Source organism: Pezoporus flaviventris, unplaced genomic scaffold (assembly GCF_033815535.1).
Source record: "Pezoporus flaviventris isolate CSIRO_AGI_PZ_B2104156 unplaced genomic scaffold, CSIRO_AGI_Pfla_v1 ptg000001l, whole genome shotgun sequence".
In the NCBI taxonomy this organism is placed as follows: Eukaryota; Metazoa; Chordata; class Aves; order Psittaciformes; family Psittacidae; genus Pezoporus; species Pezoporus flaviventris.
In genome coordinates, this window is record NW_026892549.1 from 46521997 (window position 1) to 46624486 (window position 102490).

The window sequence follows — 102490 nt, forward strand, 5'->3', positions numbered from 1 at the left end:
AGAATCCAGACTGCCAAGTGCGGGCACCTGCAACTGCTGCAGAGCCAGAGCTGGGCTTCACTTCCCTCCATCCCACTGCTTCCTGGCTCCTTTGACCCAGTCCCAACAGATACAGACACAGTGAGGGGACAGGGGGGTGGCAGCAACTTTGTGTCGGGGACAGAAGACTCCCATGGCTGGCCACATTGACATCGCTGCACTCGTGCGACTGGGAAAGGCTCAGAAGTTTCTCAATGCCTGCCTGCAGGAGCAGGTCCCTGGGGGCAAGCTGGCAGATGTTCCTCAGCTCAGGAGTGAAAAACAAGTCCCCTGTTTCTCCTAGCTTAGCCAAAAGCTGTAAAGCAGATTGCTCCTGCCCTGTGTGAGTGTTCAGACCTCCCCTGCATGTTTTGTTGATGAAATCTCTCACCCCCATTCAGGAGATAGTGGTGTTTCTTAATCACGCTCTTCCTTGCTACCAGAAGAGCTTTTGACCTTGTCCCGTCTTCTTTTTGGTGTTTGGCAAATACTTATCAGCACTCACAGTGACCTCCAGCCAGCTGGGCAGAAAGCTTTGGAGCGAAACGTACGCACAAATGATTCCAGGGGCAGCTGTTGCTACTGTATTATCTCCTCCTGTGGTTTCTACACATACACATAGTTAATAAGCATTGCAGTTTGCAGGCCCTTTCCCTTTAGCTCATCAAGGAGCATCTGCCTTCAATGTGGGGCCATTAACCCCATCTCAGCAATGGAAGCTTTCAATCTGGTATTAGCCTGTGTTGCCAAATGGATCTTACCCTTGGATGAAACAGAGCCCAAGAGCGCCAAATCACAGATCACAGACCTGCATCTTTAGCCGAGAAGGCCACCATTTAATCACGCTTCCCAAATTAAGTGAAACAGAGGCTGCTCTGTGCATATCCAAACATAGCAGCCCCTCTCCTCAGCTCCTCTGGCCTCCCACAGCTCGGCTGTGAGGTGTTTTTTCACGCTGGTGCGCAGAGGTCCAAGCCTGATCAGAGTTCAGTCAACCCGAAGAGCAGCAATGACTCGCTCCCAAAAAATGAGACTATTATGGCTAGAGACTATTATGAAAGCCTGCGTGAAGCTAAGAGCAGATGTGTGCTCGGCTCACTCCAGCCGTTGCTTAGAGCAAAGCCCTGCTTTGATTTTATGTTTTCTTAAAGAACAGAGGACTGACAGGAATTGGGCCTTGTCTGTAACAAGAAAGATTTCCTGATGTTTTCCTGCCCTGCCATTACAGATGTGTGGCTGGGATGGGAATACACCGCCACTGACAGTGGGCACAGCAGCTCTCAGAGGGTGGATGAGAATGTGGAAGGAGCCCTTACACAACAGGATGGAAGTGAATGGGGGTGCCATCCCATTTAAGTTGAGCTCCAAGAATCATCTTGCTGTCATTGGGACTTTGTTAATTCTATCAGTAGGATGCACTGTACCATCCCCTGGAAATCAAGAGTGATCGTGTGGCTACGATCAGTCTTTGCCTTTACAGCAAACCTTTCATCAGAGGATCTCAAAGCAACTTGCCAGCAAGGACGGGCACAACCTTATACTGTGCCTGTGAGATAAGCAAAGGGTGAAATAGATTAACTGCTTAAACGCACACAGCAGCTCTGTGGGATGAAGGGAAAATAAGAAATATATATATATATATATACATTTGAAACTGCACAGGGTTTTATGGAGAGGCAGCCTGGAAGGCTGCCAGGATGCTGAAATTGCCACCCCTGCACAACCACGAATACCATGGAAACCAGCAGGGCACTGGCAGGCAGGAAAGGATATCAGCTGAAAAATGGCTTTCCATGAAGTGTTGCCAGGCTGGAACACTGCTCCCCTCCCAGCTGAGCGAGGACTACGTGCCCAGCCACCAGTGCTGCTGCCGGTGGAAGCAGGGCTCCAGGAGGGAGTCATTCCCACTAATTTCCCAGCCTGTGGTAGTGTTGCTTTCCTGGTAGTGGCCAGCGGATGACAGCAGAACATGGGATGGCTGAAGACTACTGCATCATGTCAGCTGTGGTACAGAGGTAATGGAAATCCCAAGGGCCAGGTAAAGCTCCAACACTTCCTGGGAGGTGTAGGAAGATGAAAGTAAGTTGACACCTGAAGGAGGACAGGGAAGGAACATGCACACGCAGGCTCCTGCATGCCCTGTCTGGTGCGGCATGATAAAGAGGCATGGAAGACTCCGCAGTAATAGCAGTTTCCCCCCTCAAATACCAAGAAAGCTCAAAAAACCCAAAAAAGGATTCCTTTAAGCTGAGCAAAAGTAAGGAAAGGAAAGAGGCCTGGAAAACAAAACCAAAAATAACAAACGAAACTGCATATAACAGGAATAACGAAAATAAACCCAGACAAACAGTGGGGGAAGAGTGAACATACTGTTAATCTGTCAAGTACACCGTGCACACATTAAACCATAGAGTAAGCTCAGAGAAACATCCAGCTTCCCAGCTGAGCAAGGACATCTTCTTGTTGCCAGCCAGCACACATTCCTTAAGAAGTCATACTCCTGGTAAGCCAAGTCAGAAGGAACCTAAGCATAGAACAGCTGCACTCATTCAAAATGCTGCTAAGAGCAGCGGCACCTTGTGAGTAAGCTGGATATGGGGCAACCAGCACAAGGCTTGGACAGAAATATCCCAGTGGAGACAAGAGGCAGGTAAAGAGACACGAAGCTCTCCCTGCAGCTCTCAGCACTGAAGGGTGCAGAGGTGATCGGCTGGAACAGAGGGCAGGGGAGAGGGGTGTATTTTATGGGCAAGCAAAGAGGACTGGAAAACAAGAGAAGCAGCAGAATGCTTTCTGCCATGCTAAACCACACAGAACTAACAGCCTCAGTAACCACAGGGGAGAACTGGAGGGGGACGGGAGTGCTGCCATGGCTGGCCCCGATAAGGCTCTATCTAGGAACAGGCGCAGGACTGTGCTCACAGCCCGAGGAACGAGTCCGGAGGAGTGCGAGAACAACAGGATAACATCAGGCAGTTCTCACGCAGCTGAAGGACCGCCGCTGGTCATCAGGAGACAAGTGCAGATGGGAGACTTTAAAGTGGTGCCAGAAAAAACAAGCTACAGCCAGGGTCGAGGAACATGGGATCCAACTCCTAGCTGTCAGCAGTTGTGGTGTATACATTGCTGAAAACAGATGCAGTGCCAGGAAAATCCAACTCCCAGCATGAAAAAAATAACTTAAGAATGATAATGAGAGAAGCCAAAGCAACTGCGACTGTGAATTAGTGATTACATAAAAGCTTTTATCTGAAAGTTATGCTAGGCCAAATTCTGAAGTCATTTCTTCAGCCAGAACGCTCCCTCGAGACCCTGTGATTTGGCCACAAATTGCTAAGTCTTAAAAAAAGAAGGGAAAAAAGCAAACCAAACAAACCAAAAATTCTCTTTTTAAGCTAGCTGGCAACACACAGCAGGCAATAGCCTTGACTTCGCATCAGACACTTCTCCAGCAGGTAGCTGGATTTCTCTGCTTTATGCCACTGTCCATCTGTACAGTGTAACTGGGAGGCACCGGCCAGTCTTGAGGGCTTGCTGCCTTATGTGACTGCTATTCAGGGAAGCAGGAGCACTGGTTGCTTGGTATGAAGGAAAGCACATGTTATTCAAAGCTCCCTGAAACAAGCGAGGTACGATCCGTAGCACAGTTCCTCACACTGAGACATATCAAAGCTACTCCTGAAAAACTGAATGCACGGTAGCTTGGCTGCTGCCATAAGCAAATGTAGAATCATCGCTGCCCACCACATGCTGCTCACTCCAGTGCTCCAGGAGCACCTAAATCCCTTATCCTTTCCTTTTTCTTTCCACAGCTGCAACGTTCTTTGGTATGTTTGGGCTGAACAGCAACAAAAATGTCTTTTCAAAGTAAGTGATCTGGATTAAAACCAACCGGTGTCTCAGTGGCAGGCACACAAGAACAGTGGAAGGATCTCCTCTCCAGCACTGGAAGCTTCATCCCATTCCCTGAGCATTACTAAGCCTAGCAGCAGCTCTAGGTTTCACACCTAGAGGCCTCTGTGCAGTTTCAAATGGAGTGTCTGCAAAGCCCAGGCCCCAGCAAGCCCCAAAGAGATGCAGCCGCACTGCGATGCTGCAGAAAAGAGGTATCGAAAATGACATGAGAAAATGCTGACTATTCTGAGCAGGACACATACCCTTCCTATAAAAGATTACCTGCTGTAACAGCCCTTCCAAAAGCAAGGGAACGTGCTCAAATACCCGTCATAAAATCTGAAGCTATAGTGCTGCCCAGCCAAAAGTACTGGAAATAGCTCTTTCAAGTCATGCAAACACTTCGGAGTTTCTGAAAGGAGAAATAGCTGGAAATAGTTTGAGATAAAAGAACCTTTTATGCCAGCTGGCAAAAGGCAAACAGATGGATCAGATAGATGGATAGACAGGGCTTAAAGCCACTTTTGTCTTAGCGGTGGGCTGGGCTTGTGTATGCAGCGTCTGAAGGCAGCATATCACATCATCTGACCCTTAAATGTTAGCTTTATGAAATCATATCAGATGAAACCACAGCCTTCAAAAGCATCTCTCAGCCTGGCAGGACTCTCACCCTCCTCCCCTCTGCCCACCAACACCTTCAACAGTGCTCGGCGCTCACACAGACCTTTGCCCCTTGTGTTTCTCCCCCTGTTCAGTTCTGCAGTCCAGCCCCTATCAGCGCTAAAGAAGGAGGCACAGGGAGTTACACAAATATTTAGGCAAAACACCTTTTTTCCCCATAGTGCAATAGCAGCACTATCAGAAATCGGTGCTGTGAAGGCTGAAGGGAAATCCCCCCAGAGCCATGTCTGATATGCTTTAACAGAGACTTACTGAAAGCAGGATGTGATGCCAACAAAACAAACCAGGTTAAAGTGTGCTGTATCTTTGGTAGCCTGCACAGCGTGAGAAAGACGATTTCAGCTATGATTTGGTGCTTGAATCAGAAGAGGTCAAACCAAGCTGCCTCAGGACAGGAATTATGCCTTGGTTGATGGTGATGGGTCTGAGCCACGGGTTTGCACGAACCCCCGCAGTCTGCTTACAGACAGGTACGTGCCTCACCACTTACTTCCTTTCGTACAAGATGACTGTGGCGCAGGGCTGGGATGTCCCCAGTGCTGGCAGCTCATTTCATGTGATGTTTGTCACTAATTATAGTGGCCACAGTCCCCACAGGCTCCCTTCAGCAGCTTGTTCCTTGGTTGCTGCCAACGTGACATCCCAGGTCTGCTGGATCACCAGCTAAAGCAAACCCAGGGTCTCTGCAGCATCTGAACTAGTGCAGAGATTATGGAAAAGTGGAAAGATGAAAATAAATACATTGATCAGGAACACAAGTAGTTTAACTTTCTTTTAGAAATGTGCTTTTTTGGTGTATTAGGACTGTGTGTCCCTGGAGAGCTCATGTCAAGTGGAAATTGCATAATAAATATTAAATATTTATCATGAAATTCAGTTGAAAGTGGTCTGCAATGATAGGTCAAAAAGGAAAATCACCTCTGCACCATTTCTATTCTTGTTATTTTATGGCACATGAATTCATCCTGAGGGACTTCAATACTCACCTCTACAGATGTTTCTGCTTTTCACATCTTTCCTGTCTTGTCTCAGGAAGACTCTGAGTTACCAAAGACATGGCAGGATTACACCATCAGAGTTGCAACATCCGAGCCCTGATGTGACTAATCCCCACGTAAATGGAAAAGACCAAGATGCGCGGTCTGTGTGGCGGGTAGGTGCGGAGCCAGACAGTCTCCTCCAGCCCACGGGTGCGCGGGAAGCACATCCCCTCCATGCAGTGACACCCAAGATAGGCAAGGGTCTCTGGCACCCAGTTCCTCACATCCCTTCATAGGGACAGTGGCATAAGTGGCCCTGCGGGCACACTGGGGCTCACCGTCTCACATCAGGACATCACAAGCATGGCTTAAGGGAGTTATTCCCAGGGGGAATACTGGATTCTTCATGGGAAAAAAAATCCTCCTTTGTAGAAGGCATAATATCGCTTTTTACGTGTGGTCTTTGAAAGACAAACAAAACTCTGTTCTCTATGTAAACCGCAAAGCCAAAAATAGCTTAGAGAGTACCCAAACTTCTTTGTCCATCTTAGAGACGTAGTTGTCAGAAGAAGACATCACCAAGCACACTTCTCTTTCCTGTAGGCATCATCTTACGATGATTCACGCAGCTCAGCTGAAGGGTGTTTCTAAAGCATGTCCATATGATGCAATGACGGAGCTGTGTCAGATCCAACACCAGAGTGCTAGTTTTCAGAGTAAGGACACTCATTTCTGCTTTGCAGAACCAGTCTAGCCAAAACCATACGCGACTGTTCCCCAGCACAAAGCACAGATGGCCGAGGCAGGCTCCCACAGGAGTCAATGTGGGCTCCTACTTGCTCTGCAGCTGCAGGATCCCCTGGGACTGCTGGTGGATTGCTGCAGATGGGAGGGCACATTCAATCCTCTTAACACCCTGGGACCTCGACTTTAAATGCCATTCTCAGCAGGGAAACCACACTGGGTTTGGTGGCTCAGGGTGCTCTGCATTTAAAAGCAGACTGGCAGGATCTCATCCACCCTCTGGAAAGAGGCACCACTCTTCACCTGACTTCATTAATTTAGGGGAAGGTGGTGACAGGGAATTGCTCTTTCCAGGGAACTGGGCCAGCAGGGCAGCATTGCCTAAGCTTTCTGCCATAGAGCTAACAGCACAGAGACCGTGCATTGAAAAAAGAGAAAGAAACAAGCCCTGTGTCATTCGCAGGCACGAAACACAACTACGGGTAGGCAAAAAAGCTCATTGCAGCCATTTGTAAAGGTCAGGGTTTCACGAGGGGATGGTAATCAGCAGCTGACAGCCAAAGGAAACCCAGATGTTTAAGCTGCACATTAAGATTTGATTGAGAAATGAAAGAAACACAATGAGCACAGATTCTGTTATGCTACATTCAGATGGTTTTTTTCCTTTAGGTTAAAAATGCATTCAAAGCTCTTTTTCATAGTTCTAACCTCAGTAAATGGTAGTTGTTCCACTGCCAAGGATCAGAGTTGTGAGCTCCACTGATTTATTGCAAACTTCATGCTAGCTGATACCTCTGACAGCCTGTAGACTCACATGATTAAATCAGTGTTTTAGCTTTTATCAGCGTTTTCTAAGCTTTATGCTAAAATAAAGGAAAATAAACCCTAAAAACATGCATAACAGGAGCCAGGCAAACCCCAGAACCTGCTACCTGTAAAGCCACTATAATTTTTTTGCTCATACAGCATGACATGTAACACTCACTTTTTCTTCCTTAATGCCTGGAGTTACTTTTAGATGGTACCCTAGATTGTACTGTCAGATTGCACAGGTACATTCGGACTGTGCTGTTATATTGTCACAGGCTTTGTTGCCTGTACTTGTGAATCACCACAAGATGCACCTCCACTGGCATCCAGTGAAGCCTTGTGCAAACCCCTCGCCCAAGCTGTGTGGTTCGCAGGAGATGCACCTCCTCTTGCTGCCTGTTGTCAGATATCATCAGGAAGCTCCAGGAAGTCCCAGTTAGAAAGGGCTGGAGGCAGCAACAAAGGAAAAAGAAAATCCAAACCTAGCACATCAGAAGATATGTAGTATAAAGGACCACCTATGGCTCAGCTCTGTGCTTTAGGCCCAACATTAGACTGAAGTGGTCTTCCTGGCCCTTTTTGGTTGCTAAAATGATGGGCATCAGTTGGACTTCAGAAGCAAAGTGTAAAGGATCTGGTACAACAGACGGCTGGTTACTGAACAAGGCTCTAACCCTCATTACAAAACAAATCATCTTGAGCATTTGCCTATCAACAGTCTCAGGGAGGCCATTTCCAGAGTGCTTTTCAGAGTAAACAGAAAGGACACCACTGATCCTAAGGAGTTGGATCCATCTGAAATGCTGTGCCCAGTAACTCGGTTTCCTACAGACTTCTCAAGAGAGGTGAAGCTTTTACAAGCCTTCAGAGAGCGAAGACTTCGGCTTGCAGCTCCGCTAAGTTCACCCTCCTGCCCCAGCAGCATAAACAAAGCCACATTGTGAGACTTCCAGATGGCCCTGGTCAGGACAGGGCATCGCTTTCCGCTTTTTGCGGGAGAGGAGGCATTTCCTGGTGTGCAGGGCGTGGTGAGGCAAAGGAGCGGTTCCTTTTCTTTAATTAACTTTGGTGCTGTTTGTATCTGCGCTGTCTTTAATAGTTTCAGGTGCATTCGGTATCAGGAATATCTGCTTCAAGGCATAAGCAATAAAAGTTCTCAATCTGTCTTCCCCTGCGGGGTTTTAAACCTTTTTCTCCCGAAATAGGTGGGAGCCCTTTCCCACAGATGCTCCGGAGCAGAACTATTTTGATCACCAAAACTCTAAACCCACAAACTCAGGGGAAGGCAACAGATAAAAGGCCTTTCAAATCAAGTGAATAAGCCGAGGGAGAAAAAATAGACTCAGTCGTCTCTCCTACCCATTTAATTAATAGCATTCCTCCCAGAAGCAGCAAGTACAGCACGAACCTCTCCGAGTACCTTTCCACAGCTGAGCTCCTGCCCTCCCTGCCGGGCTATGGCTTTGCCTGTGTCCCTGCCAGAGGGCAAAGCTGCTGGCATCAGCAGGCAGGAGTGCGTGGGGATGCCCACGCTCCCCACCAGGCGTTGGAGCAGACGAGATACTGTAGTGAGAGGAGTGGGACTGGTTGTGCTTCAAGATAAGATTGTCTGCCAGGGCTTTGTTGGAGACAGCCTCGCAGATGCAGGAAGGAAAACAAACTGTAAAGATGGTAAAAGGAGAAGGAAAAAAAAATGCCCCAAGGGAAGCAGCGCACAGGAGACAAAGAGCTCCTCATCAGAGAAGGGCACAGTAACACAAACAGCACCAGTTGAACAGCAGCATCATGCCCTGCCTTAGGAAGCTCCTCACCCAGCTCGCTTGCACCACTCTGCAACCTCCCTGGGCAGCCAGTGCTGGGACTGGCACCAGGGAGCTTGGCATGAGGCACTCCGCAGGCAGGCACAGGCTGCTGACCTGGTGGGTATTTCACAGTGGCAGCAGGAGGAAAAGCCTCTGGTGGCACAGTTTGGAGGACAATTAAATGCTGTTCCTGCCAGACAGGCAGCAGGTAAAGTACAGCACAGCCAGGCTAGCAGCCTGGCAGGCCCTGCTGCTCACTAACTGAGTGCATCACAGACGTGTCTGTGCTCATGTCCCATGAAGTTTTGCTTCTTGGAAGCCTTGCTTCAAGTTTCAGTTTAGCTGAAGCTAGTTCTGCACAGCCCAGCCCTGTGCATCCCCTGTCCTGAAAGTATTTTATGGGTGCAGTTTCCTGGTTTGCATATCTCCACCTGCTTCTGGCCCTTTCCCCATTGCCCCAAGCAAACACAATGGAGGATGAAGCCCCCAGTTTGACAGTGAGGACTTTCCATGGATTTTCCATGCGGAGGTGGGAAACAGCAATGCACTATGCATTGTCCTGGTTCTCCATGACCTGGTGGCTAACACCAGCACCTGCGGCCCAACAGAAACCGCACTGAGAGCGCAGGGAAAAACTGCAGGTTTGGAGCTGGCGCAGTCCTGTTTGTATTCAACCACCTGGAGATAAACTCAAATCCAGACAAGACCTGAGACGAGATCATTCATCAGCTTCTTCCTGCTGCGCTCTGTTTGTGTGAGGTACAACCAGGGCCGCATCCTCACACGGATGGAGGGCTGTGGTCCCTGGCATGCACCCAACCTCAAGCACAGCAGCAGCAGAGCCTGTCCAGAGGGACCCCTCCTGTACTAGAGCCACGTGCCGGTGGCTGTGCAGCCCCAGGGACCTGGGGAAGGCAGCATACCTGCAGGGAAAGCCATGGCTGCTGCTTTGCACCTGAGGTCTTTTTATCCAGGACAAGGAAGAGAGACTTGTGCTGGACACCTCAGTTTGTTTAATCCACCACACAGAAACAAAACCCTGAGAGGTTCAAAGCTCCAGTGTTTACTCTATCAGGCTTATTTCTGGGCTAAATAAACCATCAAAAACTAAGTCTCTGCTGAAAACATCTAAACATATGCTCACTGAAGCTGATGCATAGTTAGCATTTGGTAAGGACAAAGCATGAATCCATAATTACTGTAAGATGAGTCACCTGGAGAAACCAGAGCAGTAGCCAACAAAAAAATCCCCCTTTGAATAACTCAATGAGAACAAAGATGCCTAGAAACATGCACATCAGCAACAAGACACCCGCAGCCCTGGCGCAGGTCAGAGAGGGGCAGGTAGCACTACCCCAGCTCTGTGGAGGATGCCTCAGACCCCCATAGCCACCTCTGACCGAGGACCCCCAGCCCATCTCACTAGAAGCCCATCCCTGGGTACCGGGGCGGTCTAACATCCGTATTCCGTCTGTGACTCATAGGATTGAAACAAGCCAGACTTTTGCAGACAACAAAAAAGATAAAAATCATATTGCTTGGGGAAGTGCCAAGCTATTATTTCACCCAATTAGAGTCTTGAACTGCTGAAAGTTAAAAGGATTTCCTCTGGAAAGAGAACATTCCCCAGCCAGAAAGCCTCCAGAAAGGTACAGGAGCAGTAACTCCTGGCATTCAGCGGTAGGAAACAAGCGTCTAGCCAAAGGCTTCTTGTTTTCATGTGCTGCGGATGACGTTTGTAAAAGATGCTACAGCACATCCTGGAACTTGGATTTCTATTTTTACACCTCTCTACCTGTGACAGAGTCACATGTCCAGGACACGCTGGCGATGGTTTTCTCATCTTTAGTTATTTTGTTTAACTACCACAGCCTAAAGGTACTTACTATACCCCCTGGGGTTAAAATGAATGGGTATCACTATTTAGATGGATACCACTATTTGCATGGATGCGCTGTCGTGCAGCAAGAGGAAATGAAAGCTGACTGCACTGATCCCCACAGCTGAAACTGCCTCCTGGGGAGGCCATGTGTGGTTTAGGGCCCACCTCAGTCCTGCTTCAGAAACCCCAGGTGGATTTGAGAAGCACGAGGGGCTCCTGCATAGGGGTCACCCAGGGAAGCACCCGACACCCTGGTGCAGAGCTTCAGAGCCTCATGCGCTGCACGAGGCACAGGAGCTCCATTGGTGTTCCCAGCCTGCTCACACCTCCTTTCCCACACCTGGGGGCTGGCAACGGAGCAAAACCATGGAGAGTGGGTTTTACCTTGTGTGGCTGTTCCCAGGCTGTGGGCAGGCTGGCCACAGGGAGGAACCGCGCTCCCTTGCCACAGCGCTGCCCGCTATTGCTTCAGCATGTCGCAATGCACTGATTGAGTAACTGGCAATTATATTGCATTTATCTGTCTCCAGTATTCTGGTGTTAACGTTCACAGCTGCATAAATAACAGCCTATGTCCCATTTTGCATGGCTTAGCTGATCCCGCAGCAGAGAGCAGCAATAAAGCCTGAGCTCAGGCTTTGGTGCTGTCCCCACCTGCCCAGTGCCACCCCAGTTTTAAGCGTGCTTGTACATCACTACAAAAGCAATCCCCTTCTTTTGCCGCTGTGCAAAAGGATGCGTTTTGTGTTTTGGCACAGCTGGCTTCCATTCCTTCTTCAAGAAGAAAGAATTTAATGTGGCTGCCCTGAGACTGGCTGCAGCTTTATCAAGAGAGATTTCATCGTGGACTTAGACAACCTCGCTTGCAGCCATTGTACTGTCAAACAGGTTTCCTTCCTCTTCTTCACAACACTTCTACATCACATCCTATTTAGAGCTCTTACAGTGCTTCATAAATAATGCGATAACAAGAGCCCCGCACACTTATGGGATTTGGGAGGCATTATCTCACATTTTAAGAGGGGGAGAATGGAGATCAGAGATTAAAAGTGGCAAACCCAATGGGCTGTGATCCAAACAACAGCTTTTCTACCTCATTTCCCTTGAATCTAGAGCCCATCTTGGCTTCTCTGCTGTCAACCCAGCTCTCCTGCTGCTCCATCCCAGCACTTTCTCTCCAGGGTAGTTTATTTTGCAGCAGCGCATCAGCATCAGTCCCTCACTGTATTTTGCTTGAGGTCTGTAGAGACAAAACCGCTGCTTCCATTAGCCAGAAACTGCGATGAAAAAAATCGAACATAAGAAAATCTTTGTATCGTAGATTAAAACTACTGAAAACACAGTTATTGAACACAGAGGTGCTCACTGCTGTGAGAGGAATAACCTTTTCGCTTAAGAAATACGGCAGAGTGCAAAGGATGTGAGCTCAGAGCTAGGGCACACCATGGAGGAGAGGCACTCGCTGCAGAAGCTCCTGGATTTCTAACAGGGGTTAATTAAGCATAAGTGAGCATCAGCGCGGATGGAGCGCTTGGCAGCGCCCTGTGCTAGCACAGAGTACTGTGATGCTCAGGCATCACCAGCTCCGTGGGGGCAAGGCTGACTGCTGGGGAGGGCTGCACATAGCACCCTGCGCTGCAGAGGCACAGGCTCCGAGCCTGGCCATGGGGAGCACAATTTTAAGCTGCTCCAGAAGACAGCATGGCTCTGCGCTCCTCCCCGGGGAGGGCAGGACGCTGCTGCCACCGCCGAGCTATCGTTTATAATAAACCCAGTATTTTTTCCAGAGAAAGTGCAGCCTTGCTGCAGGGGCGAGCAGGCTCCAGGATGCGGTGCAGACAGCAGGAAGCCGACACGTGAGATTTTCCATGTGCAGAAACAGCTCCAGAGCCATGGGCAAGCTGGAGGCTTAACCTGAAAACAGCAGGGACTCTTGTCCCTCCCCAGCAGGCAGCCTCCATGACCCTGGAGCAGTTACCTCCCTGGTGTCCACCTCAGCCTCAGCAGCAGCTCTCACTGCAGAGGCACACGAAATCCCAGGATAGCTCTGGGGAGCTCATCTCTGGAGCAGAAGGGGCAGTGCCTGGAGCAGTGCAGGGTGACTGCCCGACCCATTCCCTATGGTGGGGAAAAACAGGGTCCTAACACTTGGCTACTGACGCCAAACAAGAGCTGCTGTACATAGGCACAGACACAGCGTGTCGGTGGGTGGGAGGAACAGTTTATGGGTGGTAGGAGCAAGCAGAATGCCTGTGGGCAGTGGGAGATTCTGTAAGGAAGTGCACATCCATGTCCGGTAGGCACTGGGGTAAGGGACTGCTTGAGTCAGCCATGCCCTAACGCTCCCATGCAAACAAATCCTCATGCACAGGGAACGACCAGAAAAATTCCCCAAGTAGCAAAGAAAAAACCCCAAACATCTTTTCCCAGGAGATTACAGTCTCAGCCTGAAGAAAACACTCATCTTCCTGACAACAGCTTTCACAGTGCAAAGTAGCTACTAAAAAAGACAGATGATGTCTCTCCAGTGAGAAAGTGCCCAGCAGGAGCAGACAGTGAGCAGCTCTGGTGCTTGCTGATGCCGTTTCTGCAGTGCAGGGAAAGGGGCACGGTACCTAGCTCCTCAATTCCAAAGTGGGGAAAAAAGGAAGCAGAAAACTCAAAAAACAAACAAAAACCACCAAACCCCCCCAAAACCTAAACCAAAACCCACCCAAAAACCAAACCCCAAACCACTTGGACCTTCTAGGCACTCTGTCACTTGGATTCTGCAGACACAAGCCAATGCAGCTTTCCTTTGGGGTCAGTGTGGACAGGGAGAGAAGCATGTAGGAGACCCCCATGACCTCAGCCCACGAGCCAGTCGGGCTCAGTGGGCACACAAAGGGCTGTCATCAGCCCAGAACAACTGCACTGCCAGTAGATCAGCACCTGGCAGCTCCCAGAAGGCCAGCTGCATGCAGCCCCTTCCCTGTGAGGAACCCTTCCCCAGGAGAGATGCCCTTTACCTGGCAGCATCTGTAACTGCACAGCCAAATGGACTGTTGGCTGCCGATTAGGCATTACCGTGGGCTGTGAAGGAAGGCTGTCTCCCTCCAGCTCCAGATCAACATGGGACTAAGCTTTCAAAAGCAGATTGAGCACAGCCCATGTGGATGGCAGGACCTGAGGACAGAGGACTTAAGTGCCCATGGAACCTGTGCAAGATGCTTTCAAACTGCCAACCATCCATTTGAAACACCTTCATTCACCCTGTTACAGGATTAGCCCTAGTTCCTAAGGTTATTTTTCACTGTTAGCTCCTTTTTAGAATAATCCACACTGATTCTGGTTCAGATTCTTCTGTTCCACGGAACTCACCGTTTTGCTTGAAGTGCCATCATCAGTCTGGCTATCTGTTCTTTCTGTATTCAAGAAACTTAAAGCATGTACCCTTAATCATTAGTTAAGCATTAGTTTTGGAGTTCTGTTTAGTTTTGCTTTATCAGCAGACAAAACAGGAGACCCATTTGGGATGGATCAACTCCCTCACAAAGATTAGTGACCAATACTACAGACTCTACATAAATGCCTTGTTGCACAATTATTTCTTACAAGAAAAACTGCAAGCTTCAGGATTTACACTACAGTAAAAAGATCAAAAGGCTTAAGTCCCAATTAAAGGCCTGTCCTGCTTCTTGGTAAGAACTACCACCTCTCTGTGCAAAGAGGTTCTAGTATTTCCCAACTATACCTGTAGGTTTTATTATTATAGGTGCAAGATTGTACACAAATGCCCAGACCTTTGTGGAAAACCATGAGTAAGCAAACCAGTCTTATCTGCTTGAACTGATAAGCAACTTGAAATGCAGTGACCCTGGCTTACAATCACTGCAGTCTATCACCCCTGTTTATTTTCACTGATCATGGTTAGCACTGAAGTTGAATACACTTACCAATGTTTCAGCAGGAGCCCTTTGGGATATGCAGCTTATTGTTTTGAAGATGAGTTTAATAGTTCAAACCAGAACCCGGAGTACTTACTTCCTTACCTGCTTAACAGAAGTAGTGGCAGGTTAATTGCATGATCTATCCAGAACTGAAAAGCTTAAAGCTTGCTTCCCTTTCTCCACCCAGTATTTCTGGGTCACACATATTGTGGGTTTTTTCTTCAAAGGAGTTTCATTCAGCAAAGCCAAGGACCTACAGCATTTCAGAAGTGTTAAAAGAGAATAAAGTAGAAGTTCCAGTTAATTTGTATTGAAATCAATGCTCCCAACACCAGAGCAAGAGGAGAGGCAAAAACATGCTGCTTCATGACCAAGCTCCAACGGGCTGCCTTGCGAGATGGAAACTGGCCTGCACTGGACATTGGCTTTCAGTCATAAACCACTAAAATGTGCTACGTAAGAGGTGAATCTCATTCCTGTGTTATCGAAGGAATAAGCAAAAGATAACTTGCCTCCATTTCGATCCCACTGATTACACTTACTAAGCAACCAATGCTCATACAAATTTTCTGATTAGGGTAAATTATATAGGACAGTTTCTGAGCAGCACATCCATAATTTATCTGATACTTCAGAGGAAGCAACTACATTAAGAGTTCAGGGGAAACTGAACCTTCATGTCTATATGGATTTCTGCCTGAAAGTGTGTTTACAATAAAAAACTAGAGGCATTAATAACCAAGTCTTCAATCTCATTATGAATAATTTTTAATACCTTTGCTGTCCACTTAAACATTTCAGCTTAAATTCATCCTACTTGTCTAGCAAAAAGCAGATGAACTGGAAAGGTCTCAGTAATCCCAGGCAATCCAGAACTCTGCATCATAAACAACCAGTGATTGCAGACAGCCCAACAGAAGGATCCATAGGTAGCACTTAGGACAAGAGACGGTTGCAATACGGCAGCACGGTCCCAATAAGCTGTTTCACGATACTCCTTGATCAACCTCTCAATTAAGCTGTTAAACTCACTGCAACCTTCCTGAGGGGAAACAAACAAACGAACAAACCACCATGCAGTTCATGTTCTTGATACTGGTAGAACTGCATCAATAAACACTTTACCAATTTTGTTAGGGATCTGGTATATCCACTTACACTAACAGGTAAGTAAGCCAGAGCTGGTCAATAAACTGTATTCCACAGAAAAGCACCAGCTGCGTTGGTTGCAGTTACCAAATGTTATCCAGATAAGGACAGTGCTACTTTGTTCAGGTAATAGTTTACCACCACACCTAGAAAAAGAATATTTTTATGCATTAATAGTGAGCGATAAGCATAGTCAAAAATGGTTTCCTTTTCCACAATAAAGCTTGAAGCACTTTAGCGTCTTGATTATATGATGCTACTTCAGTGCACGTGTATCCCCTACAGAGAATGGCAGAAGTGGCAAATGAAATAAACAGAGTTGTCTTCTCATCTTCATTATCAGATAGTTAAAGAAGTCATTTTGCCCTGGGCATTTTTAACTATTTTTTAACCAAGTGAAGGAAGTTGCCACTATCACCACAGAAGGAATCTGGCAGCCAACTGATGTTAGTTCTAAACATGGATCTGAATCTTGTCACTCAGCACAGCAAAACCAAATTCTGTTTGAAAAATGATTATAAAAGCCTTTCTTGGGAGACCTACAACGCAGACTCAGTAATGCAGCTCAGCTGTTCAGTGCATGCTTGATGCATTGATATTGTAGATGATGCAGAGATATTTGTACCAATCTTATGCAGAACTTTAGAATATTCCAACCTTTGAATTCTTTAGAGAACATTTTCACACTTCGGATTTTTCTTTGCTTAATATTCATTTAAAACAATAAATCTTATAAATACTCCTGACAATGGTTAGAAAACCAAACAAACAAGACAAAGGCATAAAATCTCTGTAAAAAATGTTTTTATTCCTCATCAGTGGAGACTGCATATGAAAAGAGGATCTACCATGAGCTTTTCAACAAAGGAAACCGCAAAATAAAACCAGCCATCCTCCTAAGTAGCAGAGACACCATGGTATCCTGGTTCCAGGGCAGAGGATGGGTATCCAACCCATCTCACTGCCCTCTTGCAACACAGCAAAGTTGGTTTGCAGCAAGAGGCTAAAGAAATTGTCACAAAATGCTACTCTGAATCAGCTGTCCAAGGGCCAATGTTCCTCCCTGTTCCTCATCAGTCCTCATCCTCGTCTTTCATTTTCTTCTTTTTCTTCTTCTTTTTCTCTGTATTCTGCAAACAAACAAATGTTGGTATGAACAAAGCATAATGGAAAAGCAAAGCAACACACGTAGCTAGGCAACAGAGCTCACACTCAAAGCATCACAGTAGCTGCCATACTCAGCAAAGCACGACCCAAGAGATATCCCCTTTCCTCTATTGCTACATGCACTTGATGTTTACAGCACAGTGGGGCCAGTGGTCAAGGGCAGCTGTGCTCTCTGCTACACTGCTGACAGCTCAGCACTGCAGCCAGGCAGCATAGCTGTGTTAAACAATGGGGAGAAAATTAAACCCCATGTTAAGAACAGGATTTCAAATCTGAGCAACCAGTTTGGCTTGGCCCCATCCACTCTGCTGTTGCCAGAAGCCACCAAATGATGCTTCATGAATTCATCAAGTGCAGCCTCTGCTCCCTGCAAGTCCTAAACACTAGATAGATGCCTGTGGGTCAGCACCAGGGGACACCCTCCCGAGGAGAAAAAGCATAGAAAGAGAACAGACTAAAGCTGGGGGCAAGTAAAGGAAAGGAGGGGAAACACAGAGGCATTAGTCACAGATTTCCCAGATCTTATTTCGTAATGCAAATCTTCCCGACGTTACAACGATGTGTATCATGAAATACTTACTAGATTAAAACTGTCCTTGCATACCATGGGTTATATAGATAAAAGCATTGCTCCCCCCTCAACGCATGTGTTCTGGAGAGAATGCATTCCCATAGGGATCAGGTAGCTGTGTAATTCTGCCTTACCTCAACCGTGGGGCTGGTGCAGTGTTCCTCATTCAGTACCTCCTCCTCTTCAGCTTGCTTCTCCTTATCCTTCTTCTTTTTCTTCTTTTTGATAGGTTCACCATCTTCTACTGTTCTCTCTTCTGTCCCACAGAAGGAAGAAAAAGGCAGGTTGTCAGTTATTAACAGTGGTAAAAGGCAAAACGTGAGAGGATGCGGTGATGATAGTAAGAAGGCAAAATACTGAATACACACTGCCCCATCTTTACATCTCTATACAACTGCTTTCCCTCCTCTTTGCTCTTTTCTGCATGACCGCTCCCTGCTATAATCAAAACGTACAACTACCTAAGACACAAGTGACAATGCTCAGACAGCACTATTCACATCTTCTGGTACAAACACCACTCCTATATGCTGCTCTCAAAGTTTAAAACAAGCTTGCATGTTTTCATTTGTTTGTCAAATTACATTTAGTGCTCTATCTGAAAAGAGATTGTCCAGTTTGGCAAGTATTTTCACCAGCATCACAAGAGCAGTGGAAAGACTCAAAAATCCACATTAGAAGTATGTTCAGCCAGCAGTAGCTTGTTCACAACTTACTTCCCTATCTTGATGGTGGAAATGGGATAAGAAGCAGAGCATTTTTCTTTACTGTTTAGACTGGCAAACACAAAGATCTCTTAATGCTGAGCAAACATAAAGCATTTAATGCAAAAGCAGAAACACTTTCCTGTCCTGGAAGACAGGAATTGAATTATTTATATAAGCCGAGAGGAACATTAACCCAAGGAAAGATTTACTAATGCACTCTTATTTTTCAGGACTATCCGTCTCCAGCTGGGCTATCTAATTACAGTGCTAAAGGCACTATGATTTACCACTCATTTTCTAGAATACACACCACAGTCTTAGAAATCTCTAGGTAAAGAAACCAAGCAGAAATGATTACCAAGCTGACAGCCTATGCAGTGGCCAGGCTGTTACTGGAGCATACCCAGCTTAGTTTTTTGCACAGCTGAGTCAGTGCTGGATACCAAGTTTCTCAGTGTGTAGTACTCATGAGTGAGCTCATGACATAGCAACCAGTGTCCTTCAGTAGCTATAAAACCAAGACGCTGTGCTTGTGGTGTGCACTCCAGAAGTAATTTTCTCACTGTACTCTCCCCTGAAAACTGAATCAAGTTGATTCTGAAGCACACTCACTCACCACTTACGAGAAGAACACAAACAAAGCCAGTGCAATTATACAATCCCCCAAACACACAACCTCCTAATATCTTGATTGTACTTTGTCACAAGTTGAGCTCCTTGAGGCAGCAGGAGGATTATGAGTCAAAAAAATGTACTTCAATCTTTGCCGCTAACATAAGCTTCAGACAAAAAAAATGGCTTCAGGATAAAAAATTTCTAGACATGTCTACAGGAAAACACAGCCAGCTAACACAGGCAGCTTTCTGACATTAAAAAAAACATGCCAGAAGCAAAACAGCAAAGGATTCGACATAAAGGAACTGGCAAATATAATTCTAAGTGGATTCTGCCATACACATCTTTCACAGCAAACTGTGTGAAAGCAAAGGCATTCAAAATGCCTGTAGAAGAAAGTATCCTCCCCTCCCTAGGTATGACACAGGGAAATACAAAATAGCTGAAAAATACATATAAACTACATTAAAGCCATATGATACCACAGGAGCACACACATTGTATTGTGCTATGTGATACATTTTCACTCAGCTGGATGGGTAAGATGTGCGTTTTCAAGCAAAGTGCTGGGTGGCAACCTTGGAAAAATAACTTCTTGTTATAACTCTACATGTCATCAAGTCTGACACACCAGGCAGTGGAACCTGTCACAATTTACAACCGCAGATGATGCCCTGTGCAGTCACTCATAGGCTCTGTCACTTCTCACAGCCAGTAGCAGATGCCTTCGTGCAGATTTCAGTTGCTGCTTTCCAGCAAAGCTCATCACAAGGCTTCACGTATTTGTACCTAGGCAGAATGAGGATAAAGGCTCCAGGGGTGCTGCTCTTTTCCCTCTGGGTGCAACACTTCTATGTCACTCAAGCCCAGTGGGGTTTCTTTGTGATACACAGCAGCTGACAAGAAAGACAACAGCTCTTACTATCATGCACTGAGGTACAGAAAGCAGCACCAAGAGAAGCAGTTTGAGTGACGGCCCTGTGCAGTGCTAGAGATCACCAGTGGGTTTCACGCACCCATTTTCTACCAGTTTTCTGTAAGCTTTTCCACCCTAGCCTCATGTACCCTCCCCTCCTCTGGACGATGCTCTGCATGCACAGAACCAAGTCACACTGCTTATCAATAAAGATGCCATCTCATGATGTTGCTGTCATTTAAGGCTTTGTGTCTTGCAAGGTTCACTCTATTCATTTAAGACGATATTTCTCGTTTCAAGAGAGAGACCTTCCCAAGTGACTAGCTGCTACTATATCCTGACGCTTAAATGCAAGCTGAACGCTTCACTGGGGGCGCTGGCTAGCCCCTTTTGGTGGCATGCATTCTGTCTAACCACATTCAGCTTCAAAGACTGTAGTCACAAAAATACCTGTCCTGTTCTCTTCCCCCATCATCAAAACAGGTTTTAACAGACAACTCCTTAAGTGGATTATAACTTGTTTCAGGCACTATCTTTCCAGGCACTATTTTTTAGGTGTAAAAAGCTAAAGCCTTACCATTTTCCTACCCAAAGTACTGCCATGCATGCACCCCAAACTGGGATTAAAGAAAATGTTACACATCTCATCCTACAGTAATATCTACATTTCAGGCTAGCTCAATTCAAAATACTGTCTCCCTTTACAACAAATATTAAAGCAACAGTTTGACAAATCACTTTTCAGTGGCAGCTTCCCAGCTTACTCCTGTCCCTTACCTTCCTCGTGTAATACAAAAGGGATCAAAATTGATCTGGCTAAAGAATTCCTTTTTTTCCTTCTTTCTGGACTGCTTTTTCACAACCCCATTTATCATGCAGTTGCATGAACAGCTTGGGGTAGGACAGAGCAGTTCTTTCACAACATTATGTCTGGATGTGAAATCTCTGATCAGAGAAAAGCTTAACAGAGCACTGCACCAGGAAGTATAGAGCCAAGAACATCAGAAATTAAAGGCTCATGCATATTCAAGTGACACACAACATAAATCTTAATGCTGGGACTTCCTCTGCACTCTTCTGTGTATTATGGAACCTACTGAACCACTCAAAGTTTTCAGACCACCACCACACAGTGCAGTCATACAAACCATACTAGTAAAGAACAAGCCATACGATCTGTATAGCATGCACTTTGCTGGGTGGCCAAATACAAGAATTGCAAACTTAGGGGCAGTGCTATTTTAAAGGGTACAGTAGGACAGGCTGAAGGGATTAGTTCTGCATATAAGTGACAGGAGATAAGTAAGGTCTCTGAAAACACTTCTTCCATAGTCTGAAGCAACTGGCACAGTTCTAATGCCCAAGCATCCAAATAAAAGGACCCAGTTGATATGAACAGAGTCTACTGCTCAAATAATTTTTGGTATCTCAAGGATAACCTGCTAAGCTCCACCCAACCCCTACACCAGGAGGTATCAATGCTCAAGAAAGCAAGAGAAGCAAGCGCAAGGTGGTTGAAAAACAGACATATAAATAGAAATATCCACCTCACTCTGTAAGAGATAGGATGGTGATCAGCGCAGTATTTCACCTGTGAGGAGCTCATGCCCATGAGATGTCAACACACTTGCTTTGATAATGCAATGGAAGCCCAAGGGGACAATTCTGAAACTATACTAAGGGAAATTAGTTCAAAAGATTATCAAAAGCAGTGGCTTTGAGAACACCCACATTCTCCAAGAAGCAAACAGGCAAAGTTCAAGCCTCCAAAGTACTCACATGTCCCCATCTCATTATGACAAGTACAAGAGAACAAACCAGGGCACGTATCTCAGCTTCATAGCACAAAGGATTTTCCCTCCAGTTTAATTCTCAGCTAAATTTAGCATGACAGAGCAGCTACAAGTTGATTCATCATGTATACAGACACCATGGAACCAGTGTTTGGAAAGATCACACCTCAGCATCAGCTGAGCATGAAGAGGTACATAATCAGCATAACTACACTCTGATGTAGGTTAGACATAAGGAGGAAGTTCTTTACTGTGAGGGTGGTGAGGCACTGGAATGGGTTGCACAAGGACACTGTGAAGGCCCCATCCTTGGCAGTGTTCAAGGCCAGGTTGGACAGAGCCTTGGGTGGCATGGTTTAGTGTGAGGTATCCCTGCCCATGGCAGGGGGGTTGGAACTAGATTATCTCAGAATCATAGAATAGCCAGGCTTGGAAAGGACCTTAAGATCATGAAGTTCCCTGCCATGGGCAGGGACACCTCACACTAAACTATGTCACCCAAGGCCTCGTCCAACCTGGTCTTGAACACTGCCAGGGATGGAGCATTCACAACCTCCCTGGGCAACCCATTCCAGTGCCTCACCACCCTAACAGGAAAGAATTTCCTCCTTATATCCAATCTAAACTTCCCCTGTTTAAGTTTTAACCCATTACCCCTTGTCCTGTCACTACAGTCCCTAATGAAGAGTCCCTCCCCAGCATCCCTATAGGCCCCCTTCAGATACTGGAAGGCTGCTATGAGGTCTCCATGCAGGCTTCTCTTCTCCAGGCTGAACAGCCCCAACTTCCTCAGCCTGTCTTCATACGGGAGGTGCTCCAGTCCCCTGATCATCCTCGTGGCCCTTCTCTGGATTTGTTCCAACAGTTCCATGCCCTTTTTATGTTGAGGACACCAGAACTGCACACAATACTCCAGGTGAGGTCTCACGAGAGCAGAGTAGAGGGGCAGGATCACCTCCTTCGACCTCCTGGTCATGCTCCTTTTGATGCAGCCCAGGATACGGTTGGCTTTCTGGGCTGCAAGTGCACACTGAAGCCGGCTCATGTTCATTTTCTCATCAACCAACACCCCCAAGTCATTCTCCACAGGGCTGCTCTGAATCTCTTCTCTGCCCAACCTGTAGCTGTGCCTGGGATTGCTCCGACCCAGGTGTAGGACCTTGCACTTGGCATGGTTAAACCTCATGAGGTTGGCATCAGCCCACCTCACAAGCGTGTCAAGGTCCCTCTGGATGGCATTCCTTCCCTCAAGCGTATCAACCGAACCACACAGCTTGGTGTCATCGGCAAACTTGCTGAGGGCGCGCTCGATCCCACTGTCCATGTCACCAACAAAGATGTTAAACAAGACCGGTCCCAACACCAATCCCTGAGGGACACCACTCATTACTGGTCTCCAGCCGGATATTGAGCCATTGACCACAACTCTTTGCGTGCGGCCACCCAGCCAGTTCTTTATCCACCGAGTGGTCCATCCATCAAATTGATGTCGCTCCAATTTAGAGACAGGGATGTCGTGTGGGACAGTGTCGAACGCTTTGCACAAGTCCAGGTAGATGACATCAACTGCTCTACCCCTGTCCATCAGTTCTGTAGCCCCATCACAGAAGGCCACCAAATTGGTCAGGCAGGATTTCCCCTTAGTGAAGCCATGCTGGCTGTCACCAAGCACCTTGTTGATTTTCATGTGCCTTAGCATGCCTTCCAGGAGAATCTGCTCCAAGATTTTGGCAGGCACAGAGGTGACACTGACTGGTCTGTAATTCCCTGGGTCATCCATTTTCCCCTTCCTGAAAATAGGGGTTATATTTCCCTTTTTCCAGTCGTAATCTTAAGGTCCTTTCCAACCCTAACTATTCTATGATACTCTAAAACACAGCAGCACAGAGAAGGGCAGAAAAGGGAGACTCCAACAGCCCCCGACCTCCTGCAGACACGGGTAGTTGGGAGTAGCTCACCCCCAGACCCGGCTCAGGGTCTCACATAAGTCATCTCCCACCTCCCCCAAGTTACACACTGTGTACTCCACTATCATAGGAATTATTAGGCCAGCTATTTAGAGGCGCTGAGTGCACTCAAGAGAAGGGTGAGAATGTTCCTTAAAATGAGGCATAGTATAAAACCAGATTATTTAAGTCACAGTCCAGAATCTTTCTCCACACAGTAACTTACTACAGAAAGAAGGAACAACTGTGGCCATAGTTCAGTTCTAGCTCTCCAGAGAATAACAATTGTTCGTGTGCTGCGTAAATCCAGACTGAAATTTCCAAGTGTCATTTCACATCCAATTCTGACTTTCAAGGTTTGTATGTTGAAACATGCCAGAAAACATTTCTATATAGAATAAACCAGTATTCTTTAAAGAAAATTGGGCAAATTCTGCTTTTACAGAGAAGTGTGTGTGTGGGGAGGGGTTAATTTAAGGCTCTGAGGCCCACTAAACATGAGCCTGCTGAGCAAGAAGTTCTGCAAGAATGAGTTTTGCTCTCAAATGTTCTTACATGCTTACACTGTTTAAAAACAGGTATTTTAAGTAAAATGACTGCAGTACGGTGTCAGTCCACAAAGGATTACCATTTTCTTTTTTACATACTCATACTGAAGAACAACAACCAGGCTGGCTGTAAATGTTACGCCCCACTGCATGATACACACAGCAACACACCAGCAGCACAGATGCAGGAACTAACCCTTCATGCCTGGTTTGAACTTCTTTGCTTTCACAACAACCTCTGTGTCCTGTTCTTCTACCTCCTGAATTTTGCGTTTCTTTGAAACAGCAGGAAGTGTAGAGTCACCAGATGGGTCAAATACTTTTATTTCACTGTAATGAGAAAACAAGTTAGTTTAAGTAATAAAAAAGAAGATCTAGGCCCCCAGTAAGACCCTGCAGTTGAACATAAACTTTCCAACACAACTTCCTGAGAATACTACCAAATCAATCTTGCTCAGCTAACAAAAAGAATCTACAGGTAGTGAGAACATTTCTCCAATACATCAATGGTTCATCAGTAATCATTACTAGAGGAGACCCCATGAAGTACAACTGATCTGAAAAGAAGATACCTGTTAAGTAAGAGTTTGGTTCTGCTTTGTATCTGTTCAAGGTTCTACAAAGCACTTAAATTACCCAGCGGATTGATCTCTGCTGCTGAAAGCCTTTCCAATACAGCTGTATGGTCACAAGCACATAGGTCCCCCCACAATTTTAAGTCCATATAAGCATACTCTAAGGGTAATATGCATACAGGATTAGAAATAGCTTTACTTTTGCATTTTCTGCTCTGAATCTCCACCATTACATTCACAGGGCACAACGCACAAGGCAGGGTGATGCTATGGTTCATCTCTGTATCACTTGTATCACTGACTTTATAGGATATTCAAATACCTGATCTGTGTCTGAAACTGCCTCTTCTCAAATACTGCATGCTCGTTTGTTCAGTCCCAGCTCTTCTAGAAGCTGCAAAGAACCAGCCACCCTGAAAGGCAGTGCTCTTTAGCTGGCCCTTTTCAGGGACAACTATGTCCCTTCCCTATCCAACAGCTATGAAACACTTTTTTTCTCATTCAGAACATAATACCTACTGAAGGAAAAATGAGTTTTAAATCAGTAAGCCTGAACTATTCCCTCCCTAGCCACATACTGAGCATCTAAACTTCTCTGAAGTATGAATCTGGTGTAGCTACCTTGCACAGGTTAAAAAAGCAACTGAGGCCAGTGACTAGAGTGGGAAGCATGTCGTGATGCTAGCAGACAGTACCACCAATTCATCCCTTAAGCACCAAAAACTATTCTTATGGGCATTAACACTGCACATGGCTTTACAGATATTGATTACACAGCTTTTTGCAAACAGTCTCTGCTTCAGTTTAAGCCGAGCAAGAGCCCACTGGCTTCCTTATCATTGTCAAAATGCTGCTGCTAATAAAGGAGTAAATGAAACCCCAGTGAATAAATATGCCAAAGATGGGTAAAATGCACTTTCTCAGATGTTTTCTGGAAAGCATACTGAAATGCTTCACTTAAAGCTCAATTCTAAAAACTACCTGGCAATTAACTTCTGAAATACTACTTTCAATAGCTAATTTAGACAAGATCCACAGTTCCAAACAAGACTAAGACATTCTTGCCAATCTCCTCAAAACACAAGTTTAGCTCTTCAAACAATCTCCATAAAGCAGCAGCACTGCCATTTTTGTAGTACAAGGACAATTTGACAGGGACTGAGTTAGCTTCCCTTTCAGACAATCAGACTAAGCCAAACAGCCAGGAATTATCTTCAGTCTCTCCCCCAGGCCTAGACACATTTGCAAGGCACTTCTAATACCAGAAACATGTCCTGGCAGGAATTCATGACTCCTCATTTCAAGAGGTCAAAACCCAGCATGTATGTTGTCTCCTCAACACTCTCCTCCCTAAGCTACTGCCTCTTTACACACCCTGATGCTTCACTTACACTCTTTTCAAAAGCTGCTCCAGAAATCACAGCCATCACTCCTTTGAAATGCCTAGCATATGGAAACTGAAGTTACAGCTCGGCATGAGAAAGATGTTCAGGGACTGCAGATGGCTACAACAGTGCTATTTTTTCAGAACTAGCACCTAGTTCTGAACCTGGCCCTGGTTTTGGCAAGCACTTGCCCTCTCTCCACCAAAGCTTGAGCAAAATAAGCAGGACAAGCTAAGCAAGAAGCCCAAAACCAAATTAAGCAAAAAACCCAGATGTCACAGCTCAGACTAATACTACCCTGTTCAAATCCTTAGATGTTCAGCTGTTCTAGTTGCAATTTACAGTGTCACTTCGGGCACCAGAAACTGCTTTAACAGTGTCCAGAGTACAGATCCTATCTATTGCTCAAGATACTTATTACAGACAAGACCTAAATAAGAAGATGAAGCTTCACTCAGAATAAACTTTTCATTATTTTTCTTTTTAAGAGCAAGATGACTCAGTAGGTCTCTAGGACAGCTTCCATGTCAACAACTAATTCAAACACTGATTTTCTCAAATTTCATTTATCCAGACTTGCATTAAATAAAGCTGCTGCATATTAACTCCTCAAACTATTCAGCTTTCCGGGCTGATGCTGACAGCATCTAAACATACTTGTTATCTGATGATGTCAGTAATTTACTGTTAGAAAATCATAACTGTTTCTCCAGTTCAATGGCTTTACCACAACTGCAAAACGTGGGAAAACAGAAATTCCCATTAGCAGTGGGACCCGTCATCCCTGTTTCAGAGCACAGAAAATGCTCTCTGGATCTTAAGTCAACACAGGCCCAGCCTAGAAGCTTCTCAGAAATAAAAACCTGGAGTTATTTTTACACAGCCAAGCTGAAAGGAAAAACTATTCACCTCTTGTTCTGATACTTGTCTGCCTTGGCCAAGGCTTTTCCAGTGCCACTTATTCTTCTTATCTACAAGAAAAATTTAGAAGTGAAAAACAAATTACTCATAATGAAAACAATTCCCAACACAAGTTCTACAGCTCTTGAAAGGAACTGAAAATTCATAGACATATATTAGTCAGGCTCTTGTATACCTGTATGAGTCTTATACCTGGGAGCAGAATAGAGACAGGGAAGTAACTGCAGCAAGAAAGGCATGTGCCTTTCTAATACTGCTCCTCAAGAGCCCAATTCAAGTAAAGGGCAACTAGTACTGGATCAAACATACCACAGGCACATGACCTACAACATCACACCTCCAAAAATCCCAAGATGAGCCTGAATTTGTGCACACTTCCTTTTTTCAAAAGGATAACTGCACGCCAGGGCAGGTATCACCCTATGCCTGGCATAAAGCCAACACTAAAACCACAATACAAGCCCCAAACTGAATTTGAATTAAACTTGCACTTTTCAGGTGATCAGTTTGTGTTTTGGTATTAACATGTCTCCCTGACTGTGTTTCGATGGGAAGTATCATCTCCCATGAAATGTTCAAGGAGGAGCAGGCAGGTTTTTCTGGATTCCTCTGTTTTTTTGTTCTAGTGATGCCAGTACTACAGCATTAGCATCAGATCTTCTAGCTTGGAAGCCTGAAGCCAGGCACCATTTACAAGATCACACGCACCAGGCGTGCCACCTAAAAGAGGAAAGTGAACCCTATGTTCTTCCAGCATCAGTGTGAATGGCAAGAGGTGGAGCAGGAGGTGTGCAGACACGATATGCATTAGGTTATGGGAGGGCAAAGCAGCAACTTGCAGAATAACATCTTGCCTTAGTCTTAAGGAGCTCCGCCTGTAGCTAAGCATCACCAGCATTCAGATTTTGTGGAATCATGGTGGAAAATGTGAGAATGGAGAAAACCTAAACATGTTTTCTTCTAAGGTGAAGAGAAAGAAGCTGTGAAGTACTAAAAGTATCTATAGAGACGTAGCAGAATGTAAAGGTATGATCTTGCTCATCTTGTTCAAAATCAAGACTTTTCAATATAATGTAAATACAAATAGGCATGTAAACAAGAAAAGCCGATATACAAATAAATGAATGCAACTGGTTTACAAACCCTACTGCTCCAGCCAAGGTTGGGAGAAGCTACAGCATAAGAGTGACACTAGATTACACAACTGAGTGAAAGGAAAAGACTCAGCAGAAAATTCATACCATACAAGAATGTCAGTTTCATGCAGCCCTTTGCTAGACTTACCCCTCTCTCTTCCAAAAGCCTCATTCTCGTCTCTACTTTTAGTCTGTTCTCAGCTCCCATTTCAGCACTGGTATTCTCTCCCAAGGCATCATAACGAATGGTCAAGGCAGTCTTAGCTGCCAGCATTCGAGAAATCTGGAAAAGGCAAAAAGAACATTAAATGCTAAGACTAAACATAAGGCAATGATTCACTCTGATCTGGAAACCATACCCACAAACAAAAGAACACTAGCAGTGTTTAGTCCAAAAAAACAATTAGTACCTCATTCTTTCAAAACTGAAATGCTGTTAAAGTAACACCTTATTTTCTTGATAAACAGAGGGAAACATCTGAGACAGCAAGATAGTTATACATATCCCACTTTACCCCAACCTTTAGGGTGAGGTGTAGGTTAGTTTGAGGTGTAATTTCCAGCTAGATAGCTTACTTCACAGTTCAAACACATATGTCTCCACCTGCATTATAAAAGTCTTTGAAGCTTTAAAAGCAAGCCACAAAAGTTACTAGCTTTAATCCAACAGTCTGATTTTCAATCAAGACTAAAGCCTGCAATAGCTTAGCTTACTATTCTGTAGAAGAAAACAGTAATATACCTCTTGAGAAAGCCAGTGCTATATCATAAATCTGCAGGAATACATCTGTTATTACTCAGATGGACAATTCCATTTGCTCTTTTGAACGGGAATGCATGACATCCAGAGATTTGTGGTATTTTCCACATAACCACGAAGCAACACAGTAAAGCAAGCGCCTCAGTCTGAAGTTCAAGCCATCTCATCAACAGATACCCCATGCTCTGGAAAAAGCCAAGCTGATAAAACAATTCTGCAACTGACCTTTCCTTTGTTTTTGATATTGGTTTGTCCCACTAGGGAAGCATGATAGATAAGGCCAAATTTAGGCGTGTCCCGTTTAGTCTTCAGTGCTCTGAAGAGTGCCTTCTCAGCACCTAGTAGCTGAACTGTTGAAGCTGGATGTTTCGCCAGATTCAAAAGGGAACCTAGAAGGAGGCAACACAGCAATAGCAATTTGTCAGAGGAGCAGCTAGAGAAGCAGGACGCTAGATTCCTGCACAATTCAAAAGCAGGAAGCTTAGAGCCATCTATTTCTATAAAAGCTGCTTCACATTCATTTCCTGAAGGACATGTAAACCATTTCAGTCTTTCATGCTTTTAACTAACTGTCTTGGTTTGATTTCAGCAACAGGAAAGAAGGCTGACTCAATAAAACATATTCCACTGGAGTAGTGCCTGACAGTCTAGCAGCAAGAACACATCACTGCAGAGCTGCAGCATAGATAAGTGAAATAAGGCTGCTACCTTGAGCTGGTCTGACTACAGAAGTCCAATGACAGTTTGTTGGCATTTCACCTCAGAAGTGACTGGACTATCAGCAGGAGGCTCAGTAAATGTCTCAGAAGAGGTAGTGACTTAAGTTGCCCTCATATTCCAAAAAGAATTCAGGCCAACTAAGAACTTTGTCATCACAGACTACTACCAAGCTCATGCTGGTATTCTCAGATTCCTCAAGAGCTTTCTTCCCCTCTTTACCATAAGATTGCATAATGCTTCTAGCTGACCAGCTCCTTGGTAAAAACCCCATCTAAGCTTTACTTAATTTATTTACTAAGTGATCAGTGTAACCCACCTGCATGAGCAATGAGTCTTGCTCCAACCAGCTCACCCACCATCACGGTGAGATTAGGAGCAATGGCCATCATCCTGTTCTTCAGGTAGTCATACAGCTGTGTCCGATACTCAGAGATTTCAATCACCTGGCACAGACAGAGCTTGGTTACAGGAATCAGAATTAGCTAACCAGCAAATATCAATATAAATATATTGAAATGAGGAAGTGCTTGGAATTCCAACAGAGGAGACTGTCAAAGTGCAAACAGCCAACCAGGAGCCAGAGTTACAGAAAGCTTTATATAGGGCATACTCCCAGAGCAGGGTTTCATCCACAGAGTATACTGGATCTGTATTGCTTATTCTCTTATGCAACTTATTTTCTCAGCAAAGCTCCTGATAAAGGAGCTGACAACATGCCAAAGACAGTGAAGCAGAACAAAAGTACTTAGTTAGGACATTTTCTTTAGGACAAAACCCTGGAACATTCAGTTTTCACATAAATCTTTGCCACCATTCTCTTGAAATGGGATAAATGCTCTTTACTCGTTCCATACAAATACACACAATTAGAATGCACATAAAAAAAAAGCAGCCTGGTCTAGACCAAGAACAGGAACTCCTAAGCCTGCCACTCCCTGGTAAAGTCACAAAGGGATCCGACTGGCACAACTAAAGTCAAAGGGAGTTCACACAGAAACCAGATGAAAGCAGGATAGGGCTCTTAATTCTTCTTGAGGCCTCAGTGCTCCACTTTTAACCCAGGGTTTATCACCTGGCTTCAAAAGTGACAGATTAAAGAGAGGCTATGCAGTACCATTACCTCAATGACTTAAAAGCACAATGATGACACAATTCCCCCCCAAAAGCAAGACTGACACTTTCAGAAGACTTTGTGCAGACATCAACAGTCTGAGATGGCTCAGATGAGGTAGTGACTGTGCACCCTCATGTCTGTACATCAGGAATGCAACAATATAAGAATCATCACTGCCATCACAAGTGTGTTAACAATGCCCTGGGAAAATCTCTGCTCGGTAGAGGAGGCTCTGATCTGGCTGAAGTGGAGTTCTATTGCTATTCACGCATTTGTACATACCTGATCACAGAGATGGATTATGTTGTTTATATCTTCTTCTGATACTTCTGTCCCCATGGAAATCTCAGCGGCAGCCTTCACATCCTCTTCGATCTCCTCTGGTAGGATGTCAGAAACATCAGAGGAGGCAAAATTGCTTCTATCTCCTGTGGGGGGACAGATGACAGCATGTTTGTGCTGGGGGTGATACAAACTTGTACGAAAAAAAGCACAAACAGATGAGGATAAAAGGCCAAAATAAAAACAGGGAGTCAAGCCTGCTATCATCCTATTCCAAACTCCCCAAATATGTCAGAACACATGTCAGTGTTCTGACTTTACGTTTATACTAGATGAGAGTGCTTGGAAATACTAAATTTGAAGCTGGAAAAAAAAGCCCTTACTCTGTAACACTGCACTTCACCTTTTCAGTAGCTGCTTGCTGCAAAATCTTCAGTCACAAGTTTACAAAGGAAGAATTCCAGGAAGCAAGCAGGCATTTACCACTACCCAAACCTATGTAATTCTTCCTACAATTGGAGAAAAAAGCTTCCTTAAACTCATAGGTCTCTCCCTGGACCGCAAGTTTCATTATTAAAAAAATACAGGGTCATGACTAGCTGGATGAATGAGCTGCTGGTCTACAAATCAACGCCATTAATGCATTGCATACTAACATGCAACATTCTCCAGGCTCATGCCTCCTTATTACTCACCAACTTTCCGCACACATTTACAATACGTTAGGTTATCTGTGATGATTTTGCCCAGTTCAGGGAAGTGCCAACCATACCATTCCCTACAGCGCATGATGTAGTTATTCAGTTCTTTATCCAAGTCATCGAGAAGTGCTAAAAGAAAGAAGAATGTACTTTTTTGTTCTAGAAAGGTCATCTAAAAATGGAAAACTCTCAAATCAACAGATTTTAATAGCGTAAAGGGAGACAAACTGAAGTATTTTATCCCATAAAGATTGCAGTACATGAGAAGTCTTTACTTTTCAGAGAACTGCTTAATCCCAGGCACAATTCTATAGAAATATTAGAATTCCCATGACAATGGACTGAATGTTTCATCACTGGGACTGCCTTGGACAGACTCCTTTAACAGCTGCAAAGCACATTCCCCTGGAAGGGAATCAGCCAGTTATTCTTCCTCTCATTCAGCCAAAGATGTACACACAACACTGATGTAGAACGTAACCATCTAATAAACTATGGAAAAATGCTTTAAAGTTGAAAACCTGATATTGCATTCAATAACTTGATTTAAAAGATTCTATTAAGCCCTTTAGTTGACTTTCTAATAAATATACCCAACACAAATCCAACAGGCTTACCAGATACAACCAATTTGCAACGTAAGAGTCCAACACCCACAGCATATATTGCTACAGAGCCCTGAGGCTAACATATTTCCCACTAATGCAATACCAACATTCCCATCTGTTGTCTCAGTGGTAGTGACGAAGGAATTGAATTAAATCATTAATTTCAGCTTAACTATGTTCCATCATTGACTACAGTCTGGGAATTAATATTCCAAACAAGGATTCCTCACCACTGTTTCACAGCAAGCATGCAAATTACGATGTGGGTTCTTCAAGGAAAGATGAGGAGTGAGCTTTCTTAGCTGCATTTACAATTTCAGTCTGTTTTCCGTTAAGAAAGTAAGGAGACAGAATGCAGCATTACACACTGTGTTTTACATACCTAACATAAGAGCCTATTTATACATTGTCCTCTACACAAGATACCACCAAACTGAAGGGTCAGAAAATCCTGTCCTGAGGGGCCATTCTCTCCCAGTATTACTCAGGAGAGAGGCATGTTGGAAAGTGAAGCCTTCAGAGGACCAAACCAGCACCACCTGTATTTCAGCTGATCTCTATGCTAAGAATAAGTGGTTGGCTGCTAGTTGACTGTATCATCCTAAAAATCTTCCTGATTGTGGTAAACCATATTAAGAAAACACATCAATACCCAGTTTACTGAAACATGCTAGAAGGAAACTGATAGCAATAATTTTCTGTAACCAATGTAAGAAGCCAGCTATATGAAGCCAAATCCATTAATAATTTAAGCTCCAAATATACTTACAAATTGCCTGGATAATCATGGTATCTACTTTGTCTGGGCTGAATTTCAACTTGTATCGGGAAAGGCTGAGGAGACATAAATAAAGTTTCATCAGCATCCTGACATCCTGCTGAAGTGTATGTCCCACCTGTTCCTACTTTTGTATGAATACAGCTGTTCATACATTCATTCATACAGCTCAGTTTTATGCCACTGACTGCTCCCAGCTGTGGCCAGAAGCCACACTGACACAAGCTTCAAAACAGCTCCAACATGCATACATGCACATATCCCATGACCAGAGTGAAAGGGAAAGTTATGGCTCTCTGTACCACGTGCAGCAGGCTGAACACAAGTGCTGTGGCAGGAAATTGGCTGTTGGCTTCTTTCTGCATGGTTCCCCACAAAAAAGTATTTGTCAACAGCACTTCCAGTTCTGCAGCAGTTGGAGGCAATCCACAAAACTGTACCTACCCAGCACCAAATATCAAATACACTAATGTGAAACAATAGAATAAACTTCTTGGAACAGATTCTCAGTGTCTGAGAAAGCCCATTACCTTCTGTTTAATGTACATTTAAAATTCCTCAGTATGCTACAGTAAAAGACATTTGATTTCAATGAGGATTTGCATCTTCAAAGTCCTTTTTCAATATTAATGTCCATCTTCTAAGCAAACACACATCTATTTTTAAGGAATTAGCTATAGCAAAGTAGTTCTACAACTTGTCAATGGCTCATGGACAGGACAAGCTCAGGTCACAGTATGGATTAATGCTTTATGAATGAATGCTTGGCCCTGTGCTGGTCCAACAACTTTTTATGTAACTACTGCACCACTAAACCAAAGCAGAGACAGCAAGGTGGGAAGACAAACTGCCTTTAACATTTACATTATGTATTACATGGGTATTTATTCTGGCATAAATCAGCAAATCATGGGCTTCACCTTGTCTCTTGATGGCAATGGAGTTTTGAATGCTGAATCTGACTGCTACAGAGCCATTTCAAACCAAATCCTAAAGTATGTAACATGCAAAAGAAAGCTATCAAATCCAACTTAAGGTGAAAATGAAGCCTTTCCCTAAAGGGTGGGTGCAAAATGGAAAACCCTTCCTTTATAAAACAAGATTTCAGATACAAACGTGTCTTGACTTACAGTACAAGACCATGTCACATACCTAGAGACACTTGAAGCAACACAGCATAGCCAAGGTCACAGGAGCAGGGCAGACATGCAGTGAAATAGAGCTGTTCTAGAAACTCACCTGTGTGCCAGGCCGAGGCACATAGCTGCCATCTCTCGAGAAGGGAGGCCTGTAATAAGCCCTTCGATCTGTGACCGAATTCCTCTCATCAGCTCTGTAACCATTGGGCTGTGTATACAACTCAAATTCAACTTGTCCTGCAGGACGGAAATCAATGGTCCAAAGTCAGGCACAACAGTGAAATTCCTCTAAAGCTCTTCTTTGAGAAGCCTTATCTCATTATACCCGATTTTCCCACTTCAACCCTGTGATCACACACGTTTGTCATCTTTGATGCTCAAGGTAGCGACACCTCCAGTTTCCCACACAGTAACAATTCCAGTTTGAAGAAGAGATTTATAAACAATGTTCTATGTATACTGGAACTGAAGACTCAAGATATTGCAATTTACTAGAAACAGTTTGGCCACAGAGAAAAAATTCAGAGGTAGAGGGCTGGGGGCTTTGGGTCTTTTTCAAATAATAAAACTAAATAATTAGTTCAGAGTCCTTGGTATTCACTTGAACATTAAATCCTCCTCATTTTGTGCCTACACCAGTCTCCTAAAACACCATGAGAAGGTTGTCAGAATAAAAATCACTGGACCATGGAGCAGCCAGACATGAGGTGGGACCCTGGTATTTGACACCTATGAGACATTGGAGAAAGCAGTCCATCTCTACTGTACTTATTCCTTCCTCTGGCAGACGACGACTGAAGGATGTGCACAACTGCCTGTAGACCAAGGAAGGTAGAACAATGCATACTCCCTCCCAACAAGACAGTAAATCATCACCCCACTATTGCTGCCTCTGTTAGTGATGAAGATTTCGTTTGGTTGGATTTTGTTTGGTTCCTCTCCCCCTCTTTTTCTGGATGGGATCCTCAGAGAAATTAATGTTTTAATCTGCTGGGTTTCTAACCAATATTTAAGAGAAATCAAGCAAACCTGAGCACCTCAGTGCACTTCTACTGTATCATTCACTTGTGTACTCAAGATGATGTCTTCTCAGTATACATGCAGTACACACTTGATCATAAGAATTAAGTATCTTCCACAAACAAAGCACTGGCAGCGTAACCCATTGCTAATAAGTGCAAAATCTCTGGAACCCGACTATAAGATTTCAGTAGCACAAGACTCAAGAAAGAATGGCAAAATCAGTTATCACCTTTATGACACCTCCAAGTTTGGCATCTGCTACAGCCAACTGTTCATGGGCATCTTTTGCCACTATCTTCTTGAGAATTTTCTTCAAGTTCTTGCTGAGCTTGCCTTCTACAAGAGCTGTGGATGCTGTATAAAACAAAAAGACCAAAGATGCAGTTTCTATCCCCTCCAAAAACCTGTAAAAATAGTACTCCTAACTTGGTATTTTTATTTTAACTGCCCACAGTAGCTCTAGTCTGAGCTGCAATACTGCTTCAGCATGCAGTGGCTAAAATTGAAGAAAATTATATACTTGCTCCTTTGGAGGCCCAAATCAAAAACCCTTCTCCTAGTTGCCTCTCCTTTCTCCATGTGGTTTCAGTTCTATTTCTGTCAATTTTGTTTAAGGATCTCTACTAACAGTATGCCATATGCTTTAGATACATGTTTAACATTTTTAAAGGCAAGGTTATATGCGAACATTTTATGTATCATTTAATTAACCAACCATTTTCCGGTTCCCTTAGTCAGCAACCATGATATCCTAAATTGAGGAATGGCTTATTTGCATCTGATGATGACAATAGTGTACTATCTAAAGCTCAACAAAGACTGATGCCAAACACAGACTGGGCAGTCAGTAGGCACTCACCCTTTTAACAGAGCATGTAGAGTGAAGAATTTTAAAAGGACCTTCTTCATTCTCAAGCATTAATAGATCTGTAAAAGCTTTACAGTCCCACACAATGTATTTTAAGCAGGCATTAAACTCTCTTTGTGGGTCAGCTCTGTGCTTCACTGAACTTCTGTGACTGATGCAACATCTTCATCACAGAGCAGAAGCCACAGATTTTTTATTTCCAGAACCTTAATGAAATGTAAGGTTAAAATCTAAGTGCTGTGCCAAGTTTCCTTTCAATCCTCCTACAATGAAGTTTCCACCTTTCAAGCTGGCCAGTAGCTCCTAACCCACTTGAGACAACCACATACACAGTCAACCCTTTAAAATAAAGATGACATAAGTACTCTGTATAATCTTTCCCACTTCACAGATAAGTAAACCTGAAATAAAGTAGTAGTAGTAGCTTTTGTTGGGGGTTTTGTTCTTCTGGTTTTATTTCTATTTATTTATTGGGGGGAAGATTTTTTTTATTGTTGTTTGGGTGTGGGTTTGGTGGGGTTTTGTGGTAGTCATTTGGTTGGGGTTTCTTGGGTATGTATGTGTTTTGTTTTAAATCAGCTGAACTATAAATGATCTGAATCCAAACCTATGCAAAAGCAACGTAATCCAAAAAATATGCCATGCCAAAGAAGGAATATAAAGCGGCTTTGATCTCAGCTGTTTAACTTGCATCTTATGTATGATGGTACTGTCTCCAGACTAAGAAGAATATGAAGGATCCATTCTTCAGTTGTAAATGCTACCTGAAACATCCACCTACTACTGTCACACAGCACATTCAGCAGTAAATCACACCATTTCTGAATTATTAGCTAGAACTTTAATAATTTCTGTTCAAACTAGTCCACAGCATTAAGCATTTAAGGGTTGAATTAGTAAAATTACTGAATATAAGTCTATTTTGTTTAAACTTCTGAATTTCTTTTAAGTGTAATACAGGCATTTTTTTAGGCTGAAAAACACAGGCACAATATGTGTCCATAAAACAAGGGCAACTGTAACAATATATGTACTCTGATATGCATCTGTTGTCTCAGTGGTAGTGACGAAAGGTTGATTCAAATCAGTTATATTCATCTTCAACAAGAATCCATCATTGACAACAGGCTACATATATCAGTCAAAACCTTCTACGTGGTGAGACTTCATTACATCTCTACTGTACCATAGACTGGATGGATGACCTTGTAAAACAACAAAACAGGTCAAGTGAAAAATCTAATTCAAAAACTAAGCAAAGAAACAGAGCAGAGACAGGGGTAAGTAATGAGCGAACTAATGCATGACAGGGATTATTTCTTTTTATTTTTAAGAATGGTGTTATTCACTTACCAGCAAGTGCTTCTGTTGTGTCCTGAAATTTTTCAAAGTGTTTCAGCTTCACTCTACAGAAGAAAAATCACACACAATTGTGTGAACAAGTGTACATAAACTAGACGCTGGAACCATTTTACTCTGATATTACAGTTCTCCCTAAGACTGCAAGAGAGCAGAGATCAATATCCCTATCCTCAAAAAGGAGGAAGAGCACTAAACCTGCTGATTAAATTTGAGCCTGATGTGAGTTTATAGTGGGTCCCACAAATTTTATTTAGAAAAGAAAAAATAATTTTGATCTAATACTTCTAGGATCAACATAATCAGAAAACCTAGTCCCCCATCTGCTTTGTAGCTCATATTTGAAGACAGACATCAACCATTTAAATTTCAACACTGCACCCTGATTAACTAGGTGTCACTGCTGAATGACTGATGATAGCATCTTCCCACTCATCTTCAAAAGGAAACCTTCTGCCTCTGTGGAATGCATAGCCTGCACAGCTCAGATTTAACATGCATCTTCAAAGACTTTAAAACTGAACTGATGAATCCTCAAATACTCCCCTATAATTAGATGTTAGAATACAAGTTCTGAGAGCTTAAAACAAACAACAAAAAATCTTCCATGCCCTAACTGCTGACCAGAGCCAAAAATGATATGGACAGTGTTTTAACCACACTGTCAGATCTTTGTGCCCAGCTTCCCTCTCCCCCTCACATAGTCTGTGGTGTTGATATCTAGAATTACAGTTAAAAAGCTATCTCAATCCAGTAAATTCCTTTGTCAGGGACAGGATTTGACTAATCCAGTTCTGATTAATCACTGCTTTTTAGGAGTCAGGTATCTGCAAAAGAAGCAAGGTCACAAATAAAGCTAAATGCTTGAGTTAAGCATTCACAGAGCCCAACAGAAGCTCCAGGCTTACACAGAGCCTTTTCAGAAAGGCAGGACAATTTAATTACTTTGATCAGAGTAGAGATCCATTAAGAGCCACATCCTGTCTAGCAAGTGGCCAAGATGATGTTTCCAAGACAAGATTAACAACACTACAAACAGGTAAATGTGGGACATTCTGGCCTCTTCTCTAAATACTGTTAGAGAACAGGATAAATCCGAATCAAAAGGCGTAGCTTGTTCAAAGGTGTCCATTATAACCAAAGCTGGTTATAAATCTTCCAGTAAAAACACCCTAGACAGACTTGGAAACAACCCATAGTTGTCCCCAGCTTTAGGGCCATTCGCTAGAAAGGCCAGCTTAGCCAGTGGACACTGCAACCCCTGTGCAGTTACGCATTGATGCTAACACTCAGTGATGGCACAGCACTAACTCCAACTCTCAGTGATTCACATGCTATTGGTTTCAAATGGATTAAACTTCTTTTTAAGGATTTCCTGTGAGCACAAAACCCCACTGTTTCAGCCAGCTCCAGCATTACTTGGATGTTCTTGTCAAAGCATCCAGATCTCCTTAAAATATTGTTCAATTTTTTGCTTCAGTGACACATGCTAACGACTTCTGCAGCTTAATTACACTGCAGTGAAAAAGGGAATTATTTCTTTCTCTTAGATATCTCTTTTTAAGTTCCTCTAAACATTATTATTATTCACAGCTTTTAGGTTCAACAATATTGAAAAATAAAATCAATACTTCTTCCTGAACCTCAAACACACATAACTACAGACATCCATGTCCTTCTGAAAGCCAGGCTGCTATTCCCATATAAAACTGCTCACATTTTGTTTGCTTTTTCAGGAGTTTCAAATTCTTTCCATAAGCTGTCAACTTCTTGAAGCTTCTTCTCATTCAGAACCTGTAGAAGAAAAAGAAGTTTATATTTAAAGCACTTCTGCTCAGCCTTCAACCCTGCATCGTAGCAGAGAAGACCTGATTTACAGTGTATCAAACCACAGGAAGATAATACTGCACAAGTTAACAAACTCTGTTTTGGTGGTCTCTAGTTTCCTTATTTTCTCACAGCAGCTTTATCCTACTAATATACACACAGTATTACAGTGTTTTTACTTTCAACTGAATTACTGAAGTTGCTCAATAATGGCTGGGTCCTTCTGAACCTGCACATTAAGACAAAACCCTCTCCTTGTTTATCAAAACCAGACTTGCTTCACCTCCTCTAAAGGACTCATTCACAACCCCAGTGACCCAAAAACCAATCCTGCTACTACTTTGAGAAAACACAAACATGTCTGGGACACCTAATAAGAAAGAATGATCCCACAAGTTATTTTCATTAATCTGAGCTAACCCAAGGAAGAAAGAGAACATCTCTATAAAGACTTTTCACCACAGCTTGCTCATCAACTGAGCCAAGAATTACCTAAGAAGCAGCAATGGCTTAATCCCATTTCTGTACCCAGGGGATCCCCCTCTGTTTTTAAACAGTGCAAGATCAACAACTACACCCCTAGAGCCCACATACACTTAAAAAAGCCCTGCAGACTGTACCACAAATTCCTAGAAAAGTGCTCAGGGGGACAATACAGTTCAGATCTTCATAACATCGTGTTCTTTACACTCAAAACCTTGTGGTTTTGTTCACACAACGCAAATGCAACACAATTGCAATGTGACTCCCTGCAGTGCAGAACTCATTCTTGGGACTGTGAGATTTTTGCTCCACTTGCAGATTTTCAACTCCAGTCAAAGGGGGTTGTCCTTTTTAAACTCAATCAGTAGCTGAGCAAATAAACATTGTAACTCATTTCCCACAGGACTCAGACACATAAAAACCTTGGGGCAACTCTTCCTTTCCTCAGCCTGTTGATGCTTTCCTCCAAGTCATCTTTTCTAGCCCAAGGCTTACAGAATTTTCAGCCTCTACGAAAAGACGCAGGTACACACAAAAAAATAAAGGCATAGAAGCTGCTAAATCAAGATTAGTATATAGAAATTCCACGTCTATGGGTATTCTGTGTCCTGCAAGACTGCAGGACCCATTGGAGAAACCTCTTCCAAGACCTAGAACTTAGCTATGCCCCATTTGCCCTTACTATTTAGACTGTTTGCTCCTCTGCTGGGAGCAGCGCTTACAAGGGAATACCCAAGAGCTACAAAGCCTGCAGAGGACAACAGTTCTTGATCACAAAGGCACAGAGTACAGTTGTGATGGCAATGGATATCTGTAGGCACTGCTGAAAAGGGAAGCAGGTGACCATGATTGTCTCCCAAAATTCAGAAGCACAGTTTCTGCCCAATCATCATCTAAAAACCAATCAAACAAAAACATAACCAGCCCTCCCTGCCCCCCAAAAGAACCAGCAAGGATAATCTGCAGAAATTGCTTTAAAAGGAAAAAAAAAAGAGCCCACACAGCTAAACCCTGCAGAGACTATTTGGATACAGAATGAACATACAACTGCAACAATGACATTAGTTTGCAGCTGAACACCTACTATGTCTAGGAAAGGAAAGCAATGTGACTGAGAGCCATGCCCTGCAGACGTGTGCCACAGCTTGCCACATCTGGCTTCAGCAGCTGCAAACAGGAGCACCGAAAAACAAAGTCTGTCTCGTCTCAAAACGTAGTTTAATAACATACTACTTCTGCTCTGTTCCAGCAGACAGCTTTCACCTCTCTCCCATTCCAGCCCGGACACCATTTGCAGTCAGTCCCCTGTCTTTCGGAGGGTGTAAGCGCTTAGAGCCAGCCTCTAACACCGCTCCTTGGTGGCTGGTGCCCCCTAGCCGCTCTGTGCCCACATCACAGCCAGACCCACGCCCCAGCCCGCAGCACCTGCAGAGGAGTGTGGCAGCGCTGCTGCAGCCGCACGGTTTCAGCTCTCTTCACGCCCCTCCTACCTTTGCTTTATGCCTACCCTGCTTTCAGAAAGCAAAACATGGATTATTTTCAGCCCCGTCCTGGCTCCTCTAGAAGGTTAAATGTCCTTGGCTCACTGCAGCCTACTCAAGAGGGGTTTTGTTTGTTGGAGCTTGGTTTATTGGTGTTCAATAACTTGGAAGGTGCCGGATATTAGCCGGTGTGAACATCCAGTGAACAAAATCAAGGAGACTGATATATGTGTTAGTTCCCCAGGTACTGGGTAGGGAAAGGGGACAGAACAAGAACCTATCTGCTTCTAGAATCATTTATCTTCTCCCTGTGGCTTACATCTTGAAATCCTCCCTGTCTGAACTGCACTGCTGCACCCCAATGAGGAGGAAAGGTTTCATGGCAGCTGAAGTAAGTGTTGTACTCTGTAGAGCAGCCCAGGCATAGTTCTGCAGCAGGCTGCGGCAAAAGAAACTAGCCTTGCTCTCTTTGCACCTGCACTTGTGTTCACACAAGCTAAACCCAGAAAAAAAAAAAAAAAAGACTAAGGTGGTCAGACTCTATGAACAAGACCGTGGAACTGTACAAGCATCAACACTCAAGCAAGAGAGCAAGAGAACAGGTCAGAGGGGAGCATGGCACTGCAGCCACTCTAGTTTAGACTTGCTCAAACCACCGTCAAAGTGCAGCCTTTGAGCCACCTCACCAGGAGGCCATCAGAGCCCCATGAAGTGGTCCATTCCTCCCGGCTGGGCGAGGGAAGTCACACCACACACTATACCTGCACACACACTCAGCCGGCCGACAAGACCCGCTTTTGGAAACGTATTCAGGCCGAGACATCTCCACACCTGTTTGGAAACGCGTTGCCTGTCTCCCACACGTTCCTTCCTGCAACCCAGAGCTTCTGCTAGAACAACGGCCATGCAGACACCGCTAGGCAGAAACAGTGCTGCATCCATGCCCTAACGGGGATATCACCAGACTCACAAAGGGGCACGAGTGCACACCCCCCTATACCCAACCCACCCCTACGGGCGGAAGGCAACGAGCGCCATAGGTGATGCTTGGCATAACCACTGAGAGCAAGGGAGCAAACCCTCCTTCTCTCCTTCCCCCCTACAAGCACCTTCAGGCTCTAGCACAGCCCCTTCCCCATACCTCTCTCACAACACAGCCTCCCTGCTCCTCCTCGGCCCCAGAAGGACCACACGAGGCCTCCACGCGGGGAAACTCCCTGAGGAGCTGCCGGGCGCCGTGGCAGTCACCGCGACAGCGCTTCCCCCGCGAGTACCGCACGTTTCGCTCTACACCCACACTCCAACTTCACAGCTGTGCCCCCCACGCCGCGCTGAGGCCCGCGACCGGGCGAGAGGCACGGCACCCGGCCTGCCCTCCGCGCCTCACCTTGAAGATGGCGTAGCCAGCAGCAGTCTCGAACAGCACCAACATAGCGGCGGCAGCTAGGCCCGGGGGCCGTGGAGGAGGCGGCGGGCTAACTCAGCCACGTGCGCCCGCCACCGGGACCCCCGGTCAAGCGCGCGCGTGCGCCGGAAAGGGAAGCGAGTACCAGCGGAAGCGAGCGGAGGGAAACGGAGGGGCCGCCTTCGCCGCGCCCTCTCGCGAGCCACGTGGCTGGATGGCGTGGGGCTTGTGGTGCGGCTGTTACAGTGGCGTTAGCGCCCGCCCAGGGCCCGTGCTGTGGCCGTTAAGCGTCGTTAGTGAAGGTGCGAGTCTCCTCATGCAAATAAGCCTCCCTGTAAGCGTTCGGGAGGCTGTCCGGTGTGTGGGGGCTCTGGGTTAGCCTGCCCCAGTGAGGTGCCTGCCCCTGTGAGGTGCCTGCCTGGCCGCTGGGTACTGAGTGTACCTCCCCCAGGCGTTCATCAGTTCCTGCTTCCTCAGCAGCAGCCGGCCCTATCCGGCGCCTGTCGGGCATTGCCGGTTCAGTAGCCGCTGGCAGGGATGGCGGCTGGGGTAGAAAAGGGCCTGTGACCTAGGGCTCGGGTGCCTATAGCGGTAGATTGGATTTCCCGAGTGAATCCTGTAGCAGGCTTGGGCTGGTGGTCCCAAGCTGCGCTGGGGCGCTGCATCCAGCCCACTGCAGTGCCGGGGTTCAGCCGGCACTCCCGTCCCTCTCCACGAACCGGAAGATCCCCTTTTGCCTGCTCTGCTCTCGGCCTTCAGGCTTGTTCCCAAGGCCTTGTCTGCAGTTCTTTATACAGATACAACTTTTTTCCATGAAGAATTCATTGCGTGTAAATACAGTTGTGTGCATTTAAAAGCCTTGCTTCTTTAAGAGAAGTGCCAAGTTGCATGTATTTAAATAAGGAGTTTTAAAGCTTACTTATTTCCCCACTGTGCTGCAGTGTCCCCAGGACAGAGACATTACTGTGTGGGGGAGGTAGAAGCCAGGGGTGTCCAAAGCCATCCATTTGTGCCACCTACTGGTGTGCTGCTGCCTCTGACCCACTTCTGCGCCTGGATATGGGCCCTACTAAATAGCTGAAAAAGCTGTATGCCAGCAGGGTACAGGTGAAAAGCCTTTGGCATTATAACTTCCCACCTCACATTGAAGGTTACGTGCGCTGAAAATAAAGAGTTTTTCCTGCCTGCATTGAGAGGGTCCAAGCAATGCTTGGGCTAGATTTGTATCAGACATTCATTACTGCATTTTATGCCTCCATCTGTATGAGTCAGCACGCCTTCATTTCCTCTCCTGCTTCTCATGAAAGGAATAAGCCAATAGTCAGAGAAATTTGGGCATTCACATCATTTCTTAAGTTTTTTTTTTTTTTAAAGGGAAAGACTTTGGTGCTTTAGATAATGTTTTTAAGTTCTTTAACTTTTATTATTATTTATCTTTATTATAAAGATTATCTTTAGATAATCTTTTTAAGTTCTAAAACCAGTAACATTGCCTAATAAATGATGTTCAACTAGAAAGAGAACTTCCAGGTTCCCCTTTGCTTTAAAGTATTGGTTCTGCTGTCTTAAGGAGGCTACTGTGAGGAGCAAATTTTAATCTTAGTTACTGTCTGACTTAGAACACTGTAGCAATCATGTTTGCCAGCACTATGTGGTCTCAAGCTAATACGCATAGATTATGAGATTGTAAATTGTTCTTAAAATTCAGTTATATAAGAAATTTGGTTTTGATGGTCTGGAGAGGTTTTGCACAGACTACACAAGGCAGTAGTTTTGAGAAAACTACTAACAGTTCTTGGCTCCTAAACCACATATGCAGCTAGCTGCAATTTGAAGGAGCAGAGGTGAACTTAATTGGCTTCAGGTCCCTGAGATTAGTTGCAAATGAGGAAATCAGAGAAGCACCTTAGAATTAAGATTAGGGCAAGTAGTCTTGATGGTGACTGCAGCAGCAAGGGTGGCTTTGGGCAAAAAAAGCATGTGAAAGGTATGTTTAGTCTTGTTGAAAGAGCATTATTTTTATTGTGTTTTAGATTTTAAGTATGCTGTGTGTTGAGGTTTGGGTTGTCAAAGACAAGAAGTGGGAGTTTTTTTGATGTACCCCCCCATAGTTTTTGTGGGGTGGATGGAACCCAGCTTTGTAGATACTGTACAAATGTACAAATTTAGCTTGTATCTTGAAAAAGTAATGCGTCCACAACTAGTAGCTTAAGAAAGGAGTAAAGAGAGGTGGTGATACTGTTATTTGGTGTGTATGCAGATGTACAGGCATAGGTAAGTGCATTCCAATTTATGTGTCAGCTTACAAAAATTGGTAAAACAAAGAATTACACTAGGATTTTGTGCCAGAGTCTGATACTTCAGGGTTATTGCTATAGGGCTACTCTCTGTTCTTAAAACTGCTTTCTTTTGTGATGGTTAAGACAGAGTATTTGTTGCTTTCTGTTCTTTAGCATCATGTATTGCTGCATAACATTTGAATGGCTTATTTTGGTGCTTTGTGTAGTGTTATTTGCTCATAATGAGCTGTTATTGTGAACTTAGCATGGTATGAAGATATTTGGCTTTCCTACCTCCTAAGACTTGCCTGAGAAAGATGGTCTTAATATTCTGCAGCTCTGAATAGCATCTGTTTTGATTCTCTTCAAGTTTTGTTGCTTTTTTTTTTTTTCCCCTTGTTAATTCTGAATTAACAGTTGTGATTAAAACTGATTCCTATGACTTTAGGTACTGTGCAGTTTCACTGTGCATCCCTTCGGGTAACTGTGTTTGACACACACCATTCAGCTAGTGAAATGCAGCAATACAGGCAGAGAACTCAGCTGCTTTGGTGTTAGGTGTTGTTGCAAAGGAGCATAGCACCTCCTGTTAGAGGCTCAGCAGAGGTGGATGTGCTCTTCTTAGAGAGGTTTCTTTCCTTTCCCCAAAGGTAGCATGTAAGGTAAAAAACTTATCTGGTAGCATCCAGGTAAGAATCTCCTCTTTCAGTGGGGCTAGCTTCTGTTAATCCATTTATTTTTATTGTAATATTGTTATTGTATTATTCTCATGAGTGCTTTTCTGTTTCTGAGCCACTTAAAGCATGTACTTACTCCAGCAGTGATGCCATGCAGGAGTTGTAGCTGTAGCAGAGGGGTGATACACACTGCAATCCAAACAGCTTTAGGTCTAAATGTAACCTTTTTAAGGTGTAGATGTCGCTTCTTGTGCAAACCTTTTGTTGTGGTTTAACCTGGACATCTCTACCTAGCTGTGCTGCACCAATTAAAGTAGGACCTACTTTAGTACTGGCGTATCGTTAGAGGTTTGTGCAACTGCCTCCATGTATATTTGCTTAATACCATGTGGCTCCTACTGTTTGCATCGTTGCAGTGATAAGAAAAAAACAAACCCGTGTATAAACAGAAAAGTGAGGTTTGTTGTTAAATGTATTCTTTAGTAAAAACCCTTAGCGAGCCATTACGGGCAGGTGTAATGACAGTGACTTTTGCTGCAGCTCTGCTCTCTGCTTTCGTCACGAAGCTTATGTGACTGGGCTTCTCCGAGGCAGGCCAGAACGGCCGTGCAGACGCATATTTCCAGTAGTTCGACCGGCTGTAACTAGCGGGTCTTACAAACAAAAACTATCTTCTTCAATTTGGGGCAGGCCATTCGGTGCATTTCCGCGGCCGGGCCCTTGCTAGGCGCCTGCACTCGCAGGCGCCGGGCTTGGGCGCCGGGCCTCCAGCTGCGTCTCCTCACCTCTGCCCGGGGAAAGGGCACCCCCGTACCCCGATGTGGAGGCTCCGCGAGGGGAAGCCGGTCTAGCTCTGCTGGGCGGAGCGGTCGAGCCGAGCCGCACAGGAAGGGAAATGAGCTCAGGCTCACCGGAAATCCCGCCCGCGCCGCGGCCTGTGTTTGCGCTGCGGGCAGAGAAAGAAGCCGAGCGTTTGCCGTGGCCCAGCCGAGCCTGCAGCACGTAACGGGGCCGAGCCATGTCGGACCAGGTACGAGTGCCGCTGGCCCCGGCCGACCGATCGTCGGGGTAGCTGCTGCTGGACGCTGGGAGGTGGCGCGGCGGCGACAGGCCCCGCAGATTCGGGGGTGCGGGAGGAGCTGCCTGCGCTCCCCCACTCACCTTCCCCAGCTCTAGCGGAGCAGCCCCGGGCTGGCCCCGCGCTGTGTGAAGGACGCCCTGGGGCGAGCGGAGCCGCGGCCGCCCGGGGAGCGCCGGGAGGAATGTAGCCCTCGGGGACTGTGTGTGTAGGGGGGTGCCGATGTTCGGCCTCGGCCAAACTCTGCCTGCAACCCGCCACCCCTCCTCCCCTTTGCTTTAGTCCCCCTTTTCTCTTCGTTCAGGGTGCTTAGCGAGGAGCACGGGGTGGACTCCAAGACGAGGATACGCGGGGGCGGGCTCCAAGAGGGGGATACTCGGGGCCGGGGCTGGCGGCCGGCCGGAGTGCGGCCAGCTTCACAGGGTTCCGGGCCGGGATTGCCGCCGGGGCAGTCCCGACCCTGGAAACCTGGGAGTGCAGCGAGGGGTGAGCTGTGTTGCACAACATTTGTTTCCTTTCGTTTTCCATTCCCCAGCTTCGTGATTGGATGCTCTTGCCCCGGAGCAGGCTTTGTGCGGGTTAAGCGAGACCTCCAGGTCCTCTGTTTGCCCTAGGAATGCAAAAGGAGGGGAGGAAAACCCAGACGTTCTTAGCTGAGCGTTGCTTCCCTAGATTAAACGCGCTGCCCTTCACCAAGACTGTCCTGCCTTCAGTCCTTGTATATCATTGTGTTTCTGTCAATTCTGACTTCTCAACAGGGACTTAAATAGTTCCTTGTACTTCAAGTTCCTGGCTTGTTTGGCATGGCATGCGTACAGTCGTTTGCTTACAACTGTTGCCGTAGGCTATGTGACCTGCTGGTGGGAAATGAAAACATCACTGCGTTTTTAATTTGTGTTCTGTTTTGCTTTATTTTTATATTGCCTTCATGTGGCAGTGTTTTCTAACTTTGTAATGACGGTTTGACTTTGGAAAAAATGTCAGTATCTACAAATCTTTCTTGTAGTGCTGTGAAGTCAGGAATAGTACCGTTGCCAGCCAGGAAATGAAACGTATGAAGAGACAAGGCTAAGATTAGTACGTAGTGTCTGCTTTGAGGAATAGCCGTGATACATTATGACCGGTGAATAGCAACCATTGCTGTATATGCTGGTGGTCTTTCTCCCCGCCCCCAGCTTTCAAGCACAATGCAGCTGGTGAGGATGGTGCTGCTGCCTGTGTCTGCCTGTGAGAGTGCAGTGAGGAGCACAGCTGCTGCCTGCACCCATTAGGACACGTTTCCAGTTAGTAAAATCTGTGAAAGTAGCTGCATAAAAAAAAGAAAGCAAATTCTGTACTAGATTTTATAGACTGATCTTCATGTGACCCGCTCTGTAGCTGTCTGCATTTGTGAACTAAGGCATGTTTTAACACATAGCAGCTTCCATTAGGTAATTCCTTCTCCAGGCAAGTTCAAAACACATACATAGATACTTGTTCTTTGGGACTGCTTGAAGAATGTGAAATACAGTGTATGTGATAACCTTTTGGATACAGATCTTCAAGGGATTTTAATAAGGACCCTGATATCTTTACTTTTCTAATAGAGAAACTAAATGTTGTTATGTCATTCACTTCTGGGGGACTGTACAACAGCTAAACAGGTGCTCAAGTAATAGCATAGTGTAGGGTAACGTAGCACTGTAAATCTCATTCCTCTGTTCATCAATCCTATGGGAATAATTTGATTACCAAAAATTATGGAATGCTCACAGGGGTGTCTTTTTGGCCCTGCAATAAGAGGACATAATTTGTCACCAGTTATGACAATTTTTGGTTTGTCTTTTCAGTATAAATAAGGAAGCGTGCTTGATTTAGTTGCCTGGTTTCTGATAGGAAATTAACTTTTATGATAAGGAAAAATACTTGAAAGATCAGCAGACTTAAATAAAAAGAAAATACCTGTGTTCTTGATGGGATCTTACCAGCAATAAAAAGAATAGTTTTTCCCCTCCTTTCAAGGGTCTCTAGCTGGTTTTGATTTAATTGAATGTAGATGATGGTGTTTTTATCTGTCAATGTACTACTAATAAACAGTGCTGTAGTTTGTATGCACTTTTCCACTCCTTTAACAAATGTAACTATTTACTGTGTTAAGTGTGTTGCAGTCCTGTTCCTCTAGTAATTTTGGTTTTGTTGTTTATTTTTTTTAAAGCTTATCTAAAGTGTGCTGAGTACAGGGTAGGGTTTTTTCAGGTCTGGAAGTTATAGTTTGAGCACTTCAGAAATTTGGAGGAGGAAATTTGCAATATACTACCTTACAGTATTTGTTTTGTGGCTTCATTAGTTGCAATAGCAATACCAGTGTGTTTCATCCAAGATGTGCTTTTTTAGGGTCATGAATTTAATGTTGATATATAAATGTGAGAGTACTAGGAGCCTCATTTTGTGCTATTTAGGAAAACTGTGGAATATGGAGCCTTTAAAACTTAAAGCATCTAATGAAAAGTTAGAACTTGGGGTGCTGTGCTGTTCGTGTTCTGTTTGTGTGATAGTCCTTTTTCTTATATACTGTTTCATGTGATACCCTAAACAGTTTTTTTTTCACCAGTTCTCCTCACAGTGCATGTCAGTCTGGAGGCTTTGCTTGCAGATTGCTGATCCAGGATTTTGTTAGTGAATGCTTGTAGTTTAGTAACTCTGCAATCTCCTTGCTTTCTTTGTTCTTAAGTGGTTTTGTGCTGGCTTTACCATTTGGCATTGAATGGCGCAGTACAGCTCGCTGACAAAATGCAGGGAGCTGTTTCAGACTTGCTGAGTCTTGTTGTGTTCCAATTTCAAATATTTTGGCTTTTTTTTTTTTAAGTTTCAGTTATTGGGATTGTCAACATTGATTTGATCTTACTTCTCTTTAAATTACAGCTCTGTTTGCCCCTATTTCATGGGTGAGAGGTTGCTGGGGCTTTAAACAAGCATCTTTATGGTGTTACGTTTCAAAACTCCAGATCCCTTTGCTTTTTTTCTACTGTTTGCTCCTTCCCCTATGCATGTTTAGTACTAGAGCCCTCCTTCCCTGCGGGTAGGAATCAAAGCCTTATGAGTCATTGCTTTCCACTCATGCTGGCCAGAGGCGCTGTCATAGTAGCTATGATGATTTGTAATACCTTGTACAAGATGATTTATTTTGGAAAGCTCAGTAGGTAGATCTGTTACAATGCACAGAACTCTATCAACTGCTACAAATGCCTCTACTCATGAGATAATGTTGTTACGCAACTTGGTTTTTATACAAAGTAAACTAAGACAGTGACTGATCTGAAATGTCATGTAAAGGGACAGGATGTTCTTACAAGTTCTTTCAGTGATAGCAAAGCAGGAGATAGTTTTGAAGTTACAGACTTCAGATCTATAGATATTTGAATCTCCCCAGTTCCTAGGGGCTGCCAGTCCTGCATATAAAAATTAAAACTGCTGTTTGTGCAAGATATAAGAAAAAGTTGCAGATTCTTGGTTTTGTTTCTCTTTTTAGTCAGGAGTGGAAACTACTATATATTTTATTCCTGCAAATAAGCCCAGGAGGTTAGAGTTTAGATATGTGAGAAAGGGAAAACTTTGGTGGGGAGCATAGCTGCTGTGCTGTGGAAGACTCCTTTCACACTTCACATGACTTGCTTGGAGACCTGAGAGTGTTTGGTTTCTTGAAAGCTTGAGGTCAGTTGTTGGATTTGAGCTTAGAGTGTGATGAATCGGTTCCAGTAGTCCACGTTGTGCCAGGTAGGTATTTAAAAAAAAAAAAAAAACAGTAGTATTGAAACCAGGGTTATCCATATAGAGCCTCTGGGTCAGCTTTTTTGTCATTGAAGAAACTGAATGGATCCGGCTTGAGGCATCGAGTCAAACTGATACAAATAGCAGGCTCCTCTCTCCTTCTTTTCTTCAGATGGATACTGATACAGATAAGGAAGGTGTTTGCAGGCTTTGCTCCCTGCCATTCCCTGAACTTTTTTTAACATTCGAAGGAGTTGTGCACGTTTAAGGGGGAAAGGGAATCTTGAAAAGACCTGCCTGCCATTTTAATACAGAGATAGAGACATATATGGATGGACTTAATACAGAAGGCTAGTATGTGGTTTTGGTGCTTGATCCTAAAGTTCAACCAAAGGATATTTCTGTATACTCGGCAAATGGCCCCTTTAGGGCTGGGTAAACTTACATGTGTTTTGCTTGTTTTGTCTACTGTGTTAAGCAGGAAGATATACAGGAAGATTTGAAGCATGATCAGCAGGGTATCCTTGTTTCTGATTACTTCACAAGATTTCATCGAGCACCATCTGGACCTGAGGCAGTGTCTGTGTAAAATTCCTTTGTGCTGCAGTGGAACATAATTGAGGCCTGATCCAGAATATGTAGTGACAGGCAAGGGATGGGGTTAGTAGTGCCTGATCTCTCACTTATCTATCAGCAGCTGACACAAAAACTTTGATGTCCTTGATTCATGTCTTGCAGAACAAATGTTTAAACCATTTTGCTGGGCTGTAGTGCTCAATGAAGCAAGTGAATCAAACTTGTCTGTAGTCTGTACAATTAATTTTTTTATCCTGAAAAGATATCAAAACACTATAGTTCTTAGAACTGCAACTTTAAAGAATTGTGTACTTAAAACAAACATGCTGGAAGGAAGCTGTTACTTAATGTTGTGTTGCCATAGAAAAGATGGTGACAGACCATCCTTTTGAAAGTAGTGGCTGCTGTTGGTGCAATAGACTGAAAAATGTTTGATTGGTTCACTCTTTTTATGCTGACAGGGTGTCACAAATGCTTACTCTCCTTGTGGTGTTCTTTTATCTGTCAAATATCTGACCTTAGTACACTTCCTGTGTTTCTTTTTTGCAGTCTGCTTGTTGATTAGGAGTTAGTGGTATAAGACTATGCTTATCATTTTTGCATCTCTTATGTTCTTCACAGTGTTTCTCTTCTGTCATTAAACAAACTTCACAGACAGGTAGCCTTTTCATAATACTATGATGCTATTATTTTCACACAGAGAAAGAAAGAAAGAAGATGCCTTCCGTAGTCTGAGTAATAAAGAGGATGACAGCCGTCATGCTGTCCTGTGAAAATAACAGAGTGTTGAACTGTTTTTCTTTAATGTTTTTCCTTCAGGAAGCAAAACCTTCAGCTGAGGACTTGGGAGATAAGAAAGAAGGGGAATACATTAAACTCAAAGTCATTGGGCAGGTGAGTTTTTACATAATTACTTGTTGACATTTGTTGGAGGTATGAGTTTTTGTATTGTAGAAATGAGCAAATGAAAGTTGGTATTTTCAGTTCATTGTGGATCCTCCACTGCCATAAACTACTGATCAATTGCCAGTAAGGTGTGTTAGTATACTCTCTGTGATAGTCTGGTTGTTTTGTGGGGTTTTTTGTTGTTTTGTTTGTTTGGATTTGTGATGTTTTGTCTTCTCAAGGCTTGAGTAATTTATCCTTATGACTCAGGATTTGGTCAGTCTGATCCCAGTCTTATAACAAGGGGACCTGATACATTGAGGGATTAATTTATCTAAGGGTATGAATGAAACATGTTGCAAAATTGATCAGTTGAGGTCTTCAGAGTTCATGGAGTATGCTAAGCAGGAGGTCAACTTTCTTGGACAGGGATAGGAAGGGGATTCTCTTTGTTGGCAGATGATAATGATGGATTATAGATCTGAATTCATGTTGTGTTGGAATGTGAATGCTGAGATTCTTCTTGGACAGAAGTCCTTCTGTGCAAAGAACGCTTATAGCTCATATGGCTTAACTCAGTATTGTTTATTGGGGTATTAGCATGATTGCTGTGCTGTTTTTCCTGGAGACAGATGACTTCAAGTAGGACTCACTCAGACTAGCTTACCTGTTGCTGCTTTAATCAGCAATGACGAGAACACATTCAAAAGCTGAATGTGACCCACATGCTTTTTGCACAATGTCTTTCAGAGAGTGTTTTATCTGTAGCCATTTTCATAGTTGTAGTTATTCGTATCTTATAGCTGGCAGGAAGGACTATAGAATGAGACCTGAGATTTCTCCTTAGGTTAATGATGTGTTGCCAAGTCTGCCTCCATCCTAACTTTTAGATAATTACTTTAATTGAAGTATTTTAATTGAGGTTTTGTATGTATGTATTTTGAAGTGCAAGCTTTAACTTGTCTATTTTGGAATCTTCAAGCAGAAGTCCCCTGCATATGTATGTTTGTGTTTCATAAGTACATCAGCTGGGTAAATATGGAAGCACAGACTGAACCATAAATGTTTTTTTTTGTACTTGTAAATCAGAAACCTCCACAGTGAGCCTAAGGCTATACTATGCCATCTGCTTTTAAATGGAGCTTTCTGTGGAAGTGTATGGTGAATTTAGTGACTGATAAATCATCCTGGAGGTTCATGTTATGATGTACCGAGGTATACATGATGATAGTTAAGCTGCATTTTGTGTTAATTTTACATAAGTTTTTCTTAATGGAAGTCTTAAAATCAGCATCGATAAAATAAGCAATTACTACAAAGAGAGTAACTTTTTTCTTTCCTGTTCTTAGGACAGCAGTGAAATTCACTTCAAGGTGAAAATGACAACACACCTCAAGAAACTCAAAGAATCATACTGTCAAAGACAGGTTTGTGAAACAATGCCACTGTCTTTAAAAGAGAATTTAAAAGCCAAGCACTTTAGCTTTACTTTTCTCACTGTTCTTTCAAGTAAAGACATTTGTTGAGGCAGTTAAGGTATTGTCTAGTTACCAGAAAAAAAACAAACAGGTATCTGACAGTACAAATACAATGGGTCTCCTCATTTCTTCTGACAAGTAAAGGTATTTCTATTTAAGATAAGTTGTGAATTTTGTAGTAACTGTTCAAAAACATGTGGTGGCTGCTCAGAAGATGCAGAAGTTACATTTTAAAATGCCTGGGCATGCATTTATATTTCCTGTAAAATCTCCCATCTCCTTGTGAAATTCCCCTAAAGCTGTAGAATACTGCAGTTCAGGATGAGAGCTGCTTTAGGCATTGTTACAGCCATTGATACGGTAATTGATTAACACTAGCTGTTATGCCTGAAGTTAAAGAAATCTGCAACATTAATTGTGAATGTAGGTGAATAATAACTACTGTTATGGAGCAAAATTAGATCTCCAGATTCAGTGGAGATACTGTGGATTCACTGCTGCTATTTCCAGGAGCCCTGGCCTAGTTTACCTCCAGCTTTGGGGATAGATGCCTTGTGTGGCTTAAAAACTAATATTCTGGGAGTTTTCTTAATGCCTTAAGACAAGTTGAACTTTTCAGTTGAAGTTTTTTGTAGACTGGGTTATTTATCCTGTGCTCTTGAAATAGGAGGAAAGAAAGGATTAAACATCAAGTATCTTTGTAGCCGAATCTAAATGATTGAAATTGTGATTAACTTGAAAACTTGAAGTACGTTCTTGGAAATAATGAATGCAGCGGTCTCACTGACTGATGAATATGCGTATGTGTGGAATTCCTTTTTAAGGAAGAAATAATTATTTGAATGAGCACAGGTGTATCTGTCTCTGGGCTGAGTTCTGGAGAGTCTGTGATTTCCTTCAAGAGTAGTCAGTATGGTTTTTGGTGTCAAGTAGCCTTTCTCTGGTAAAGGAACCACGAACATGGCCAGAGGGGATTGTTGAAACAGTGTGAAGAGCTGTTCTTTCCTGTGAGTTTTTCTGCCTAGTGCTTCTGAGATCTAATTGATGCACAAGACTGGTCATATTCCACTTGCATTTGTTTTGCTCACAACCTGAAAGAGAAGAAAAAGATGATGTGTTTGCCTCATCTATTGAGATGAGGTATGATATTGTGCCATAACACAGGCACGTTGTACCACAGACACGTGGCAAGTTGATTTACGGCTGGGATGCTCCTTTCTCCTTGTTTCAGTCTTATTTCTTTTTCTGTCCCTCAGCTCTGCTCTTTCTTGTCCCCAGTGTAGAGCTTTTACAGAACTGATAATGGCAGAGGTTTCTATTCCTTCCTGTAGTGATAAAAGATTGGGAATGCAAGGATAGGAGTTCATGAAGTAAACATCATGTTCCTCCTCTTGTCTTAGCATCTTTAATAAGGCTGATGTGCAGTTCAGAAAAGACTGGGCCTTCATGTGTGATGTCTTGGAAGGGAGGGTGTAGTCAGTAATTATAAATAAACAAAGATGGTGGGGGGAAGCTAAGTAAAATTCCAAGTTGTTGAGATAGAACTCCAGTGAGACTTTGGAATAAACATGTATTTTAGCACTATCATGCTCCTTGAGTCACTTTGTAATTTATATGGTTGCAACAGAATAGCTGAGCTCTCTGTGTAACAGGAACTAACACTTTCTCTTTTTTTTTTGACTTTCACATGTGTTGCTTCTATTAAAAATGTTTTTCTCGTAAATCCATACAAGTTTCAGTAAGTTTTGTGTGTTTTTTTTCTTGTACATCTGTTCCTTTTTTTAGGGTGTTCCAATGAATTCACTCAGGTTCCTTTTCGAGGGTCAGAGAATTACTGATAATCATACCCCCAAGGAGGTGAGTTTCTTTCTAGAATAAGTGCTACATAATTCCCTGGAGAAACTAAATACCATACTGGTTAGTTGCTATGTTCTGCTAGACTGTTAACCAGAATTAAAGCGTTTCTTTAAATATAGCCAACTTCGTTGACTGTATTTAGTCAAATATACTCTGACTATATTTGTCTAACCTAGGATCTTTAATAAGGCCAGTATGCAGTTGAGAAAGATTGGTTGGACCTTCATGTGTAATCTTGTCTCAGAAAGGGGGGGGTATAGTCACTGCTTATCAGAGAGAAAGTAAAAAAAAGTTACGGGAATTTCCCAGTTGTTGAGCTGGAACTTCAGTGTGACTTTGGAATAAATATGTATTTAATTCACATTTATTAGGTCAAAGTGTAAATAAACAGAAAACTAATTACTTCTGCTCCCTAGTGCATGTCACCAATTGTTATGACAAAGCAGGAAGAAACACTTATAATAATGACCTTCTGAAAAAATCAAACTTGTGTACCTTGAAATTGAACAAGTTACCCTCTTCAAGAGAGAAGTCATAACCAGGTTTTGAGTTGCAAACTGTAGGTCTTTGCTGTTTTGTTGAGCTAGTGGTGTGCTATATATAATTCACGTGGCTATACAGCTCATGCATTCACTGTGATGATGGTTATGTTCCTGTGCATCTGTTGCCTGAGAAAAAGGGGTTTAGGGAAAGGTAAAGCTAGCCACTTCCAGGCTGATGTGTACTGTTCCACAAGTGGATTTTGACTTCATGATGAGGGGTTTTCTTTGACTGATATGTATAACGCTGAAGGAAAAGGACTAAAATCATGAGTGTTGGCTAGTGAGATGGCGACTAAAATTTTTTTCACCTCTTTGATGAATTATGAGGGGACAGAGGAACAAACCATTGTATAACTTGTCTAGGACCTGCTCTGAATTCAGTACACAAGATTTATAACAATTATATGCTGTTTTTTTCTGTTCTTGCAGCTGGGGATGGAGGAGGAAGATGTGATTGAAGTTTATCAGGAACAGACGGGGGGTCACTCAACAATTTAGATCCTTCTGTTTGTTTTCTCCCCCCTTAATCCTTTTTTATTTTTAAATAATAGTTCTTTTGTAATGTGGTGTTCAACACTGAATTGAAACTGGCACCCCATCTCTGGGAGTTTATTTTCAGGCGTCTGGTATTTTGAATTCTCGTGCTCATTATACACTATTGTTTCTGTTTTCATTGTGCTGAACTTCTGTGATCCAGCTGCAGCCTTGCTCCCCTCTTCCCTTCTGCCCTCCCCTTTAGAAATACATGTACACACATGCATTTGTATGTTCACTAGGTTCGTGCATTTCAGGCACGAAGGCTGTAAGATCTGCCAGGTGGGCAAGTGTTCTTAACGACTTCCATATCTGCCCTGAAGTTTTGATGTGTGACTGTTTCACTCCTGGACTATAACTTTCAGTGCGAGATGAAGTTTTTCAGAGAACTAAACTGTGGAGAAATTGTGTATCCATAACTCAGAGCTATTTTGCTTAAATTGTGCTGATGGCCCAATGAAGAAGATTACCAAGTCGGAAATGGAAAAGCTAGAACTGTTGTCATCTGTACCTTGCTCCAGAGATGGCTTTGCTGAAGACATAAAATTGAAAACCCTAACGATTCTTAAATCTTGCCAGAAGAGCCCAGAAGCATTTTAACTTCATATAGCAATTAGTACACGCAGGTATTCGTGCAGGAATGTTCACAGCAGACAACTGGTGTTACTTTGACACTCTTGTTTGTACCTTTTGGCCTGGGACGTGGGTTTTGAATGGACATTGTCTGTACCAGCTTCATTTAAAATAAACAAGAAAAACAATTTTATAAACAACTTGTATTTTCTTTTCAAGTGTTTGGAAATGAGCCAAATGAAAGGAAGTTATAATTAGGGCATGCTTTTCCAGTAACTATATGCTGAAGCCAGGGAAAAAATGTGCCCTTTAAATATACCTCATTAAAAAAAAACAACTAACAACCCAACAACTTTTTTCTGCTTGCCCCAGTGAAATACTTGATCTGCTTGGTTTGCAGGTGACTATTTGAGACTACAATCTGTGTGTTTTTCTTGTTAGAGAATATTCACATACAGCTGCGTAGAACTTTATGCACAAAAGTTAAACTAAAAATGCAGCTTGGAAGGAAATACGAAGATGGTTTTTAATGTTTGCATTTCATATGATCATGGTACCATTAATCTCTCTGTGTCTGTGATGGATGACAAGAAAGAGTTACAGTTCATCAGGCCTCATGAGGGTTGATTTTCATGTTCTGGCTAGTTGCAGGTTCTAAATGGTCAGTTTGAGAGCATGTTACTGGTTATGAAAGCTGAGATGGGAGGTTGCGGGCAGAGTAGTGTGAGGAGAAAACTTCTGCACTGCCCCTGCTTCAGCTTTTCTGCAGATAAATAGGATTCATGTATGGCTTGGTAAACCAAGTTCACTACGAATGCCAACTTCATTTAAAGATGCATTTTAGTGCTGGCATACTTGGAAGAAATTGCATTATTTTGAATTATTACCTTTTGCTGTAAAGCTAGAAATGCATTTTCTTTCATGCTTGTGGTTTGTGTCCTCTTTCCGATTTAATAATACTTTTGTACACGTAGTTGCACTAAGCAATTTTTTTAAAGATTAAAATTTTTGTTTACAAAATATCAGAATATGGGGTTTTATTGAAGTATTTGATGTAATTCAGCTCTTAGGGGGAAGAGGGAATTCTACTGGGATGTAGAACAACATGGCTTCTTTGCCCTTTTTTCCAGTATTCTTTTAGAATAGTAAATACATCTGCTTCAGAATACCAGAAATAAAACAGCCTTGTGATTACGATCAATTCATCTTCTAATTTTAATTTATCTAATGCTCTTGGTAAACAAATTCCCGTTATTGCCCTTCAGCAAATTAGGATCTGAGGCTCCGGAGATGGTAGTTTACTTGGGTCACTCTGGAAGCTGAAGGTGGAGCTGAGAACTGAGTCCAGATCCCATGGGTGTGATGCTTGTACTCTAGTTCCTGCACCATCTTTGCTTCTTACTATTCACTTTCCTATTCTAAATCTGTTTTAATATGCTCATTTATATTAGCTTTCTAGTTGAAGCACTGCACTTGGTTCTCTTGAGACTATGGAGGAGGGTTTCCTGCAGAGATTGAAGCTCAAGGCGAAGAATTCTTTAACCTTGTCCTAAAATGCATCTCTCTATAGGGTGGATAAGGTACCAGTGACAAACTGATCTGACCTCTTTCTCAAACTTGTGAAGCCTCAGACATGAAGCGAGTGCCTCAACGGAGCTGCTGGTCTACAGCAATGTCTGCATTGTTATAACTTGATGGAACAGTAATAACAGGAAAACTCTACTCTGCCTCAAAGATTACTATTGAGAGCTTCATGTAAAATGAGAAGATACATGTGCTACACAGGTGCACTAGTACCTTTCTTAAGGAATATCATTCTTGGAAGTTGAACATTCAAACCTGAGTTTTGAACTCGAGGATTAGACAGACTTGAATTTTCTTCATTTCTCTGGAAGAACTACTACTTTTTAAAGAATTTCTTCCTGAGAAGAATAGAATTTCTAAATCACTCTTAGCTTTGAAGCATGCCTGCAAGTGGGGTTGGCCTTCATATGTTGGAGAAAAGCGGAAAATATTCTTTTTCTCCTGCAGTTTGTTCACATGCTTGCCTACATATTGGAAGAACGGAGCTCAGCTGTTCATGGCTGGTTTTAAGTGTTTAAGAAAAATGGTCGGAGAATGAAACCATCTTCACTGAGTCAGTTATGCGGTGGAAGCTAGTATTTTGGTTCTAATTTTGAAATTGGTATTTTTAGTATTCAGTACAGTGGCATATAAAAGCTGTATTGATAAGTGCTTTACAAAATTATCAGTCTCAACAGATTTTCTTAAAGCTGCTATGTTTAAAGGATTTCTGTATTCTTTTCAGTATAAATATGTCTACATTGTCATCAGTTAAATAAGATTTTGAAATTAAATGTGTGAATTGGCAGGATTTGAACTTCAGTTAGGGTGTCAGATGATGCTAAAACTCAGTCTGTCACAAATTTTGACTACCCATGTATTGTTTCAGAAGCACTACAACTGTGTGCTACTTTTTAGCTTTTCCTACTTTTAAATTGAAGCTAGTCTTAAGAATACAATGCAAAAATATCTGTCCTGACCTATACATCTTTGGTATGCACTTCTGAATTAATTGCTATTTGGGTAAATGTTCTTAAATAAGAAAATCAAGTTCTGAGAGTAATCAATAGAGAGTACTGTAGGAGTTGTGCAAGTCTGAAGTAGTGTAAACCAGTTTTGGTTTTGCTTTTAGAATCAGTACTTAATGTATACTTAATTTAATGAAGTTCAGCTTCAATTTAGAGACTGCAAAATTTGATTTCACCACAGGAGACTCTACAGGAGCTGCCATATGAACTGAATCTACAAATGTTACACTTTCTTATGTAAGGTAGCATTAGAGAAGCAGAAAATAAACCTACTTTGCAAGGAAGAAAATTTCCTTGTAGTTTCTCTGTTGTTGTCTTATTGTTGAATCTGAAATCTAGCCTTTTACTTAAACAGTGGTATATTTATTGCAATTTCTTGGTTTGGAGAATTCTTCCGAAAGTCGGCACTGAGGTCTTCATATCTCTTATAAACTGATAGATGCATTATTTTCTCTCAGCACAAAATAGACCAAAAAATCTGTACTGTGGCACCTCTAGGTCTGTCCAGATTTACTTCTACTGGCTCATAAAACATGAATGCTTGCTATTACTTGTGATCATAGGATGTATACACAGACTACTGGTGAAGTCTGGGGAAAACAGCTTTCTGAATGAGAATAGCTTGAAAAGGAATGTTGTTCTTCTCTTGAATCCGGTTGGAATCTTGAGTTAGGCTGCAATGAAAAGAGTTCACTGCAATGACCTATTCCAGGCATTCATTTATTCTTTTGTAGTTTTCAGGCCTAGCTTTTCAAGCAGCTGAAAATAAGAAAGCACCCATGGTAGGTGAAGAGCATCTTGAGTGTGTTCTACTCAGGTAGCTTCTATTAGTAGTGCTAGTTGGAACTGCAGAGGTTGTTCTAGATCTGTTCTTTGCCTGTAAACATTGTTAAAGCAGATTGCAGACACAGGGCAGGCTTCCTCCTTGGTTTAGGAAGCTGATGCTTTGACTTGAAACCTACACACTCTGTGGTCTCATCACTGGTTCACCCCTAGTTTCTTTGACTTTGCCACAGTGTATATAGTGCCTTCTGAGGCAGGGAGGCTGGACTTCCCCCAGGAGTTGGGTTTAAGCAGTGTTTGGAATGGGCTGGGGAAGAGGATGTTGGCTTATGCATTTGGGGCAGTTCGTTCTATCGTAACAGCAAGCAGGATAGTTGCTAGTGCTGAGCTGTAGGTACTGCATATCTGCTTATCCCTGGTAGTGCTTTGTGGCTCACAAATTGATCTAGGCTTCCTTTAAGAAGGTCTGCTATGCTCTTTGCAATGTTTTGGTATGTGGTATGCAGACTCCTGGGTTCTATATTCTGAGGTGCTGGTAGGAGTGAGTCCTGGAGGCATGCTATGCTGGAATCTGTTCTGATGGACTGTGTAAAAGTAATCATAGTTTCAAGTACGTGGGGAAATCTAGTTGGGCTTCTTTCTGTAGTGTAAAGGGATGTTAAAAACTAAAGTAATTAAAAAATACAGATAAGATATATGTGAATTGCTGATGGAATTTTGGGGAACATTGTAGAACTGGTTAAATAGCGGAAAAACTGCATTATGTCTTGGAGTCTGAACTGAAGGCAACTTAACTCCTGAGGTACCAGTGCTACTCTTCAATGTTAACTGCACTGATAGAACTCCTGACTACAGAGTATTTTGTATAGGCAGGCACTGGGTGTTAAACATGTATTATTACTGAGAAAAAAATAACATCGCTCTGATTAATAGCTACATACCTGATTAAAACCTGTGCTTGTTGTTTGGCTTCCTCTAGAGTTAGTCCAGCATCTTCCTCTTTCTTTATTTGCTCCTCAGCCTCATATGTTGTCTTCTCCTGGTTTCTTCTTTCATACTCCAGGCGTTCTTCTTTCTGTGTTTTTCTGCCTCTTAGAAACAGATCACCAACAACTATTAGTTGCTCACATACTTCCTATTTAGGAAATGTTTTTTTTCATCAATTACCAATAGAAAGAAAATACTGTTATAATACTGATGTTACAAGTATTGTCTCAAATGCATGATTTATCTTAAATTGTAATTAGAGTTTTAAAAATCTGTTTGGCATTTAGTCTTTTTGTGCAACTATTTGTTAGGAGTACAATATCTTCTCTCCCTCCTCCCCCCTACTGTGTAGCTACTGGGACTTGGGTTTTCAGAAAAGGTACATAACAAAAACATCAAGAAATGGATGTTATTGCTAGCATCTTGCACAGTTGCATCACAGCTAGGCTGTTGAATTTCTTCAGGTCGCAGGGTCTCCGGAAAAGGGGACTGTTACCATATCTATTTCATAGAGGAGAAGCAACTGAGGTACTACAAGTTTGGGAGTTGATGTCACAGGAATTCCAAGGCAGACACACAGTCTAAGTCTATGTCTTTACCAGAAATCATCCATTCACATGAATTATCTGCAACTAAAATACGCTTTAGCCTTTCTTTAGACTACCTGCGCCTTGTTCCTTTAGCTGTCTCTTCTGGAACTGCAGAAGCTTTTCCTCTGCTGCTGCCAAATGCATTCCTGTGCCACTTTCTCTAATTGTGACTGCTGCGTCCTGTTCCTGGTGCCTCCACTCTTGTTCTAGTTTCTGTCAACTAAACCATAAATTATTATTAATTGCTATAGCAACTTTGGGTTTGCTGAACATTCTTGCCAGAAGAAGAGCAGGTTCTAGCCCAAAGAGCTAAGCAGATTACCAAAGAAAGGAGAAATTAGACTAAAGAGAGAACCGGTGCTGGTTAGTGTTGCTTCACGTGTCTGGTTGGTTCTGCAAGTTAGTATTAAAAAAACCTAACCCCCAACTACCTTCCTTCACATCATCTGTAAGGGGTTGAAAACCTGAATTATTTTTACATGTGTGTTTTTTGAGAAGGACAGGAGGACTATGGGATACAGGTAGGTGGTTTACGTGAAACAGGGATGTGGAGGCAGAGGATGGAGAAGAGCAGAGTCAGCTAGGAAAGTTCTGAGAACAGGAGCTGGAAGAAAAAATCGGAATGTGTCTTTGTGGAGCAAGAACACAAACCCAGAATAAGAACCCAGGCTACAACGAGCAAGGAGGCAGTGGAAAGCCTTGGCTGAGGTTTAGATGTAAACAGAATAGAGGTCAAAACGGGCTATTTTTGCTGGAGAGTTCACACTGAGAGTAAGGAACATGAAAGAAAGTCGAGGAGGTTCATGAAGCAAAGGAACATTCTCCTTATTTTGGGAACTGGAAGTTATAGAAAATCAAACTAAAGTTCTTCTCCATGAAGTGCTGTTTAAGATAATTTCCAAACCATAACTCAGGGTTCCCAGCCCAGCAGTTTGACTTGAATGCCTACTTGCTTTTCCTGAAATCAAGCAGGGCATGGCACTAATCTCAAAAAATATGTAAGTCAGATTTATCCTTTCTTTCAACCATCTGATTAAAGCATGCCACTTCTACAAATGACTGAACTAAAAACTGTTCAGTCATTTCTAGGTAGGCTGCAGCTCTTAAATCACCGAAGGAGGTCGCTGTTCCTCCCAGTAAATACAGTTCTTGATGAAAAAGTTTAGAAGCAAAGCCAGGAAATAATGTCAGAATGTGTTGTTTTGTGTAAGCAAAACATTTCAAAAGGTGAATAGAAATTTAATAATTATATTACACCAGAGCTTGTTTCTGATACTGGTGGGTTTCCCAGAGCTTTGCCTGAAGTATTTAGTGGTGGTTATTTTTTCCCCTAAAGCTATGTCAGCAGAGGTAAAGAGCAAAAGTGCTCTTACTGCATTTTTTTTTCAGTAGAAAATCTTACATCATTAAGGAATAACATATGTCACTATGAGGTGTCTTTATAACTATGTAGTTGTTACTATGCTGAGGTTTTTGTCAGGGAAAATGATCAGTAGTGGTTTTGGTGCTGTATGGAAAAAGCAGAATGTTGTCTGCATGAGCTGCCTACAAGCTAAGTGCAATTGGTTGAAAAACTGAATTTGTTTAATGACTTTATTGTCAATACTGATTTTTCATTAATAACTTGGAAATTGTAATTTTAGGTCAGTCTCAGAATTCAGAGTAATGATAAATGGATGAAAGTTTTAAAAAGAAGTTACATTAGTAGACATACATGCAACATTAAAGTTAGGAAAAATCTAATATGCTGCTGAAAGATAGAACTTTATGTATGCATATGTTTCAGATGAAAAGGTCTGTGATGTTATCCTCTAGTTTGGAATTTGCCTGAGGGTACTGGTTCAGTTTGCTGGCTCCTTCATACTCTTACGCGTTACTAGTCTTCTATGATATCAGAAAATGCTTTGTGTTACATCTGTTTCTTCATGCTGGAACACTGATGTGTTTGGATGCATATGGGTAGCTGACAAAAAGCAACCCAAGGATTACAGTAGTTCTGTGTCATGATTCCATTCTAATGTTCCTGTCTAAAATGAAAACATTATCCTCACTAACCACATCTCCACAGTGTTTCTTTGTTCCTTTTCCAGATCTGCCTTCACTTTTTCCATTTGTTCCTGCTGCTCTTTATTTCTGTTCTTGTTCTTTCTTCTTGTAGCCATCACCCTTCTGCCTTTTCTGCTCTTAGTTTTTCCTGTGCAGATTTATCTTCTTGCCATTTTCCAGGAGGAATCTGAACAAGAATATAATTAATAATGCACTTAGAGTTGACTTTCTGTGTATGATGATTTACCTGCTTTTACCTGAGATTTTAAATTCTTGAAAGAGATATGCCTTATGTGCTTATTAAGGTACATTTGACTTATGTGGGATTTTTCCTGTCACTTTGGCCAATAGTGCCCGTTTTCTCTATATAGTAAATGTTTTACTACTTTTTTTTCCAGTAGGCATTCACCTTTGTGATATCTGATGATTCTTAAATTAACTTCCTCGTATTTAGTGTCCCAATATGTTTCTACCTAAGCTGTATTCTACAGACCTCTGCCAGCTTCATATTTTTCCCTGTGTTTTTCCTCAGTATTTTGAAATTGTAACACATGAAGGGGCAGGCACAGGGGTTATCATCTAGTCCCAAAAAGTGACCACTTTGAGGAAACAGGTAAAGTCTAAAAAAGCCTGAAAGCCTAGTAGCTGATCGGTCAGCTAGAGGATCACTATGGTGAAATGGTGAGGCTACACATGGGTCTGTAGTTCTCTAGTTCTAAACTAGAACTGAGGAATAAGTTTTCCAGGAACTGCGGGGATTTAAGATTCCGGCCTGGCCCATCTTAAATGCCAGACCTTTTTACCTTGGTCTGTGCTGTCCCTTTAAAGGAAGGCATCAGGGAGCGCTCCTTGCTCCAAGTTTCCTCTGGGACTGCTCTAGGAGGTTGACGCTCTGGGAATGGCGGCTTCGCAAGCCTCGCAGGTGAGAACAGCCGCGGATCTGCTATGTGAGCGAAAGCCTCCTTAAAGAAGGACTGGAAAAGGTGAAGTACAGACAGTGTGTATGGGAGCCTGCCTGGGCTCCCTGTCTGGCTCAATGTCTGCTGGCACTTCCTGAGCAGAAGCTCCAATTAATGGTAGGTAGGAAGGACACCTTTGAGTCTGCCTGGCCTGAGGAGGAGGTTGATACTTCACCTCATGTGAGGTGAGAAACCAGCATGTGGAAGACATGCCCTTGGGGAGGATCTGAGAGAGCGGGCTGGTTGTGTGTTGAGTGGAGGGGCAGCTTGAGCTCACCTGCTGCTCCTGTCACCCTCAGCCGTGCACTGCCCTGGCCTGCTGCAACACCTGCAGGTGGGAGCAGTTCCTTTCTCCTGTCAAGTCGACCTGCCAGAAAGACTCCAAGAGTGATGGCTTCATCACAAACCTGCATATGTGGATGATGCTCAGGTAAATAAAAACAAAACCAAGCCTGTTACTAAAGAGGATGAATTAATGCGGGGGTGACCTGAGCTCAGCTGCACCTGTGCTTGGGGTGGAAAATGAGCTTGGGCTGCTGAGGAGATGGGTCTGGTGAGGGGCAGTGAAAGGGGCCAGACCTCATGTGGGGAGGTGCCCCCTGTGAGGCTGTGGGACCAGAAGAGTGAGAGCTGGCTGGGGATAGGAGCCTCAGTGTCCCGTGCCCTGGGAAGGAGCTCCTTGTGCTGCCCCTCTGAGGGGAAGCCTCTGGGGATGGAGTGTGCTGAGGGGTATGTGGGGCTGGGGAAGCACCTGTGAGGAGAAGGGCCTGGCTCTCCCTCAGTGAGAGGCCGAGACGCCCTGAGGCAGCAGCCATCTTGTGGAGGGCTTCCAGCAGGGCTGCCTTGCTGCAGTGTCAGGTAAGGACATGCTGGGTGTTTGTTCTCATTTTTGTGTCCCCATTGCATGGGATTTGCTTCAGCACATATCCCTGCCCACGTTTGCAAGCACCATTTCTCACCTCCACAGCCCCACTGCTCCCTCCCACCTGCTGCTGTGTGGGTGCCACTTACCGGGGTGACCATTGAAGGCAAGTGGCCTGAGACAAGGGAAAGGCCACAGTTGTCTGCATGGGGCTGTTTGTCAGGGGAAGCCGCTTCTTCTCTGTGAGGAGAGTGGGTGGGATGGCTGCTGCCATTTGCTTCCCCAGCTGCCCTCTTTTCCTGTTGGCTTCTGATTGCCTTGCTCTGCCTTTTAGCCTTCTTTACGTAGGTCCTTTCTTCCCGTGGTGCTCTTCTGGTTCTCCTGGGAAAACACAAAGCTTTCCAAACAGAACATGGCCAAATAACTGTCAAAATAATACATTGTTGATGTGGGTGATCTACTTTTGGATGCTGTGGATACTGTGGTGATTGTTCATTCAGAGTACAAATGTTTCAGTCTAGAGGAAATCTGTTCTTTCTGTCAATGTGTTTGGTTTTGAATTTATGTAATTTTTGTAGTGGGGAAGTGTCAGAACAAATCATAAATAGAATCAAAGTGTTGTGTTTTCATCTAAATCTTATTCTAGGTAAGAAAATTTCTTCTGTGATACAATTTCTTGGCTCTTGAAACTTATTCTTGGTCTTTCTGCCTCTGTTATGTTTCCTGCTCCACCTGAGTTAATCAAACATACCAAGAATTTAATTTTGAATCTTCATTGTTATGGTCAAAAAGGTGTAACAAATGCATCAGCAGGACTGTAATGAACTGCAGACAGGAAAAGAGAGGGCAAATGCTAATACTTTGATGCATACAGCTAGTTAACCTGTAATAAATCATCTTGTCCTTATCAATATACTGCTGCTCTGACTGCTCTCCTAAAGGCTGATGCTCTTGGCTACCTGTCTAGATTAAATGCTCACTCACTTAACTTAGTCTCTTCTGTGGATAAACAGTAGAAGGCCATGATATCCACCAGAAGGAAGCTGCAATATGAGACAGGTGAGTTGTGAGCTTTGTGCTGCCTCTGGCCTATGGGTGAACTTCACACAAGTTTTTTTCCTGTCAAAAGTCTGCTGCCTACAGTGTAAGGCCCAAAATCCACCCAACCAAGAGTGGTTGTGAGGTACCTGCATCTTTCTAATGCAGAAAAACATGCCTAAATAACCTCAAACCACGTTTATTGTGAGTGCATGCTCTAGTAGACATACTTGGGGAATTTCTGCTTTACAGGTGCAGTCTAGGGAGGAAAAAAAAAATCTGTCACATCTGCTTGTTAATATGATTTGTAATCCTTGAATTCTGATGCAGATTAAAAAGAAACAAAAAACTTTACACTTACTCTAACTGTAGTTAACATGTTTCTGTTAGTGGTGCTTGATATGTCTTGTTTGAGACTTAGTAATGATGAAATTAGTTTTAATAACAGTTGATTACACCTCACAGAAGCTACAAAATAATCCTTAAATACAAGAATTTTCCCTGATCTTTGATTCTGCAAGCAACTACCAGGCAAAAGCACAAAAATAAAGTTGTCTGGACCCTCTTTTATGGTCTTTTGAAGAAATTGTCTGTAATATGATAGTCCTTTATATACCCTTGCTAGCTCTTCCACTGAAATAACTAGAAAGGTGCACATAATGATGTATAAAATTACGCTAAAAGGCCTGCTTTTTGTTGTTAACCTTACCTATAGCCTATTCTACATTATGGTGTTCCCAGTCTTTATTTTCTGTTCTTTTTCTGCATTTTTGGATGCTGGATCCATCTTTGACAACTTCAGTCTGATACTTTTGATTTAGTTTAGTGCCTTCAGCTCCCACATCCTAGACACATACCATCAAAGGGTACATGCGTATGATATACAGTGGTAAATGGTGTCAGTTCATCTTGTAGCGAACAGCAAATGCTGGGATTGTTGTGCCAGTTTGTTAATTACCTCACAGGAGTTGCTGGTAAGAGAATATTCATATCTCTTCAGGATTTGCACACCTAAGACTTCACCATAACTGCTGCATCCGCTGTTGCATGAGCACCCCAAATGAAATGTATTCCTGTGCTACTGGATATAAAATTCTGCATTAAACCCTATCTGAGACATGAAGACAACTTCAGGTTGCTCTGTGTACTCACTGATGGTGAATAGCTGAGGAGAAGATAAAGGAAACTATTTTCCTCTATAAACTGCAGCTTAGGATTTGTGCTAAAATCTAAACCAGTATCTGTTGATTGTATAAAGAATTGCCATTTGCTCTACGTGGATTGTTGGGTTTTGGTCTTGTCTATTGTCTGTTGTTGATGTAACTGCTCCTATAATTCTTATTAATACTAGATTAGCTGTCTGCTGTGTAATGGAACCCTCCTATTTCACTTTATCCTAAGACCAGTTGTTGGACCAGTGAAGGAAAATGGACGGAATCTCAGAACATACTTTGAGCTGGAACTTGTTCTCTGCTACTCCAGCTGTATTTTTTCAGTGCAGCTGTCCCTATGGAGGGATTATAAGGGGTTATAAGGAAGAATGGTGTTCTAGCATTAATCAGTAGTGTCTGTACTTATATGTACATACATATCACTTAACAGCTGGCTATGTACAAGTTCATCTGCAAATGAATTATTGTTTTGCCACCTTAACTTTATCCTGATGGTACGAAGCAGACAGAATCTGTACCACAAGCCAGACAGTGCTTACTGCCTTGCATTTGGTGTCTGAACCATGATGGAAACCAGTCTTTTAACATATATCAAAGACATTCCAGGAGAAAGGGGCAGGAAGTTTTGCTGCCATAGGGCTTACGATATGGAAGCTGCTGCCAACTCTTTTGTTTTGTCCTGTCTTTTAAGAATTTTGAGATGGGAGAGAACAGCAATAAAATTCAGGATCAAATTTTATATTTGATTCCAGTAAAACAAATAAACAAGCAACCAACCCCCCCCCCCCCCCAACAGAACAAAAATCCCCCACACCCACAAAAAAAAATCAAACCACCAAAGAAACAAACAAGAAACAACAACAATAACAATCAACAACAACAAAAACAAAACAAACAAACAAAAAAGAACAAAAAACAGAAAGAAAAGGCCATTGCAAACTTTGAGAAGGTGAAGAAAAAATCTTGAGGCTTGGTTTCACTCCTTTGTTAACCTCTTGCCATGTTTTGCACATCTGTAAGCCCTGAAACTCTTCAGCATAATTTGTAAGTACTATGTAATGAACAGCTTGCAAAACTGTAATGGCCTTAGCAGGTAGCTGCCCCTCTCCATGGAGATCACCTGTCTCCTCGTTACTGAGGAAAGTGAGTCCCATTCTCATGCTGCAATGAAGATCCAAAGACTCATTCTCAGCTCCTTTGCATATTTAATAATGGTGAATGTTTTATTAATTAAAGTTTCATTTCTGTAACACTTGTCATTTAAAGATCCTGAGGTATTTTAGAAACTTGTAGTCTGATTTTTATTTTAGGAGTCCTGTGAATCCGTAGCTACCAGTGACTTTAGCAACAGCAAGTGCTCAGTTTCTCTGAAGATCAAGTTACCAATAATGACATTTCACATTTTATTAAGCTCTGTATGAATGTTCTGTGAAGTCTTGTTTGGATTGTATTTTTCAACTATGACTCCAAAAGGTGCATTTGTAAATCAATAGCATAATTAAATTAAAACCAAGAGGCTTCATTTTGGTTCTTGGTGTAGATTGGTCTAGAACAAGAAGTTGATTGAGAGGTGTGGTCTGAATGTAAGGATTTTCTATAAAAGTGAGCACTATCATGGCATGCAGACGTGGCACTTAGGAACATAGTTTTATGCTGGATTTAGTTGTTAGCTTAATGGTTGGACTTGATCTTCAAGATCTTTTCCAACCTAATTGATTCTGTGGTTCTCTGGGGCATTGCTGTTGCCACAATATCAGAGTAATGGAGGGTGAGGGGAAAAGACAAATGTCCTTTCTGAGCATGGAAAGTAATAACTATTACATTTAGCTGAACACAGGTTCTGTATAAAACAAGTTATTTTAGGTGAGATAGAAGAAAAAAAAATAATCCTACTTGGATATTTTAGGTTTATTTTCGTTTTGACTTAAAAACTGATTCTGCTTTGAGGCCATTTGGCATAAATTCCACTGAAGACCCTCTCCATGGGCACCTACTGTAAATAAATGCTGAAAGATTTGTCCAGGCCAATATAGGGAGTTATAGAGAACAATCAGTGTTTAAGTAAGTTTTCTGAATCGAAGAAATCTCCAGGAACTCGCCAACAAAGTTTAAGTTAACAAGCAGGTGTTCTTTGTTACGGCGCAGGGAGACATGGGGTATAGCTCCTCCTAGTGTGTCTCGTCCAAGCATCAGCCAGGCTGTGTTTATATTTTCGTTAAACATACATATTCATTAGATTACATACATATTCATTGAGATACTTATACATTACATCATACTTATAGAATTCCTCCCGCATGCGCACTAAAATGTGGTAGTGGGCTTTGGGACCCCTGGTGGTTATTTCTTCATCATCTTCCTCTTTATCACTTAATTTTTAGGATTGTTGTCATGTCAGTAACCACCAGGCTGGTTCTGGCCAGTTCTTATCTTAGCCATTTCCTTATCTCTATAGTTGCTAACAAAGCCTGATGTCCTTGAAGTTACTAATTTACAATCCCATTCTTCAGCCAACCCCATTCTTCATTTCTCCCCTTGTTTCCAGCATCTCTGGTACTTAGCATCACCTCACTACACAGAGAAGTCATAAACCTGGTTGAACTGACTATTTTAGACTAATTTATAGTTGCCTCGTGTCATCCAAGTAGCAGGAAGCCTGTGGAACTTCACCTGTTTTAAGTTTCCTGCAGAGTCACCATGTAGCTTGTTTCTGACATGCATTTTCTATTTGACTTGTTAGTTTACCTCTAGAGTCTGACAACTGGAGAGCGTGGTTATGTGTTTAATTTGAATGAACTGATTTACACCTCAGCAGTAAACTTTGTGTAGCCTTTTATTTTTATTTAGTCGTAGTTTTAAGAGGTCTCATCGAAACACCCTAAAAGCTGCTGTAGCAGTCAAAGGTCTTAATCTGAGGACTCTGACAAGGGATCTGTTTCTGACTGTATAAATAGGAGGCAATGACTGTCTTTTCTTGCTATGAATATGGCTCTTAGAAGCATCTATTGTTGGGGTATGGTTGCTGAGAAATTCCACTCTGATGCTTCACTCTGTTAGACAATATGATAGACAATAACGTAATTAAGATGCCTGACTAAAATAGAAAGTGGAAACCTAGTCTTAGTCTCTCAGAAATTAAAGCAAAAATTTCAAAACCTGCTGTTTCTGTGTAAACTTACATCTTTTTGCTTAACTTTGTTGTATAGTCAAGACAGGTTTCCATTTGTATAATATTGCATTCAGGTTTTCCATCCATTTGCTTGTCTGGATCTGTAAAAATGAAGATCAACTCTTGGTCAGGTTAGGCCAGGCTCAGATTTGTGCACAGTAATTTTCCTTGCTGAACATCTGTGCTGCAGCTGTTTGGTGTTCAGCTGTGCAGTGACATTGGTCTCAGTTTTACAAAGTGGCCAAACCATAGGATGAGAGAATAGCTTTAGTTCTAAATTTGATGCTGGGGGTGTGGGGGCAGGAAGTGATTATGTTTAACTCCACTCCAAGAGAAATTTAGAACTTGATGCTGCAGTCTCTTCTGGTTTGAGTAATGGATTTCTGATAGTCCTGTCAAGTGTATTCTTTCTCAATGTATAGGGTGGTAAAAAAGAATAATATGTCTTAATAAGGATTAAATAAGAACTAGTGGTTACATGCTCCAATTAGCTGTGAATTGAGGGACAAAGCAAAACCCAAAATAACTCTCCAAGCAGGTTAAGTTTAAAGACCTTCTAAAGGCAAAAATTATAATAGTACAGGTGGGGGAATGACTAAGTTTTCCCCTTTTTGGGGTGGTTTTAGGTAGCATTTTAGAATTGAAAATTTGAGGTTCAGCTGTACTTCCAAATCTTTGAACCATTATTGGTCATTCAGATGATAAGATAGGTAGAAGGTCTCCTGAAGCCCTATATCAAACAGCAGTAGTAGAGGGATTGTTTTTTTTTAATTAAACTAAAAGCTTGCGAGAGACCTATGAGGCAGACTGAAGCTGCTGGATCGACATTGGTGCTGTCAGTTATCAGACTTCACTGCTGGGTAAATTAATAATAAAAAAAGGCAAGAAGATCTGTAACCTGTGATCTATCTCTCCTCCTGACAAAACCCCAGGAGACAGCTTTATTGCTAACATCAGCTTGAAAGTGCTAGGGATTGTACTGTAGAAGTGAGCAATCCTTTAGCAGTAGGAGAATTGTCTTTCCAATGCATATGTGAGGGTAGAACTTAGGAAACACCTACAAAAAGAATGAACCTCAGGCCTGGAGAGGAAGGAGCAAGATTTTCCTTATAAAAAACAAGCTGTTCTGCTGTTGGATATTCAGTGCTTTTCTGTGGGATAGGATGTTAAGGCACCAGTAGAGAGAGCCATTGTTTCAAAGATGTGTGAAAAGCCATATGGATGGTACTATTTGCTGTCAGGGCACGACACTGATGTATGTTACTGTAAAAGCTCTCAGAAATTTTTAAGCGGATAAAAGAAATCTTGTAGAGGAGGATCTTCCTCTCCTAAAGCTGCCCTTCCTCCCTCCCAACCCCCACCAATCTGGGCAGAGTTGCATAAGGATCACCTAACAGTCAGTGTTTCTGCTTTTTTATGCTTCTTTCAATGTATAGCCTTTAATGACTTACCTAGGGTATGTGCAGAGCTTGTCTCAAAAGAGCTTACAGAGTGGGGTCAATCTCATGTGCTATGGGATGTTGGTCAGGAAAGGGCTGAGGGAGGTGGGAATCCCACCTACATATGTCATCACAAGTCTCGGACCTTACATCAAATGCGTTGGGGATCAAATTCACTGTAACAGCATGAACTGTTCTTGAAGTTGTCAGTTGCTGTTGAGACTTACAGTATTGTCAGCACTGTTGGAAATGATGCATGAAATGATGCATCTTTCATGTGGGGGATTTGCTTTCATCTTATTCTGAGCTATTTCTGAGAGTGTGCACCAGTCTTACTTTGACTGTAAGACCAATACTGCAAGCCCAAGAAGGAACACAGCATTCCCAGCTGTTCTGTTACCCTGACCATTTGCAAAGCTGAAATGGGTCTATTTACTTTTTGTTGGGGCATGTGTAGTTGCTTGGCAGCTTCTTGGCCCATGAGCAAAACCCTGTAGAGCTTCAGAGCTTGAACGAATCTCAATGTAAGACTTTACTGAAGTTGCAACTTCTCCCCTTGTTGTGTGCTGGAAACTTCAGGAATTCTTGATGTGTCCTTAATTAGAGGAGGATATCTTACCTTGCCAAACCTTTCCAGTGTGGGGGTAATGAAATCTGAAACCAGGCAAGTTTTTCGTGGTTCTGAATTTCATCACAAATCATATCTCACACTTCTCGTTTCTCGCCTGGGGTAGAAAAGCTCCAGTATCTTTCTGTCTCCAGAAAGGAGGCAACGCCTGCATAGTTCCCCCATGATGGCTGATTATACTGACTTAATCGTAATTGAGGAAGGAGTTAGCTATCAGCTTGTATGTGATGCTGGCATGTAGAGCCCTGTATGACCTCAGGCCAGCCCTGATGAGACAGCAAGAGGGAAGCAGCAGTGGCAGCAAGAAAAGAGTTTTGCTGATGTATCTCACAATGCATCCCAACCAGAAGGAAGTGCAGCAGGAGGGCCAGGAGACCTCCTTGGATGGATAAGGAGCTCCTGAGGAAAATTCAGATGAAAAAAGAGGCTTATAGTAAGGAGGAAGGAGAGGTGGCATGGGAAGAGTACAGGAATGTTGTCTGGAAAGCTAGGGACCAGTTAGAATTAAACTTAGCTAGAGGTATTAAAGATAACAGGAAGGGATTCTACAAGTACATAGCAAATAAAAAACAGACTAAGGAAAATGTAGGCCCCCTCAGGAAGCTCTCGGGAGAACTGGCTACACAGGATTTGGAGAAGGCTGAGGTTCTGAATGACTTCTTTGCCTCAGTCTTCACTGGCAAAGGCTCTGACCAAACCACCCAAGTCTTGGAAGGCAGATGCAGGGACTGTGAGAATGAAGACCTTGCGCCCAGTGTAGGAGAGGAACTGGTTCGAGACCATCTTAAGAACCTGAACATGCACAAGTCCGTGGGTCCTGATGAGATCCATCCACGGGTCCTGAAGGAGCTGGAGAATGAAGTTGCGAAGCCGCTGGCCATCATGTTTGAGAAATCACTGCAGTCAGGTGAAGTTCCCGACAACTGGAAAAAGGGAAATATAACCCCCATTTTCAAGAAGGGGAAAATGGATGACCCAGGGAATTACAAACCAGTCAGTCTCACCTCTGTGCCTGTCAAAATCTTGGAGCAGATTCTCCTGGAAGGTATGCTAAGGCACATGAAAATCAACAAGGTGCTTGGTGACAGCCAGCATGGCTTCACTAAGGGGAAATCCTGCCTGACCAATTTGGTGGCCTTCTGTGATGGGGCTAGGGAGCTGATGGACAGGGGTAGAGCAGTTGATGTCATCTACCTGGACTTGTGTAAAGCGTTTGACACTGTCCCACACGACATCCCTGTCTCTAAATTGGAGCGACATCAATTTGATGGATGGACCACTTGGTGGATAAAGAACTACCTGGATGGCCGCACACAAAGAGTTGTGGTCAATGGCTCAATGTCCGGCTGGAGACCAGTAACGAGTGGTGTCCCTCAGGGATTGGTGTTGGGACCGGTCTTGTTTAACATCTTTGTTGGTGACATGGACAGTGGGATTGAGTGCGCCCTCAGCAAGTTTGCCGATGACACCAAGCTGTGTGGTTCAGTTGACACACTGGAGGGAAGGAATGCCATCCAGAGGGACCTCAACATGCTTGTGAGGTGGGCTGATGCCAACCTTATGAAGCTTAACCATGCCAAGTGCAAGGTCTTACACCTGGGTCGGAGCAATCCCAGGCACAGCTACAGGTTGGGCAGAGAAGAGATTCAGAGCAGCCCTGCAGAGAAGGACTTGGGGGTGTTGGTTAATGAGAAAATGAACATGGGCCGGCCGTGTGCGCTTGCAGCCCAGAAAGCCAACCGTATCCTGGGCTGCATCAAAAGGAGCGTGACCAGGAGGTCGAAGGAGGTGATCCTGCCCCTCTACTCTGCTCTTGTGAGACCTCACCTGGAGTATTGTGTGCAGTTCTGGTGTCCTCAACTTCAAAACCACATGGAACTGTTGGAACAAATCCAGAGAAGGGCCACGAGGATGATCAGGGGACTGGAGCACCTCCCATATGAAGACAGGCTGAGGAAGTTGGGGCTGTTCAGCCTGGAGAAGAGAAGGCTGTATGGAGACCTCATAGCAACCTTCCAGTATCTGAAAGGGGCCTATAGGGATGCTGGGGAGGGACTCTTCATTAGGGACTGTAGTGACAGGACAAGGGGTAATGGGCTAAATCTTAAACAGGAGAAGTTTAGATTGGATATAAGGAGGAAATTCTTTCCTGTTAGGGTGGTGAGGTACTGGAATAGGTTGCCCAGGGAGGTTGTGAATGCTCCATCCCTGGCAGTATTCAAGACCAGTTTGGATGAGACCTTGGGTGATATGATATAGCATAATGTGTCCGTGCCCACGGCAGAGGGGTTGAAACTAGATGATCTTAAGGTCCTTTCCAACCCTGGCTATTCTATGATTCCATGATTCTATTCTACAATTGTCACTGAAAGTTGAAATACAGGTAGAAGAGCAAGGAAACCACCTTTTGCCAAACAGATTCCTTCTTTAATTAGGAAATTCTGAATTTAGGAGATCTACTTTAGGCATCCAGAGTCAGTAGCATATACTAAGAAAAGCCAAACCTGTATGATGCAGGCTATGCAATAAAAATATCAAAATGGAGAGAAATCTTTAAATATCTTTTTTTCCAATGACAACTCAGAGGGAAGCATCCTGAGACTGTTCTTTTCTTTTTCTTTTTTTTGTGTTTTTCTTTTTTTATTTGTGTTTGATCCTTCAGAAGCTCTTAAGCCTTGTGTGAATTCTCACTACTGTTTCTTACAGGCTTATTTCTTATTATTTTGTATTGTGGTAAGCTTGAATTACTGTATGTCGCAGAAAGATAATTAGAGAATGCATATTTGCTACTCTCCATGTTTAGCTCTTACTGGTCTTAGTGGCGATGTTATTTCTGCTGCCTTGTTGCTCCCTTCTCCCTCACCAAAAAAATGCAGTTAAAAAAAAAAAAATCTCTTTTTTTGACTATAAAGCCATCACTTCCTAGTATGTACTTCCTAGTTCCACTAGTCCAGGCTGCTGCTTCTGTGGTCTCATGCTATTGTCCATTATGTCTTCACCGGGAAGATTGTGGTAATGCTAAGCATGATTCCAACACTAGCCTTAATTTTGCTCTAAGGTAGTGGGGGGCATATACTATAAATTTAACTGAAGTCTTTCTTCTCTTCCCTGGCAGCTGCATTAATGTCAAGAGTGCTAGTACTGAGAAAGCTGCCAGGGCTCAGCTGGCAAAAAGCTACTTGGGAAGGAAAAAGACTTTGCAGTTGTCTTGTGCTGTTTCTGCAACAATGAATGATAGTGGGAAGCACTCGTGGAATTACAATAACGGGAGTTTTATCTCAAGTTATCTCAGATCAGTGGGTTTCTGAAGTATCCTACAAAACCAGTATGGCCTATAATGAAACCCATTTGTTTACATTACTGTAATCCTGCAATACTTTTGGTATGGTGGGATGCATCTTATCTTTCTCACCTCTTTTTCAGTCCTTTAAATGCTTTTCACCTTTGTATGACCTTAATGATTCGAGATTTCAAACCTTCAGCAACTTCAGCTTTTTACCACAGTATCTGCACTGCAGGAAGTACTACTTTGCCTTGAAAGATCTAGGGACTTTTTGGAAGGTTGTTGTAAGGAGAAGAAAAGGAAAAGAAACTAACATAAAAATGAGTTCTGTGGAAACAGCTCTAGAGGGAGTTTTCAGAGCTGGGATGTGCAGTCGTTACTGGCTTACTAACAAGAAATTCCTTATGTGTGGAGCTCAGAAAAGAGAAATCAACTATGAGATGAAACCCATGCTGTGTGAAAAGGTGTGCTTTAGGAACTTCCCTGGTGTGAGCAATAGGTAGCCAGGAGAGTTAAGAGGTTTAGCTAACAAATGCTGGAGAATAACAGATAAGAGAATGAACTCCCTCACTAATGCACTGCACTGTTTTCTTTAGTGTTAAGAACAGCAGGAGAGACTGGTATTGCTCAGTGTTAACAGTTTTGGCCTGAATGCACACATGAAGATTTTGTACATGTAAAGTACAAAAGGGAACATGCGGTTCTTTTCCATCAGTTTCTTTTGTTGAACTTCACTCTAATCCGTTCCTTCCCTCTTCTCTTGGACTTCCGTATGCCTGACACTAGTTCTAAGTTAGCACTAAGTGCCACTGTGGCTTTCTGTGCATGATCCGGGGTGATGGCTCATAGAGACTGACACTGCAGGGGCCAAGCATCTACAACTGGCCTACAAGGATGTTATGTTTTACCCCATATCTTCACTTAAATGAATTGTGTGACAAAGCTGATGGGAATGTCAGTGTGACATGGAGGTCAATGTTGCATAAGTTTAAGCATTTGAGCTGCATTTCCTTGTGATCCGTGTGATGCTAAACTGTACTAAGTCATTTGCTTGGAATAGTAAGCACAGCAGTAAAAGCTGCTTAAGAGAAAGTACTTGGATCTTGCCACAAAAGCTCTGAAAAACAGGTAACTGATCCTCTGTGGAATGATACCTGGCAAGAATAAAGGCAAATGAACTCAGTTAAGATTCTGGTCAGAAGCACCAGACTTAAGTGCCTTGTGGGACAGTAGCTGAAGAGTTAATAAAGCTTTTTAATAAATGCACTTCTCAGCAAGAAATGCCTTTCTGTATTCATTGTCTTTGTGCTTAAGACTGTTAAAGGTGGTCTCTGTGGCTTGCTCTTATTTAAGCAGTGGGGAGTTACTTTCTGTGTGACACTTAAACCCAACAACAAAGCTTTTGTAAGACTCTAGTCCAGGAAAACATGCAAAGTATGATAATATGGTGACTAGTTTTATAGACTGTTCTATAAGACCAGGAGGACTTCTGTTCAGGAAGTCAAGGTGCATTTAGCTCTTTTTTTTTTTTTAAGTACCTTAATTTCAGCTTTTGAGCTGATCTGTAAAAATGAATGTCATGTTTTTCCTCAGAAATTCCTGAGTTGAAAAAGCAATGAAAGGAAAAAAAAAAAACCAAAACCAAACAAAAGGAAGGGTAAACTTGCCCTGACTTAAGTCTTGAGAACTAAATTGAGCATTAAAATAGATTTGTACCATCAGTCTCCTTAGACTGAACATTGCTAGGCTTAATGAGAAAGTACTGAAGCAGAATGATAGTTTCTTATTAACTCAACAGACTTGTCTAGCCATTTCCACACTGCTTTCGCTTGCTCATTAATGACCTTCTGCACTATAAAAAGAACAACCCAAACACTCTAAGCCCCTGGGAAGATCTTTTTATACGGTCTATCAGATGTTAAATGGCCTGCAAGCAGCAAAGAAACAACCCTGTGAAATGCTGATCAGCATTTTTGTCTTATTCTTGTGCCTAGACAAAAAAGGTATAATTGATTAAATTGTCTGCTCCAAGATAACAAATGCAGGTGACACACTAAGCCTGAGTCACTGATGTCTGCACTTCATTACAACCAAATCCAAGCTGACTTCAAAGTAATGGAGTCACAGCTGTAAGTAGCTGAGAAAGAAGATAAAGCTGTCAAACTTTCCATGACCACCACTGTATGTGAGTGGACTGCCTAGAAGAAAAATGTTTGTCATTGACTCCTCATTCAAAAAAAACAGAAAGTGTAGCAGGAAGGAAGTTAAAATAGCATGGATGTAAGTGATTGTTTTCTTCATGTGCTGGCTGGGTACCTCAAGGGGTGAAACGCGTTCTTGTGTCAGAATCTGAGCAACTTTTTGCAGATAGAGCTAACAAGCAAATGCTGGCCAGGTCGGTTTTGTCAGCCTAGGGCTCACCTCTACAGTCACTTCCTCGCAGATCCACAGAATTGCAAATAATTCCTAGTAATGCCTGGCTATGAGTGGGCAGGTTACCTGAAACAGGAAGCTTGCTGTGATTGGGGAATTGATAAATTGGGTTGTGAACTTCTAGCAGTGAGTTAACTTAATCTCTAGTGGTGTTTCACTGAGTTCAGTAGACTCCTCAAGCCTTGTTTGTCAGTATGGGAGATTGCTGCAGTGGTTGGTTGAAGCAGCTCAAAATAACTTGAGGATCAAAGGTATGTGAACTCCATGCAGTGGAGCTTCAAACATACACCGTTTTCTGCTCTGAAGAGTCCATTATGATTATAAAGCTTGGGAAACCAGAACTGAAGACTGTGTTAATGATTTTCAAAGTTCTTATTTCCAAAGAAGTCTGAATGTGGATCAGCTTTTTTAAAATGATATTAAATTTGAATTTGGATTTTTGTTTTGAGTTTGAGTTGGGAATTGGTAGCTGAGAGGGGAGTTATTTCACTAAGCATCAGTGCAAGTCTGTTGAATGCAGCAGTATCTGGGTACCTATATAAAATTAAAATAAATAACTGCATAATCCCCTTTGGACTGAGATTAGTGCTTTGGCTTGATATGAAATCCCTATCCTCTAACCTGGAAAGCTTGCAGCTGTAAAAGAAATGGTATTTAATAATAGACCAAGACTTGATTTCAATGGAAGTATTGTCTGAGTAGGTACATCAGAGCTTGGTTCCAGAGCACCAATAAAAAAAAGTAAAATAACCTTTTTATTTATTGGGCACTCAGACTTGAAGACTCCCAGGTGCCTATTAGTCTAAGGGCTTGTCTGTACAGGAAAGTTAGTGTGCAATATGTTGGAATATGTATTTACAACGCACCAAGTGCTCTGTGCTCCCCCTGTGTTTGGATATTTTTAGCGCCCGGTAATGGTGCCTTTCTCTGTGGCAGTTCATTCAGCTTTAAAAGTGAAGTAAATCGCATTCTGCTTAATGCCTGTGCAGTGAGTGAATGCCAGATAGCCAATGCCCTCTAAACTTGTGCCCAGACTTCCTCCTGTTGACTACTGCGGAGGGTGATGTTTAGTAGGATTCTGCCTTTGTCCATGGAGGTGACAACAACGATTCTGCTTACTTTTTTAGAAGGGAGGAAAATAGTATGTTTTCAAAAGTCCCTGTATTTGAATTCTCAATACAGCTTTGGGTATCTAGGGAGTTTCAATATAACTCTGAGAGCTATTTCATTAATATTTTACAGTTTACTAAAATACTATGTACTTGAGCCTGTCCAAAAGGCTTGTATGGATTTTCAATGTGTTGTGTTGGGGTTTACTAACCTTCTCTTTTTTGACTTGGTTAGTTTCAAGCGCAAATCCATTCAAGCAAATGCTTTTGCTGGCATATATGGAAGAGGCAATGTAGCATCAGAATGAGAACAAGGAGAAGCAATAAGGGAGGGAGGGCAGGTAGGAATTGCTCTGGTTTTGTTTGGGTTTTTTTGTGGCTGTTCTGACATTTGCCATGTTTTGAAACTGTGAACTGAAAGTGTAAGGTACTGGGACAACCCTCAGTTTGCTTAGAATTCTTGTCAAGAAAATTTGGATAGAGAAACCTGACTGTTGGAGAAGCTTTGGAAGCTGGGTTGTTGTTTTGTTGTTTGTTTGCTTTTTTCTTAACCTAAAAAGTGCAGCTAATATCTGGGGGGAAAAGGGGAATAGGGAACAAAAGTCTTTCTAATTCAGTGTAATCTGTACTTGATCTATTCATCTTACTAAGAAAATTCTTTCACCCCTATTGCTCTGAAAATGTTCTATCTTGCATATAAATGGTAGGAACTGATTGTGAGTCTTACACCTTTCACGGACTTGATGTTACCTTGCTGTTCTGCTTCAGGTATCCATGGTATGTCATAGGAATGCAGCAGAGAACCAAAGTCCAATTGAAGTCTATTTATCCTGCATAATCTGAAGCTTCCAGAGAGACAATCCTGACTGTGTCTCTGAATTCAGCAACACTGCTCCTGTTTCCTAGGGTAAAATGAGGGAGAAATTAGCTGTAGGTCCATGCACCCAAAAAATGGTGCCACAGGAATTAGACTAAATTTCATATAACTTACTATTAACTAGCTCATTTCCTGAGAACTATCTGTTTTGTTTGGCTTTGCTCTTGTGTGTGATAAAAAGAAAAAGAAGCATAAACACATTAATGCTAAATTGAATTACTGTATTTTCCCCAATTCATTGTTAAGCAAATGAAAACTATCTAGTTGGAGAACTAAAGCAGGCTGAAAGAAACATTGCTGCTCTGTCTGTCCTGTGTGCAGGTAAGATGTAGCAACCTGGTGGGAAGGCTGGGATTCTCATGGGGGACTGTACCCAGAGTCCACAAACATTGCTTATTGCAGAACCCCGTTCTGTGGGAATTCCTCCTTAATTCCAATGCCATGAGACTGAAGGAGATGAAATCTGACTGGATATTGACCACGGTGACTTGCCTTCATGGGATGACTGTGGTGAACCAGTCAGCACTAGTTATTGCTGGGGACTGCTTTGCGTGATGTTTGCAAACACACAAGTTTGCAGCTAGAGCAGATTGGGAAAAAAGCATGTTCTTTATTTCGGTCATGCTGGGAGTAGGCTCTCATCCAAGTCAAATTTTGCCTTGACCGGATGATGTAGTGTACACAGCTTGTCCCTGCCTTTGGTGTTTGTAAAGCCATGCTATGCATTGATGTGATCACAAAATATTTGAGCTCCAGCGTTGCAACTGTGGTGAGGATAAGCCCTTCACACAAGGACACTGTAACTACATACAAGTTGGAGCACCAGTGTTAGTGGGGTAACCCTTTCTTCTGTCCAAAGGAATTGACCCCCAACTGAACTTTTGCCTGTGGGAAGGCAAAAAAGTATTTGACCTTAAATGACTTCCACAAAGACCAAGAAGGAGACTGTCAGGTTAGCTCTTACAAACAGCCTGGGTCCCGGTCCTCTGTTTAAGTCACTACACCAAATGCGTGTGTCTCCATTCATGCTGAATGAATTCTCACACTGTGCTGCATTTCCTCCCTTGAATAATAATCTTTAATGAAAATGAAAATGAGAAAACAAGGTAATGACAGATAACACAGAGAAAACATTGGAAAGTGAAGAAAGAAATGTCTGAGAGTAATGGCAGTGCTGATATTCCCATGTTAATGATTCAAGAACTTTCTGACTGCTGTAGAAGCAAAAATGATAGTTGCTGCAGTCTACAGAGATTTGGGCAATGCAGGGAAAATTTTAAAACTGAACAGTAATGGTCCCCATGTTTGTTCTCAAAAGATACCTGCTACTCCCTCCTGCGAAGTAGTCTCTGAGATGCAAAATGCCCCTTTGCAAGTTTATGCCTGTAGTTAATTAATGTGAAATTTTTGTCTGGCCTGACTGGTGAAGAGAACTTAATGAATTACTGAGACACTGATCTCAAAAAAAAACAGGCAAAGCTACAAATTATATAATCAGGTTTATCTGTGCCAGGATTGCATGAATGTGCACTTACTATCTACCTTAGCTCCACCTCTATTCTTCTTTTCACCCATGCACAAATACCTGTGATTCTAGTAGCTCTCAAATCACTGGTTCCTTTAGACTGTCTTTTGTTGTAACTACATTCACCTCCCCTGCTCACTCCTCTGTTTTGAGGCCAATCAGCTGTGACAGATACTATGTTCTATCTGGTATGTGCAACTAACCACTTCTGATTTTGGAGAACATGGTTTTAATTAGCTCTCTTCCTCTTCCCTGGTTGCTGAACAGAACTGGCCTCAGGTAGAATTTTTTTAATTGTGTTGTTGCTGTCTGTTACACAAGCTAGAGTTCTGTTCCATACAGTAAACTTGAGACAAATATGATTTTTTTTTTTTTTTGATGGAAGAATTCACAGAAGTGGTCAAAACTTTTTAAAGTCACATGAACGGTTGTTTTTCACATGTGTATAGTAGTCTGCACAGAAAGTCAGGGAGATACTTCCCTTCCTCTGTAAGTTTGCCTGATTTCACCACTTTCTTTATTACTTCCCAAGTAATTTTCTGAGATGTTTGCATGTGGCTGTGCAGTGATGGTGCTAGAGTTGCCTATTTTTGCTGCCTCTTTAGGAACTGGTTTCCCAAGATGTTCCGGGGGAATCACATGCTTTCCCTTCTCCCTTTTCTCACAGGCATCAGTTCTCATGTTTGACTGACCTTTGACTGAGTGATACAGTTTGCTACTTTGTCAAAAGAGTTTTTATTTGTGTTTTCCAGGCTAGTTGCAGTTAGGTGAGCAAGCTTATGGGCTAGGAAAATGCTAGGTCTGGCATAAGGGAAGCAGGGAGAGTGTTGGTAGTTTGGGGAAAGATGGTCATGTGGGGTACCTAGGATACCTTGGCATTTTCAGCTCTTCAGCCTTACTCACTGAACTGCACTTGAGGTTTGCAAAGGGGTAAGCTGTCTCCTACATTTGTAGGCTGGGAGAAACTATGAGGACACCAAAGAATTATTCTCACCTTAGAAACAAAGCAAGAAGCATGATGCAGCAGTGGCTGGAAGACCTGACTGCTGATTTCCTTTGCTGTGACAGGCCTGGGAGAACACCAGCCTCTCAACTAGCACAGGAGAGAGCAACTCTCCACAACTTTTTCCTGAGTATATCACTTTGGTGGTTTGTTTGTTTGTTTGTTTTTACCTAAGACCTTGAGCTAAACTATTTAAACACTCTGGTAAAAGCTATCTCTAGTTTGAATACACCAGCCTCTTATCTATACAACCCCCAGAATCTCCTATCTCCAAGGCAGTGGTTTGCAAGATTTGGGTGGGTTCCTGTGAAGATAAATCACATCAGAGGCATGACCTTTATCCTTGGTGTTATTTAAACAGTTTAAATATCTATTGACTTCATGCCTTCTGATTTCAGTTGCTGAAAAGTGAACACTGAAGAAAGGAAGAGTTGACCTACAGTGTATCAGATTGGTGATATCTTCGTTTATAGAACTCCACAAATACAAATGGCATTTTTCCAACAAATTCTCCCCCCAGCACTACTGCATTTTGCCTGGATACTTTTGAGACAGAATCTGTGCATCCATATAGCACCTAGCAAAAGAAAAGATATTAGTGTCTATTGTAAACACTAAAGTTGTTGAGGGAAAGATGAAAATATAGCGAAACAACTGAGAGCCGTCTTTGTCTGCAAATAAATGTTCACTATTTGTTCTTAAGAACAATCTTAAAATCATTTGTTTAGATAATTCTGCATCTTTGTGGGGATTTTCTGTTGGAAGAGAGGACCATAGTCAGTATGTTTAATAAAGAAATGTATTTGCATTTGACCCTTAAAGGGCAGTAGATTCAACATGTCACAGGAAACTAATGTGAAGGGACTCCACATCTTCTGTGTTTGCAAAATGGATCCACTTCCATGGAACTGTACTCTAGAGTAATCTAATCAAACAAAGCCCTGTTTTTATATTTTAAAGGGCTGTGGAAAAAAATATTTGATGTAGGCCAGTGTGATGAAATACCTGCTCAAATCTGGAGACAGTGTGAAACTATAACCAAAGAAATTATTAACTTACCAACACTGATGTATTAACTCTAGCCTATATACTAGACTGTTCAAAGATCAGAAATACCAAGAACAGCACTAGTGGGTCAATGCAAGGGATTTAGAAAATGTATTCATCAATTTGGACCTTTTTTCCCTACAGGAATATTGACCATATGTTTAGACTACATAAACTGGGTTTTGTATTGTTCTTTGTATTCTGAAAGTGCTAAGTATTATTGTTCTGGTGGTAGATGCAACTCTGCAACTGCATGATAGTGTTATGTGTTTGTGGGAGGACACAGTGCAGGCTGAGGACTTAAGTTGACTTTCCCATTTCTCTAAACTTGTATCAAACTGTGTTTTTGAAGATTTCTGACTGTCATCTTCAACACTGCTTCTACAGTAAGATCTATGAGAGTAGACTTCTGTTTATGGAAGTTTTACTGTGTCCTCGAACTAGAAAACCCTTGCATAAGGTCTTTAGTCATGTTCCTCTCAGCATAGGGTAGACTGTTGGTTTTAAACAAACAAAAGGTAAATTTCTGGCATTTCTAATATGCCTCAAGCTAGCAAAACTTTAGTTTGGAAATTAAGCACTGAGTTATTACCTCTTTCCAACTTTGGTATGTTTGTCTATCATTGTTCTATATCTTTATCTGAGCGTTCAGATAAAGCTTGACAGCTGTCTGTGAAGGAACTGATTTCTGTCTGGCTGTAAGTGCCACTGTCTGGTCAGGACATGGGCAATGAACAGAAGGTTTGTACAGTTTCTTAAGTATAACCTCTTATCTCATGAGAGCTGTTTTATCCTAGTTGCTCTGATAGTTGGAAATGTGTTATCCAGCCCAGTAGTTACTGGAAAAAAATAACCATCTGTGCTCTGTGTGTGTTGGTTTTGCTGTTTGGTTATTATAACCAAAAGCTTCTCTTTTCTTCAGTTGGCAAGTTCACTTGGTCATAAAGATATATGACAGCATAGTAAATAACACACCCAAATGGCACAAGCAAAACCCAACCAGACTATCTCTGTGTTTCTAAAGTTCTGAGGTTCTCCTTTCTTCTGGACAGCTGCCTCCAAAGACTGTAGAGTTTTCTGTGAAGACGACCAGAAGAATTTCAGAGCCATGATCTATAATGAATGCTATTTAATATCTAAAATATTGTCAGAAATAGATCTCAAAACTGCAAATATTAAAAGCTAACTCCTGAATGTGGCCTGACAGCCAGTTCTTTTCTTGTCTTTGGACGGTGTTGTAATGTTGCTGTGAACCATTAGCTGCAATTTTGCAGGGCAGAGGCAACTGCATTTTGCGAGTGAGGTGATCCCATCTATAATTTGCTTTTATAGCTCAGGGTTTGTTTTTGTTAACGTTTATAAAGTGCTTTGAATTAAATGGCACAGAAATTTTTACTATTGTGACATCTGTTCCTCCCTGAGAGCTTGTGTAACCTGGAGGAGCCGTCCAACTGTAAACTAGCAACATAGCCTGCATCCCTGTGAAACAGTAAAGAACTGAAAGTAGGTTGGTTGTATTTCTGTGATTCCACGCTACTGTTTGCATTATGGCTTCACTTTTACATCAGCAGGGAAGGTCTCTACACATTCTGACAGTCTCCGGAAGCAGCAGGTTTTGGACAGTGTTGAAAGGTCTGTGGTGGCTGGTGATCCAGTTGTAGGTGAAAGCAAGTATTCAGTTGGCACACTAAGCCTCTGTCATGGGGACAAGGACATGAAAAAAGTTTCAGGCTTTCTGCCATCTCTTACCCTATGCAAAGCCTATCCTTTTGATATGTATCCATTGTACTGTTTCTTGATCCTGCTTTGCTTTATGAAACTTTTCCAAGATGTGCTTTCTTACCACAGTTATTTCTATAAATTCCCTTTCCAAGTTGTTATCTTGGGTTAATGCAAACTCTCCCAACTTAAAAAGATAATGTCTCTATTTTGTATTTTAGAAAGTGCTGTGTACATTTGTGGTACTATAAAACAATTAGCCTGAATAACACAGGAGCTCTTTTGGGTTATAGATTTTTAAGTTTTCTGATCAGATTGTGATGGGATGAGTAGCAGCTTGCAGACTGCAGAGTACCTATCTGCTAGTTGTTTCTTACATACAACAATCCTCACTATTTATCATGATGATTTGAAAGAAGCTTAGTAGTGAATCACCACATGGTTTGGATGTGTAGTTTGTTCAGACTGACTTCAGGCAGTCTTTGTATAAAACAGGCCCAGAGCTGGAACAGCAAAATTGTTGCAGATCAGGACTGAGCTGGATTGGCACTGAGGTCTGGGAAGCTCTTTTAATGCAAGTTGTAGCTGGTGGTATCAGTGCTTCACTTTCATGAGTATAGAGCTTAACTTTGCTGCCAGCCTGGCAACTTCCCACTGGGATAATGTAATGCAGCTGCAAGATTGTTTTGGCTCTGTGCTAACTCCTTCCCATACCTTTTTTAATAGTCTGTCTCCTGCCTTTCCCCATCCAGTCATAAAACCTTTCCTAACATTTGCTCTACTTTTAAGAGCTAGTAAGGGCATGGCAGTTGATAACAGAGCCAACACCCTTCCATGAAAATGCACTTTTCAGCAGTGAAATATGCTACCTTTTTGGAAATTTCAAGAGTTGATTCTGAGGTATTGAGTTTTGGTTTGGTTTGTCTCTTTCTCAGGTAGCTATCCCTCATATCACAAGGCTGGCTAATATGTGCAGTTTGTGTATTTCTCTTGGAAGATGAGGCTACTTCAGATTCTTGGTCCTGCCATCTTAAAGTCAGGACTGAGTTTGGCTCTCTAGAGATTAGACGTGTAGTCATGGGTGCTCAGTTTGACCTGGTTGTCCCAATTATTTCATAACAAAAGTAGCTGTTGATGTTGTAATTCATGTATGGGTTATGGTAGAATGAGATTTGTTGTTTTACAGATATATTTGTTTCTCGTCCAATTTTCCAGGTCTTGACTAACAATAATTAAATAATTTGAGAATATTACAGTAAGCGTCTTCCTTCTTGCATAGCTTCAAACCCAGAAAGACTAATACAGCTTTTAAATCCAAGATAAAGCCTTCATTCAGGGCAATGACAAAACCATCAAAATAAGGGTAAGCAAAGGTAGCTAACTACACTCTGCCTTTAACTGCAACCTCCTAGCTTGGAACCTCTAACAAAAGGCCTCCCAACCCATCCTTCCTCCCATGATTATCGTCTTCTGGAATTTGACCTTTAAATGAAAATTTGAATATTTCTTATTTCCTGTAGGGAAACCACAAATATGGAAGAGTGTAAACTGTAGCAGTGCAAATGTTAGTGTCTACAGGGGCTGAGACAATTGGCCGGGATTATGAAAACTGCACTCTCCTCCTGCTTAATTAGTTCCTTCTGAATGGCACATGAGCCAAGGTACAAATTTGTAAGAACCCGAACTGACCTCTGAGGGAAAGGCGAGAGACTGCTTTTGTGTGTCTAATTCCCCTTTTTCTTAGTAAGTCAGTGATGATTTCAGCTGCAGTTAGTAAGATCCATTTCCCTCTACAGACAAGTGGTAAATTGTTCCTGTCTCTTGTCTAATGTTCTTTCTGTCCTCGCCCTGACAGACCATTCTTGTTAAGGGAGATCGCTTTCTGCCACTTTTGTTGGTGCCATTGTGTTACAGTTTGGTTTGGGAGCCCGTGCGAGACCCACGATTAAGACCTGCAAAAGATCTGGGAGACTTTCTTTGTCTAGGTTTTTCCTAAGTCATGCCCGGGACCCGCAGGCAGGTCCTGTTCCTCTCAAGGTGCCTTCCTGCTCTAGCCAGAGGCAGGGTAGGAAAAAGGGAGGGGTCAGACCTGGACTCCCCCGGTAAGAGTTAAATAAACCCTGAATAGGCAGAAATTACATTTCTAAATAATTGGTCTGGTTTTCAAACAAAAACTGCTGGGTGTCTTGCTGTTAGAAGCAAGCTCATGTCCTTAGGGACTAACTGAATATCAGGAAATTCAGCTTATGGTTTGTAGTTTTTTCAAAAGAGCTTGTACCTGTTGTCTTGACAGCATGGAGTGGGAAAACAGCAAGAGGTTACCAAATAATGTGTATTCCAAATGCCCGGTCAGGTCAGCGTCTGGAGAGTGCCAGGGTGCAGCCACCAGCATGTAAAGGCAGACATCGGTAGGATGCTTTGGGTTCCTGAGATATTTTTATGAATGAAAGGTGCTTAGAACAGGAATGCATGCTGAAATAGGCAGTGCTAATGGAGAGTCTCCACAATCTCCTTATCTTCTCTAGTAAATCTGCCCCTGAAGATGAATGTTTAATAACATACCTATATGGTTGTACTTGTTAAAAGTGGTTGAACTAATGACCCATAATCCAATAGATCCATTTGTAGTGACTAGCACTAAGGTTCAATCCTGTGCTGCTGATTTGGCAAGACGTGTGCTTAATTTGCTGCTTTTCACTGTTGCAGCCCTTGCTCACCGCTTGAACCAAATGATTTCTCTGGCACTGAATGTAGCCCACCTTTCAGCTGCAAAACAGCAAATTGTCGGTGTGTGCATAGACATTAACAAAAATCTCACATGTTCTCAGAAATCAGCAAATGTGTGTGAGAGACAGAAATTTGAGTTGTTGCTTCACTATGATTTGGTCAGATAACTAATGTGTGTGGTAGTAGCTGCATACACAAACTGCTGGTGCCAGTACCCGTGAACTGAAGTGAAGGCTGAAATTTGCTTTGGTCAGTAATGCTCGGGCGCTCAAACGGTTTTTTCCTGCAAACATTAAAGTAAGGTGGAAAAGTGGCCAAAGTAAATTTGTATCACACTTCAAGCAAATACCTGTGGAATTCTTTCTGTTTGGCAAATGAAGCACTCCTAATCACTTCAGTGGGAATCTGTCTGGTTTGAGGAATGCAGTATCCTGACCTAAGACCCCTGCTAACACTTATGTAATGAAATCCACTGAAGCATGTGGGACTACTTATGCACATGAGTAATTTTATGGACAACTTCATGCAATATGCAGGTCCAGGATAGTGGTTACAACCGCAGTCACTAATTTTTGATGGCAAAGTAGCAGACTTCTGCATTAGGCTGGAGTGACAGTGACCCCAGCCATGTTTCCCTGCTGCTGCATTGGGGATGGTCTCCTCTTTGTTGTTATCTAACTTTTGTAGAGGACAGTTGCTTTCATAAATCCTGAAAACTCTTTCAGTGGCTATTTGTGCACCAGAGTTTTGTTAGATTGAAGCAACTGCCTGGCCTACATTCCAGGGACTTCCTGTAATAAAAAATAAATGCATAAATAAATAAGTCCCCCACCCTTCTGCTGTAACTCAGTTATTTGCTTTGTTATAAAGTTCCGCAGTTCAGTGTAATGATAATCGAAGCGGGTGAACTGTGTGGGGAGTAATTTAGTAAATCAAGAGACTGAGTGAGGCCCCAGGGAAGGACACAGCAAAACAGTGAGAGCAAGAAAGATCCCCTTCACAGCCTGAGAATTCTGTCCTATGCTTAGCATGATACTACCAGGAGGTTTGCAGCAAAACTGGGGTGTTTCATGCGCTTGATTTCAAAAGCTTCATTATATTTCTTTTTTTTTTTTTTTTTTTAATTGCAAGTGTGTAAAACAAGCCCAAGGCAAGGAAGGGAAGTAGCCTAAATAGAGACTATTGTCACTGTTCCCTTTTTTATCCTCCACTGTAAATTAGGCAGGTTTCCATCTTCTAACCCTTGTGTAAGATCATGCACAAGTTCCAGTGTAAGCATTCCTGTTTAAACCCTTACCTTAACCTCTGTTTTCCTGCCCAGTATCCTTCATTTCTCCCTCTGTTTAGTCTGGCTAGATGGTGATCCACAAGTCTTATTAGAAAAAACCCTGCTTCCCCAGGTGAGACTCAGTGGCCATTGTATACCATGTCTTCAGGACTGCCCATTATTGCAAGTTGACTGAGAATTTCATTTTCTCCTTAATGTGACAAGGTAAGGCTTGATCCGGACATCTGCACAAACCACAAAGGGTTGTATGTGGAGGGAATGACCAGAGCATTCTAGAAAAAGGACAGGTCCAAGTTTCTGCAAGGGAAAATTTGTAGGAAGAAGCAGTTTCTCTCACTAGACTGACTGACATGACTGGGTGAAGGGAGGACAGATAAGGTTTGGGGCCTGCAAGCCCTTCTCCAGGTCTGATAATTACCTACCCACTTAATGCAATTTATGCTTATGTTTTCCCATGAAAGTTACATGTATTACTTCATACTGAATTTTGTAAGAAGATATGACTTGCACCTTATTACTAAACTCTTTAGTCAAAGAGGTTTCATGTGAATATCTGTGAGAATGTGCTCTGGTTTCCAAAGGCAGTTCAAAGTTTCCTGCAATGAAATTGAGAGCATCTTGATAGGGGTTGATATAGTTTTGGCTATGTCCCTGCCTATAGAGTAAGCTTTAACAGCACTATTGTTTAAAACAAAACCCCAAAACTCCAAATGGAACAATCAAGTGAGCTAGACTAACAGCCCCAGAAACAGAACATCTGTTTTCTCTCTCCTAGATAGGTGACAGCATAAGTAATGCCAGTTCCCAGGTACACAAACCTAATCATATGGAAGTAATACCCAAGCACAGGATAGGGTCCAAATAGATCTTACGCTGCTTTAATGAAGCAGAGGCCGTTATATGGTAGTAAGCTTAAGTATGAGGCTGGGCAGGGTACAGCTATCTTCACAGTGATGAAACAAAACCAGCATATCAGAAGACTGGAGGGTCTGCACCTTCCCTCCTATGTATGCAGGCGATGTGGGCATAGGGTGAATCTTCTGTGTTTCTCTTTGGGGAGACTCAGCTGGGAGATTTGGTTATCAGCTGAGGGAAAGCAGCTGTCTCCAGCTGCCTGAGTGTACTTAGGTAGTGTCCATAGTTAAAAGACTGTCTGCAACAGGAGCAGGGTCACAGTCACAAACTCATGTAGAAATTACTTAGAACTCTAGATGACCAATTTTGACAGTTCACAGACCAGAGTTTGCCCTTACCCCTTTCGTCTGACACGTCCTCACTTCTCAGATTCTTGCATGACCTCATTTGGTGCATCTTGTGTGATAATCTTCAAGTGCTGCTGTGAAACTTGGGAATAACTAGTGAACTTTGTGTGTGGTTTTCCCTGTTTACCACTGAATAGCTCACCATAGCTGAAAAGACTTTCAAAAAGGAGGCAGTGTAGGTTTCTAGTTCTAAATAGGATGATGTAGGTTGTTTCTTTATAATACAGAATAAAAATAACATCAATTATAGTTTGTGTATTTTCAAGTACCTATATCTTTTCTGCAATCTGCTAACATGAATAAGAAATGCAAAATGATCATATAAGAAGTCTGTTCTAATTATAAGCACATTTTTATCCATATAAAGGACTGTTCCAGTCACCTTGAAATTTCCCTCCAGAGAATGACTGCTAAAAATTTCATGTGCTTTTGCTCTGAAATACTAGAAGACCCTGTAGCTGATTGTCCTGTAACAATAAATATAAAGACCTTGCCTTATATGTAGTACAATGAAGAAATTCTTTATATTCTTGTAGACCAGTAACATTTACATTTTTTGCAATAAGAGGGCAACTTGGTATCTGTGACCTGATGACTCTACCTTGTTTTTAATAAAATCTTCATAAATCCCTTGTGAATCTCTTGGTTAGAATGGAAAAAAACTTCCACTGCTCTTCAGTAGAGTCTGTTTCTGAATACTAAAAAATAAAATCACCAAGGCTTTCTTATTCCAGCTTGAAGAAAATCTTTATTCAGACTGTGACTAACCATCAAGCCAGTTGTTTTAAACTGTTGACCCTAGCTTAGTCTGTGATTCCTTGGCAAAAACATTAGGATTTCTCTCCCCCATTTGGAATACTGACATAAATGTTAATAGTCAACATCACTGTTTTTGACATAAAAGTCAGATTCCTTTCTGCCTTCACATGTATAAACTATAAGTACATCATTTTAAACATTAAATCATTGTCTTGGGGATGGGTGTCATCCTAAAAAGGTAACAGATGTAGCATCTGAAGGCAGGAAGAACTATCTGTCCACTCTCCTTAACTTCTAGGGTGTGGCATTGAGGACCGTTCAGTGTTGGGACCATCGCAAGAGAGGCTTTTATTTTTTAAGGAACTTTTCAGTAATGGAAATGTTCTTGCTTTTGCAGGTATCTTCGAATCCTGAGTGGCTTCTTGCTGCCAAATAGAGTGTGGCAAGCCCTTTCCCCACCCCAAAGACTCACCTTCCATGCAGTACTGAGCAGCTAACCATGGTGCAATGTGGCTGAGATCTGTGGACAAACAGACAGGAAGGTGAACTGTGATGACTGGCACATTTCACCTCTGGGGACTGGGGAAAGTATGATGATACATGGACAGTGAGAGAACTCTCCTCTGAAATGTAGGTAGGAGAGAGATCAAGTAAGAGCAGGCACTTGTTTGCAGGGAAAATCTGCTTAGATGAAGCAAGAGCTCTGAAAAACAAATGTGTCACAGATGTGTAGTGTCATCCTGTGGTGTTTGGGTGCTAGACTCTAATATGGCCATCAGGGTAGTCTGAAGGGAATATATGCAAATTTATTGCTAACACATGGCTGTTGAGAGGACTAGCTCCCCAGAAACAGCCATAACAGCTAAACTATTTCACTTCCGTAAAGAGGTGTTAGCTGGAGTAAATGCTGCTCAAGGAAAGCGCATTTCAAAGAGGAGCTGGTGCAGAGGTAACTGGTTTCAACAGGTCTTCCATGGGCTAGAGAACTCTTTGCCTTCCTGCACCAGTGGAGTTTTACCATTGAATTCACTGAGGCCAGCATTTTGCTCTAGGAGTTAAGATTAGTGAAATAAATGTACTGGTGGACAATCTTACAGCAGAGCTTGGAGGTTTTTTCATGGTCTTTGGTTGCAGTGCCTATGTTAACTTGGAATGAAAGATATGTGTTGAGTTAGTGATAACTGCTAGAAGGAAAATAATTTTCAGCCTTCTTGCTCTCCACAAATAATCACCATCACTTAGATTTAAAGAATAAATAGTCTGATGAAAAAATAAGAATTTAAATGTTGCCTAATCTATTTTTAGCTGTTCCTGAGCTTGTAATGTTTAACTTCTCTGCTCCTTGTGAAAATACTTGTGTTTTTTTTTATAACTGTGCTTGAAAGGATTGCAGGAGTAAGACAATTTGAACAACATGTGAAATTGGCAACCTGGAAACAAGCATTTGTGGAAAGAAAAAGTGTAATTAATGTTAATTTTTTTATTGTAGAGTTCAAGTGCAGATGCACTGGAGACTGTCTTATCCTCATATATTCTTAGTTTTCATTAATTACTGGGTTTAAGATATGGTTTGATTGACAAATTGTATAATAAGCATTAGTTTTCTCTCTCAGAACAAAGACTGCTTTCTAGAAGAATCTGATAATGAAGGAGAAAATGTGTGAGCTATACACAGCTCTTAAAGTATTCCAGTCAGTTATTTTGTAGTGTCACATTTTTACATCATTAAATATTCACCCTAAAGTTCTGGATTTTAATTTATTATGGGAATGCAGTTTTCCATCTTTGTTATTTATTGATATACCTCGGGTAGTTTTGGGGAAAGATCTGAAATGTAACTTCTAACATTTAAAAACATAAGTTAGCAAATAACAAACATACCAAAATTATTTCCTTATTTAGGTTTTGAGTTCTTGAAAGCTTGATATGCCTACAGGGGTTTTTGGCTGCTACAGAACTTAAAGGAATAATGTTTATAACTGATAACTGGAAATTGTTTAGTGGCTTGTAATTTGTTCAATGCCTAAAACTGGTTCTCTGACAGTAAAGATGGAGAAAAATTTAGAATAGATTCTTACAAAGCTGAAATGTGTTCATGCTTTGGCATAGATCCCTGATGGTTTTTGATGGATAAGGACCTGTTCCTGTGAAAAGTCCCTCAAATTTAGTTGTTAAAAGCCTTTGAGAAATTTATGTTTCCATATTGCAGTGATGTCTGTAGAGGACAGTTGGAGAAAATCCATGAATACTGCTGACCTGTCTCTTTGTCTTAATGTTTTCCTCAGGATTGCTTCTCCTCCTCTTCACCTGGCCCACAGTCACTACGTATGTGCGCATAAGACTTGAAAATGCACAAGTTACAGTTTAATGTAATTATTAAAGATGTCTTTAACAGGCGATCAGAGGAGATGTGTTGCTTTTTATTTATGCTTTTCAGACCATCAAGGGTCTAACCCTCTGCAGTCCAGAGTAGGTTTTCTACTTGGGATTACATCCCAGTAGCTTAATAATGTACACCCTGTTATAGTTAATTGCTATGGTTTAAAAATATTTAAATGCTTGTAGGAAATCTTGATTTCTGTGACCAAAGATCTGTTTCTTTTTTGATAGTCTCAATCAACATCCTGCAGCACTAATGCTGTCTGCAAAATAACATTAACCCTTAGTAATTTTAACAAAGGCCAGGCATCTTCAGTTTCAGTCATGGTTCAAAATGGTTTAAATGCTAGCAGAGCTATTACTTGGCAAATAACTATCCCTGAAGCTTAATTTTTAGAAGAAGTAGCTAATGCAGTTTACATTCACATGTTTTTAAAGCATCGTGCATGTGATGTTTCTTTCCAAAGGGGATACCTTTAACACTGTGCTAAAATTGTTTTCCCTGTTTGCTTAAGAGAATTGTTTGAAACTTCACATAGTCTCTTCCTAAAATGAATGGTTTTCACAGGTGTTCTACTAAATAAGTATTGCTGGGAGGTTTCTTGGGGTTTTCTTGCTGTTTCTAGGCTACCTTAATAAAGCTTGGTCTTTTTGGTAATGCAGTTTTAACTTGGAACATAACATTTCACAACAAAATGCATATATTTTGATCTGAACTGCAGTTCTTTCCCCTAAGTACAATTGCAGTGTATGTTCTCATCCGGTGCAACCTAGAGGGAGGCTGACTGTGTGCTAATAAGTTTGTGTGAGGCTACCAGTGTGTTTCCCAGTCATGTGCTTGACTTTATCTATGTAACAGGAATAAGCTGAGATGCTTTCTCATGTTTAGGGTGAAGAGGGCATCTCTGCTTTTACTCTGAACCCATTTCCTTTAAAGGAATCTAAAGGCTTTAAAAGATGCTTCATTGTGTCAGGAAAAGTGCCCTGTGTTTAACTGAGTTCCTGGTTTGTAGCTTGTAGAAGGCTCTGGTATCAAATACTGGAGATGTACAGTTGTTCTTTGCTTCTGAAACCCATTGGAAGAGGCTCTAGGAGAGCAATTCTTCATGAGGATATCCTTTTTCTGGAGATGAAGGTTAAGTTTTCTTCAGCAGACCACAAGGAAGGCAATATTCATTCACTTAGCCCCACTTCTTCCCTGTATGTGGAGTCAGGCATCTAAAGCGAGATTGAGAGGCAAAAACCTCGAGTTGGTGCTGCAAGGGCAGAAGCATTTCCCTTCTATTATGGAATATTAAAAGCTAAACAAAGTTGATCCTTCACATACGTATATACCCAGGCAATATAGAAGAATGTACAAAAATTATGTGTGAGTTGTGGAAACATTGACTTTCACCGACTGTAGAATTTTGAGTCAGTGCAAAATTAGTAAATGGTCTTGTAAGAAACTTAGTTAACATAGGCTGGCTGCCAGCTTTGCACATTGCCCAAGAAAGTAACAAAGAACAGCTTGTTACACTATGCTGTTTCCCCCACCCCCACTGAGTTTTTGCCCTCTACCATTTGGAGAGGGGGATATGAACTCTGTAGAGTAGTATGGGTGTAACTGGAGGCATGATTTGACCTTTGCTACTGCAAGTGAGACAAGACAAATGAACATGACAGTTGATGTTCAGGTACCAGATCAAGTACCACATCAAGTCTGAAAAATGTATGGTTAGAGAAAACATACAAACGTACCATTTGCTGGTAGCTGGTTGTGTTGTGACTTGCCCTGGCTTGGGCTGTTACAACTCAGAGCAAACCTTTTTACCAATAAAAGGAGGCAGCACAGAGAATGTGTCAGTGCAGTAACAGGATAGCACAAAATATCAGGAAAGCAAAGAAGTGGGAGAATATTTTTTAACTTTTTCTTTTTTTTTCTTTTTCTTTTTTTTTTTTTTAATTATCGTCTTTATCCATTGATGAGGCGTTGACTGATACCCTCTAGGGCAGGGTTGCCTCACCTCTGCCTGCTTGCCTGCAGCTTCTCAGGATAGAGCTGCAGTGCAGCAGCAGTTTGAACATGCCCTGGCTTTTGCAAAGGGCATTAAGAGACTGAGGAGTGATTGAAGTGCTGAGGAGTTTCTGGCTTGTGCTGCCTCTGTGCTCTAGGGAAGGTCCAGAATGCTTACAGGCATGTGAACTGCAGTTTACATGGGCTGTTCTAGCTAAAGTGGAGCTTGGTCAGCTGATCTGGTGCACATGTCTAATGATGCAGCCACACACTTCTGCAGTAATCTCCCTCTCAAAGCTTCCCCAAACCAAACTGCATTGACTACATTATGCACCAGTAACCACTGGCTGTATTGTATGTCATTGAATCAGAACATGCACCCTTCCCACTTCTTACAGCAAAAAAGTTCTTGCAGATACAAGTTCTATTTGTTTTGTTGTTTGCATTTGTTACTCTTGGACATTGTTTTGTGTATATGATGACCCTTACCACAAATAAGACCTACTCCTTTCCCATAAAGCAACTCTTTTTTGGAGACAGCATAACTTGCCTGACAGAAGATTGTTTGCACTGCTAGCTGAGGCGCATAGCAGAAATACCTGAGCAGGTTACGAACTAGCTACCTCTTCCTTTTTTGAGTCTTTCTGCAAGGGAAAGGAACATATTGCAGTTGGCAAATTGCAAGGCAGCTTTGACACACATTAGCATACAACATGCCCAAGCCCTCCATGGCTGTGATGTGATCTTTCCTGTTGTCTGGGACAAGTGAGCTTGCTGTGCAGACATTAGCAGAAGTGTCTGAATGAACAGAAGGGACTCTGTCTTGGTGAGAAAAATGTTGTCTGGGTCCTGTTCTTCAGTTTTTCAAGACTCTCTGAAATTTGAGAACTACCTATATAGAATCAAAAGTAATCTTCGGGTTGTCTGTGTTCACGTTCATCTGGATTGAAACTGAATGGAACAGGAATGTCCAAATTATAGACAGATTCTGATATACTTCATCAGAAATGATGATGCAGCTGCCTAGTGAAGTGCTGTTATAATACTCTTGAAAACATAATACAAACATTGTAAGTGATCTGTATCATCAAAGGAGAAACTTTTTAGGGGGAGGATTCTCACCCGCTTAGAGACACTTAAAATAATGGTTTACATTGTCATCTGGTAAATCAGATAATGATGAGGCTGAAAAGGGCTGGGTGATCTGTAGCATGAAAGTAAATTGAGTTTGATAGGTGATTTCAAATGTAGTGGTTGTTTTCTGTTACTGTTGGCATTTGGTCTTTTTAGCAAAGACAACCAAAATGCATCTCTGCATCATAATTTGGGTGCTCAGTTCCAAAGCTCATGTACCAGGGTATTTCCATCCATGCATAGGTGTGCAACTCCTGAAAATATACAAATGAAAAGTGGTCTGCAAAATAGGATCCTTTATTTGGTTTTTCCATGCTTTTCTGCCACTTCTCTAAACTTTCTGTGTGGAGTATATTTCTTTTCTCTCTCTCTGGTATGTGTAGCTTCTGGGGTGGATACTGACTGACCATTGCTTTTGCAGGTGAGCCTAGCCTGGAATCCAAAGCTGCCAATTGACAAGAGCATGTATTTTACAGGGAAACACCTGCCCTGTTGCACTGAATGTGGTGGCTTTGCTGCCAGTAATTTTCTTATGGAAAATCTTTGGAGTTTAGTTTTACTACTGAGCTTTTTTTTTTTCTGTTACTTTTCCTCAGTGAGTTATTAACTTTCTTGCCAAGATTTGCCAAGCCCTGCACACTGAGCGTTAGAAGTGCAGTCAACTCTGTGCCAGAGTTTTACGTGGTTTGCAGTGAATGTGGCAGCTTTCACCAGCCCTGCTTTCACCCATTATGTGGATGAAAGCCTTGCTGGCTTCCAGGCTTCCTGCTTCTCACGCAATACTTATGCTTCCATGCCAGAAGTGCCAGGTACTTTACCTGGCACATGATGGCCTGTAGCTATGGGCCTGTTCATGGGCTCACTCTGTGCAAAATGCAGTGTGATCTGCCCATCAGGCAGGTCTGGTGCATTTGCGTTTGCATAGGGAGGGCTCCAGCACTGAGCTGAAGCTGGGGGCTGTGACATCCTTCCCTTGTAAAGAGAGAAAAACCCAAACCCATGCCTGTATTGTCTTACTACTTCTGTGCTGAAGGGAATATTGGAATATATAAAGATGTGTATATATAAGGTATATGAAGGAGGTCTATTCCTCTTGATTTTCCTGCTTTTTCATTAGCATCTGACACATGTGAACTTAGAGAAAGAAATCCCCAACCCCCTTTCTCTCTCTCTGCACACAAATAAATAAAAAAGGCTCCTAGAATTCCCAGGACTCCTACTAAAAATATCACATTAGTCTCCATGGCTTAAACAAAAGCAGTAATTATAGATTCCTTTCATAGAACAAACACACAGCAGTGATACACCTTCTTGCTCTTCCAGGAGGGCACTGTGTGCAGTCCCTATAGGGCTCGTCTTGGAAGTGCTGCCTGGAAGGACATTGCTGCTGCTGCGAGCTTTAGCACTGGCCCTGTTTTCCTGACACACCAGACCTTTACATCTGTAGGTGACAGGAGACCTAATGCTGGGCTGTTGTTTTGAGTACATAGCTCACCATCTTCAGCAGAAGAGGCATAACAGGGAAAACAATGAAATGCTGCATAAAATAGGTAGACAACTAAACAGGAAAAACAAAAGCCAATAATGCAAAGAAAGCCTTTAGAAACAAATACATATGTAAGGTAAGATGTGATTTCCACACTGGTAATATTTATTCTTAGCAATCTAATTAATCTTATTTTTGCAGGCATATTCAGGTGTTGTTTTTTTACAATTACCACTCTGAAAAGATGAGCAATAGTAGTAATTTAAAACAATTTAAATTAGTGTTTTTTAAACAGAAGTATAAATCATAGGATTCTGCTGCAAAACTGAAGTAATGGATATGCTACTGGATTTATAGGGGCATGTAGAAAGGCATTTTTATAGTATCCTTTTGAGAAATGGTAATAGACACCATGTTTTTCCTTTGGTCTTAGAAATAACTGTTCTGTCTTACATTCCACTGGGTAACTGTGTGCACTGTTGAAGACTTAATTTTTGATGTTGATCACGAGATTATAGAAAAGAATTTCTGCCTTACTGTCCTTCATGCTTGGGAAGTATTACGTGCACCTTCTGTTCTTATATGTGTATTCTGAGTCAATGCTTTGTTTCCAGAAACAACTTATTTGCTATAGAAAATGTTTAAGGGTTTCATCCCTTAATTTGAAAACCTTTTTCCTAGAAATTCTGTGTGCATTTCAGTCACATAAATAGCTGCACAGCAGCACAAATACGCTTGAGATAGCCTTGAATGACTTAACTTGAATGCTGTAAATAGTTTTGCTTGTAATTTATCTTTCCTTAAAGCTATAAATTTTGTGTGGTTGTGATGCTGAGGGATGCTATGCCATTCAATAGAGCACATACGAAGCATTAGGAGAGAGAGCTCTTGCTCTTCCGGCTGAGTTCCTGCTCAGTTTGCATATTTTTGCTATTGAAACTTTTTTCAGTTAAAAAAGCAGAAAGATTTTTGTAGAGTACAGTGTTAAAAGCATGTGCATTGTCTTCCACATCTCATCACAAATGCACACAGTTCAACAAATATTTGAGAGCATTACAATTACATATACATTTCTTGACTCTTTTAAAAAGATGGCATTAACGAATGCTGCAGCAGAGATAGTATTCAAACTTTGCTGTCATCTGAACGGTGCAAAATCGTAGGTGTAAAACACAGTTCAGGTATATTTCAATCAGAAGTTATTTTGGGCTATGTGGTGTGCTTGCAATCAGCTGCTATTTGCTGAGGGGTGAGATTAACTGAGTAGATAGGAATTTGTTAGTTCTATAACTGAAATGAAGTTGTAACATTAAGCAAAGGCAGTCTTTTTTGATGTAGTCTGAGTGGCCTTTCTTGTAGAAGCCCTTCATGCTAGCATTCACCCTTCTTGCTTCTACCTTTCTCACCTCCAGAGCCTGTTGGGGATTGGGTGAAGCTACATTGATGTATGTCTGTGTAGCCTCCAATGGCCATCTGGTGCTGCTTATCTGTACTTTCTGGCCCAGAAATGAGATCATACAGGGAAGGAGCCAGCAAGTTCTCATGGCTGCTGGTCTCTGGCTTGGATGTGTAACAAAGAGCTCCTGGAGTAAGGAAGGTAAATGAAATCGAGATACTGGTCAGTGTTTTTGTGACTCATTCTCTTAATCAGATTCTTAGAAAAAATAATTTCCAAGAGTTCCTGTTGTTCTTTGGTATTTATTTTGCGGAGACTGGACTTGGCAAAATCAGAATGCACAGTAACTCTTGAGTGGCATCTTTACATTTTTGTAACGGGAACCTGACAAATACAACTTAATTCCTGACCCTTGTGCAATGCTGAGCTGGCAACTGCCAACTTGGATAGCCTACCAGTCTAGATCCAAATTAAGAGCACATGCTAATGTTTGCTTTAGCATTTCTAATCTTAGAAACTGGGGAGAAAATTGCATGTGTTTTCCATGTGACATAGATGTGACTATTCTGATTTCATTATGTGGTGGGTTTCTCCACACAGATTTTTCCTCTTCTCTCAACTATTAGTCAAAATAATTAAGTAGTAATAGACATTTTACTCAAATTGGAGGCATCTGTTAATGGGACTGAAGTTTTTCATAGTAGTAAATGAATGCAACTCATAGAATGTTGATCAGGAATTATATATACATGGAATCCAGCCCTAAATTAGTAAGGATAGTGACTCTGATTTTTATTCCTAGATGTATATCTGCAGTTATTGAGGCGTGATGAGAAGTTCTTTGATGTAAGCGTGGTAAGGCAGTGGCACAGGTCGCCCAAAGAAGTGGTAAATGCTCCACCCCTGGCAGTGATTGAGGCCGGATTGGATGGGGCCATGGGCGACATCGTCTAGTGTGAGGTGTCCTTGCCCATAGCAGGGAGGTTGGAACTTGATGATCTTGAGGTCCTTTCCAACCCAAACCATTCTATGATCACCTATTTAATAATTTTTTCTGCTAAATTTCTTAAGTGACATGGTAAAGTCATTGACTATGCTGTTGATGGTGATAACCTGTGTTATACTACACTATTTTTATCATGTTTTCTGGACCTTCCTTTTCTCCTAATATGTCAGAATGTTTAAGAAAGCAGCTGTGAATTTTCTTTTTGTTGTTCTGGTGCACTTTTTCTATGAGTGGATGTCATTAGCCAAATCAGAAATACTCCCCTCAGTTGACGCCTGCCTGAGCAGATAGGCATGTGAGGATGACAGTCATCGTACAGAGAAGGAAAAGCACATGTGGAAACTAAAACTTTTAGTGTTGATCACTAGCCTGTGTTACAGATGCAGGCAGAGCAACTGGCTCCTAATGCTCCCTTCCAGTTGTAGAACTCTGTGAAAGCACAAGCAGAAGTGGGGAAACTGAGGAAGACAGGAGATGAACCAAAGGGAAAGGTATGACTATAGTATACATGCAAAAACTCTCTTGTACTGTTTCAGTTTGCAAACTCCCGATTTTGTGGGGGTTTTTTGTATGACATCTGTTGTTCAAGAGTCACATTAATGCTAGGTATACTGGGGAAAATCTTTGCATTTTCAGCAAGTGACAAGAAGAGTATTTTCCAAATTTTGCATTTTAAAGGGAAAAGCATTTAAGCATTAAACAGTGACTGCTGAGAAACAGCTTCAAGCTAAACTTTTCCTGGGTATTTCTATTTTCTTCTTCGCAAAACAGGTAAAAAAGCCCCATGCCATCCCAGGTAATGTAACCCCAGATCTGTCATACTGTCAATATAAAATGTAATTTAACTCTTAAAA

General features: G+C 42.3%; 2 protein-coding genes, 1 long non-coding RNA gene and 4 other non-coding genes across 8 annotated transcripts; 1 reads left to right on the forward strand and 6 right to left on the reverse strand.

Annotated features, from left to right (window-relative positions):
• Nucleotides 1-16684: 16684 nt before the first annotated feature.
• NOP58 (NOP58 ribonucleoprotein) lies at nt 16685-42843 on the reverse strand. The gene is made up of 15 exons (XM_061456060.1): nt 42700-42843; nt 39239-39315; nt 37516-37568; nt 35524-35648; nt 34372-34508; nt 33124-33188; nt 31741-31875; nt 31046-31191; nt 29966-30092; nt 29155-29318; nt 28318-28452; nt 27022-27083; nt 24349-24482; nt 17762-17883; nt 16685-17019 (listed from the first exon to the last, which is right to left on the reverse strand). Exons 1-15 carry the CDS (start codon nt 42742-42744, stop codon nt 16963-16965), a joined length of 1584 nt encoding a protein of 527 aa, XP_061312044.1. The 5' UTR covers nt 42745-42843; the 3' UTR covers nt 16685-16962.
• LOC133274043 (small nucleolar RNA SNORD11) lies at nt 29727-29812 on the reverse strand. The gene has a single exon (XR_009745008.1). It is a non-coding gene; the product is annotated as a small nucleolar RNA SNORD11 (small nucleolar RNA).
• Nucleotides 30862-30945, reverse strand: LOC133274048 (small nucleolar RNA SNORD11B). Its single transcript, XR_009745010.1, has one exon. It is a non-coding gene; the product is annotated as a small nucleolar RNA SNORD11B (small nucleolar RNA).
• Nucleotides 32466-32553, reverse strand: LOC133274023 (small nucleolar RNA SNORD70). The gene has a single exon (XR_009744999.1). It is a non-coding gene; the product is annotated as a small nucleolar RNA SNORD70 (small nucleolar RNA).
• LOC133274015 (small nucleolar RNA SNORD70) lies at nt 37205-37291 on the reverse strand. Its single transcript, XR_009744998.1, has one exon. It is a non-coding gene; the product is annotated as a small nucleolar RNA SNORD70 (small nucleolar RNA).
• Nucleotides 42844-46546: 3703 nt separating the features above from the next.
• SUMO1 (small ubiquitin like modifier 1) lies at nt 46547-57143 on the forward strand. 2 transcript variants are annotated; one of them, XM_061456104.1, is made up of 5 exons: nt 46547-46703; nt 51894-51968; nt 53309-53386; nt 55223-55294; nt 56266-57143. In XM_061456104.1, exons 1-5 carry the CDS (start codon nt 46692-46694, stop codon nt 56332-56334), a joined length of 306 nt encoding a protein of 101 aa, XP_061312088.1. In that variant the 5' UTR covers nt 46547-46691; the 3' UTR covers nt 56335-57143. The 2 variants fall into 2 exon arrangements, with proteins under 2 accessions (XP_061312088.1, XP_061312099.1); XM_061456115.1 differs by having other exon boundaries at nt 56613-57143.
• On the reverse strand, nt 47956-64073 carry LOC133270662 (uncharacterized). Its single transcript, XR_009743866.1, has 4 exons — nt 63950-64073; nt 61969-62114; nt 61259-61408; nt 47956-48057 (listed from the first exon to the last, which is right to left on the reverse strand). It is a non-coding gene; the product is annotated as an uncharacterized LOC133270662 (long non-coding RNA).
• Nucleotides 64074-102490: the final 38417 nt, after the last annotated feature.

What these genes read in the sequence shown, in the direction of transcription:
- NOP58 (XM_061456060.1), bottom strand. Translation starts at nt 42,744, where the DNA reads ATGTTGGTGCTGTTCGAGACTGCTGCTGGCTACGCCATCTTCAAG. An exon ending in TAATCCATCTCTGTGATCAG is followed by an intron (nt 30,093 to 31,045) that starts GTATGTACAAAT and finishes TGTCTGTGCCAG; the next exon opens with GTGATTGAAATCTCTGAGTA. An exon ending in GACAAGTATCAGAACAAGAG is followed by an intron (nt 24,483 to 27,021) that starts GTGAATAGTTTT and finishes TTCTCATTACAG; the next exon opens with TGAAATAAAAGTATTTGACC.
- SUMO1 (XM_061456104.1), top strand. An exon ending in AACTCAAAGTCATTGGGCAG is followed by an intron (nt 51,969 to 53,308) that starts GTGAGTTTTTAC and finishes TCCTGTTCTTAG; the next exon opens with GACAGCAGTGAAATTCACTT. An exon ending in AATCATACTGTCAAAGACAG is followed by an intron (nt 53,387 to 55,222) that starts GTTTGTGAAACA and finishes TCCTTTTTTTAG; the next exon opens with GGTGTTCCAATGAATTCACT.